Source organism: Rutidosis leptorrhynchoides, chromosome 5 (genome assembly GCF_046630445.1).
Source record: "Rutidosis leptorrhynchoides isolate AG116_Rl617_1_P2 chromosome 5, CSIRO_AGI_Rlap_v1, whole genome shotgun sequence".
Lineage (NCBI taxonomy): Eukaryota > Viridiplantae > Streptophyta > Magnoliopsida > Asterales > Asteraceae > Rutidosis > Rutidosis leptorrhynchoides.
Window position 1 is genome coordinate 65,262,994 of NC_092337.1, and position 144,179 is coordinate 65,407,172.

Sequence of the window (144,179 nt, forward strand, 5' to 3'; positions counted from 1 at the left end):
TTCTTGTATTTGACACCTAAGCTGTATTTTTGACTATAAACATATACTTTTTCTGTTTAGATTAATAAATAATAGTTCTATACAAAACCATGGCAAGTCAAATCACTCAAAACGGATTTGTAACGAAGAAATTATGGGTAAAACAAAATTGGATATTTTTGTTTGTTTTTAGCTACGGTTTTGATTAATAAAAATGAATGCTAACCTTATCCTAGCTAACTTACCTTGTATCCTACATGTATTTATACATGTCTTGTTCCCGAACTTATGGAAATACAATTTATAATAGTCGTGATTAAGTTCTACGACAATATATTATAGTCTTAATAAAGATCGTAAGGCACCATATATATATATATATATATATATATATATATATATATATATATATATATATATATATATATATATATATGAATTGATCACCGTGGATTCGTATACAAAGTTTTGACATATCATTTTGACTTCTTCTATATATATTATTAGAACGAACTATTAGACACCATTGGTAGTAATCTCGAGTTAGCTGTGGGTCGAAGTGGATTCCAAAATATTATATACTTTGAGTTGTGATCGAGCCTGAGACATGTATACAATGGGTCGAGGATTGCTTCAGACAATATACATATTATGTGTCTTATTATATTAAGACAATATATTATAGTGTTAGTGAATTCTAACACAATATACGCATTTATATTTATATATATATTTATACTGTTGGACTATTGGACTATTGGACTACGAACGTTAGACTACTAACAAAGGACAATTAAAATTATCATAAGTATCATAAGTATGGAATATTAATTATATATATATATATATATATATATATATATATATATATATATATATATATATATATATATATATCTTGACACAAGAATATTATTATTAGGTTCGTGAATTTGTCAAAAGGCCAAGTCTTATCACCATCTATTCAGAAATCATCACAAGTGAGTTATAGTCCCATTTTTACTATCTAAATTATTTTGGGATGAGAATACATGCAAAATTTATAAATGTTTTACAAAATAAGCACAAGTTCATGGAACTACATTCTACGATTGTTTTGTTATACCGGATATCGGTACTTATTATTATTATGCTTGGTAACCTAAGAATTAGTGAAAAACACTACTTGACGCTAATCCTAAATGTAGATCTACGGGCACCAACCACCCCCATTTTCGAATAGTGGAAATGCTTTAGTACTTCGAAGGGTTCTTGTCATACGTTTGAATAGTGTAATGTATGATGCCAGATATCTTAAGCGCTCTATGTTAAGGTCGGTTACCAGGCGACTCATCGTATGAATGATTTTTGCAGTTGTAATGATCCTGCGCATTTAATTAAATGAAATCTTGTGGCTTATTAAATGTTATGATTATTATATAGAAATTAAACCTATGACTCACCTTCTGTAGTGGGAAGAAGGTGAATATTAAATGAAATCTTGTGTTATGACGTTTTAAGCATGTTTATTCTCAGGTGAATATTAAAAATGCTTCCGCTGTCGTATGCCAACCCAAGGTCAAGATTTGGAGTCGGCATAATTGTTTATATTGTTTAAACTTGCATTCGAAGTATTTGTTGTAATATATTTAATCATATTGTAATGGGTTGTGTAAAAACTTTTTTATTTGAGGAGATTGTCTTTGATAGACAATCTAAATTATGTCATTAAGACCTTTATTCAATAATAAAGGTTATGGTTGTTTTTTTTAAAACGAATGCAAGATTTGAAAAACGTCTCATATAGAGGTCAAAACCTCGCAAAGAAACCAATTAATATGAAACGTTTATAATTAATATGAACGGGGCACTTCAGTTGGTATCCGAGCGTTGGTCTTAGAGAATCAGAAAATTTTTCATTAGTGTGTCTAACTAATTTTTGATGCATTAGTGAGTCTGGACTTCGACCTTAATTGTTTTAAAAATGATTGCTTAATATAATTGTTGGAAACATAAGATTATTAACATATAAATATTATAAGATATATCATTCTCTTAACGTGCCTGCTATTATGTGATAGATGACTTCATCCAATCATATAAGCATCTCTAGTGATTCAGATTTCATTTACTTATCAAGTGATTCAAAGGCTGAGTCAAAGCATACGACTTATGAACCAACAGAAAAGTTAACTTTTGGTGCTACCATTAAAGTGGAAAATTGTTGGGAAAATTGAGAAGATTCACAATTGCTAGAAGAGGTTCCGGAAGAGGATCCAGAAGAAGATCCATAGGAGGAACCCGAAGAAAAGGATCCTGAAGAAGTTGTGGAAATTACCGAACCACAACGTGATTTGGGAAAATCTTTGGCTGTTATACCCGATTCCAAACCCGATGAACCTATTATGACCCAAAATATTTGTGATCATCCACCTGAACCACCTAAGAGACCAGTTTATAAAATGACTGCTCGTATAACGACTGTTGGTTTTGCTCCCAAACAATTAGCCGAAAGAACCAATTGGGAGGAATTGGAAAAAGAACTATCCAAACGAAAATCCAAACGTTTGGCCGAGAAAGAAACAATGCCAACATCTAAGAAATCTCGCCGTTTTTGAACCATCGGTAGCTATCCTGTATTCCATGCATTGTATAATATGTATTATATTGTGTGTTTAAGTTTGTAAGAAAATCCGCAATGTAATTTTCCTTATGATTGTATAATAATAAGAATAAGCATGGAAGGTTTATTATTATTATTACAACTTATTATTACGTAGTAACGTAATAACTTACCATAGTTTTTCATATTAGAATTTTAGTAGTTAATTTGTGTGTTAGCTGTTAAGTATGAACATTATTATAGTTATAAAATGCTAATATGAAAAAAAGGCTTTTATAATAATAAGTTCATATTAAGCTACAAAATACTTTTTGGTTACTTCTAAAAATTCTATATGATTAACTCATTCGGCTATTTTTGAAGGAAATGGCTCCTCCAGCTACTAGACAACAACAACTGAACACATAAGAACTTCAAGCTTTCGTTGCAAATATGGCTGCAGTGGTGAATGCAATGAACAACAATAACCAATCGGGTTCCAGCAGTGGAGGAAACAATGGTAACCGGGTAGGATGTTCCTATAAAGCTTTTATGGCCTGCAAACCCAATGATTTTGAAGGAACTGAAGGACCCGTTGGACTAAAGCGGTGGACAGAGAAGGTTGAAGTCGTGTTCGCAATCAGCAACTGCGCAGAAGAGGATAAAGTTAAGTATGCCACACATACTTTCAGGGGTACTGCTTTGACATGGTGGAATACCTACATGGATTACGTAGGACAGAATACCACCTACGCACTTCCATGGTCCGCTTTCAAGCACATGATGACGGAAGAGTACTGCCCCAGAACTGTAACAGACTGAAACCTGGGCTAGTTGTAAGTTGTTATTTTTCCCTTAGGGTTTGTGCTTAGTCTTAAGTGCTTTTATATTAATTATTTTACTAGTGTTTTATTATATTTGTGTTGTGACCAGTTTGTGACAAGGGTCCCAGAACAGGTTTGCTTATTTTATTTGGACCTCGTTTGGGTTACCTAATCTTGTGCGAAAGATATCAGATAACTGGTAAATACCCGTGTGTGATGGGGTATTGTATTTTAACACAAACATAAGCTGGTGACCAGCTCCTTTCTTGAAGTTTCCTGATTTTTCCTTTCTCTCACTCACACTCTCACCTAACTTCACCTCCTTCAAACAACCCTAAATCATTTGATCTCGAATTAAAGCTTGATTTTGGTGTCAAATCGTTCCTTATGTTGTTGTGATTCTAACAAGGTAAAGTTTATCTGATTTCGTGATCAAATCAGTGTCAAAATGGGTGTTTTAGTCAAGTTTTATGAAAGTGGGTTTTGATGTCCAAATTGGTTCAATTTGTTGTTGTTTGTGCATAAAAGTTGTGGGTTTATGTTTCTAAATGTTTAGTGTAAAAGATGTAACCAGTTTTGAGGTCAAAAACGTGTCCAAAGTTGAGATTTGGTGATTTTGGGTTGAAACCCGTCACTTTGCTGCTGTTGCAGCTGATGAACTACCTTCGGCCGATGGTCGTTGACCATCAACTGATGGTGAGGGTTGATCGGCCGGTGGACAAGACCATCGACCGATGGTGTGAGATTCTGACCAGCTGATGTAATTTTGACGATCGACCGATTGTGGGAGACCATCGACCGATGGTGTGTTGACGATCGGCTGATGGATGGGACCATCGACCGATGGTCTTAGATAGTGAAATTTTTACTAAGTGTTGATTTATAGCTGTTATGCTGTCCGCGTGTTTTTATGATTTTCAGGATGTAAATTCTGAAAGTGCACAAGTGTTAAGCATGAAAATTTTAGCGGACGCATTTTTTTTCCAAATTTGCTATAATTCGCTGTCAGTGTGTCTAATCTTGATGGGAACACTATTCTAACTTGGTTTTTGCTGTTCTCAGGAGAAAAGGACAAGGAGGAAGCTCAGAAATAATAACTGAGTAGTTGCTGGTAATTGGTGAGTGGGTCTATCTACGGATAGAGTTTAAGTAGCATATCATGCTACTGTGGTTGACTCTTTTACCATGCATAGTGTAGGAATTGCTATGATAGAATAATATCGTTTGCCTGATGTTGTATGTGAATTATGTGTACACTGTGTGATTGGCACCAGTCGGGCCTAGGGAGACTGGGGACTCGAGACTGTGCCTAGGAGAGGTTAGAGTCCGTATGAGGTCAACCGTGCCTAGGGGAGGTTGGGTCCATAGGCTACTGATTTTTGAGTATAGTGTGAACGATGCACCCCCTGCATCTGGATAACTATACTGTGAATTGAGTAGCAGGGACTATCAGTAGACTCAGGCCCGATCAGCTGAGAGTCGAGTGCTCGTACAAGCCGCCGATCCTCGTATTGTCTTATTGTATGCTAGTTGGTAGTTAGCAAGTGTTGTTGTTAGTATATAGCTTGTGTGTGGCTTAAGCTATATCTGTTAGATAGATTCCATTCACTTAGCGGTGCGCTAATCCCCCACATGTTTCCCCCTTTGCAGGTTTAGGTACTGCTAGTCGGGATGGGTATTGATGCAGAAGACATGTTTCACAACCCTACTCTGATGTGGACTTTTGTTTAAATAATGTTTTGTAATAACGTAACACGGTTGTGTAAGCTTAAACTTAATTATACGGTTTAATGTAATGACGTGACTTATATTGTGTTTATTATTAAAGTCTTCCGCTGTGTATTAAAAAAAAAAATTGCCGGTGTTACAAGAACCGAAATCAACAAGCTCAAGGAAGAGCTTAAAGCACTGACAACCCAAGGGTTAGACGTCATTACCTACGAGCGACGATTCAACGAACTGGTTTTAATGTGTCCTGGAGTATTTGAGGATGAAGAGGCAAAAATTGAAGCGTTCATAAAAGGGTTGCCGGAACGAATACAAGAGCATGTAGGTGCTAACTGAAATGTCCCGTTCTTATTGATTAAAAACGTTCCATATTAATTGATTTCGTTGCGAGGTTTTGACCTCTATATGAGACGTTTTTCAAAGACTGCATTCATTTTAAAACAAACCATAACCTTTATTTCATCAATAAAGGTTTAAAAAGCTTTACGTAGATTATCAAATAATGATAATCTAAAATATCCTGTTTACACACGACCATTACATAATGGTTTACAATACAAATATGTTACAATAAAATAAGTTTCTTGAATGCAGTTTTTACACAATATCATACAAGCATGGACTCCAAATCTCGTCCTTATTTAAGTATGCGACAGCGGAAGCTCTTAATAATCACCTGAGAATAAACATGCTTAAAACGTCAACAAAAATGTTGGTGAGTTATAGGTTTAACCTATATATATCAAATCATAATAATAAACCACAAGATTTCATATTTCAATACACATCCCATACATAGAGATAAAAATCATTCATATGGTGAACACCTGGTAACCGACATTAACAAGATGCATATATAAGAATATCCCCATCATTCCGGGACACCCTTCGGATATGATATAATTTTCGAAGTACTAAAGCATCCGGTACTTTGGATGGGGTTTGTTAGGCCCAATAGATCTATCTTTAGGATTCGCGTCAATTAGGGTGTCTGTTCCCTAATTCTTAGATTACCAGACTTAATAAAAAGGGGCATATTCGATTTCGATAATTCAACCATAGAATGTAGTTTCACGTACTTGTGTCTATTTTGTAAATCATTTATAAAACCTGCATGTATTCTCATCCCAAAAATATTAGATTTTAAAAGTGGGACTATAACTCACTTTCACAGATTTTTACTTCGTCGGGAAGTAAGACTTGGCCACTGGTTGATTCACGAACCTATAACAATATATACATATATATCAAAGTATGTTCAAAATATATTTACAACACTTTTAATATATTTTGATGTTTTAAGTTTATTAAGTCAGCTGTCCTCGTTAGTAACCTACAACTAGTTGTCCACAGTTAGATGTACAGAAATAAATTGATAAATATTATCTTGAATCAATCCACGACCCAGTGTATACGTATCTCAGTATTGATCACAACTCAAACTATATATATTTTGGAATCAACCTCAATCCTGTATAGCTAACTCCAACATTCACATATAGAGTGTCTATGGTTGTTCCGAAATAAATATAGATGTGTCGACATGATAGGTCGAAACATTGTATACGTGTCTATGGTATCTCAAGATTACATAATATACAATGCAAGTTGATTAAGTTATGGTTGGAATAGATTTGTTACCAATTTTCACGTAGCTAAAATGAGAAAAATTATCCAATCTTGTTTTACCCATAACTTCTTCATTTTAAATCCGTTTTGAGTGAATCAAATTGCTATGGTTTCATATTGAACTCTATTTTATGAATCTAAACAGAAAAAGTATAGGTTTATAGTCGGAAAAATAAGTTACAAGTCGTTTTTGTAAAGGTAGTCATTTCAGTCAAAAGAACGACGTCTAGATGACCATTTTAGAAAACATACTTTCACTTTGAGTTTAACCATAATTTTTGGATATAGTTTCATGTTCATAATAACAATAATTTTCTCAGAATAACAACTTTTAAATCAGAGTTTATCATAGTTTTTAATTAACTAACCCAAAACAGCCCGCGGTGTTACTACGACGGCGTAAATCCGGTTTTACGGTGTTTTTCGTGTTTCCAGGTTTTAAATCATTAAGTTAGCATATCATATAGATATAGAACATGTGTTTAGTTGATTTTAAAAGTCAAGTTAGAAGGATTAACTTTTGTTTGCGAACAAGTTTAGAATTAACTAAACTATGTTCTAGTGATTACAAGTTTAAACCTTCGAATAAGATAGCTTTATATGTATGAATTGAATGATGTTATGAACATCATTACTACCTTAAGTTCCTTGGATAAACCTACTGGAAAAGAGAAAAATAGATCTTGCTTCAACGGATCCTTGGATGGCTCGAAGTTCTTGAAGCAGAATCATGACACGAAAACAAGTTCAAGTAAGATCATCACTTGAAATAAGATTGTTATAGTTATTGAAATTGAACCAAAGTTTGAATATGATTATTACCTTGTATTAGAATGATAACCTACTGTAAAAAATAAAGATTTCTTGAGGTTGGATGATCACCTTACAAGATTGGAAGTGAGCTAGCAAACTTGAAAGTATTCTTGATTTTATGTAACTAGAACTTGTAGAATATATGAAGAACACTTAGAACTTGAAGATAGAACTTGAGAGAGATCAATTAGATGAAGAAAATTTAATAATGAAAGTGTTTGTAGGTGTTTTTGGTCGTTGGTGTATGGATTAGATATAAAGGATATGTAATTTTGTTTTCATGTAAATAAGTCATGAATGATTACTCATATTTTTGTAATTTTATGAGATATTTCATGCTAGTTGCCAAATAATGGTTCCCACATGTGTTAGGTGACTCACATGGGCTGCTAAGAGCTGATCATTGGAGTGTATATACCAATAGTACATATATCTAAAAGCTGTGTATTGTACGAGTACGAATACGGGTGCATACGAGTAGAATTGTTGATGAAACTGAACGAGGATGTAATTGTAAGCATTTTTGTTAAGTAGAAGTATTTTGATAAGTGTATTGAAGTCTTTCAAAAGTGTATAAATACATATTAAAAAGCTACATGTATATACATTTTAACTGAGTCGTTAAGTCATCGTTAGTCGTTACATGTAAGTGTTGTTTTGAAACCTTTAGGTTAACGATCTTGTTAAATGTTGTTAACCCAATGTTTATAATATCAAATGAGATTTTAAATTATTATATTATCATGATATTATCATATATGAATATATCTTAATATGATATATATATACATTAAATGTCTTTACAACGATAATCGTTACATATATGTCTCGTTTAAAAATCATTAAGTTAGTAGTCTTGTTTTTACATATGTAGTTCATTGTTAATATACTTAATGATATGTTTACTTATCATAGTATCATGTTAACTATATATATATCCATATATATGTCATCATATAGTTTTTACAAGTTTTAACGTTCGTGAATCACCGGTCAACTTGGGTGGTCAATTGTCTATATGAAACATATTTCAATTAATCAAGTTTTAACAAGTTTGATTGCTTAACATGTTGGAAACATTTAATCATGTAAATATCAATCTCAATTAATATATATAAACATGGAAAAGTTCGGGTCACTACAGTACCTGCCCGTTAAATAAATTTCGTCCCGAAATTTTAAGCTGTTGAAGGTGTTGACGAATCTTCTGGAAATAGATGCGGGTATTTCTTCTTCATCTGATCTTCATGCTCCCAGGTGAACTCGGGTCCTCTACGAGTATCCCATCGAACCTTAACAATTGGTATCTTGTTTTGCTTAAGTCTTTTAACCTCACGATCCATTATTTCGACGGGTTCTTCGATGAATTGAAGTTTTTCGTTGATTTGGATTTCATCTAACAGAATAGTGAGATCTTCTTTAGCAAAACATTTCTTCAAATTCGAGACGTGGAAAGTGTTATGTACAGCCGCGAGTTGTTGAGGTAACTCAAGTCGGTAAGCTACTGGTCTGACACGATCAATAATCTTGAATGGTCCAATATACCTTGGATTTAATTTCCCTCGTTTACCAAATCGAACAACGCCTTTCCAAGGTGCAACTTTAAGCATGACCATCTCTCCAATTTCAAATTCTATATCTTTTCTTTTAATGTCAGCGTAGCTCTTTTGTCGACTTTGGGCGGTTTTCAACCGTTGTTGAATTTGGATGATCTTCTCGGTAGTTTCTTGTATAATCTCCGGACCCGTAATCTGTCTATCCCCCACTTCACTCCAACAAATCGGAGACCTGCACTTTCTACCATAAAGTGCTTCAAACGGCGCCATCTCAATGCTTGAATGGTAGCTGTTGTTGTAGGAAAATTCTGCTAACGGTAGATGTCGATCCCAACTGTTTCCGAAATCAATAACACATGCTCGTAGCATGTCTTCAAGCGTTTGTATCGTCCTTTCGCTCTGCCCATCAGTTTGTGGATGATAGGCAGTACTCATGTCTAGACGAGTTCCTAATGCTTGCTGTAATGTCTGCCAGAATCTTGAAATAAATTTGCCATCCCTATCAGAGATAATAGAGATTGGTATTCCATGTCTGGAGACGACTTCCTTCAAATACAGTCGTGCTAACTTCTCCATCTTGTCATCTTATTTTATTGGCAGGAAATGTGCTGATTTGGTGAGACGATCAACTATTACCCAAATAGTATCAAAACCACTTGCAGTCCTTGGCAATTTAGTGATGAAATCCATGGTAATGATTTCCCATTTCCATTCCGGGATTTCGGGTTGTTGAAGTAGACCTGATGGTTTCTGATGCTCAGCTTTGACCTTAGAACATGTCAAACATTCTCCTACGTATTTAGCAACATTGGCTTTCATACCCGGCCACCAAAAATGTTTCTTGAGATCCTTGTACATCTTCCCCGTTCCAGGATGTATTGAGTATCTGGTTTTATGAGCTTCTCTAAGTACCATTTCTCTCATATCTCCAAATTTCAGTACCCAAATCCTTTCAGCCCTATACCGGGTTCCGTCTTCCCGAATATTAAGATGCTTCTCCGATCCTTTGGGTATTTCATCCTTTAAATTTCCCTCTTTTAAAACTCCTTGTTGCGCCTCCTTTATTTGAGTAGTAAGGTTATTATGAATCATTATATTCATAGATTTTACTCGAATGGGTTCTCTATCCTTCCTGCTCAAGGCATCGGCTACCATATTTGCCTTCCCCGGGTGGTAACGAATATCAAAGTCGTAATCATTCAATAATTCAATCCACCTACGCTGCCTCATATTCAGTTGTTTCTGATTAAATATGTGTTGAAGACTTTTGTGGTCGGTATATATAATACTTTTGACCCCATATAAGTAGTGCCTCCAAGTCTTTAATGCAAAATCAACCGCGCCTAATTCCAAATCATGCGTCGTATAATTTTGTTCGTGAATATTCAATTTTCTAGACGCATAAGCAATCACCTTCATTCGTTGTATTAATACACAACCGAGACCTTGCTTTGATGCGTCACAATAAATCACAAAATCATCATTCCCTTCAGGCAATGACAATATAGGTGCCGTAGTTAGCTTTTTCTTCAATAACTGAAACGCTTTCTCTTGTTCATCATTCCATTCAAATTTCTTCCCTTTATGCGTTAATGCAGTCAAGGGTTTTGCTATTCTGGAAAAGTCTTGGATGAACCTTCTGTAGTAACCAGCTAGTCCTAAAAACTGGCGTATGTGTTTTGGAGTTTTTGGGGTTTCCCACTTTTCAACAGTTTCTATCTTTGCCGGATCCACCTTAATACCTTCTTTGTTCACTATGTGACCGAGGAATTGAACTTCTTCCAACCAAAATGCACACTTTGAAAACTTAGCGTACAATTATTCCTTCCTCAATACTTCTAACACCTTTCTCAAATGTTCACCGTGTTCTTGGTCATTCTTTGAGTAAATAAGTATGTCATCAATGAAAACAATGACAAACTTGTCAAGGTATGGTCCACACACTCGGTTCATAAGGTCCATGAACACAGCTGGTGCGTTAGTCAATCCAAACGGCATAACCATAAACTCGTAATGACCATAACGCGTCCTAAAAGCAGTTTTTGGAATATCATCCTCCTTTACTCGCATTTGATGATATCCAGAACGTAAATCGATCTTCGAATAAACCGACGAGCCTTGTAGTTGATCAAATAAGTCATCAATTCTCGGCAGTGGATAACGGTTTTTGATGGTAAGTTTGTTCAACTCTCTGTAGTCAATACACAACCTAAATGTACCATCCTTCTTCTTGACAAACAAAACAGGAGCTCCCCACGGTGATGTGCTTGGTCGAATGAAACCACGCTCTAAAAGTTCTTGTAATTGGATTTGCAGTTCTTTCATCTCGCTGGGTGCGAGTCTATAAGGAGCACAAGCTATTGGTGCAGCTCCTGGTACAAGATCTATTTGAAATTCAATAGATCGATGTGGAGGTAGTCCCGGTAATTCTTTCGAAAATACATCGGGAAATTCTTTTGCGACGGGAACATCATTGATGCTCTTTTCTTCAGTTTGTACTTTCTCGACGTGTGCTAGAACAGCATAGCAACCTTTTCTTATTAGTTTTTGTGCCTTCAAATTACTAATAAGATGTAGCTTCGTGTTGCCCTTTTCTCCGTACACCATTAAGGGTTTTCCTTTTTCTCGTATAATGCGAATTGCATTTATGTAACAAACAATCTCTGCTTTCACTTCTTTCAACCAGTCCATACCGATTATCACATCAAAACTCCCTAACTCTACTGGTATCAAATCAATCTTAAATGTTTCACTAACCAGTTTAATTTCTTGATTCCGACATATATTATCTGCTGAAATTAATTTACCATTTGCTAATTCGAGTAAAAATTTACTATCCAAAGGCGTCAATGGACAACTTAATTTAGCACAAAAATCTCTACTCATATAGCTTCTATCTGCACCCAAATCAAATAAAACGTAAGCAGATTTATTGTCAATAAGAAACGTACCCGTAACAAGCTCCGGGTCTTCCTGTGCCTCTGCCGCATTAATATTGAAAACTCTTCCGCGGCCTTGTCCATTCGTGTTCTCCTGGTTCGGGAAATTTCTAATAATGTGGCCCGGTTTTCCACATTTATAACAAACTACATTGGCATAACTTGCTCCGACACTACTTGCTCCGCCATTTCTCGTTCCGACACCATTTGTTCCTTTCGTTCTGTTAACCCCTGGTCCGTAGACCTCACACTTCATCGCGTTATGACCATTTCTTTTATACTTGTTGCAAAATTTGGTGCAGAACCCCGAGTGATACTTTTCACACCTTTGGCATAGCTGCTTCTGATTGTTGTTGTTGTTGCGGTTGTTATTGTTGTTGGGATGATTGTTGTAGTTGCTGTTGTTGTTGTTGTTGTTGTTGTTGTTGTTGTTGTTGGGCCATTTGTTGTAGTTGCGATTGATGTTGCGATTGTTGGGATAGTTGTTGCGATTATTGTTGTAATTGTTGTTGTTGTTGTATTGGTGATTCTTATCACCGTTTTCCTCCCACTTTCTTTTGACTTGCTTCACATTGGCCTCTTCAGTCGTCTGTTCTTTAATTCTTTCCTCAATCTGGTTCACTAGTTTGTGAGCCATTCTACATGCCTGTTGTATAGAGGCGGGCTCGTGTGAACTTATATCTTCTTGGATTCTTTCCGGTAATCCTTTCACAAACGCGTCGATCTTCTCTTCCTCATCTTCGAACGCTCCCGGACACAATAGGCACAATTCTGTGAATCGTCTTTCGTACGTGGTAATATCAAATCCTTGGGTTCGTAACCCTCTATGTTCTGTCTTGAGCTTATTGACCTCGGTTCTGGGACGGTACTTCTCGTTCATCAAGTGCTTGAATGCTGACCACGGTAGTGCGTACGCATCATCTTGTCCTACTTGCTCTAGATAGGTATTCCACCATGTTAACGCAGAACCTGTGAAGGTATGCGTAGCGTACTTCACTTTGTCCTCTTCAGTACACTTACTTATGGCAAACACCGATTCGACCTTCTCGGTCCACCGTTTCAATCCGATCGGTCCTTCGGTTCCATCAAATTCCAAAGGTTTGCAGGCAGTGAATTCTTTGTAGGTGCATCCTACACGATTTCTTGTACTGCTAGATCCAAGGTTATTATTGGTATGTAGCGCAGCCTGTACTGCGGCTATATTTGAAGCTAGAAATATACGGAATTCCTCTTCATTCATATTCACGGTGTGTCGAGTAGTCGGTGCCATTTCCTTCAAAATAGTCAAATGGAACAAGTTAATCATACAGAATATTAAGAGTAGTTAATAGTATTTCGTAGCATAATATGAACTCATTTATAAAAGCTTTTTCTTCATATTAGCGTTTTATAAGTTTAAATTCGGGTAGTACCTACCCGTTAAGTTCATACTTAGTAGCTAATATACAATTCAACTACTACAATTCTAAATGAAAAACTGATTATAATAATATTTCGCGTTCAAACTTTTATACAATATTTTACAAACTTACAATACCGCTTATTTTACATAAAGCATGAAATATAGCACACAATAACTTTGATACAAGATAGTTGTGAAGATAATTCTAGCTAGTACACAAGTCGTTCAGCAAAGGCAATAAAGACACGTAATTCATACGTCCAGAAACAAGTCATGCATTCTGGTTTTACTAGGACTACTTCTCATCCTTGGTCTTGTGGAACATAACCGTTATGGCCGTTGATAAGACAGCGTGTTGTAACGTCGTCAAAGGGACGAGGGTTACGTAATGACCAACAGTCTCGTAATTACCTAAAAACCTCATTTCTTACCCCAATTACCGACTCCGTCACTTGTGGGAACGTTTTGTTTAATAGTTGTAGCCCGATGTTCTTTTTCTCACTTTGGTGAGAAGCGAACATTACTAACCCGTAAGCATAGCATGCTTCTTTATGTTGCATGTTAGCCGCTTTTTCTAAATCATGAAGTCCTATATTCGGATACATTGAGTCAAAATAATTTCTTAACCCGTTGCGTAAAATAGCATTTGGGTTCCCTGCAATATATGCGTCAAAGTAAACACATCGTAACTTATGGGTTTCCCAATGTGATATCCCCCATCTTTCAAACGAAAGTCTCTTATAAACCAAGACATTCTTGGAACGTTCTTTGAATGTCTTACAAACTGATTTCGCCGTAAATAGTTGTGCCGAAGAATTCCGACCGACTCTAGACAAGATTTCATCAATCATGTCTCCGGGTAGGTCTCTTAAAATATTGGGTTGTCTATCTATTTTGTGTTTTTATATTGTAAAATAGACAAGAGTTAGATTCATAAAAAAAAAATACTTATTAATACAAGCAATTTTTTTACATATATCATAAAGCATAAGCACACTATATTACATATATTACACCACACGAATACAACTATCTTATTCCAACTCGCTCGTTTCTTCTTCTTCGGTTTTGGTTCGTTTTACCAAGTTTCTAGGGATATATGATATTCCCCTAATACGAGCTGTCGTTTTCCACAACGGTTTAGAAAAACCTGGTGGTTTAGAGGTTCCCGGGTCATTGTTACAACTTAAGGACTTCGGGGGTTGACGATACATATAAAGTTCATCGGGGTTGGAATTAGATTTCTCTATTTTTATGCCCTTTCCCTTATCATTTTCTTTTGCCTTTTTAAATTCAGTTGGGGTAATTTCTATAACATCGTCGGAATTCTCGTCGGAATCCGATTCATCGGAGAATTGGTAATCCTCCCAATATTTTGCTTCCTTGGCGGAAACACCATTGACCATAATTAACCTTGGTCGGTTGGTTGAGGATTTTATTTTACTTAACCGTTTTATTATTTCCCCCACCGGTTCTATTTCTTCATCCGGTTCCGATTCTTCTTCCGGTTCCGATTCTTCTTCCGATTCCGACTCTTCTTCCGGTTCCTCTTCGAGAACTTGTGAATCAGTCCACGAATCATTCCAATTTACATTTGACTCTTCATTATTATTAGGTGAGTCAATGGGACTTGTTCTAGAGGTAGACATCTATCACATAATATCAAACGCGTTAAGAGATTAATATATCACATAATATTCACATGTTAAAAATATATAGTTTCCAACAAAATTTTTTAAGCAATCATTTTTCAAGTAAACACGGTCGAAGTCCAGACTCACTAATGCATCCTAACAAACTCGATAAGACACACTAATGCAAAATTCTGGTTCTCTAAGACCAACGCTCGGATACCAACTGAAATGTCCCGTTCTTATTGATTAAAAACGTTCCATATTAATTGATTTCGTTGCGAGGTTTTGACCTCTATATGAGACGTTTTTCAAAGACTGCATTCATTTTAAAACAAACCATAACCTTTATTTCATCAATAAAGGTTTAAAAAGCTTTACGTAGATTATCAAATAATGATAATCTAAAATATCCTGTTTACACACGACCATTACATAATGGTTTACAATACAAATATGTTACAACAAAATAAGTTTCTTGAATACAGTTTTTACACAATATCATACAAGCATGGACTCCAAATCTCGTCCTTATTTAAGTATGCGACAGCGGAAGCTCTTAATAATCACCTGAGAATAAACATGCTTAAAACGTCAACAAAAATGTTGGTGAGTTATAGGTTTAACCTATATATATCAAATCATAATAATAGACCACAAGATTTCATATTTCAATACACATCCCATACATAGAGATAAAAATCATTCATATGGTGAACACCTGGTAACCGACATTAACAAGATGCATATATAAGAATATCCCCATCATTCCGGGACACCCTTCGGATATGATATAAATTTCGAAGTACTAAAGCATCCGGTACTTTGGATGGGGTTTGTTAGGCCCAATAGATCTATCTTTAGGATTCGCGTCAATTAGGGTGTCTGTTCCCTAATTCTTAGATTACCAGACTTAATAAAAAGGGGCATATTCGATTTCGATAATTCAACCATAGAATGTAGTTTCACGTACTTGTGTCTATTTTGTAAATCATTTATAAAACCTGCATGTATTCTCATCCCAAAAATATTAGATTTTAAAAGTGGGACTATAACTCACTTTCACAGATTTTTACTTCGTCGGGAAGTAAGACTTGGCCACTGGTTGATTCACGAACCTATAACAATATATACATATATATCAAAGTATGTTCAAAATATATTTACAACACTTTTAATATATTTTGATGTTTTAAGTTTATTAAGTCAGCTGTCCTCGTTAGTAACCTACAAATAGTTGTCCACAGTTAGATGTACAGAAATAAATCGATAAATATTATCTTGAATCAATCCACGACCCAGTGTATACGTATCTCAGTATTGATCACAACTCAAACTATATATATTTTGGAATCAACCTCAACCCTGTATAGCTAACTCCAACATTCACATATAGAGTGTCTATGGTTGTTCTGAAATATATATAGATGTGTCGACATGATAGGTCGAAACATTGTATACGTGTCTATGGTATCTCAAGATTACATAATATACAATACAAGTTGATTAAGTTATGGTTGGAATAGATTTGTTACCAATTTTCACGTAGCTAAAATGAGAAAAATTATCCAATCTTGTTTTACCCATAACTTCTTCATTTTAAATCCATTTTGAGTGAATCAAATTGCTATGGTTTCATATTGAACTCTATTTTATGAATCTAAACAGAAAAAGTATAGGTTTATAGTCGGAAAAATAAGTTACAAGTTGTTTTTGTAAAGGTAGTCATTTCAGTCAAAAGAACGACGTCTAGATGACCATTTTAGAAAACATACTTCCACTTTGAGTTTAACCATAATTTTTGGATATAGTTTCATGTTCATAATAACAATCATTTTCTCAGAATAACAACTTTTAAATCAAAGTTTATCATAGTTTTTAATTAACTAACCCAAAACAGCCCGCGGTGTTACTACGACGGCGTAAATCCGGTTTTACGGTGTTTTTAGTGTTTCCAGGTTTTAAATCATTAAGTTAGCATATCATATAGATATAGAACATGTGTTTAGTTGATTTTAAAAGTCAAGTTAGAAGGATTAACTTTTGTTTGCGAACAAGTTTAGAATTAACTAAACTATGTTCTAGTGATTACAAGTTTAAACCTTCGAATAAGATAGCTTTATATGTATGAATCGAATGACGTTATGAACATAATTACTACCTTAAGTTCCTTGGATAAACCTACTGGAAAAGAGAAAAATGGATCTAGCTTCAACGGATCCTTGGATGGCTCGAAGTTCTTGAAGCAGAATCATGACACGAAAACAAGTTCAAGTAAGATCATCACTTGAAATAAGATTGTTATAGTTATAGAAATTGAACCAAAGTTTGAATATGATTATTACCTGGTATTAGAATGATAACCTACTGTAAGAAACAAAGATTTCTTGAGGTTGGATGATCACCTTACAAGATTGGAAGTGAGCTAGCAAACTTGAAAGTATTCTTGATTTTATGTAACTAGAACTTGTAGAATATATGAAGAACACTTAGAACTTGAAGATTGAACTTGAGAGAGATCAATTAGATGAAGAAAATTGAAGAATGAAAGTGTTTATAGGTATTTTTGGTCGTTGGTGTATGGATTAGATATAAAGGATATGTAATTTTGTTTTCATGTAAATAAGTCATGAATGATTACTCATATTTTTGTAATTTTATGAGATATTTCATGCTAGTTGCCAAATGATGGTTCTCACATGTGTTAGGTGACTCACATGGGCTGCTAAGAGCTGATCATTGGAGTGTATATACCAATAGTACATACATCTAAAAGCTGTGTATTGTACGAGTACGAATACGGGTGCATACGAGTAGAATTGTTGATGAAACTGAACGAGGATGTAATTGTAAGCATTTTTGTTAAGTAGAAGTATTTTGATAAGTGTATTGAAGTCTTTCAAAAGTGTATAAATACATATTAAAACACTACATGTATATACATTTTAACTGAGTCGTTAAGTCATCGTTAGTCGTTACATGTAAGTGTTGTTTTGAAACCTTTAGGTTAACGATCTTGTTAAATGTTGTTAACCCAATGTTTATAATATCAAATGAGATTTTAAATTATTATATTATCATGATATTATCATGTATGAATATCTCTTAATATGATATATATATATATACATTAAATGTATTTACAACGATAATCGTTACATATATGTCTCGTTTAAAAATCATTAAGTTAGTAGTCTTGTTTTTACATATGTAGTTCATTGTTAATATACTTAATGATATGTTTACTTATCATAGTATCATGTTAACTATATATATATATATCCATATATATGTCATCATATAGTTTTTACAAGTTTTAACGTTCGTGAATCACCGGTCAACTTGGGTGGTCAATTGTCTATATGAAACATATTTCAATTAATCAAGTCTTAACAAGTTTGATTGCTTAACATGTTGGAAATATTTAATCATGTAAATATCAATCTCAATTAATATATATAAACATGGAAAAGTTCGGGTCACTACACTAACGACCCTGCAACAATGCAGAAAGCGAGTCGTATAGCCCACAAATTGATAGGCCAAATTACAGGAAGGATAAAGAAAGAGGCGGCCGAGGAGGCCATAATCAAACAGGGGAAAAGAAAGTGGGAGGAAAGCGGTGATCAGGGTCACCAGTACAACAACAACAATCAAAATAACAATTACAACAACAATCGCAACCACCCCAACAACAACAATAATCGCAACAACAACAACCGCAACAATAACTGCAACAACCATCCTAATAATAATAACCACAACAACAATCCCAATCACAATAATAACAACAACAAACGTCTCAACAACAATAACCCTAACAACAACAACAACAACGACAACAAAAAGCAAAGGACTATATGCCCAAGGTGTGATACGTTTCATCCAGAATGGTTTTGTAGAGAATTATGTACCAAGTGCAATAGGAATGGCCATATTGCGGCAAAGTGTGAAGTCTACGGACCAAATAGAAACAGAGGAGCAAATAATGCCGGAACAAATAATAACGGCGTTGTTTGCTATGGATGTGGAAAACCGGGCCATACCATAAACCAGTGTTAGAATGGAAATAGGCAAGGCCGTGGGAGAGCTTTCAACATTAATGGGGAGAAAGGACAGGAAGACCCGGAACTTGTTACGGGTACGTTTCTTATCAACAATACACCTGCTTATGTTTTATTTGATTCGGGTGCCGATAGAAGTTATATGAGTAGAGAATTTTGTGCCAAATTAAATTGCCCGTTAACGCCTTTGGATAAAAAGTGTATAGTTGAAGTAGCAAACGGTAAACTAATTAAGGTTGATAAAATTTGCCGAAATCAAAAACTTAGTTTAGTTAGCAAAACGTTTGCAATTGATTTAATACCGGTGGAATTGGGAAGCTTCGACGTAATTATTGGAATGGACTGGATGTCCAAGGTGAAAGTCGAAGTTGTTTGTCATGAGAAGGCGATTCGTATTCCGTGAGAAAACGGGTTACCCTTAATGGTGTACGGAGAAAAGGGTAATACCAAATTAAATCTTATTAGTAGTTTGAAGGTGCGCAAACTAATAAGAAAAGGTTGCTATGCCATACTAGCACACGTCGAGAAGGTTGAAAAAGAAGAAAAAAAAAATCGATGACGTTCCTGTTACAAGAGAATTCCCTTAGGTGTTTCCGGATGAATTACCAGGACTACCTCCACACCGATCTGTTGAATTCCAAATAGATCTTGTACCAGGAGCCGCACCAATAGCTCGTGCTCCATATAGACTTGCGCTTACCGAAATGAAAGAATTACAAAGTCGGCTACAAGAATTATTAGAACGTGGTTTTATCCGACCGAGTACGTCACCATGGGGAGCTCCAATTTTGTTCGTTAAAAAGAAAGATGGGTCTTTTCGCATGTGTATCGATTACCGTGAGCTGAACAAAGTAACCATCAAAAACCGATACCCTTTACCTCAAATCGACGACCTATTTGATCAACTCCAAGGTTCGAGCGTATACTCCAAAATCGACTTAAGGTCGGGTTATCATCAACTGAGGGTTAAAGAAGCCGATATACCAAAAACAGCCTTCAGAACTCGTTATGGCCACTACGAATTCATGGTTATGCCATTCGGTTTAACCAATGCACCCGCAGTTTTCATGGATCTCATGCACCGAGTATGTAGTCCATATTTAGATAAGTTTGTTATTGTCTTTATTGATGACATTCTTATCTATTCAAAGAATAACCAAGAACACGAACACCACTTGAGACTTGTGTTAGAGTTGTTTAGAAAAGAACAACTTTATGCAAAATTCTCTAAGTGCGCTTTTTTGTTAAATGAAGTACAATTTCTTGGCCACGTAGTCAGTAGTAATGGAATCAAAGTTGATCCCGTCAAGATTGAAGCCATCAAAAATTGGGAGACCCCAAAAACTCCAACGTAAATACATCAATTTTTGGGTCTAGCCGGTTATTATAGGAGATTTATTCAAGATTTCTCCCATGTAGCCAAAGATTTAACTGCCTTGACACATAAGGGGAAGAAGTATGAATGGACTTCCGAACAAGAAGGTGCCTTCCAATTGTTGAAAAAGAAGTTGACTAAAACACCTATTTTATCGTTACCTGATGGAATGGAAGATTTTGTTATTTACTGCGACGCATCAAGAATGGGTTTTGGGTGTGTTCTTATGCAATGGAAGAAGGTGATTGCATACGCTTCTCGACAACTCAAAATTCATGAACAAAACTACACCACACATGATCTGAAATCGGGCGCCGTTGTTTTTGCATTAAAGATGTGGAGACATTATCTGTATGGGGTCAAGTTTATCGTATACACCGACCACAAAAGTCTCCAACATATTTTAAATCAAAAACAACTAAACATGAGGCAGCGTAGATGGATTGAGCTGCTAAATGATTATGATTGTGAAATCCGTTACCACCCGGGGAAAGCGAATGTGGTAGCCGATGCCTTGAGTCGAAAGGAAAGAGAACCTATTCGAGTAAAAGCTATGAACATGATAATTCATACTAATCTTACTACTCGAATAAAAGAGGCACAACAGGAGGTTTTGAAGGAAGGAATTTTTGGAAAGGAAATACCCAATGGATTAGAAAAATAGCTTAATATTCGAGAAGACGGAACCAGGTATTTAGCTGAAAGAATTTGGGTACCAAAGAATGGGGATTTGAGGAAAGTGGTACTAGATAAAGCACATAAAACCAGATATTCAATACATCCCGGAGCGGAGAAAATGTACCAAGACCTCAAGAGAAACTTTTGGTGACCAGGAATGAAGGCCGATATAGCCACATATGTAGGAGCATGTTTGACTTGTTCTAAAGTCAAAGATGAACATCAGAAACCATCGGGTCTACTCCAACAACCTAAAATACCAGAATAGAAATGGGAAAATATTACCATGGATTTCATTGCTAAGTTACCGAGAACCGCAGGTGGTTATGATATGATTTAGGTAATAGTTGATCGTCTTACTAAGTCAGCACACTTTCTGCCAATAAAAGAAGAGGATGGTATAGAGAAATTAGCACGATTATACCTGAAAGAAGTTGTTTCTAGACATGGTATACCAATCTCTATTATCTCTGATCGTGATAGCAGATTTACTTCCAGATTCTGGCAGGCATTACACGAAGCGTTGGGAACTCATCTAGATTTAAGTACTGCCTACCACCTACAAACTGATGGGCAGAGTGAAAGGACGATTCAGACACTTGAAGATATGCTACGAGCATGTGTTATTGATTTTGGAAGCGGTTGGGATCGACATCTACCGTTAGCTGAGTTTTCCTACAATAACAGCTATCATTCTAGTATTGAGGCGGCACCATTCGAGGCACTTTATGGGAGGAAGTGCAGGTCTCCGATTTGTTGGAGTGATGTGGGGGATAAATAGATTACAGGTCTGGAAATTATCCAAGAAACCACCGATAAAATCATTCAGATCCAGCAACGATTGAAAACAGCCTGGAGTCGACAAAAGAGCTATGCGGATGTTAGAAAAAAACCTTTAGAGTTTGAGGAAGGTGATATGGTTATGCTTAAGGTATCACCTTGGAAAGGTGTTATTCATTTTGGAAAGCGGGGGAAATTGAGCCCAAGATACATTGGGCCATTCAAGATTGAAAAACGCATTGGGCCGGTGGCCTATCGACTTGAGCTACCTCCACAATTAGAAAAGATTCACAACACCTTCCATGTTTCAAACCTGAAGAAATGCCTAGCTACCGAAGATCTAATTATTCCTTTAGACGAGATTAAAATTGACGAGAAACTAAATTTCGTCGAAGAACCCGTCAAAATTATGGATCGTGAGGTCAAACGACTTAAACAAAGTAAGATACCAATCATTAAGGTTCGATGGAATGCTCGTAGAGGACCTGAATTCACTTGGGAATGAGAAGACCAAATGAAGCTTAAGTACCCACATTTATTTTCCGATATCGCACGTTAACTAGGTACCATTCTAAATTTCGGGACGAAATTTAATTTAACGGGTGTGTAATGTAACGACCCGGATTTTTTTGCTAATATATTGAAGATTAATATGTACATAATTAATGTTTCCAACATGTTAAGTAATCAAACTCATTAAGAATTGGTTATTTGCAATGAATTTTATACAAACGTTTGGCCACCCAGTTTGTCTGACGATTCACGAACGTCATAAATTGAAATAATTATATAATGATGTATATATGGATATATATATATACTTATGATTTGTTAAAATGATATTTAATTATCTCATTATATATAATAACAATTGGTTATATACATAAAATGAGATTACTAACTTAAAGACTTCAAGACTATATACATATATATAACGATTAACGTTGTAATAACTTCTAAATTAAAATGTATGTATATGTATTGTATTAATATGTATTAATACACTTTTGAAAGACTTAACAATATATATCAATATATTTATACTCAATAAAGATAGCTATACTCATTTTCTCATTCAATTTTATCAAGAATCCTATTCGTATTCATACGGTATTTATACCCGTATCATACTCAGCTTATATACGTATTTACTATGGGTATATATATATACCAAATCATTGATCTTAGCAGCCCTCAATCAGTTATGAGACATGTATAAACATGATGTAGACTTGTGGGAACAATGGCTTGGAAACTAGTATGACTAAATGCATAAAATTACAAACCATGGAGTCATGTTGTTGCCCCCATTTTGATACCAACATGTAGGATAAATAACCATCCATTTCATTTCAATTAACTACATCATTTTACTCTCTAAACACATACTCAAACACTCTCTCAAACCTCCATTCAATTCAGCAAGTATTAATTATATATATATATATATATATATATATATATATATATATATATATATATATATATATATATATATATATATATATATATATATATATCTTGACACAAGAATATTATTATTAGGTTCGTGAATTTGTCAAAAGGTCAAGTCTTATCACCATCTATTCGGAAATCATCACAAGTGAGTTATAGTCCCATTTTTACTATCTAAATTATTTTGGGATCAGAATACATGCAAAATTTATAAATGTTTTACAAAATAAGCACAAGTTCATGGAACTACATTCTACGATTGTTTTGTTATACCGGATATCTGTACTTATTATTATTATTATTCTTGGTAACCTAAGAATTAGTGAAAAACACTAATTGACGTGAATCCTAAAGGTAGATCTACGGGCACCAACCACCCTCATTTTCGAATAGTGGAAATGTTTTAGTACTTCGAAGGGTTCTTGTCATACGTTTGAATAGTGGAATGTATGATGTCAGATATCTTAAGCGCTCTATGTTAAGGTCGGTTACCAGGCGACTCATCGTATGAATGATTTTTGCAGTTGTAATGATCCTGCGCATTTAATTAAATGAAATCTTGTGGCTTATTAAATGTTATGATTATTATATAGAAATTAAACCTATGACTCACCAACATTTTGTTGACGTTTTAAGCATGTTTATTCTCAGGTGAATATTAAAAATGCTTTCGCTGTCGTATGCCAACCCAAGGTCAAGATTTGGAGTCGGCATAATTGTTTATATTGTTTAAACTTGCATTTGGAGTATTTGTTGTAATATATTTGATCATATTGTAATGGGTTGTGTAAAAACTTATTTATTTGAGGAGATTGTCTTTGATAGACAATCTAAATTATGTCATTAAGACCTTTATTCAATAATAAAGGTTATGGTGGTTTTTTTTTAAAACGAATGCAAGATTTGAAAAACGTCTCATATAGAGGTCAAAACCTCGCAAAGAAACTAATTAATATGAAACATTTATAATTAATATGAACGGGGCATTTCAGTGTATCACAATCCTAATGCTCAAGATCGACTTACAAAAGTTATTCAAAGTTGTTTCAAAAAGTCAATTTTGACAATAGTTTAACAAAACGAGATGTGCCTTATATAAGATTTCATTTACTCGGCTGGTAATATTTAAAAATCCATTTTATCAATCAGGTAAACAAGTTGTTTAAATCTTAATTGCAGATTCAAAACCAATTTCAATTAACGTCAATCATAATTCAGTTGATCATATCTTTTAATCCATTCAACGAAACTATTCGATATCTAAATGAAAAGTTATTGATTTTTCGCCAGCTTTTCAAAAACATGCATATCATATACCTTTTATCAGTAATATATGTATTTACTTCGTGATTCATCATAACTGTTTAACGACGAAATTTAGCATACAAGCATGTATAAATATATATACTCGAGCACTAGACATGGATACACAATTAATATATAAAAGATAAAATATGAGTGCTTACGTATCAATATTGAGATTCAATATTGTAGGAAAGTATGTAGACGTAACGGAGATGATAAACACTAGGTTTGACTTACGAATATTACCCATAACCTCCATAATTATAACCCATAATTTCCTTAGCTCTATCCCACTTGAAAACCCATTTTGAAAGTGACATGCTCATGACCTCGTCGTAGTATTTTATGTATAATACTAATTAATAATATTACTACTAATAATATTAAGATTAATAATAATATTAATCTTAATAATAATTATATTAATAATAATAATAATAATAATAATAATAATAAATATAAATATAATAGAGAAAGAGATCGAGATAGATGGATAAATGAATTAGAATCAGAAATAGATCGAGCTTAAATAGATGTGGCCTGTCCAGACTTCCCATGCGATCGCATGGGTCTGAGGCACAATGGCCATGCAATCGCATGGCCTCTTTTTCCAGCTCACAATCGTTTTGTCCTACGCTTGTCGACATATTTATATATAATATATATAATATATACAATTTATATAATTAATTATATATTATATTAAATTCAAGTGCATAGTTAATTTGTAATTTTAGTTCCGATAAGTCGTACGTCATCACTCGACTTATGTCCCAGTTTTAGTTTTTCGAACGTTCTTTCGTACAATTAGAAAACTTGCATTTTACATTTTGTGTCACGTACCTTTGTCAAAATATAGCCTTAAGTTATCCATAAACTATACCATTCAAAGTATATCTTAAACTTTCGAGTGTTTTGGTCATTTACTTACTGTAGCAAATAGTGATTTTCGAAAACACTGTAGCTTTTCGGGTACTGTAGTAATTCGAAAATACTGTAGCAAATTAGTGTTTTACTGGTTCATCTTAAACGTTTTAGTTAACTTATCTAAATATGCACATTAAGTTATATATATATTGTTCGTGAATCTTCGAGAACAGTCAAAGAATAATTGATTACATGAATATAGTTCCAGAACTTTGAGACTCAACATTACAGACTTTGCTTATCGTGTCGAAAACATTAAATCATTTAAAGATAAAGTTTAAATTTGGTCAGAAATTTTCGGGTTATCACAGTACCTACCCGTTAAAGAAATTTCGTCCCGAAATTTAAGTGAGGTCGTCATGACTAACAATAAAAATGTTTTTATGACGAATATGAGTTGATAAATAGAATTTTATCACCGTTGAATAATATGGATAAAACAATCCGATTTCTCGAAGCGTATGAGAGAAGTTATCGTAAAAGAGTGAAATGAAAGAATAGAGATTCGTCTTAACTTTTGACGTAGTTACGATTGATTTCCGGAATTTAAGGAATAGAAATTCTTCATAATCTAAATAAGATTTGATTCTTCGAAATTTGCGGAAATTAGGATTTTCTTTGATTAAATGTGTAATCTGCCTCGATTGCTATGTCTGATATTTTGCTATAAATTGACCTCTTCTGTTTCATTTATTTTCACCACTCCTATTATCTTTTCCCTTATTTTATACTTCCAAAAGATTGTGAAATGCTTCATCCAGTTCTGATTCTTGATATACTCCTAACTTTCATATCTGTCATTCTTCTTTTTTATCTACCACCAGAGGAAGTTATTTTCTTCTATCACTACCTTGGGGTTATACTGTTTTTCATTCTCCCGTGTCTTTATATTGCTATACGCATTGATATACATGGTTTGTAAATTTATGTGTTTTTATCGGGCTTTTTATTCTCCGTTATATTTCGAAGCTTCATGCTTTCGTTCTCTATTCCCGCCTTCAAGTCAAACAAATAATGGTCCAGAATTCGTAGGTATGGATTTTGAAATGAACATAGTTAATGTTCTAAGAAGGATATTGTAATGGCACGATCTTGATTTGTCAAATTACTAGAATATCCGGAAAAGACCGAATCATCAAGAAATATATTTTCTTGATATATTTAGAGATTGTATAGAATGAAAGAGCTATGTAACATGGTTCATGATGAGGGTGTGATCTGTGAACCTTTATCACATTCCATTAGAAGCTCAGCATGACTTACTGTAATATAATCACATTGATCAAGTGTCATTATATTATACTAACTCATGCTTCAGTTCCCAACATTACTTTAAAACATCCATTTTTTTCGAATTTTTCAGATTTTAGAAACTAAAATAATTTCTTTTATGATGTAACACAGACAGTGCGAAGAGATGAATGATTTCCGATAAGAATAGGTATGAAGATATCTCCATAAATATCAAGGATATTTATAATGAAAGATACGATGATATCTTAGAATTTCTAATATCAGAGGATGATGCGGAAAATCTGTCTGTGAAGGTTTAGAATGAGGAGTAAGGTGTTTGCTAACGACTTTAGCAGACACTGAATCATTTGGATCCTTTGAAGGTAGATTTTGTCCTTGTGATTTGTCCACAGCCTCCTTCATGGTTTTCTCAATCCGTTTTCCAGTTTCAAACCTTCTCTTTTTCTCAGCTTTACCACCATACTATTCTTTATCATCAAACTTTTGACTGTTAAGGTCGTTTACAGTTTTTGCTGCTTCATCAGCATTGTTTCAATTTCAGAGAACTAGTTCATAGTTTAGGATGTTTTTCAGAAACTTCACATTCGGAGTAAATAAGTCTAGGAGATAGACATTATATGTTTATATATAACTTTTGGCGTATAATTGCTGCGAAATTCGAAATACTAATTGCTAATTCCCGGTAGTTGGTATGGCAATTATCGTTAGAAGATGTAGACGAGTACATGATAGGGTTTCAATGATTATAATGATTTTTCAGAGGGTCAAGGATCAATGAAGTTGTTGGTAAATTTACTGCTAATGTGGTGGAACATAAAAGGTTCCCCGGTAACAAAAACGTATATACTAAAGTTTCAAGTCTGAAAGGTTGTCGTTGACTGGTTGATAATACTGGATACTTTGAAAAGGATGGCAAAATTATTTTCGATATTAACAACGCTAAAGGATTTTGCACAGTTTTGAAGTCAAAGTATAGCTTTGAAAGATGTAGAGATCTAAGAATGATGTTACTGGTTCAGAGTTATGACTTGGATTCTGATCCGTCAATATCAGAATATGTAATCGAATTTGTATGAGAATGATTGTATATCGTTGTGAGTATTGTTAATAATTTTTTAATCAAAGTTGAAGAATGTACAGTGTAACATATTAATTGTGAACTTATATATTTCCCCGGGTATTACCTACCCGTTAAAGATTTCACAAGTAATATTTTGTACAAAAGAATTTTTATTACCGTCTTTATGAAAATATATGTATGTATATTTTCTTCAGATATAATACAGATTTAATGAGTTAATATCATATTAAACTCATTTGATTTTCGGCTTGAATTAGAAATGAATAATCTCTAAAACATTAGAGATTACATAATCTTTGCGGAGTATTTCACTAATGAAATCAATACTTCATTATTTATTCTTATTGATATTCCTCGGTGAAGTATGTTGGTGCTCGTGGAATTTTTGTGAACCTTGCAAGGCACAGATGATGTTTTCTGGAAAGTTTCGAGTATATCGAAATTGAAAATGTAAAATAAATTATGTAATTGATTAATACACTTGGTTTATTATGAAATGGAATTCATTGGGTTGAAACAGGGATTGTAGTTAACAATGGTTAAGTTGTTAAGGAAGGATGTACATCATTGCATATTAGTAATATGAACTAACCGAGTAGTACCTACCAGTTAAGATTCACATGTAATAGCTTAGTACGAAAAGATTTATTTTGATTTCAAAATTCATATATATTAAATATACATAAAATTTCTTCAGGGGAAATGAGTTAATACTTCATCGGTTATTGCTGCTGGTATTTCTTGGTAACTACGGTGCGTATGACGTTGATGCTCGTGGAACAGATTGTGAAGTTGAGGTTTGCTATGCAGATGTTGTTGGTGGTGGTAATGGTACTATTGGTGTTGTTGTCAGTGGTACTGTTGATACCGGTGATGCTACTGGTGCTTGTAACCTTTGCACCATATTCTCCAAAGTCACTACCCGAGCGCGAAGCTCGTTGACTTCTTCTACTACACCAGGATGATTGGCGGTTAGGACGAGCGGATGAATAAGATCCAGAATTTGAGATAGTATATTATCGTGACGAGATACTCTGGAAATGAGAGAGAAAATGGTGTCTCGAACAGGTTCGCCGGTAAGTGCTTCAGGTTCTTCGCCAAGAGGGCAATGTGGTGGATGGAAGGGATCACCTTCTTCTTGTCTCCAATGATTAAGTAGACTACGAACTCATCCCCAATTCATCCAGAATAGATGATGGCTAATTGGTTGATCTATTCCGGTTACACTGTCTTCGGAATTCAGGTGAATATCCATATCGGAATAGCTGTCGGAGTTTAAGGAATTTTAACTAGATACGGGATCCATCTTGTATAATTAGGGAGATGATTTTTGATATGAATTAGATTATTGAATTTAGTTTGGTATTCTTCAATACATAATTTACATATGTATATATAATATCAAATTTCATAAATCACGGAGAAATTTTCGGAAGGTGTCAGGAAAAGTTTACAGTAACAGATACGCTAAGATATGAATTTTTGTCTATACACTATTTATGCAATAAATGCAGGAAAACGTGTCTAGACTTAAGAATGATAAGCATGTAATTTCCGACAAGAAATGATAAGCAAAACTTTTAACATGCAGACACGGTCGAAGTCCAGACTTACTAATGCATCTTAACAACTATCAGTTAGACACACTCATGGAAGACCTGGTTCGCTAAGACCAACGCTCTGATACCAACTGTGACGATCGCTCCAAATCCATATGGACGAACACGTCATTCATCGATTTCATTGCGAGGTATTTGACCTCTATATGATACGTTTTGTAAATATTGCATTCTTTTGAAAAGGCACACCATAAATGAATATTTAAATCAAAAGTTTTCAACATCTGATTATTTTTACATATAGACAATCACCGTAATATAATAGTTTACAATAGTACTTCCGTTGACAATGCAGTCAAAATAAGATACATGGTGATGATTTGGTGAATGCAACGTTTCCTTGAAAAACATGCCATGTAAGACTCCATGCACATAGCTTGTCTAACATATAAGCAAACAGCGGAAGACTTCTAGGGAACCTGAGAATAAACATGCTAACAAGTGTCAACACAAAGGTTTCTGAGTTCATAGTTTTAATGTTGCGCATAATCTATATATAAAGGTGGATCACAAGATTTCAGTTGTTTCATCCAGAAACGTTTATCGAAATATTCTATAAGATTGAGCACCCTGGTAAATAAACTTTAACGTATATATAATAAGTACCCCTATTTTAACATACATGCAACCAACATGTACAATACACGCAATCCAATGTGTACTAAACTCAAATAGCATACATCTGTTTTATAGTTCAGGCTAGGGTTTCTATACCTGGAACAGACGAGGATGTCAAGCCCTATGGATCCATATACTACTACTCGCGCCTACCAGTTCTTATAACCGGCAGTTACTAGTTACCAAAGCTAAGGGATTTTCGGTTTAAACTCGGTGTAGAATTTAGTATGTACTTGTATCCATTGCGTTTAAAATAAAGTGCATGTATTCTCAGCCCAAAAATATAGATTGCAAAAGCATTTAAAAAGGGAGCAAATGAAACTCACCTTAGCAGCATATAAAGTCGTTCACCAAAATGTGACTGAAACTCAGATTAACAAATAACCGTAGATCTCAACCTAGAGAACATATGTTGGTCAATAAATGTCTATTAAGCTAGGTCAGGTCATAGTGTATCACAATCCTAATACTCAAGATCGACATACAAAAGTTGTTCAAAGTTGTTTCAAAAAGTCAATTTTGACAATAGTTTAACAAAACGAGACGTGCCTTATATAAGATTTCATTTACTCGGATGGTAATATTTAAAAATCCATTTTATCAATCTTGTAAACAAGTTGTTTAAATCTTAATTGCAGATTCAAAAGCAATTTCAATTAACGTCAATCATAATTCAGTTGATCATATCTTTTAATCCATTCATCGAAACTATTCGATATCTAAATGAAAAGTTATTGATTTTTTGCCAGCTTTCCAAAAACATGCATATCATATACATTTTATCAGTAATATATGTATTTACTTCGTGATTCATCATAACTGTTTAACGACGAGATTTAGCATACAAGCATGTATAAATATATATACTCGAGCACTAGACATGGATACACAATTAATATATAAAAGATAAAATATGAGTGCTTACGTATCAATATTGAGATTCAATATTGTAGGAAAGTATGTAGACGTAACGGAGATGATAAACACTAGGTTTGACTTACGAATATTACCCATAACCTCCATAATTATAACCCATAATTTCCTTAGCTCTATCCCGCTTGAAAACCCATTTTGAAAGTGACATGCTCATGACCTCGTCGTAGTATTTTATGTATATACTAATTAATAATATTACTACTAATAATATTAAGATTAATAATAATATTAATCTTAATAATAATAATAATAATAATAATAATAATAATAATAATAATAATAATAATAATAATAATAAATATAAATATAATAGAGAAAGAGATCGAGATAGATGGATAAATGAATTAGAATCAGAAACAGATCGAGCTTAAATAGATGTGGCCTGTCCAGACTTCCCATGCGATCGCATGGGTCTGAGATCGCATGGCCTCTTTTTCCAGCTCACAATCGTTTTGTCCTACGCTTGTCGACATATTTATATATAATATATATAATTTATATAATTAATTATATATTATATTAAATTCACGTGCATAGTTAATTTGTAATTTTAGTTCCGATAAGTCGTACGTCATCACTCGACTTATGTCCCAGTTTTAGTTTTTCGAACGTTCTTTCGTACATTTAGAAAACTTGCATTTTACGTTTCGTGTCACGTACCTTTGTCAAAATATAGCCTTAAGTTATCCATAAACTATACCATTCAAAGTATATCTTAAACTTTCGAGTGTTTTGGTCATTTACTTCTATAAATCATCGTCTCGCTATTTGTTAATATATATATATAATATATACATTTTCATTTTGAAATAGTGTTTTACTGTAGCAAAGTTACTGTAGCAAAGTTTTTTTACTGTAGCAAATAGTGATTTTCGAAAACACTATAGCTTTTCGGGTACTGTAGCAATTTGAAAATACTGTAGCAAATTAGTGTTTTACTGGTTCATCTTAAACGTTTTAGTTAACTTATCTAAATATTAATCGAATCAATAATCGAATGTTAATATCGTTTACTAAATAACTTGAAATCATATATATATATATATATATATATATATATATATATATATATATATATATATATATATATATATATATATATATATATATATATATATATATGCACATTAAGTTATATATATATATATTGTTCGTGAATCTTCGAGAACAGTCAAAGAATAATTGATTACATGAATATAGTTCCAAAACTTTGAGACTCAACATTACAGACTTTGCTTATCGTGTCGAAAACATTAAATCATTTAAAGATAAAGTTTAAATTTGGTCAGAAATTTCCGGGTTATCACAATAATGATAATAATAATAATATTAATTATTAGATAATAATAATAATGATGATAATAACGACGATAACGATAACGATAACGATAACAACGATCGTAGTAATAATAATAATAATAATAATATTAGAGTTAACGATAATTCGTTGACCATATCTTTAAATCCGTTCATCGAAAGCACACGACTTCTAAATAAAAAGTTAATAATTTTTCAACAGCTTTCTAAAAACATGCATATCATATACCTTATATCAGTAATATATGCATTAAATTCGCGATTCATTATATACTATCTAACGATAAAATTAAATATACAAGGATGCATAGATATATATACTCGAGCACTAGTCAGGGATACACTATTAATATATAAAAGATAAGATATAAATGCTCACGTATCAATATTGAGATTCAATATTGCAGGAAAGTACGTAGACGCGACGGAGATGATAAACACTAAATTGACCTCACGAGCATACCCCCGAACAATACCCATAACCTCCATAGCTATAACCCATAATTTCCTTAGCTCTATCCTTCTCGAAAAGCTCGTTTTGAAATAACTCGTTCATGACCTCGTCGTATTATTTTATGTATACTAATACTAATAATAATACTAATACTAATAATAATAATAATAATAATAATAATAATAATAATAATAATAATAATAATAATAATAATAATAATAATAAATATAAATATAGTGTGTGTGTGCGAGAGATAACTGAATGAATTCGAAAACCAGCTTCGATCGACTTTTAAAGGCATTTCTCCCACCTAACCACACCATGCCACACCATGCGATCGCATGGTGTTTGAATGGTATAGCCATGCGATCGTATGGCTAAGTGAAGATGGCCACATTCGAATTATTTAGCCTGCCGACACTTTATATTATTATTATATATATATTATATTTAATTTATATAATTATTTATATATTATATTAAATTCACGTGCATGGTTAACTTGTAATTTCAGTTCCCATGACTCGTACGTTGTCACTCGACTTATGTCTCGGTTTCGGTTTCTCGAACGTATTTTTGTACGCTTAGAAAACTAGCACTTTACATTACGCGACGTGTACCTTTATAAATAATTAGACTTAAATTGTCAATACACTATATCACTCGAAGTATAACTTTTACATTTGAGTGTTGTGGTCATTTGCTTCTGTAAATTAACTTCTCGATGTTTATTAAAACATATATATAAAACGTTTTATGACTATATTAATATTGTAATATATATATATACATATACATATACATATACATATATATATATATATATATATATATATATATATATATATATATATATATATATATATATATATATATATATATTATATTCCTAAATAAAGATATATATATATATATATATATATATAATATATATATATATATATATATATATATATATATATATATATATATATATATATATATATATATAATTGGAATATTAATTTAATATAATATTTAGTTTTTCAAAACTAATTATATTTCAAAGTTCGTTTTATATAATTTAAACTCGTTTAAATAATAAAAGTGATGTCAAAGCTAAGCTATACGAAATAGTTTATATTTTACTAGGAAAAACTATTAAATACGATACAATTTTACACAAGATATTTATTTATTTATAGAATGGATATACTTAAACCTTGCTACAACACTTATAGGCAGTGTACCTAATCGTAAAGTAGTGTAGTTTTTAGTAAGTCCGGTTCATTCCACAGGGAATCTTTTTTAAACAAAGCTCAACGCTATATAAAAATACAAACATATATATATATATAAGTAATATTATTATTATAAAGGGGGGTTTTTACCGTTTAATGACCGGTTTGTCGATTTTAAAACTTTAGTCGCAGTTAAAACCTAATGTAAAATATTAAATAAATAAAAGACTTAATTTAAAGCGTAAAATAAATAACGATAATGAAATTGCAATAAAAGTGCGATAAAATAAAATTGCGATAATTAAAAAGTACGATAATTAAAAGTGCGATTAAATACAATAACAATAAAAATGCGATAATTAGAAGTGCAATTAAATATAAAATAAAGGAAATTAAATATGAAATAAAAGAATTATGCTTATTTAAACTTCCGTAATCATGATGTTTGACGTGTTGATTTTAGTTTTATGCCCATGGGTTAATTGTCCTTTGTCCTGGATTATTTAATATGTCCGTCTGGTTTTTGTCCATAACAGTCCATCAGTCATAAATATAAAGTGTGAGTGTCCTCGTCAAATTATTCTTATACCCGAAGTTAAATATTCCAACTAATTGGGGATTCGAATTGTAACAAGGTTTTAATACTTTGTTTAATGAATACACCAGGTTATCGACTGCGTGTAAACCAAGGTTTTACTACTTTGTTAACAATTACACCAATTACCCTTGAATGTAATTCACCCCTGTTTCAACAAGTTTATTAACTATTAATCCATTTCCGTGTCCGGTTAAATGAACGATTATTCGTACATATAAATACCCCGCCCATCGTGTCCGATCGAGTGTATATGGTAATTTATAGGGACGCCCAATTGTAAATCTTTATATTAACATTAACAAACTATCATTTAGTTAAACAAATATAAAGCCCATTAATAGCTCATAGTCTAATTTCCACAAGTATCGTTCTTTTGTCCAAACCCCAATTATGGTACAAAGCCCAATTACCCAATTTTAGTAATTAGCCCAACATCATGATTACTTCGTTTTAAATAAGCATAATAATAACTTAGCTACGAGACATTAATGTAAAAAGGTTGAACATAACTTACAATGATTAAAAATAGCGTAGCGTTACACGGATAGAGTTTCGACTTACACCCTTACAACATTTGCTAACATACCCTTATTATTAGAATTATAATTAAAATTAAAATATAAATTATAAATATAAATATAAATTTTACGTATGAATGAGGAAGAAAAAGATGGTTTTTACGATCAGAATTCGGTTGGCTTTATAGGCATTTTTTCATTTTGGGGCTCCGCGACTCGCGGCCAATTTTGCCTTCAAACTCCGCGAGTTGCGGAGGTTACTTTTACAGCTCAGAGGAGTTTGGCTCTTTGTTTACCGACGGTTTATAATATATATATAATATATATATAATTAATATAATTAATTATATATTATATTATATTTATATACATAGTTAACTTGTAATTTTTAGTCCGTTGCGTCGAGCGTTAAGAGTTGACTCTGGTCCCGGTTCCGGATTTTCGAACGTCCTTGCGTACAATTTAATATCTTGTACTTTGCGTTTTGAATCTTGTACTCTTGTAATTTCGAGACGTTTCTTATCAATAATTGGAACCTTTTTGATTGTCTTTTGTACTTTTGAGCTTTTTGGTCGTTTGCGTCTTCAATTCGTCGAATCTGTCTTTTGTCTTCACCTTTTATTATTTAAACGAATATCACTTGTAAATAGAACAATTGCAACTAAAAGCTTGTCTTTCTTGAGGAATAATGCTATGAAATATATGTTCGTTTTTAGCATTATCAAAAAGTTATTATATCAAATAATGTTTTTAATAATATGAAAACTAAATAATTAAATTACCAAGGGACACGAGGCAGTCACTGTAAAGTATGCTTTTTAAAATTAAACGGGAATCTCCACTAACCTTTATCTAATCCTCAATAATGACACTTTTGTTCTTACATGTAAATCAACTTTACCAATTTTCCGAATACCGTTAAAAGAAAAAGATATCACAATTCAACGTGGACCTTATAATAAAGATCCAAAATCATATCTTAATAAATCTGATAAATCAAACACTTAATATTACCTTATAATTTCCGTCATATATCGAAACAAATACGTTCATGTAAAGTATCATATATTCAATACTTTATTAACGTTTTTAATTAATATGCTATATATTATATATACATATCTATATACACATAAATGTTCGTGAATCGCCGAGCACAGTCAAAAGGTAATTGATTACATGAATGTAGTTTCAAAATTTTGAGATTCAATATTACAGACTTTGCTTATCGTGTCGAAAACATATAAAGATTAAAGTTTAAATTTGGTCGGAAATTTCCGGGTTGTCACACCTACGACAGATGTTCAGGGGGTGCCTCTCAAGGGTGACTATACGTAGAGCCTGCCGTTTGGCAGTTGTTCGGTGGAACATCCTTGACATGTGAAACGGATATGATCGGGTGGTGAGAACTCATTTGATGATCCCCGTTAGTGATTCTAATATCTCTATATAAAAAGAAATCGAGACATATTAGACATGTTCTCATTGCAAAAGATCATCAACAATTGTCGATCAAACAACACCTAAATCCATAAATTAACCTAAGAATGGTTGAAACTAACGACTATAACACCACAACCCACAAATTAAACTCAAGTAGAAAATCACTCCTATTCAAATTTGTTAACGCTACATCACAAAAACACATAATTTTTTTGTCAAACTATGTACAAATAACGCTCCCGGTGGGGACATTGAGCTTTCACCGGGAGATGTGAGCAAAGAAGATGGGGTCACCACAAGTAACCCACATGAACCACCAACAAGAGAAGTGAAGCGACAACGTTGATATGGGGTTCAAACGAAATAGGTAAGTAGCATCAAGCAAATAAAAGACAATGGCATAAGGTAGAAGATTTCGCAAGACGGAGCGAAACGAGGGTGAAAAAGTGACCGTGAAGATGTGTTGAAGAGTAGAGAAGGAAAGGTGAAAGTGAACGAAAATGTCAAAATGATGGTAAAATCTAGACCACCAGCAAGTTTCTAACAATCTAGACCATCGGAAAGTTACTGACGACCAGAAGCAGAGAACAATGGCGATTGAAGGAGTTTTAAGGGAGTTACATAGAGGAAAATGTTGGCCGAGAAAGGAATTTGAAAATCGTCACTATTTTAGCGAAAAATGGTAATTAATTTGTAATGATCCAACGATCTAAAAAAGTTATATATTAATTAAATCTCTTGGACGTTTGATTGAAAATATCCAAAAGATCTATTTGATCTACCTACTATGAGTACACTGAACAATCGTTAAAGAAACAACAATAAACAATTGAACCAACAAATTGAAACAAAACATGTGCGACTACATAACTCGTGTATTGACGCAACACTAACCAGATAATCTATAAGAAAGTAAATTGTTGACTTGCTAGAAGTCGTGAATAAGTGCCATTTTGATGTACACAGAAGCAATCCATACCCATAAGAAATTGAATCCCACTTACTACCTATGCACACACAAAGTGGTGAACACCCCACAAAGAAGAACTACTAAAAAGCCGACAAATCAACCCCATGCGCTTTGGTCTCCACCCTTTTTCCAATTTTCAGATCAAAATAGTGAGTTAAATGGTTGTATATACAATTACATAATTAGCCCCGTGAACAGTAATAAAAAGATAAATATGTACCGCATATGTTCCAAAATAACTGTCTCATTTGACTATTCAAATTCATTTTGCTTTTAAATTTGACTTAAAATATTTTTGTTTGTCTTATATATTATTTGATAAAATTTATATGAATAAATTGAGTTCTGAAACATGTTTTCATTAGTACAATTTTCATAAATATTGTATATAACATAGACAAAAATATTTAGAGTCAAATTTGATAAAGAAAGACTTCAAGAATCAAAATGGGACAATTATTTTTAAAACAGATAGAACATTAACATTTGTATTTTGATTAAATAAATAAGACTCAGATGTTCTAGGATGAAACAGATACCTTGCAACTACCTTAGACATTATTTAAGGAAGATTGCGAGCATGTACTCCTAGTCCTCAAAATAGAGGGTTTATGTAATCTTAAACTCGAACCCGATTAAAAAAAAACTCATCCAAACTCAGATCTGAACCCACCGGGTTCTGATGTGTAAAATCGCGTCTGTAATTTATAATGAAAAATACCGGTTCAAAAGATTACCACACACTAACGGGCAGTGTACCCGATCGTGCAATAGTATAAAGTTGGTAAATCCGAGATCGTTCAAAGGACAATTTACATGTGAGAATTAAGATTGTAACTACTGAAAATAAACTAAAGTTAATCTAAGAAAATATGAAAGTACGAGATAATTGGTTTTGTGGCTATTTAACGATTAGCCGAATCAAGAGTAGATAAAAAGTAAAACAATATTTTTGGTTTTTGAATTTATAAAATGAAGACAATAAAGCAATTAAGATAGTGTTGATATCAAATGGAATGGAAATGCTCGTCTAGACCTTTTACCCTCGGTAATGGATGTTTATATATTTTAACCCGATAAATAACTCAATTGCATGCAAATTACTCGGTCGACCCGCCAAGAGTTCGCTTTAGCAAGTACTCAAACTATAATTACTAGATGTAGGGTTCCCTAGTACCTAAGACCTTTTCATTTGTGACTAATTAATTAACTAAATCAAAGATTCGAATAACAATTGCCTTTGCGTTCGCTCTACACAATTCACCCATATGATGTCTATCCGTTTGAATTCAATTTACCACCTTGGTCCAGTTAGCAAACAATCAATTAAGACATGATAATTCAGTTATACCATTAATCAAACCTCGACATGATAATTCAGTTATACCCCGCGCCGCGGGCTATCTAGCCGCGCCGCGGCTTATGTCTTGTGCTGTCTCCTTGTGTAAAACTTAGACAAACTCGCCCGAAATCAACTCCAACTATACTATTAAGGTAATGATGATAGGATAGTATAAAATGTACCTCATAATGCTCCATAATTCGAACCATCTCGACTCTCAAAACCCAAATCTATCAAATATCTTATAAAATAGCTCCAATTCGTATCCAATGGACCAAAATGCGACTGATATTGCGCGAATAAACATGTGCAAATTAAGCAATATCAGGTCCCAATTTAGTTACTAACTAGCGGGTAAACGGGTTTTCCCACGAGTATCCGGGTCCCCATTCACTTACGAACTATCGGGTAAACGAGTTTCCTCACGTCTATTCAAGTCTCTTTCGAGTATTCGAACTGGACAATCGGGTACACGACTACACGGACTGAGTAATCGGGTTTACGGGTTGGGTTATCGGGTCTACGAGCCGGGTATATAGACTCGGGTCTTTTTTTGATTATACGTGTTGAGTAATCGGGTTTGTGTATAAAACTATCCCCGAGCCCGAACCCCTGAAAAAATTATAAACCATCACATATTCAGCCCTAGACCCATTTACCTGATCGAACCTGATCCAATGATATCGGATTTCAAAAGATCCCATTGGGTACATGTTTTTTTTGCCATCCCAGGCTAGGAAGTCCTTTCTCGTTTACTAGAGAAAGTGTTAACATGATATGGAAGCAGCTAAAGTGACAAAATGTTTATAGTGACAAAATGTTTATAAATATAAATATGACTATTCTAAAGTGACAAAATGTTTATAAATATGACTATTCTAAAATTTACATAAAGGTTGAACCTGGTTCAATAAAATTAAAAATTCTTTCTAGAGTGTGTTTGATAAATTAGCTGAAACTTATTTTTTAGTTCATACGCTTTACTTTTTTTTATAAGCTACTATAAATAGTTTATTTTTTAAGAACTTATGATTTTTATAACCTCTATTTTTTTAACTACCAAACGAAATTTGCTTATGACTTAAAACTTATTAAATTCATAAGCTGAAGCTCCCGTAAACTACAATAATCTCCAACAAACTACTACGGTGAAAGTAGGTAATCCCAATAGAACAAGACAACAACAAAGGGAAAGATTACTTTTTTTTTTTTTTTTTTTTTTTTAACTCCGTATCATTTCATTTTCATCTTCAAACAGCACACAAATATAAAGAAATAAAAAATGGCAGAAAGCAAAGAGATAACATCTATATACGATGCTGCTGATGTTAACGCAAAGTGGGATTCATGTCTTGATTTGGGTGTTGGTCGTTCCGTTGATTCTTATGCCACCGGCGCTTTTGCTGCCTTTCTTTTCTTCCGTAACTTTTTATTTTATTTTATTTCATATGCTTCAAAGTTCAAATTTTTTGTTGTCTTTTTATTTAAATTGCCCTATAGGTGAATGATGGAGTATATACAGAAGCCTTAAATTAGCGAAATGGTTATTGACTGCGTTTTATGTTTAGGAAATTATTATGAATATTATATTATGCAGCCTCATTGTGTTTTGTTGCTGTTAAAATAAGCTAAGTTCATCTGCAACCAAATACTTTCAAGTATGTTTTAGTTTGAAAAATAATTCAAGCAATAAAAAATTTTATGCTGTTTAACTGGTGCATAGTGTGTAGAATCTCAAAAGGGATTTACTTAGTTTAAGCAAAATAGGACACAAGTTATTTTAGGATCCCCTTATGAATTAGGTATTGCTTCAACCCATTCATGGATAGATTGCATAATCGCCGAATAAAATAGTCGAACTTGATGTATTAAAACAAGTTTATCAAAAGATGGGGGTATACTTAGTCATACATAAGTACATCGTAGCAAACTAATCTTGAAGACAACAAAAGTACTTTGTATATGATCGAACCTAATATCAAGGATAGTAAGCTCGAGTGCGACACTTAGGGGAAAAGGCTTCTGACAGTCGTATAAAATTGTCCTGAATCTGAATTCGCGAGGGTGTAAAACAATCGGATAATTAGTGACCGGTTTGTCCGATCGAGTGTATATGGTTATTTATAGGTACGTCCAATTGTAAATCTTTATATTAAAATTAACAAACTATCATTTAGTTAAACAAATATAAAGCCCATTAATAGCCCATAGTCTAATTTCCACAAGTGTTGTTCTTTTGTCCAAACCCCAATTATGGTACAAAGCCTAATTACCCAATTTTAATATTTTTAGCCCAACATCATGATTACTTCGGATTAAATAAGCATAATAATAACTTAGCTACGAGACATTAAATTAAAAATGTTGAACATAACTTACAATGATTAAAAATAGCGTAGCGTTACACGGACAGAATTTCGACTTACACCCTTACAACATTCGCTAACACACCCTTATTATTAGAAATTAAAATTAAAATTAAAATTAAAATATATATATATATATATATGCTTTACGTATAAAATACTATTAAATTTTACAAGGAAATACTATTAAATACGATACAATTTTACACAAGATATTTATTTATTTAGAGAATGGATATACTTAAACCTTGCTACAACACTTATAGGCAGTGTACCTAATCGTACAGTAGTGTAGTTTTTAGTAAGTCCGGTTTGTTCCACAGGGAATCTTTTTCACAAAGCTTAACGCTATATTATTTTAAATTTATAAAAATACAAATATATATATAAGTAATATTATTATTATTAAGGGGGGTTTTTACCGTTTAATGACCGGTTTGTCGATTTTAAAACTTTAGTCGCAGTTAAAACCAAATGTAAAATATTAAATAAAAGACTTAATTTAAAGCGTAAAGTAAATAACGATAATGAAATTGCGAATAATAAAAGTGCGATAAAATAAACTTGCGATAATTAAAAAGTACGATAATTAAAAGTGCAATTAAATACAATAACAATAAATAAAAGTGCTATAATTAGAAGTGCAATTAAATATAAAATAAAGAAAATTAAATATGAAATAAAAAAATTATGCTTATTTAAACTTCCGTAATCATGATGTTTGACGTGTTGATTTTAGTTTTATGCCCATGGGTTAATTGTCCTTTGTCCTGGATTATTTAATATGTCCGTCTGGTTTTTGTCCATAACAGTCCATCAGTCATAAATATAAAGTGCGAGTGTCCTCGTCAAATTATCCTTATACCCGAAGTTTAAATATTCCAACTAATTGGGGACTTAAACTGTAACAAGATTTTAATACTTTGTTTAATAATTACACCAGGATGTCGACTGAGTGTAACCCAAGGTTTTAATACTTTGTTATCAATTATGCCAAGTGTCCTTGTACATAATTTCACCCCTGTTTTAATAATTCTAGTGGCTATTAATTCATTCCCGTGTCCGGTTAAATGAACGATTATTCGTACATATAAATACCCCGCCCATCGTGTCCGATCGAGTGTATATGGTTATTTATAGGTACGTCCAATTGTAAATCTTTATATTAAAATTAACAAACTATCATTTAGTTAAACAAATATAAAGCCCATTAATAGCCCATAGTCTAATTTCCACAAGTGTCGTTCTTTTGTCCAAACCCCAATTATGGTACAAAGCCCAATTACCCAATTTTAATATTTTTAGCCCAACATCATGATTACTTCGGATTAAATAAGCATAATAATAACTTAGCTACGAGACATTAAATTAAAAAGGTTGAACATAACTTACAATGATTAAAAATAGCGTAGCGTTACACGGACAGAATTTCGACTTAAACCCTTACAACATTCGCTAACACACCCTTATTATTAGAAATTAAAATTAAAATTAAAATATATATATATATATATATATATACACTTTACTTATGATGAAGAGAAGAAAGGATGGATAAATGGTGCACCAAAGCTTGATTTTTATAGGCATGTGGGCTGGAAAAGTGGCTCATGCGATCGCATGGATTTATGCCTTCCAGGCCATGCGATCGCATGGCCAGCTGGGGAGGCTCACATTTGGTTTTTTTCTTCTGCCGACTGTTTTATAATATAATATAATATATATATTAATTTTAAGAATTAATTATATATTATATTATATTTATGTGCATAGTTGACTTGTAATTTTTAGTCCGTTGCGTCGAGCGTTGAGAGTTGACTCTGGTCCCGGTTCCGGATTTTGGAACGTCCTTGCGTACAATTTAATATCTTGTACTTTGCGTTTTGAATCTTGTACTCTTGTAATTTTGAGACGTTTCTTATCAATAATTGGAACCTCATTGATTGTATTTTGTACTTTTGAGCTTTTTGGTCGTTTGCGTCTTCAATTCGTCGAATCTGTCTTTTGTCTTCACCTTTTATTATTTAAACGAATATCACTTGTAAATAGAACAGTTGCAACTAAAAGCTTGTCTTTCTTGAGGAATAATGCTATGAAATATATGTTCGTTTTTAGTATTATCAAATATTCCCACACTTGAGCGTTGCTTGTCCTCAAGCAATATAGTCTTGAAATACTAGAATCACTTCTTTATTCTTCACACTTTGTACATCAGTGATTTCTTTACGGCGGTATAAACAATGGTAGTAACGATGTGGTTTACAGTCCCACATGACTATAAAATTTAGATCCATTAAGGAAATTGGATCTTTATGAAAACATTTGATCTTTTAAAAATTAAATCTAGTTTTTACCCTAGATAAGTTTTCCGGAATAACCCTTCACCGGTGTTTGCAAAATATTTTTGTGGGCTTGGTGGGTTTCAGATTTGAAAATTTTAGCTCAAAACTTGCGGTTTTGTGTCACCCACTTGCTAACCTTGTATTAGGAAAGCAACACGTCCAGTTTACTTGTCCCGTATATTACCTTTCGGTAAACTACCGTCCGGTTGTAAAGGAAAGCGTTGAACAAGCAACTGTTAAGGCAATGTCCCCTGACATACTTTTAATTATGGTCTATAACGTGTCGGACGCAATTACTATCCTTTGTAGGAGCAATAGTAAAGCTCACCCTTATAATTTGTAGGTCTGGCACAAGGTCCTGTCTTTAACCATGCTATGCAACCACCGTTCTTACGGTTGACACCCGATTTGGTTCAGATGACCTAATGAATTCCAGGTGAATTCCTAGGATTTTACGTTCAATGGTAATGAACGCATTGAAAATGGGTTTTCAGAAAATAAATCGGTTTATAATTTGATCAAAATATTTTCTCGTTCAAGCTCGAGTTTAGATATCATTGAATTCCATGAGTTTGAATTCTCAATCTTTAAGGTCAATCTCTAGGATTGAGTAATATCAGGCTTAAAAGCTGATTTTTAATCTTTAAGGAGATTATCCTTTCTGGGGATCTGATTCATTAGTCTTATCCAGCTAATTTGCACGGTGCCCCCCATTTTACGAGATAAATCCTTCTCATGGTTAGGATAAATCTGACCACTTGGCAACCCTGTTTAATGCTGAGGTCCGTGGATTTCCTGCTGATTTTAGTGATGACTTTTCTAGGTTTTTCGTCAACCTACAGCTGGTCTGGACGACAACTTCATGACCTAAATCAAGAAGCGCGTTTCTTTTTCGGAAGACTTTACTTTCTTTTAATGATGGAATTGATTCATCGTGTAGATCCATCTCTTCTTTTCTTTCATCGGGTAAAATAGTTTAGTTTAGTCCAAAGCAAAAGTATTTTCAGTTATTTGTTACAGAAATATGTGACATATGTTTAAGATAACTTGGTAATTTTTCCCACACTTGGCTTTTATTTTCCTTTTTATTGTCCTCTATTCCATTTTAAATGAATTTTAACATTTTGGTTTGTTTCTCAATTTATGTCCTTTCTGAGGTAACAATAATTTCGGTGTTAACACCTAGTTTTATCGTTCATAAATATGTATAAACATGATTTTGAGTTCATTTAATTGAAAATTTTGAAAAATTTTACTAGAATTGGGTAGTCAGTATATAAGACTAGGGCTGTTCTTTATCATCAGAGAGCACTAGATTCTAATACAACTACTACATTACTAGTATTTTTAATGGTAACCAAGTGTTTAAGATAAAAATTTTAAAAATCCGAAAGAATTTAACCCCTTCCCACACTTAAGATCTTGCAATGCCCTCATTTACAAGAAATCAGTAACAATTTAAATTATTGAGGGTGATTAGCGTAAAAATGATTAAATTTTACCAAAGTTTCCAAACATATTGGCGTTTGGTTGCTGAATGATAAATGGTGCATATTATTTGTTCATTTCGTCTGTTGTTACATCACATTTATTTGTCATCTTGTCGTCAAAATTAGTAGCTTTTGCTGAACTTAATGCCAGTCTTTGAAAATGCGCTGTTTTACCCTGTTTTGTACAATTTACAATATACATACATACAAATATAAACATGCATGGCAATTTGAAATGGGACTTAATATCCCACTTTCAAATCCTAAATGTGAAATATTAGTACACAATAATAATAAAAATGATAAAGATTACATAAGTATATTCAATAACATAAGTTTAAACATGAATAAGTAAAAAGATAAAAACATAAAAATCATATAAATAACCAAATGGAACTAAATCAGTCTGAATATGGGTTCCAGTTCATCTCGTCAGGTGGGTTCCATTGTTGGTTATAGGTGTTTTGATAGGCTTGGTTATAGTCATACCGGTTAAAGGGTGGTCGGATATCGGGGCTATGTGGCGGAAAATAAGCAGGTCGAGTAGGTACGTAATTATTTGGTACCTGATATGATAGCTGGCTCATGATTTGGTGCTGATGAACTAACCAGCTATCGTGTTGGCGTCGCCTATAATCCTCGTATACTCTCTCGGAGTTCCACTGCTCATACATACTATGTCTGGCCGCGTTCGTCATTGCTTCCTCATCTATACGAACGTGGACGTCAAGAATAGCATCTCGAAAGACATCCCTAATGTCTTCCGCCTCCTCCATTTCCTCGTCTGAGCCTCTCTCTACCTGAGGATGAGATCCCTCATAGGGTACTGCCTGGTTACGTCTAATTTTCAATACCTTAGCACCCACATAAACTTTCAATCCTAAGGGATCAACCTGTTCTCTACAAAGCTGTAATGGACCCCCTTGGTTCCTATCAACACCTAAATACTCTCCAATGAGAGTAACAAAAATACCTCCTCCTATTATACTCCCGTCCTGCATTCCCTCTACCATTTTAGATAAATAAAAAGCAACACAGTAAGGGATATTGACAAAGCTTCTAGGATCCCGAATACACTTTAGGTAGAATAAATCATGTAAGGTAATTTTTTCTTTATTATGACCTCTCTGTGTAATCGAGTTAGCCAAAAATCTATGAATAATACGAAGCTCGGCTCTGTCAATATGTGTATAGGAGTGTCCTCCTGCTCATGTAAAAACATCAAAATGTGACATATGCCTCCAAATGGCGTCAGCGTCAAAGTTACTATCTACCCTTTCACCATAATGAATCAAATTTGTACAATCGGGTAATAGCAACTCACCAGAAATATATATCTGTAAGGCCCTGGCCATGTCCAGCATGGACATTCTGTACATCCTACCGCCAAGGATAAACCTAAGAAATCTTCTATCATCTATTCTAACTATATTTGTATCAAGTGATACAGTACTCATCAACTCAGCACACCATTCCTTATATACAGGTCTACGAATGGTGAAAAGACGTTCCCAATCTGTAAAAGAAGAACTGCCATACCTTTGAACTAAAAGCCGTCTAACACAGTCAGCTAGATGGACCGTTTCCAAAGGGGCCCAATCGATTACCCTTGACACCTCTACATTTTTTGTTACCAATTTGAATTTGTTCCTTTGATATGTTTCGTAATCTCTCCATCTCCTATCAAATCTCAGATTAGGATGCAGAGTGTGCTCAGGAATCGTTGGGAATTCTACTGGCGGCCTCATTGAGAATACTATGAATTCATCAACAAACTGTACCGGATCATAATAAGGTATGTGCTGATCAGGCTGTTGTTGTGGTTCTTGTTCGTGTTGCATTTCTGGTTCTAGTTCTGGTGCTGGTTCTGGTCGTCTAGATGATGATGCTCCTGAACCTCCAGTATCGGCTTTCTGCAAAACACATAAAACACAAAATTTGTGCATCCAAATATGCATTAGTGTTAGCAAAATAACAACTTAAAACAATCACTATAACATGTTAAATCAAAATTAAACTTATACACATTTTCACAATTTTTCACAATTCTACATTTTTCAAATAAGCACATATGAAAATGTATACAAAGTTCATAAGCATTTAACTCAAATAACATGTCAAAATAGTCATTACTAATAATTAAACAAGTCTCAAATGGCAATTACATCAAATTAATCAAGTTCATGAATTTTGGACTTAAAAAGTCTACTTTAATCTCCAAAAATCATGTTTAGGATCAATGTTTGGATCATTTAACTATCTAAACATGTTACACTACTCAATTTAGCAATAATTCATGACAAAAATCGGCCATAACCTGTTTATATCAAAAAGCCCCAAATTGCCCAAGAACACAAACCCTAGATTTCTAAAAATTTTGAAGTTTTGGGTTTCAAATCATGTTAAATAGCATCAATCTAGGTTATACATGCATAAAATACTAACAATTTAACACTAATTACACTAGAAATTAACAAAATTGCATTAGGTAAAAAATTGGTAATTATCACAAAAACTAGGAATTTATAGAGTTTAGGGGTGTAATTTTTACCATTTTGCTGAAGAATGAGAATCTAGGCATGATTAGAGCAAGAAAAATGACGAATTACGGTGGAAAAATGATAAAATTTGGTAAAGATTTGAGGTATTTTTCGTGTATGTGTGTGTGAAGTGGTAAAGAACACAGCTCGCTGGCTGTTTTGAGTCTGGCCAGATTTTTGCCTCCATGCGATCGCATGGAGGTATAGGGAGAATCCCATGCGATCGCATGGGTGCTCGGCTACAGTGATTTCAGTTTTTTTTTTTTTTTATATCTTATACTAATTAAAACAATTAAGTAATTAATTTTAAAATTTTGTTTCCCTTGTTATTTAGGATGAGGTCGTTACGGATCGATGTCCTAGTCCGTCCTTTGACAAAATTTTAAAATTTGTCTTTTTGTAGCGATTGTTTTAAAAGCTAAGATTTTTAGGATTTTTTTTTTTATTGTTTTTGGCATACTTTAATTCAATAAGATTAAAATAATGATAATAAAAGTTCTCGTCCCTCCCTCGGGTAAAGCAATTTCGGTTCAATGACCTAGTCTTCAACTTACGACGAATTTTAAAAATCATATTTTTAACTTAATGAGATAAAGTAAATTTTTGTTTTTAAATTCACACCAAACTTAAATTTAAAATGCATAAAATTAAGAATTCATATAATAAAAATTAAAAATTCACACCAAACTTATATTATATTTTTGTTTTTAAACATACAAACTTATATTAAAAAGATTAATTTTTCAAATATTTACAATTTTAAATATATTAATTTTAAAAAGTTTACAATATTATTTTAATTTTTATATATTAATTTTTAAAAACATGGTAAAAATAAAATTAAAAATCTTTTTGGTCTTTTATCCCACTTTAATCAATCAAATATTATCAAAAATATGCGCCCATCTTTTCGGTAAAGTAATTTCGATTCCATGACCTAATTTAACTCATGACGAATTTTTTGAAATATTTTGGGTTGATTGATTAAAGATATTTATACCTTAAGAATAAACGTTAAATTTTGCAGTGATGTAATAAATTTTTGAATGATATCAATAATTTCGGTCGCCAAACATAATTTTATTTAATACCAATTTAATACTTTATAGCGAACAAATTAGCGTTTATTATCAAAAGGTTAAAAATAAAAATAAAAAAAAATAAAAACTGTACAGACTTACCTGTGAGATAGTATTCTTTAGTTATATGATCTATCCCATTCATAAGATAGTCGGTTTAATTGGTTTTCCATGGCTACATAGGCGTAACCTCGAGCATTCAGTGTTTTTTCTTCTAAACATATGAACGGTCCGTCTCTGCATAAAGTAACAAATTCGGTATTTGAATAGGTTTGATTATTTGAACATTTACCTCCATGTGACCATTTTCCGCATTTGTGACATCTTTCTAGGTGTCGTGCTCTTCTTTTCGCTGCGGATTTTGATTTTCCTTTACCAAATTGTAACTTATTATCTTCGCATCTGGATTCTTTTCATACTCCGTCCAATCTTTCTCTGATTACTGATACTATTTCACTCGGAAGTGTGTCATTATTACGTTTAGTGATCAAAGCGTGTAGCATTAGACCATGGTTTAGTTCATAGGCAGTCTTCATTTCGTAAAAACCTAAAAAAAAATAAAAATTCAGAATGGGGGGAGAAGACTAGTTCTTTAGGGTCTGCTAGGGAAAGACCATTCGGGTTCCATTTTCGAGAACTACACGAAAACAGAAAATCTAACTCTAACAGAAATACATATTATCCTTTAAAGACTTGATTCTCCCCACACTTAGTTAGCTGTGGTATCGAAATTGTGATTAACTTCGTTGTCGATTTCCATTGGACTATCTATGTAATGTTTAACTCTGTGACCATTAACTTTAAATTCAATTCCATTTGAATTTATTAATTCTACTGTTCCGTATGGGAAACCTCTTTTGACTATGAATGGTCCATACCATCTTGATTTCAATTTTCCAGGAAATAGCTTGAATCGTGAATTGAAAAGAAGAACTCTGTCTCCTTCTTTAAATTCTTTTAAACTTCTGATTCTTTTATCATGCCATTTCTTCGTTCTTTCTTTATAGATTAACGAATTTTCGTATGCTTCATGTCTTAATTCTTCTAATTCGTTTAGTTGACTTAACCGTAGACGTCCAGCTTCATGTATATCAAGATTACATGTCTTCAAAGCCCAAAATGCTTTGTGTTCAATTTCTACTGGAAGATGACATGCTTTTCCATAAACAAGTCTAAAAGGTGTGGTTCCAATTGGAGTTTTGTAGGCTGTTCTAAAAGCCCAGAGTGCATCCTCCAATTTAATGGACCATTCCTTCGGATTTGATCCTACGGTTTTCTCTAGAATACGTTTTAAAGCTCGGTTGGTATTTTCAACTTGTCCACTTGTTTGTGGATGATATGCGGTGGAGATTTTATGTGTTACTCCATATCTTTTGAGAACTTTCTCAAGTTGATTATTACAGAAATGAGTACCTCGATCACTTATTAAAGCTTTCGGTGTTCCAAACCTTGCAAAAAGACGTTTTAAAAAGTTGACTACAACTCGTGCATCGTTAGTTGGGAGAGCTTGTGCTTCCGCCCATTTAGATACATAATCAATGGCAACGAGAATATAGAGATTATTATGAGATTTTGGAAATGGTCCCATAAAGTCAATACCCCAAATGTCAAATACTTCACATACTTGTATGACATTTTGTGGCATTTCATCACGTTGACTTATTTTTTCGGCCCTTTGACATGCATCACAGGATTTGCAAAGAAGGTGTGCGTCTTTGTAAATTGTAGGCCAATAGAATCCAGCTTCATAAACTTTTCTTGCTGTTAGTTGAGGCCCATAATGCCCTCCTGTTGGTCCTGTGTGACAATGGTTTAAAATCTTACTAGCTTCATCTCCAAATACACATCGGCGTATTATTCCATCTGGACAACTTTTAAACAGATGTGGATCTTCCCAAAAATAGTGTTTTATATCACTGAAGAATTTCTTTCGTTTTTGGTACGATAATTCTTTTTCAAGGAATCCACATACTAAATAGTTTGCATAGTCTGCAAACCATGGAATTTCATTATAATCTATCTTCAATAGATATTCATCAGGAAAGTTGTCTTGTATGGCCGATTCATTTAGAACTTCTAATTCGGGATTTTCAAGACAAGAAAGATGATCAGCGGCGAGATTTTCTGCTCCTCTTTTATCTCGGATTTCAATATCGAACTCTTGTAAGAGTAAGATCCAACGAATTAATCTTGGTTTGGCATCTTGTTTCGAAAATAGGTATCTAAGAGCAGAATGGTCGGTATAGACCACCGTTTTTGCTAGAACGAGATATGAACGAAATTTGTCATAAGCAAAGACAATAGCAAGGAGTTCTTTTTCAGTAGTTGTATAGTTCGTTTGTGCTCCTTGTAACGTCTTACTAGCATAATATATAGGTTGAAATCGTTTTTCAATCCTTTGTCCTAAAACGGCTCCCATTGCAAAATCACTTGCATCGCACATTAGTTCAAATGGTAGATTCCAATTTGATGTTATCATGATCGGCGCATTAGTGAGTTTCTCTTTAAGAATATTAAAAGATTTGATACATTCATCTGAAAATATGAATGGAGCATCCTTTTCTAGGAGTTTATTCATAGGAGTGGCAATTTTAGAAAAATATTTTATGAAACGTCGGTAAAAACCGGCATGCCCTAGAAAACTCCTAACTCCTCTAACATTGGTGGGATGTGGAAGTTTAGCAATTACATCTACTTTAGCTCTATCCACTTCAATTCCTTCCTTCGAAATTTTATGACCAAGAACGATGCCTTCTTTAACCATGAAATGGCATTTCTCCCAATTAAGTACTAGATTTGATTGTTCGCATCTAATAAGCATTCGTTCCAGATTAACTAGACATGATTCAAATGTATCACCGAAGACTGAAAAGTCATCCATGAAAACTTCCATGCATTCTTCTATCATGTCGTGAAAAATCGCCATCATACACCTTTGAAAGGTTACAGGGGCGTTGCAAAGTCCAAATGGCATGCGTTTGTAAGCAAAAGTACCATAAGGGCACGTGAATGTGGTTTTCTCTTGATCTTCGGGTGCTATTGGAATTTGAAAATATCCGAAAAATCCATCTAGAAAATAATAGTAACTATTTCCGGCTAATCTTTCCAACATTTGATCAATGAAAGGTAAGGGAAAGTGATCATTTCTGGTGGCGTCATTTAATTTTCTATAATCAATACACACACGCCATCCTGTTACAGTCCTAGTAGGAATAAGCTCATTTTTCTCATTTGTAATGACAGTCATGCCACCCTTCTTAGGTACGCATTGAACTGGGCTTACCCATGGACTATCAGAAATTGGATAAATTAGACCTGCATCTAGCAGTTTAATAATTTCTTTTTTAACTACATCTTGCATATTAGGATTTAGTCTTCGTTGGCGTTGCACATACGTTTTATGACCTTCTTCCATAAGGATTTTATGTGTGCAATATGAAGGACTTATTCCTTTAATATCATGAATCTTCCATGCAATGGCTGGTTTATGAGCTTTCAACACAGAAATGAGTTGTGATTTCTCATTTTCAGTAAGAGAAGACGATATTATTACAGGTAATTCAGATTCACCATGTAAATACGCGTATTCCAAATGGTTTGGAAGTGGCTTTAACTCTAATTTCGGAGGTTCTTCTATCGATGATTTGTATCGATATCTGTCTTCTTCTTTTAGCATTTGAATTTCTTCTGTTGTTGGTTCATATCCATTACCTATAAGTGTAGCTAACATTTCAGCTTCATCAATTGGTTCATTACCTTCTCCTAAAGAACATTCTCCTGTTCTTTGTAATTCTGGAAATTCTTCTAACAATTCTGCATGTGAATCTATAGTTTGAATATAATAACATGTATCATCTGCAGATTGCGGTTGTTGCATTGCTCTATCAACTGAAAAGGTAACACTCTCATCCTCTATACTTAGGGTCAGTTTCTTACCAAACACGTCTATCATTGCTTTAGCCGTGTTTAAGAATGGTCTTCCTAATATGAGAGGTACTTGAGAATCTTCTTCCATGTCCAGAACAACAAAATCTACTGGAAATACTAAAGTACCAACTTTAACTAGCATGTTCTCCATTATCTCTCTAGGATATTTTATTGATCTATCAGCTAGTTGTATGCTTATTCTTGTTGGTTTCAATTCTCCAAGGTCTAGTTTAGTGTATAGTGAAAACGGCATTAAATTTATACTAGCACCTAAGTCTGCCAATGCTTCTATTGAACTAAGACTACCCAGAAAACATGGAATTGTGAAACTTCCTGGATCAGATAATTTTTCTGGTATCTTATTCAACAGCACTGCTGAATAATTAGCGTTCATGGTAACAGCCGAGAGTTCTTCCATTTTCTTTCTATTCGTGATCAGATCTTTCAAGAATTTAGCATATCTAGGCATTCCTGAAATCACATCAATGAAAGGAAGATTTACATTTATCTGTTTAAACATATCCAAGAATTTGGATTGCTCGGCTTCAAGTTTCTCTTTCTTCATTTTACTCGGGTAAGGAAGTGGTGGTTGGTATGGTTTAACATAAGGTTTAGCCTTAACTGTGTTATCTTCATTAACCTTTTCAACTACCGGTTCTTTTTCCTTATCTTGATCAGGTTGTGGTTCTTGTGGAGTAGGAATAGCTTCATCAGAAGTTACAGGTATTTCAGGTGGTTTAAGTGTTGTACCACTTCTTGTGGTAATGGCTTTAGCTGTTTCATTCTGGGGGTTTGCATTTGTATCACTAGGTAGACTTCCCGGTTTTCTTTCACCTATTAACCTTGCTAGGTTACTTACTTCTTGTTCCAAGTTTTGAATAGAAGCTTGTTGATTTCTAAATGCTTGAGCATTTTGTTCATTAGTTTGTTTTTGAGATGTGAAAAACTGCGTTTGAGTTTCAACTAGCTTCGTCAGCATATCTTCTAAATTCGGCTTTTTATCATCGGCTTGTGGTGGTTTGTTTTGAAAATTAGGTCTTTGCTGATTGTAAGTATTGTTGGATACTTGTTGATTGCTAGGACCTTGTTGGTTGTTGTATGGAATATTTCGATTATAATTCTGGTTTTGATTGTAGATCGGTCTTGGCGGTTGATAATTATTCTGATAATTATTTCCAGGCCTTTGGTTTATGTATGAAGTATTCTCTCTTTGTTCCATTGTTAATTCAATACTGAGACAATCTTTTGTCAAATGTGGTCCTCCACACTGCTCACAACTAATTCGTATTGAGTGAATATCCTTAGTCATCTTTTCCATTCGTCTCTCGACAGCATCTATCTTTGTGAAAATGGAATCTAAGTCATGGCTAGAATCGGCTCTAGCTGCTTTAGATGATCTAACGATATCTTTTTCTTGGTGCCACTCATGTGAGTGGGAAGCAGTGTTATCAATAATTTTATAAGCATCAGTTTCGGTTTTCTTCATAATGGAACCACCAGCTGCTATATCTATGTCTTTCCTTATAGTGATGTCGCATCCTTGGTAGAATATTTGTACTATTTGACAGGTGTCTAAACCATGTTGCGGACATCCTCTTAATAACTTTCCAAATCTTGTCCACGCCTCATATAGAGTTTCATTCGGTTTCTGTGTGAACGTAACAATTTCTCCTTGAAGTCTTACGGCTTTAGATGCCGGAAAGAATTGTTTAAGAAATTTTTCAACTAAAACGTCCCATGTATCAATCGCCCCTTCAGGTAACGATTCCAACCAATCTTTGGCTTCTCCCTTTAAAGTCCAGGGAAATAACATGAGATATATCTGTTCATCCTCCACTTCTCGGATTTTAAATAGTGTGCAGATCCTATTAAAGGTACGAAGATGTTCATTTGGATCTTCCTTCGGCGCACCACTAAATTGGCATTGATTAGTCACCATGTGTAGAATTTGTCCTTTGATTTCATAATCTGGCGCATTTATGTCTGGATGAGTAATTGCGTGACCTTGGCCAGCGCGTTTAGCTCTCATTCGGTCTTCCATACTTAAAGGTTCCAGATCCTCCATAATTGAATTTGTTGAATCCGAATCACTAGAGGATTCTGATTTAATGGTTCGTTCCTCAACAATCTCTGTTTGAATGATTGGTGGTTCCGGAGGAAAGTTTAGTGGTTCAGGATCTATGAATCGTCCCTGAATATTCTCCAGATTCTCAATTGTGAGGTCGGGTTCAAAAAATGGATTATCGGAAATTTGAATTGGAGTACTTGGTCGACTGGATGACGATTCTAAAGAAAAATCAACGGCGGTAATATTTGCTAAATGTCTTGATCTAGTTACAGGTGGTGAACGTACAAAAGGTGGTGAACGTCTTGCTCGGTGCATTCACTGAATATCCTATTAGTTTTTTAAAAAGGAAAGAAAAATTATATAAGTTATCCAATCAATAGACTTTTCTGATTTTGCCCACGTTTCGAATAGCCAAAAGATGCAGTAGAGGGGCAGGATTCGTTTGGTCTCAATATAATTGAGGACTGTTTGGCTCCAATAACCCGGTCCACGTACAAATCCAACTATTACTACGAACCAGAAAATTTTGATGTCTATCAATTTAACCACTTAAAATAAATTTTCGTAATTTTAAGAAATTTAGATAAGAAGTAGAATAAAAATCTATGTCCTAAAAACTAGAATAGCGAGAAATAAGAAAGAAAAAGAGCGCGTCGAAAAAGGTCGAAAAAGAAAAGAAAAATTGAAAAAGGCGTTGAAAAATAAGAAATAAAAAGAGTGACTTATAAAACTTTAAAACATTCGCCTAACCCAACCTTATTACTACCACTAACTTAAAATTATAATCGCAAATTGAGATTACTAATTGGAATGATAATTGATACATAGGTAAAAGGTGTCTAAAAATATTAAAGCTTACAAGAAAAACTATATCCCAAATGGCAATAACTTAAAAAGAAACTAAAACTTAAAAAAGGCGTCGCAAAATTCTAAAGTACCTAAATCTTAGTCTAAAGAAAAGGTACTTAAGGGATTTTACGGCAAAGCCTAAAAATCTAGAAGTAAAAAATAATTATGGCAAAAACTAAGTTTAAAACTAAAAATTAACGAAAAATACAAATATTACGCTAAAACAATTAAAAGGGGAGAAAATATAAAAATATACAAAAAGTTGTAAAAAGTACAATTTTTATAAAAATATTATTTTTATATTATTTATTTTATAAAACTATTAATTTTATAAATTATTAAAACTAATTTAGACTTAAAATACAAATTATAAATAAACTAAACTAAATAATAAAATAATTATAACCTAATTAGGGTTATTAATTAATAATAATTATTATTATAAACCCTAATTTCGTACAGCTTATGTTTCAGACGAGTCAAATCACTCCATGCGATCGCATGGAGTGTATGCTATATATTCATGCGATCGCATGACGTAGAAAATCGGGCCAGATGAGTTGGGCTGCTACAGTGTAGCCCGTAAACTTTTATATATATATATATATATTTTTTTTTTTGTTTTGCTGTTTTGATGTTTTATAAAAAAAAACACAATATTTAAATAAAATTTATATTTTTAAATACTAAAAATAAAAATAAAGAAACTTTATAAAACTTATATATTTAACAAACTCTTAAAAATATATAAATTTTTGTTTTTCTTTTTATATTTTTGAATTTTTAAAACGTATTTTTACAAAAACGTATTTTTATAAAAGTAAACTAAAAATAACAATCTTTTTTTTATATAGAGTTGCGCTTCCGGCTTTTAAGCTAAATTTTTTCGATCCCCGGCAGCGGCGCCAAAAATACTTGATGTCAAAGCTAAGAGTTATAAAATACTATTAAATTTTACAAGGAAATACTATTAAATACGATACAATTTTACACAAGATATTTATTTATTTAGAGAATGGATATACTTAAACCTTGCTACAACACTTATAGGCAGTGTACCTAATCGTACAGTAGTGTAGTTTTTAGTAAGTCCGGTTTGTTCCACAGGGAATCTTTTTCACAAAGCTTAACGCTATATTATTTTAAATTTATAAAAATACAAATATATATATATAAGTAATATTATTATTATTAAGGGGGGTTTTTACCGTTTAATGACCGGTTTATCGATTTTAAAACTTTAGTCGCAGTTAAAACCAAATGTAAAATATTAAATAAAAGACTTAATTTAAAGCGTAAAGTAAATAACGATAATGAAATTGCGAATAATAAAAGTGCGATAAAATAAACTTGCGATAATTAAAAAGTACGATAATTAAAAGTGCAATTAAATACAATAACAATAAATAAAAGTGCTATAATTAGAAGTGCAATTAAATATAAAATAAAGAAAATTAAATATGAAATAAAAGAATTATGCTTATTTAAACTTCCGTAATCATGATGTTTGACGTGTTGATTTTAGTTTTATGCCCATGGGTTAATTGTCCTTTGTCCTGGATTATTTAATATGTCCGTCTGGTTTTTGTCCATAACAGTCCATCAGTCATAAATATAAAGTGCGAGTGTCCTCGTCAAATTATCCTTATACCCGAAGTTTAAATATTCCAACTAATTGGGGACTTAAACTGTAACAAGATTTTAATACTTTGTTTAATAATTACACCAGGATGTCGACTGAGTGTAACTCAAGGTTTTAATACTTTGTTATCAATTATGCCAAGTGCCCTTGTACATAATTTCACCCCTGTTTTAATAATTCTAGTGGCTATTAATCCATTCCCGTGTCCGGTTAAATGAACGATTATTCGTACATATAAATACCCCGCCCATCGTGTCCGATCGAGTGTATATGGTTATTTATAGGTACGTCCAATTGTAAACCTTTATATTAAAATTAACAAACTATCATTTAGTTAAACAAATATAAAGCCCATTAATAGCCCATAGTCTAATTTCCACAAGTGTCGTTCTTTTTTCCAAACCCCAATTATGGTACAAAGCCCAATTACCCAATTTTAATATTTTTAGCCCAACATCATGATTACTTCGGATTAAATAAGCATAATAATAACTTAGCTACGAGACATTAAATTAATAAGGTTGAACATAACTTACAATGATTAAAAATAGCGTAGCGTTACACGGACAGAATTTCGACTTACACCCTTACAACATTCGCTAACACACCCTTATTATTAGAAATTAAAATTAAAATTAAAATATATATATATATACACTTTACGTATGATGAAGAGAAGAAAGGATGGATAAATGGTGCACCAAAGCTTGATTTTTATAGGCATGTGGGTTGGAACTGGGGCTCATGCGATCGCATGAATTTATGCTTTCCAGGCCATGCGATCGCATGGCCAGCTGGGGAGGCTCACATTTGGTTGTTTTCTTCTGCCGACGGTTTTATAATATAATATAATATATATATTAATTTTAAGAATTAATTATATATTATATTATATTTATGTGCATAGTTGACTTGTAATTTTTAGTCCGTTGCGTCGAGCGTTGAGAGTTGACTCTGGTCCCGGTTCCGGATTTTGGAACGTCCTTGCGTACAATTTAATATCTTGTACTTTGCGTTTTGAATCTTGTACTCTTGTAATTTTGAGACGTTTCTTATCAATAATTGGAACCTCATTGATTGTATTTTGTACTTTTGAGCTTTTTGGTCGTTTGCGTCTTCAATTCGTCGAATCTGTCTTTTGTCTTCACCTTTTATTATTTAAACGAATATCACTTGTAAATAGAACAGTTGCAACTAAAAGCTTGTCTTTCTTGAGGAATAATGCTATGAAATATATGTTCGTTTTTAGCATTATCAGAGATCAACAAATAAAGGGGATTTAAGGGTTCTTTGAGTTTAACTCTCCAGTCCGGAGCACCGTGAGTAACCCTAATACGAGATGATGATCTCAGAAAGGGTGGTTAAACGTGACCCACCATCATTCGGGTCAGCTGAAATTGATGGCTCGGGGACGGTGTTAGGATTTATGCTCTATAAACGTTACCTGGAAACCGAGGGTTGTATGCTCTGGTCACGCAGGTGAAAATTGATGTTGAGTTATGTTTTTTTCTCCTAGTGAGATCATAATTATTTGGACTGCACTTCAACTATTTATAAATGAGAGTGTGTCCTTTATTTTCCACGTCGGAAACAAAAAAGTGGGGACATAACAGTACAAGGTCGTACTATTCTGTCGCATAAAGCTGTGTACACACGTGGTCCCCTCCATATCGTGTTATTCTGCCACCTTCTACTATTCGTACATTTATGGAGATTCTGTCCTTTATTCGTGTACTGTCTTTAATCTTATTCAACCCATGTTTTTATTTCACAGCGCGCGATGTCGGTTATATCGTGATATGTTATTTGCGCCATTGGTTTACTTAGTAATTTAGCGCTTCCAAATGCGCAGTTACTGCAACTGACGCGCGCATAGTGTTAGCGAGTTTTATGCGCGTCATTAATTAGTTTACTCGGAAACTGAGCAATTAATATCTAAATAAAAATTCCGATTGTGGTAACCGTAATCTGATCGAAATTCGTAAACCTAGATTTGAGAATTGATTTATGCAGATTAAGGTTAGAGTGTGTAAAAGTTGTGTAATGAATGACCTAAGAGGTCTTATTTAGACCACTCATATCGGTCTCGCCCTCACATTCGCCTCGAGGGCACCGATATTAACGTCCCCGTAGTCAACATGTTTTCACCCCCTTCTTCACAAAGCAAAACTTATGATGAGTATCGTGTTTTATTTATTTGCACTTTAAGCTTGAACATTTGTAAATTGGTTTATTTAATTAATTTGGTGGGTCCATGTGATGGTGAGGAATGAGGTCATGGATATTAGTGATTATGTCATGGGGAAGAAATGATGAAAATGCTAATATGGTGCTAATGTGACAGTCTATCCTGTTGAGGAAGGATGTCATGGATGTGCGTAGTCTTATAGGCTGGAAAGTTTGTTACATGAGTGTTGCTTGACGTGGCACGCGTACCACTCACGTATGTAACAAACTTTCTGAATTAAAGGGGCTTACGTGGCACACACACTCCCCTCGTGTGCACACTGCCAAATATTTTTGGCCTTACGTCACAGGCTACCGGCTAGGGTGTAGAATGCCCAAGCTATAGGGCTTACGTGTAACACTGCCTATAAATTCCTAAGTGTTCCTATCCAAATGTATGTTTACAAATAGTTATGACTTGATCTTCATCTTGTCAAATCGTATTGACCCCTGTCTTCCGAACACAACTCTATTTCTTTTTCTATCTGGTAGACTGTTGTCGGATAAGCACAACTTAATCTTAGACATTTTGAATATGAACCGTAGGGCGTATCATTAGTATATGTTACTAAATATAATAAAAAGTTTGAATAAACCTATGTATTTGTCCAAATTTAGCTTCGAATGTTGAACACGCGTTATACCTTTACGATTGCTTATCGTTAGTTGCAGTCTCTCGTAGTTTCATTTGTCCTATTTTCATCATGTGAGTATCTTAGAAGCAAGGGCGATTCTACATGTAGCCTTGTGGGGTCCTATGACCCCACTACCTTGAAATTTTTTTTTTACCATCTACTCTTCAAATTGTACAGGACATCGCTAAATTTAGATAAAGGACCCCATATATTTTAAGGATTTATATATTTTTAAAGGTAAACAACCACCAAAGTATCCTTTAAATATATTTAGCTATGAAATTTTTTTTTTGGGACCCCAATGGAATTTCATCCTAGATTCGCCACTCCTTAGAAGTCATAAAGGTATCCACTTAACTAGGGGTGAAATTTTAGCGTGTCTGTTACTGTGTGTTTGTATTCTTTTTGTTTATTGAGAGACCTTTTTCCACAGATGAACAAATTTGAAGATTGTTTGAAAGGTTTATTTCTGAGGTCATATATGTTTAGACTAAGCTTGAATATATGTGTGATTATCCATTTTGATTTGATAAATAACATCAGAATTTACAGCATACTTTAATTTAATAAAAACTGTTGTGTTTGTCAGATTCTCCTGTGACACGTAGGGCATTGATTGCTTTTGGTGCTGCAGTGGGTATCGGATCTGCATACACCGAGTGCTCTCAGAAATTTGATGCTGCCGATTCTAAGGTCGATTTTTCTCTTTTGACATAACATTTAGTTTATAGACTTTTGAATTTCGTTATAAGTTTACCTTCATGTTTGCATTAAGCATAAATTCTAGGATATAGACCTTTGAGATGCATAATGACTAATCTTTGCCCTGTTTTTAGAGGCATGATTTCGAGTGTGTACTTGTCTTGGACCTGGTCCTTGATCTGAAGTTTTAGGCTTAATTTTAAAAACTATATGCATGGTTATATTAGAATAGTAAATTATAAGTAGGAAACATTCAGTTTATTTTTGTAATTATTGCTACCGAGATCTTTAGTGTAATCTAAAAGCTGGAAGTTAGATAGGGTGAACACATTTAAAAGTGTAAAAGATTATAGCATCAAATATGTCACACTATAGTAACCCCTGGAAGTTAGATATGTCATTTATGTTGATGATATATTAAATATCGTACTTCTTTTTCTCTATGCAAACAATCGTGCTAAACTTATATTACTATTGTTATCAGCAACGGCGTTACTGAATCAAAGGCGTAAAGGTCTAAATTGATGTTATGGTAATCAGAATTCGATAGAGAAGTTTAATATTCTTATATTTTGTGAGCAACAATAGCTTTTAATTTTGTAATAGCAATGGTGGTCAGATGAATATGAAATGAGAGATTAATAATCAAAGCATATTCTCTCTTTGCACAATGACCCATTTTGCAATCGACTTGTTCGCTTGTTGAAAAGATCAAAATATTTTGTGAGCAACAATAGCTTTTAATTTTGTAATAGCAATGGTGGTCAGATGAATATGAAATGAGAGATTAATAATCAAAGCATATTCTCTCTTTGCACAATGACCCATTTTGCAATCGACTTGTTCGCTTGTTGAAAAGATCAAAATATTTTGTGAGCAACAATAGCTTTTAATTTTGTAATAGCAATGGTGGTCAGATGAATATGAAATGAGAGATTAATAATCAAAGCATATTCTCTCTTTGCACAATGACCCATTTTGCAATCGACTTGTTCGCTTGTTGAAAAGATCAAAATATTTTGTGAGCAACAATAGCTTTTAATTTTGTAATAGCAATGGTGGTCAGATGAATATGAAATGAGAGATTAATAATCAAAGCATATTCTCTCTTTGCACAATGACCCATTTTGCAATCGACTTGTTCGCTTGTTGAAAAGATCAAAATATTTTGAAACTACAGATTGTGTTTAAATTATCTGAGGCTTGTTAAGCTTTTGTTTGATTGTCAGACCCAATTTTGAAAAATTCAAATGAATATATGATGAACTTATAACTAGTCCCATTGATGGCTTGATGCTATGATTGTCCAAACTATGCTTAGCATGCTTCTTAAAAACTGGTGTTTGATCTTAGTCATCATGTCTATGGCTATTGAGTATTTTAAAACTGATACACCACCAAAATTTATTAGGAGACCACTCAAACTTATCGTTTTGTGTGTCTAAGTCATCCATATATAAAAATGATTTTTTAAACCACAAAAGTTTATCTTTTCGTGTTGATTTAAAAGTAAATTTGTAGGTCATTCAAGTACATGTGTGAGAGAGTAATAAAATGTAAGCAAACTGGATATGGTGGTGACATAGTAAGACCCGAGCCTTCCAATGTGGAAGTCAAAGTGTTCGATTTCATGGAACTACAAAGTTATTTTCCTTCGTGGGATTAGTCCGTTCAAAAAAAGTTTGATACCCACGTTAATAAAAAAAAAAATCAATACTGTTGAAATTTCATATGAATTTGGAAATTTCATATGTGTATAGACTAACACGTAAAAATTAATTAAGAATCATAATCAATTATTACCGAATCAAGTATAATATTTCAGTTTTAATGAGCAAAGTATAACTTGGTTGTTACACTAGACAAAGCTGGCTATTTAAAGATTGCTTATCAACTACTAAATCATTATAACCATCTCTTAACACACTACATATCAAATTTTAGCGATCTCACAAAACAGATAATCATGGCCTTCAGACGAGAAGCTTTTTCTGCTTTGATCGTTTTGGTGTTGGTTGTTCTTTGCATATCATTCACCCCGATTGAAGGTGAAGGTATGAAAACCTATCTATAGTTTCTTTTCCTTTCCGTTCTTCTTAATTTTGAATATTATCGAGCTTAATTCACCAACATTATGACGCGAATTGTATGGTTTCAATGTATGCAGGTGAAGGTCCGATATGTAAGATAAGATGTACTCAGTTATTCACCAGACCTTGCCAAGTCTATTGCCAAGAATTAGGCTATCGTATGGGTGAATGCAACCCATTTACAGGCTACTGTTGTTGTTACAATTAATCTATTCATTACTTAATGTTTTAATATAAATCTTACAAATCGTCAATAAATCCTTGTTTAGTAAACTCGTATCTGTTTGTTTCTGCAAGATTTTCATGTTTTTATTCCTACTAATCCACATGTAACAAATTAATGTTAAATGATTCAATTGCCCTGATTTGATAGTTAAATATGTTATAATAAACTATAAAAGCTTAGGAGTTGGAAACATTAATCTTGTTTTACAGCATTTTTTCGAGGAGTAATTTTTTTTCCTTTTTGGCTAGAAACATGAAATTAAATTATACAGTAAGAAATAAAAAGATTCAAAGTGTTATAACTGGTTCAGGCTCAAAATCTGACATAAGTTATACATATCAACTCTAGGCATAATAACCATCCAGGCCTAGCCTGGGTGGCCACCAGCACTTTCAGTGAAGGGGAGGTCTCGGGTTCAATCCTAAGGGTTGCCCGCATTTAATGACCAAACTGGAGAATGCCTTACCTGGTAGCGGTGGAGGGCTGGCTTGCCGTTTACCCGGGGTTTACCTGCGGTGGGGGGGTCAATGTGCTCTGGCCCATAGTGGGGTTCCTCGTAAAAAAAAAAAAAAAAAAAAAAAAAAAAAAAAACTCTAGGCATAATAAAATGGTACTTTAAATTACAGTCCACATTTCAATTTTCTGAATCCATCACACGTAATAAGGGGGTGTTTAGATTTGCGTTTTGAAAAATGATTATGCATTTTAAATAATCATAATTAAATAATCAGCTCCAACAAAACGTGATTTTGATCAATGGTATTTGGATTTGATTGTGCAGTTTGAAATAGTAATAATTAAATAATCAGTTTCTGAGTGTTTGGGAAAATCAGATTATTTAGTAACTTAACATGTAAATTTACCAAATAGGACATCCTTTGAAATTAATAAAATATAAAAATTAATATACAATGATACATTTTTTATGACTTGTAGTTTACAATTGTTTTGCTTAAAAAAATGACTTGTAGTTTAAACTAACAAAAAATATACACCAACTATATATCCGATTCATTTTACACTATCACATTCACACATGTAAAATATAATTAAAATATACATTATACATTCACCTATCAAATGACTCTAGCTTTCAGTGATATATTAAACATCACGTAGATATAGGGGTACTTCAGGAGTTTTAATGAACATCATGATAAATCCAAAATGGCGTTTTGTTTGCAGTAGCTATGGGCATACTGCTTGAAAAATGCGTTTTGATGCTCTCATAACGTAAATAATCCAATTTTAAATTTATACTACCAAACACTTTCAATAGATTATTCACATCTTCAAAACGCAATAATTAAAAAATCACGTTCAAATCGCATTCCCAAACACCCTCTAAGAGATGCATGTCAACGATCAAACAAGTGAATAATTTAGTACATTGAGTTGTTACACTGTTAAAGTCCAATATTTGACTATAGTTTATATTATATTATATTGTATTATACCTATAGAAAAATATTCAAATGAAACCAACTTTTAAGTTGAGATCCAAGGGACCAATCAGAGTGCGAAACGTGTCGCGATAATCACATGTGATTGAAAAAAAATTAAAAAAAATTTTTAAAAAAATATTTTTTTTCAATTTTTTTTCGAAAAAAAAAATTTTCGAAATTTTTTTTTTTCGAAATTTTTTTTCAATCACATGTGATTGGATTTGACATGCACTAACTGACATGTGATTCTGTACATGTGATTGAAATTTTTTTTTATAGTAAAATGACGAATGTCAGTAAGTTTGTGCTAAAACATTTAAACACCAAGTTTTTGATCAAAACTTGATTAAATCACATAATTAAAGTCTGAAATTTTGAAAATATGATCACGAAACGCTAACAAACTTGATCAAACCACCGAATTAAAGTATGTTTCCGGTTGAAATTTTTTTTTGAAAAAAAATAAAATTTTGAATTTTTTTTCCAATCACATGTGATTGGATTTGACATTCAGAATCACATGTGATTATGTTTTACAATCACATGTGATTGAGTTTTACAATCACACGTGATTGGATTTGAAATGCAAATTTAAAAAAAAAAAATTAAATTAATTTTTTTTAAATATTTTTTTTTAATTTTTTTCAATCACATGTGATTGTCGCGCTACATGTCGCGCTCTGATTGGTCCGTTGAATTTCAAGCAAATTATTGATTTCAAGGGATTACAACTCTATACCTATATTATAAAAGCCACCAAGATTTTTGTAGTTTCAACTGTTTTGAATTTTAGTTTTGAATTTGCGTTCACATTGCATTCGGCCCCTCACCTTTGCCTCAATTTACACAACGATTCCTCAAGTTTATATTTTTTCAAGGGTAAAAAGTGCAAATATACAATTTTATTAAAATAAAAGAAACTAATTTCACCCGAATTTTTAGCGGACCCTATCTTCTCGCTCGGTGCGAGTTAAATTTTTTCGAGTCCACCGTTCAACTCAAAAAAATCTTACGAACACAACGGCACTAACTATACGCGAAATGGGCACTTCAAAAAAAAAACGCTCAATACCTCGTGAAATGTCCCGTTCATATTGATTATAAACGTTCCATATTAATTGATTTCGTCGCGAGGTTTTGACCTCTATATGAGACGTTTTTCAAAGACTGCATTCATTTTTAAAACAACCATAACCTTTATTTTATCGATAAATTTTTAAAAAGCATTACCGTAAATTATCAAATAATGATAATCTAAAATATACCGTTTACACACGACCATTACATAATGATTTACAATAAGAATATATTACATCAAAAATAAGTTTCTTGAATGCAGTTTTTATATAATATCATACAAGCATGGACTCCAAATCTTGTCCTTATTTTAGTATGCAACAGCGGAAGCTCTTAATAATCACCTGAGAATAATCATGCTTAAAACGTCAACAAAATTGTTGGTGAGTTATAGGTTTAACCTACATATTATTAAATCATAATAATAGACCACGAGATTTCATTTTTATAATACATCTCTTATCAGACATTTTGCAAACTGCATAGAGATAAAAATCATTCATATGTTGAACACTGGTAACCGACGTTAACTTAATGCATAGAATATCCCCAAAACAGAACCTCTCGTCTGTATAATAATCTCGAAGTACTAAACCATCCATAACCTGAATGGGGGTTGTTAAGCCCAATAGATCTATCTTTAGGATTCGCGTCAATTAGGGGTCATTTCCCTAATTCTTAGGCTACCAAACTTGAAGGGCGATATTCAGTTTAATAATCCAACCATAGAATGTAGTTTTTGCGTACTTGTGTCTATTTTGTAAAACATTTATAAAGCTGCATGTATTCTCATCCCAAAATATTAGATTTTAAAAGTGGGATTATAACTCACTTTCACAGATTTTTACTTCGTCGGGAAGTAAGACTTGGCCACTGGTCGATTCACGAACCTATAACAAATATGTACATATATATCAAAGTATGTTCAAAATATATTTACAACATTTTTTTAATACGTTTTACTGTTTTAAATTTATTAAGTCAGCTGTCCTCGTTAGTAACCTACAACTAGTTGTCCATAGTTAGATGTACATAAATAAATCGATATATTATCTTGAATCAATCCACGACCCAGTGTATACACGTCTCAGGCTAGATCACAACTCAAAGTATATATATTTTTGGAATCAACCTCAACCCTGTATAGCTAACTCCAACATTACTGCATATAGAGTGTCTATGGTTGTTCCAAATAATATATATACATGGGTCGATATGATATGTCAAAACATTTGCATACGTGTCTATGGTATCCCAAGATTACATTAGAATACATGTATAATACAATATAAGTTAGCTAGGATATGATTTGTATAGAATTGTTACAATATTTTCCGTAGCTACAACAATCAAAAAAATATCCAATCTTGTTTTACCCATAACTTCTTCGTTTTAAATCCGATTTGAGTGAATCAAATTGCTATGGTTTCATATTGAACTCTATTTTATGAATCTAAACATAAAAAGTATAGGTTTATAGTCAGGAAAATAAGTTACAAGTCGTTTTTGTAAAGGTAGTCATTTCAGTTGAAAGAACGACTTCTAGATGACCATTTTGAAAAACATACTTCCACTTTGAGTTTAACCATGATTTTTGGATATAGTTTCATGTTCATAAGAAAAATCACTTTTCCAAAAGAAAAACTTTTAAATCAAAGTTTATCATAGTTTTTAATTAACTAACCCAAAACAGCCAGCGGTGTTACTACGACGGCGTATATCCGATTTTACGGTGTTTTTCGTGTTTTTTGGTTTTAAATCATTAAGTTAGCATATCATATAGATATAGAACATGTGTTTAGTTGATTTTAAAAGTCAAGTTAGAAGGATTAACTTTTATTTGCGAACAAGTTTAGAATTAACTAAACTATGTTCTAGTGATTACATGTTCAAATCTTCGAATAAGATAGTTTTATATGTATGAATCGAATGATGTTATGAACATCATTACTACCTCAAGTTTAGTAGGTAAACCCACTGGAAGTGACAAGAAATGATCTAGCTTCAAAGGATCTTGGATGGCTTGAAAGTTCTTGAAGTAGAATCATGACACGAAAACAAGTTCAAGTAAGATTTCCACTCGAAATAAGATTGTTAGAGTTATAGAAATTGAATCAAAGTTTGAATATGAGTATTACCTTGTATTAGAAAGATATCTTACTGTAAATAATAAAGATTTCTTGAAGTTGGATGATCACTTTACAAGATTGGAAGTAAGGTAGCAAACTTGAAAGTATTCTTGATTTTATGAAACTAGAACTTATAGAATTTATGAAGAACAATTAGAACTTGAAGATAGAACTTGAGAGAGATCAATTTGATGAAGAAAATTGATGAATAAAAGTGTTTGTAGGTGTTTTTGGTCGTTGGTATATGGATTAGATATAAAGGATGTGTAATTTTGTTTACATGTAAATAAGTCATGAATGATTACTAATATTTTTGTAATTTTATGAGATATTTCATGCTAGTTGCCAAATGATGGTTCCCACATGTGTTAGGTGACTCACATGGCCTGCTAAGAGCTGATCATTGGAGTGTATATACCAATAGTACAGACATCTAAAAGCTGTGTATTGTACGAGTACGAATACGGGTGCATACGAGTAGAATTGTTGATGAAACTGAACGAGTATGTAATTGTAAGCATTTTTGTTAAGTAGAAGTATTTTGATAAGTGTCTTGAAGTCTTTCTAAAGTGTATAAATACATATTAAAACACTACATGTATATACATTTTAACTGAGTCGTTAAGTCATCGTTAATCGTTACATGTAAATGTTGTTTTGAAGCCTTTAGGTTAACGATCCTGTTAAGTGTTGTTAACCCATTGTTTATTATATCAAATGAGATGTTAAATTATTACATTATCATGATATTATGATATATTAATATATCTTAATATGATATATATACAATTAAATGTCGTTACAACGATAATCGTTACATATATGTCTCGTTTCGAAATCATTAAGTTAGTAGTCTTGTTTTTACATATGTAGTTCATTGTTAATATACTTAATGATATGTTTACTTATCATAATACCATGTTAACTATATATATATATCCATATATATGACATCATATAGTTTTACAAGTTTTAACGTTCGTGAATCACCAGTCAACTTGGATGGTCAATTGTCTATATAAAACCTATTTCAATTAATCAAGTCTTAACAAGTTTGATTGCTTAACATGTTGGAAACACTTAATCATATAAATATCAATTTTATTTAATATATATAAACATGGAAAAGTTCGGGTCACTACACCTCAGACTATATTCAATACATATACACACCTATAATACGTTACGTTAACTGTGATTATGCAACCCAAAGGCCCCGCGGCATCGCGCGGGTTCCTTTTTCTAGTTTCCTTCTAATATTCACTTAAATATTATGGTCCACAAAATTAAATCAAATCGTTTTTTTAACGCAAAAGTTTATTCCATTAAACTAGTAAGACTATAAAATACTCTCCCCTAACAAACAGGTTTACCCTAACAAACAAGTTTAGATTTATAATACATGGATTGTTAATTTTGCCTTTCTATTTAAACCAAGTCAATGCACATTGGCAGTTCAACTATACCAACAAGAACATGAATCACAATTGAAAATACGGAACAATATATATTGTTCAACTATGATAATAACCATAAACCTGTATTCCCCACTGAGCATCAAACCTACAAATACAAAGCCACATAGTACGAACTAAATCCGTGCGAATGACCACCAGATCAACCATTCCTCGAAAGCGAAAATAACCAGAATCCCAAATTTAACAATACAAAGCACTGACACCCCACCGCCCGTCGACAGAACCAAATCTTCAAGCGCCCGTCGGGAAACCAAAAAACACCCTAACCGAGACCAGCAAACCGAAGAAATCTCTCGACACCAATAAAACCAGGAAGAACCCTGATGTGCGTAGAGGTGTATACGAAATAGTTATATTTTTATTGCGAAATACTATTAAATACAATACAATTTTACACAAGTTATTTATTTATTTATAGAGTGGATATACCTAAACCTTGCTACAACACTTATAGGCAGTGTACCTAATCATACAGTAGTGTAGTTTTTAGTAAGTCCGGTTCGTCCACAGGGAACTAGCCAAGTTTAACGCTATATTTTTATTTTAAACTATATTTGTATAAATATATATATATAAATATAAGTAGTATTATTATTATTATAAAAGGGGGTTTTTACCGTTTAATGACCGGTTTGTCGATTTTAAAACTTTAGTTGCAGTTAAAACCTAATGTAAAATATTAAAAATAAAACTTAATTTAAAACGTAAAGTAAATGACAATAATTAAAGTGCGATAAATTAAAGTGCGATAAATAAAATGACAGTAAATAAAAGTGCGATAAAATATGAAATAAAGGAATTATGCTTATTTAAACTTCCATAATAATGATGTTTGACGTGTTGATTTTAGTTTATTACCATGGGTTAATTTTCCTTTGTCCTGGATTATTCAATATGTCCATCTGGTTTTTGTCCATAACAGTCCATCAGTCATAAATATAAAGTGCGAGTGTCCTCGTCAAATTATCCTTATATCCGAAGTCAAATATTCCAACTAATTGGGGACTTAAACTATAATTACACCAATTTTCCTTGTATGTAATTCACCCCTGTTTTAATAAGTCCATTGACTATTAATCCATTCCCGTATCCGGTTAAATGAACGATTATTAGTACTTATAAATATCCCACCCATCGTGTCCGATCGAGTGTATGTGGTTATTTATAGGTACGTCCAATTGTAAATCTTTATATTAAATTAACGAACTATCATTCAATTAAACAAATATAAAGTTCATTAATAGCCCATAGTCCAATTTCCATAAGTGTCGGTCTTTTGTCCAAACCCCAATTATGGTACAAAGCCCAATTACCCCGTCTTTAATATTTTAGCCCAACATCACGATTACTTCAATTTAAATAAGCATAATAATAACTTAGCTACGAGACATTAATTTAAAAAGGTTGAACATAACTTACAATGATTAATAATAGCGTAGCGTTACACGGACAGAATTTCGACTTACACACTTACAACATTCGCTAACATACCCTTATTATTATTAATCTTAAATTAAAATTAAAATTTTATATATATATATATATATATATATATATATATATATATATATATATATATATATATATATATATATCGTAAGAGTGAGAGATAGTTTAGAAAAAAGGTGTTTTGAGCTTGAGCACCAAACTGCTTTTTATAGGAATGTGGCCAGAAAAAGTAGGCCATGCGATCGCATGGGAATTAGGCCTCCAGGCCATGCGATCACATGGAGCAAGGATCCAGCTCACATACTTTGTTTTCTTGTTTGCCGACGGTTTTAATATATATATATATATATATATATATATATATATATATATATATATAATTTTAAGAATTAATTATATATTATATTATATTCTTGTGCATAGTTGACTTGTAATTTTTATTCCGTTGCGTCGCGCGTTGAGAGTTGACTTTGGTCCCGGTTCCGAATTTTCGAACGTCCTTTCGTACTATTTAATATCTTGTACTTTGCGTTTTGCGGCTCGTACTCTTGAAATTTTTAGACGTTTCTTATCAATAATTTGAACCACTTGGATTGTACTTTGTACTTTTGAGTTTTTTGGTCGTTTGCGTCTTCAATTCGTCGAATCTGTCTTTTGTCTTCACCTTTTATTATTTAAATGAATATCACTTGTAAATAGAACAATTGCAACTAAAAGCTTGTCTTTCTTGTGGGATAATGCTATGAAATATATGTTCGTTTTTAGCATTATCAAATATTCCCACACTTGAACGTTGCTTGTCCTCAAGCAATATAGTCTTGAAATAAAAACATACTAGAATCACTTCTTTATTCTTCACACTTTGTACATCAGTGATTTATATACGGTGGTATGAACAATGATAGTAACGTTGTGGTTTACAGTCCCACATGACTATAAAAAATTAGATCCTTTTAGGAAATTGGATCTTTATGAAAACATTTGATCTTTTGAAAATTCAATCTAGCTTTTACCCTAGATAAGTTTTTCAGAATAACCCTTCACCGGTGTTTGCAAATTGTTTTTGTGGGTTTTGTGGGTTTCAGATTTGAAAATTTTAGCTCAAAACTTTCGATTTTGTGTCACCCACTTGCTAACCTTGTATTAGGAAAGCAACACGTCCAGTATACTTGTTCCGTATATTACCTTTCGATAAACTACCGTCCGGTTGTAAAGGAAAGCGTTGAACAAGCAACTGTTAAGGCAATGTCCCGTGACATGCTTTTGATTATGGTCTATAACGTGTCGGATGCAATTACTATCCTTTGTAGGAGCAATAGTAAAGATCACCCTATAATTTTTCGGTCTGGCACAAGGTCCTGTCTTCGACCATGCTATGCAACCACCGTTTTTACGGTTGACACCCGATTTGGTTCAGGTGACCTAATGAATTCCAGGTGAATTCTTAGGATTTTACGTTCAATGGTAATGAACGCATTAAAAATGGGTTTTCAAAAAACAAATCGGTTTGTAATTTGATCAAAATATTTTCTCGTTCAAGCTCGAGTTTAGATATCATCGAATTCCATGAGTTTGTAATTCTCAATCTTTAAGGTCAATCTCAAGGATTGAGTAATAGCAGGCTTAAAAGCTGATTTTTGATCTTTAAGGAGATTATCCTTTCTGGGGATCTGATTCATTAGTCTTATAAGTTAATTTGCATGGTGCCACCATTGTACGAGACAGATCCTCTCATGGTTAGGATAAGTCTGACCACTTGGCGACCCTGTTTGATGCTGAGGTCCGTGGATTTCTAGCTGATTTTTGAGAAAACTTTTCAAGGTTTTTCGTAGACTCTACCACTGGTCTGGACGACAACTTCCTGACCTAAATCAAGAAACGCATGTCTTTTTCTCTCGGAAGACTTTACTTCCTTTTATATTACAATAAACTGGGTAAAACTGATAAATATCGTTCAAAACAAAAGTATCTTTGTACAAAAATATGTGACATATGTTCTAAATAACTTGGTAAATTTTTCCCATACTTGGCTTTTATTTTCCTTTCTTTGCCTTTTTATTTTCCTCTATTCCATTTTAAATGAATTCTAACATTTTAGGTTGTTTCTCAATTTATGTCCTTTCCGAGGTAACAATAATTTCGGTGTTAACACCTAGTTTTATCGTTCATAAATATGTATAAACATGATTTTGGGTTCATTTATTTGAAAATTTTGAAAAATTTTACTAGAATTGGTAGTCAGTATATAAGACTAGGGCTGTTCTTTATTATCAGAGAGCACTAGATTCTAATACAACTACTGCGTTACTAGTATTTTTATTTGTAACCAAGTGTATAAGTTAAAATTTTAAAAATCCGAAAGAATTTAACCCCTTCCCACACTTAAGATCTTGTAATGCCCTCATTTGCAAGAAATCAGTAACAATTTAAATTATTGAGGGTGATTAGCGTAGAGAAATGATTAAATTTTACCAAAGTTTTCAAACATATTGGCGTTTGTTTGTTGAATGATAAATGGTGCACTTCATTTGTTCATTCCGTCTGTTGTTACATCACATTTTTTTTTTCATTTTGTCGTCAAAATTAGTTGCTTTTGCTGAACTTAATGCCAGTCTTTGAAAATACGTTGTTTTACCCTGTTGTGTACAATTGACAAAATACATACATACAAATAATAACATGCATGGTAATTTGAAATGGGACTTAACATCCCACTTTCAAATCAAATATGAAATATTAGTACAAAATAATAAAAATATTAAACATTACATTAAAAGTATCACAATATTATATTTTTAAACATTAGTAAATAAAAATAATAAAAAGATAAAAATCATAGAAATCACCAACGGGAACTGTATCAATCTGGATAGGGGTTCCAGTTCATGTCGTCGGGCGGGTTCCACGGTTGGTTATAGGTGTACTGATAGGCCTGGTTAGGGTCGTAGAGAGTAAATGGTGGTCGCATATTGGGCTGGTGTGGAGGATAGTAAGCAGGTCGGGTCACTACGTAGTTATTTGGTACCTGAGGTGATAGCTGGCTCATGATCTGATGCTGATGATAGTGCCATCTATCATGCTATCGTTGCCTAGAATGCTCGTACACATTCTCGGCTTGCCACTGCTTGAACTGACTATGTCTAGCCTCGTTTGTCATTTCTACCTCATCTATACGTTGGTAAACGTCAGTTATAGCCTCCCTAATGACATCCCTAATGCCATCCGGTTCCTCCATTTCCTCATCTAAACCTCTCTCTACCTGTGGATGACGACCATCATATGGTATTGCCTGATTGCGTCTGCTCTTTAATACCTTTGCACCCTGATAGACCTTCAATCCTAAAGTATCAACCTGTTCCCTACACACCATCAGTGGACCCCCTTGATCCTATCTACACCCAAATACTCTCCAATGAGAGTAACAAAAATACCTCCTCCTATTATTCCCCCGTCCTGTATTCCTGCCACCATTTTGGATAGATAAAAACCAACACAGTAGGGGATATTAACAAAGCTTCTAGGGTTTCGAATACACTTAAGGTAAAATAAATCATGTAAGGTCATCTTTTCCTTGTTTTTACCTCTTTGTGTAATCGAAATAGCTAAAAATCTATGTATAACACGAAGCTCTGCTTTGTTAATATCTAAATAGGAGTGTCTTCCTCCCAGTGAAAAAACATTATAATTTGACATACGCCTCCAGACGGCGTCCGCGTCAAAATTCTTATCTAACCTTTCACCATGATAAATCAAATTTGCATAATTAGGTAGTAGTAATTCACCAGGAGTGTAAATCTATAAAGCTCTGGCCATGTCCAGCATGGACATCCTGTACATCCTACGGCCAAGTAAAAATCTAAGAAAACTTCTATCATCTAACCTAAATACATCCACATTAAGTGATATAGTACTCATAAGCTCAACACACCATTCCTTATATACAGGCAGACGAATGGTGAATAAATTTTCCCAATCGGGAAAAGAAGAGCTGCCATACCTTTGGATCAGATGCTGTCTAACTGAGTTAACTAGTTGGACCCTTTCTAAAGGCTCCCAATCGATTACCCTCGGTACTTCTACATTTTTCGGTACCAGTTTAAATTTGTTACTTTGATATGTCGGGTAATCTCTCCAACTTCGATCAAATCTCAAATTAGGATGCAACTGTTCTTCATGAATCGTTAGGTGTTCAATTATTGGATGAATTGGAAATTGAACGTAGGCATTAACATATTCTTGTTGCGGATCATAATATGGTACGTGTTGATCAGGTTGTTCTTGTTGTTCCTGTTGTTGCTCCGGTTCATATTGTGGCTCATATTGCATTTCTGGTTGTGGTTCCGGAGCAGGTTTCCTAGAAGATGATGATGCACCATCAGTATCGGTATATCTCTGCAAAATACATTAAACACAAAATTTGTGTATCCAAATATGCATTAGTGTTAGCAAAATAACAACTTGAAATAATTACAATAACATGTTTAATCCATATTAAACTTATACTCATTTTCACATTTTTATCAATTCTACCCTTTTTCAAATAAGCATATATGAAAATGTTTACAAAGTTCATAAGCATTCTACTCAAATAACATGTCAAAATAATCATTACTAGCAATTAAACAAGTTTCAAATGGCATTTATATCAAATTAATCAAGTTCATGAATTTTAGACCTAAAAAGTCTACTTTAATTCTCAAAAATCATGTTTAGGATCAAAGTTTGGATCATTTAGCTACCTAAACATGTTACACTACTTAATTTAGCAATAAATCATGACAAAAATCGGCCATAACTTGTTTATATCAAAAAGCCCCAAATTGCTCAAGAACACAAACCCTAGATTTCTAAATTTTTTGAAGTTTTTGGCTTCAAATCATGTTAAATAGCATCAATCTAGGTTATACATGTATAATATACTACCAATTTAACTCTAATTACGCTAAAAATTAACAAAATCAAATTAGGTAAAATATTGGTAATTATCACAAAAACTAGGAAATTTAAGAGTTTATGTGACGACCCGGAAAACTTCAACTTATTTTAAACCAATTCTCTATATGATTTAATAATTTCGTCATGATAAGCAATGAATTTTGACAAGTTTTAAAACTTTTGAAATGATTTTTATACAAACAATTGACTATCCATTTGTCCGACGATTCACGAACGTCATAACTTGTATTAATTATATACTTATGTATATATATGGATATATATGGATTATATCTAACTTGAATATATGATAATTAAGTATCTCATTAAATATATTATCAATGGATTATATACATAAAATGAGACTACTAACTTAAGGACTTCGAAACGATATATATATATATATATATATATATATATATATATATATATATATATATATATATATATATAACGCTTAACGACGTTATAACTTCTAAGTTAAAATAAATATATATGTATTGTATTAAGATGTATTAATACACAGTTTCTAGATGTATTTATTATTGGAATATACTAATAGGAAAACATCATTTTCAACCTTTTATCATGGAAAATGACATCCTTGTTATTACATATGACTCATGAGACATCTTTAAACACATAAACAAAATAATTTTGTATTTATACCCGTATTATACACAACTTCTGGATGTATTTACTATTCGTATATACCAATAGTAAAACATCATTTTCAACCTTTTTAATCATGGGGGAGACATGTTTAACAACTCTTAACATCTAGTATTAAACTTCTAGCTAAAATTTCAACTTGGAATCTCTTTATATCTATATACATATGACATTTTATATATCTATATCTATATCATTTCCATTTCAATTTTTATTCTAAGATTTTACTCCCTAAAAACACACACTTGAAAGCCTTTGTTCTACTACTTCAATTCAGCAAAAACACTTCAATTATAAGCCTTAAAACAACCTAAAATTATCATAAGAAAAAAACAAACAAGAACACTTCATGAAGATCATCCATTTCAAGTTTATACTTTCAATCTTTTGAACCCATTTCAAAAACTCTTTGAAGATCAAGAATTATACTTCTTTTCCAGTAGCTTTATCCAAGTAACTTGAGGTAGTAACCTTATTCATAATCTTATTCGATTCATATTCATAAAGCTATCTTATTTTGAGTTATAAATTATAACAACAAGAACTTAGTTTGAATGATTTCAAACTTGTTCGCAAACTAAATAGATCCTTCTAACTTGACTTTTAAAACACTTCAAGACCTGTAATATATTATAATGATATGCTAACTTAACAAGATACAACTTGATTTTACAAAGAACACCTTAAAACTGAATCTACATCGTTGGAGTGCAACCGGGGGCTGTTTTGGGTTGGATAATTAAAAACCATCTTAAACTTTGAATTGAAAGTTTATATTCTGGAAAAATGATATTTCTTTTGAATATGTTAATATATATAAAAATCTCATGGTGTAACTCAAAGTGTAAGTATTTTTGTAAAAATGATCATCTAGATGTTGTTTTTACAACGGAAATGATCACTTTCATAAGATTCACCAAAGTTTGACCTATAACCTGTGATTTCGAATGCAAACTAAGCTATTTACAGTTCATATTCATAAATAATAACTCGATCCAAGGAAGTGGAAAGTTGAACCAACAAAAACGGAGTTATATTGAAGAAACTACGGCTAAAACAAAATTGGGTATCCAAAGCTAGTTTAGCTACGAAATTAATTGGAGTAAAACTAAACTAATCACATCTTTGCTAATTAATATGATATTTTATATATATTTACTTATGATTTGATTTTATATATTTCAGGACCACCCGTAAACAACACGAGAAGATTAATTATAAGACCTCATGATTGTACGCAACACGTCATTTGACAACACGGTACTTTATGTACGCAACACGTCATTTGACAACATGGTACCATGGGTCGAGATTAATTCTGATCAATACGAATACGATGGGGTCTTTATTTATTTATTGAGCAACTAATTGTGGACCACTAACATCGGACTGCTAACTACGGACTAATAGATATTAAAAGTATTATAAGTATATATGTAACGATTATTTGAAAAGAAATTATGTTAATATTATATATATATATATATATATGGTTAGGTTCGTGATATCTATCGCAGACCAAGTCGTGTTAAATATCTTCAAAGCAAAAGTGAGTATATAGTCCCACTTTTAAACTCTAAATATTTCGGGATGAGAATACATGCATTTTATGATTTACGTTATGGACACAAGTGATTAAAAATATATATTCTACATTGAGTTGTACCACTGGCATACTTTTCTGTAACTTGGTAACTACTATTTACATGTGGTATTGTAAATGCGAATCCTGTTGATAGATCTATCGGGCCTGACAACCCCAACCGGACTGGACAACCAGTATTCAACGGTTGCACAGTACTTCGTTTCGGTGACTACACTTGGTACGATGTAGTGAGATTTCATAATAAAGGGAATATGCGACATTGATTAAATGTTGAGTATGGTTATCAAGTGCTCAACCACTTAGAATATTTTTATTAAAACGTTTATGTATATGAAATCTTGTGGTCTATATTTATAACGCTGCTAGCATTAAACCTATATCTCACCAACTTTATGTTGACGTTTTAAAGCATGTTTATTCTCAGGTTCCTAGAAGTCTTCCGCTGTTTGAATATATGTTAGAGAAACTATGTGCATGGAGTCATACATGTTTTATTCGAGGAAGCATTGCATTCACAAAATCATCACCGTGTATTTATTTTGACTGCATTGTCAACGGAAGTATTCTTGTAAACTGTTATTTACGGTGATTGTCTATATGTAGAAATTATCAGTTGTCGAAAACATTGAATTTTAAATATTCATTTATGGTATATCTTTTCAAAAGAATGCAATGTTTATAAAACGTATCATATAGAGGTCAAATGCCTCGCGATGTAACCAACTATTGTGATTCGTTTATAATCGATATGGACTTCGTCCGAATAGATTAGGACGGGTTGTTTCAGTTTAGGGGTGTAATTTTTACCTTCTTGTTAAAAAATCCAAACCTAGGCATGATTGTAGCGAAGTTTTGTGAGAAATTTAGAGTAATTTGGTGAAAAATTGATGAAAATTGAGAGGATTTTGGAGAGTGTTCGTGTTTTATGTGTGTGTTGTGTGGACAGAAGCAGGCGACTGAATTCTTGTAACCTGCCCAGTTTTTCAAGGCCATGCGACCGCATGGTTTTGTAGGCCAAACCCCATGCGATCGCATGAGGTAATTTTTTTTTATTTTTACATAACCTTTAACTAATAAAACGTAATTTAATAAATTTTAAAAAGTTGTTTCTTTTAGAATGAGGGCGTTTCGGATCGTTGTCCTAGTCCGTCTCTCAACAAAATTTTAAAAATTTGTTATTTCAAAGCGTTGTTTTAAAAGCAAAGATTTTTGGTTTTTTTTTATTATGTTTTTGGCATACTTTAATTCAATTCAATAAGATTAAAAATAATGATAATAAAAGTTCTCGTCCCGCCCTCGGATAAAGCAATTTCGGTTCAACGACCTAGTCTTCAACTCACGACGAATTTTTAGATATCAAAATTTTAACTTAATGAAATAAAGTACATATTTTATTTTTAAATTCACACCAAACTTAAATTTAAAATACATAAAATTAAAAATTCATATTTTTAATATTTTTATACATACAAACTTATATTTAAAAAAAATATTTTTTTAAAATGTTTAAAAACTTAAATATATTGATTTAAAAAGATTTACAATAGTAATTTAATATTTATATATTAATTTTAAAAACAAGTTAAAAATTAAAATTAAAAATCTTTTTGGTCTTTTTATCCCACTTTAATCAATCAAATATTATCAAAAATATACGCCCCTCTTTTCGGTAAAGTAATTTCGGTTCCATAACCTAGTTTTACTCCTGACGAATTTTTGAAATATTTTGGGTTGATTGATTAAAGATATTTATACCTTAAGAATAAACGGTAAATTTCGCAATGATGTAATAAATTTTTGTATGATATTAATAATTTCGGTTACGCATACCTAATTTTATTGAATACCAATTTAATACTTTATAGTAAACGATTTAGCGTTTATTATCAAAAGGTTAAAAGCAATAAAAATAAAAATAAAAACTGTACATACATACTTGTGAGATAGAATTCTCAGAGACCTGCTTTAGCCGACTTATAGGAGAGTCGTGTGATTTGATTTTCCATAGCTACATAAGCGTAACCTCAATTCTTCAATATCTTTTCTTCTAAACATATGAACGGTCCTTCTCTGCATAGAGTAACAAATTCGGTATTTGAATATGTTTGATTGTTCGAACATTTACCTTCGTGTGACCATTTTTCGCATTTATAACATCTTTCAAGGTGTCGTGCTCTTCTTTTTGTTGCGAATTTTGATTTTCCTTTACCAAAATGTATCTTATGATGATCTTTTCTAAGTTCTTTCCTCACTCCGTCCATTTTGGCTCTTATGAAGGATACCACTTCACTCGGAAGTGTGTCATTATTACGTTTAGTAATCATAGCATGTAGTAGTAGACCATGGTTCAGATCAAATGAATTCTTCATCTCGTAAAACCTAAAAAAAAATAAAAATTCAGAATGGAGGGAGAAGACTAGTTCTTTAGGGTCTGCTAGGGAAAGACCATTCGGATTCCATTCTCGGAAACTACATGAAAACAGAAAATCTAACTCTAACAGAAATATATATTACCCTAAAAAGATTCGAACCTTCCCACACTTAGTTAGCTGTGGTGTCGAAATTGTGATTAACTTCATCTTCAACTTTCATTGGATTATCTATGTAATGTTTAACTCTGTGACCATTAACCTAAATTCAATCCCATTTGAATTTATTAATTCTACTGTTCCGTACGGGAAAACTTTTTTGACTATGAATGGTCCAGACAATCTTGATTTCAATTTTTCAGGAAATAGCTTGAATCGTGAATTGAAAAGAAGAACTCTGTCTCCTTCTTTAAATTCTTTTGAACTTCTGATTCTTGTATCATGTCATTTCTTCGTTCTTTCTTTATAGATTAACTAATTTTCGTATGCTTCATGTCTTAATTCTTCTAATTCGTTTAATTGACTTAACCGTAGATGTCCGGCTTCATGTAAATCAAGATTACATGTCTTCAAAGCCCAAAATGCTTTATGCTCAATTTCTACTGGAAGATGACATGGTTTTCCATAAACGAGTTTAAAAGGTGTGGTTCCAATTGGAGTTTTGTAGGCTGTTCTAAAAGCCCAGAGTGCATCCTCCAATTTATTGGACCATTCCTTCGGATTTGATCCTACGGTTTTCTCTAGAATACGTTTTAATGCTCGGTTGGTATTTTCAACTTGTCCACTTGTTTGTGGATGATAAGCAGTGGAGATTTTATGAGTTACTCCATATCTTTTAAGAACTTTCTCAAGTTGATTATTACAGAAATGAGTACCCCGATCACTTATTAAAGCTTTCAGTGTTCCGAACCTTGCAAAAAGACGTTTTAAAAAGTTGACTACAACTCGTGCATCGTTAGTTGGGAGAGCTTGTGCTTCAGCCCATTTAGATACATAATCAATGGCAACGAGAATATAGAGATTATTATGAGATTTTGGAAATGGACCCATAAAGTCAATACCCTAAACGTCAAATACTTCACATACTTGAATGACATTTTGTGGCATTTCATCACGTTGACTTATTTTTTTGGCCCTTTGACAAGCATCGCAGGATTTACAAAGAAGGTGTGCGTCTTTGAAAATTGTAGGCCAATAGAATCCAGCATCGTAAACTTTTCTTGCTGTGAGTTGAGGCCCATAATGCCCTCCGGTTGGTCCTGTGTGACAATAGTTTAAGATTTGACTGGCTTCATCCCCAAATACACATCGGCGTATTATTCCATCGGGACAACTTTTAAACAAATGTGGATCTTCCCAGAAATAGTGTTTTATATCACTAAAGAATTTCTTTCGTTTTTGGTACGACAACCCTTTTTCAAGGAATCCACATACTAAGTATTTTGCATAGTCTGCAAACCATGGAATTTCATTATAATCTATCTTCAATAGATATTCATCAGGAAAGTTATTTTGTATGGCCGATTCATTTAGAACTTCTAATTCGGGATTTTCAAGACGAGAAAGATGATCAGAGGCGAGATTTTCTGCTCCCTTTTTATCTCGGATTTCAATATTGAACTCTTGTAAGAGTAAGATCCAACGGATTAATCGTGGTTTGGCATCTTGTTTTGAAAATAGGTATCTAAGAGCAGAATGGTCGGTATAAACCACCGTTTTAGCTAGAACGAGATATGAACGAAATTTGTCAAAAGCAAAGACAATTACAAGGAGTTCTTTTTCAGTAGTTATGTAGTTCGTTTGTGCTCCTTGTAACGTCTTACTAGCATAATAAATAGGTTGAAATTGTTTTTCAATCCTTTGTCCTAAAACGGCTCCCATTGCAAAATCGCTAGCATCGCACATAAGTTCAAATGGTAGATTTCAATTTGGAGTTATCATGATCGGCGCATTAGTGAGTTTCTCTTTAATAATATTAAAAGATTTGATGCATTCATCTGAAAAGATGAATGGAGCATCCTTTTCTAGGAGTTTATTCATAGGAGTGGCAATTTTAGAAAAATCTTTTATGAAATGTCGGTAAAAACCGGCATGCCCTAGAAAACTCCTAACTCCTCTAACATTGGTGGGATGTGGAAGTTTAGCAATTACATCTACTTTAGCTCTATCCACTTCAATTCCTTCCCTTGAAATTTTATGACCAAGAATGATGCCTTCTCTAACCATGAAATGGCATTTCTCCCAATTAGGAACTAGATTTGATTGTTCGCATCTAATAAGCATTCGTTCAAGATTGACTAGACATGTTTCAAAAGTATCACCGAAGACTGAAAAGTCATCCATGAAAACTTCCATGCATTCTTCTATCATGTCGTGAAAAATTGCCATCATGCACCTTTGAAAGGTTGCAGGGGCGTTGCAAAGTCCAAATGGCATGCGTTTGTAAGCAAAAGTACCATAAGGGCACGTGAACGTGGTTTTATCTTGATCCTCGGGTGCTATTGGAATTTGAAAATATTCGAAAAAACCGTCAAGAAAACAATAGTAACTATTTTCGGCTAATCTTTCCAACATTTGATCAATGAAAGGTAAGGGAAAGTGATCTTTTCTGGTGGTGTCATATAATTTTCTATAATCAATACAAACACGTCATCCTGTTACAGTCCTAGTAGGAATAAGCTCATTTTTTCATTTGTGATGACAGTAATGCCACCCTTCTTAGGTACACATTGTACTGGGCTTACCCATGGACTATCAGAGATTGGATAAATTAAACCTGCTTCTAGCATTTTAATAATTTCTTTCTTAACAACATCTTGCATATTAGGATTTAGTCTTCTTTGGCGTTGCACATACGTTTTATGACCTTCTTCTATAAGGATTTTATGTGTGCAATACGAAGGACTTATACCTTTAATGTCATGAATCTTCCATGCAATAGCTGGTTTATGAGCTTTTAGCACAGAAATGAGTCGAGATTTTTCATTTTCAGTAAGAGAAGACGATATTATTACAGGTAATTCAGATTCACCATGTAAATAAGCGTATTCCAAATGGTTTGGAAGTGGCTTTAACTCTAATGTCGGTGGTTCTTCTATCGATGATTTGTATCGATATCTGTCTTCTTCTTTTAGCATTTGAATTTCTTCTGTTGTTGGTTCATATCCATTAGCCATGAGTGTAGCTAACATTTCAGCTTCATCAATTGGTTCAGTTCCTTCTCCTAAAGAACATTCTCCTGTTCCTTGTAATTCTGGAAATTCTTCTAACAATTCTGCATGTGAATCTATAGTTTGAATGTAATAACATGTATTATCTGCAGATTGCGGTTGTTGCATGGCTCTATTCACAGAAAAGGTAACACTCTCGTCCTCTATACTTAGGGTTAATTTCTTACCGAACACGTCTATTATTGCTTTAGCCGTGTTTAAGAATGGTCTTCCTAATATGAGAGGAACTCGAGAATCTTCTTCTATGTCCAGAATAACAAAATCTACTGAAAATACTAAAGTACCAACTTTAACTAGCATGTTCTCCATTATCCCTCTAGGATATTTTATTGATCGATCGGCTAGTTGTATGCTTATTCGTGTTGGTTTTAATTCTCCAAGGTCTAGTTTAGCGTATAGTGAATACGACATTAAATTTATACTAGAACCTAAGTCTGCCAATGCTTCTATTGAACTAAGACTACCCAGAAAATATGGAATTGTGAAACTTCCTGGATCTGATAATTTTTCTGGTATCTTATTCAACAGTACTGCAGAACAGTTTGCATTCATAGTAACAGCCGAGAGTTCTTTCATTTTCTTTCTATTTGTGATTAGATCTTTCAGAAATTTAGCATATCTAGGCATTCCTGATATTACATCAATGAAAGGAAGATTGACATTTATCTGTTTAAACATATCCAAAAATTTAGATTGCTCGGCTTCAAGTCTTTCTTTTCTCATTTTACTTGGGTAAGGAAGTGGTGGTTGGTATGGTTTAACATAAGGTTTAGCCTTAACTGTGTTATCTTCATTAACCTTTTCAACTACCAGTTCTGTTTTCTTATCTTGTTCAGATTGTGGTTCTTATGGAGTAGGAATAGAGTCATCAGAAATTACACGTATTTCAGGTGGTTTAAGTGTAATACCACTTCTTGTGGTAATGGCTTTAGCTGTTTCATTCCAGGGGTTAGCATTTATATCGCTAGGTAAACTTCCCGGATTTCTTTCACCTATCAACCTTGCTAGGTTGCTTACTTCTTGTTCCAAATTTTGAATAGAAGCTTGTTGATTTCTAAATGTTTGAGCATTTTGTTCATTGGTTTGTTTCTGAGATGTGAAAAACTGCGTTTGAGATTCAACTAGCTTCGACATCATGTCTTCTAGATTTGGCTTTTTATCATTGGTTTGTGGTGGTTTATTTTGAAAAATAGGTCTTTGCTGATTATAAGTATTATGAGATACTTGTTGATTGTTAGGACCTTGTTGATTGGTATATGTAACATTTCGGTTATAATTCTGGTTTTGATTATAGATTGGTCTTGGCGGTTGATAATTATTCAGATAATTATTTCCAGGCCTTTGGTTCATATATGAAACATTCTCTCTTTGTTCCATTGTTTGTTCAATACTGAGATAATCTTTTGTCAAATGTTGTCCTCCACACTGCTCACAACTAATTCGTATTGAGTGAATATCTTTAGTCATCTTTTCCATTCGTCTCTCGACAGCATCTATCTTTGCATATATGGAATCGAAGTCATGGCTAGAATCTGCTCTAGCTGCTTTAGATGATCTAACGATATCTTTTTCTTGGTGCCACTCATGTGAGTGGGAAGTAGTGTTATCAATAATTTTGTAAGCTTCAGTTGTGGTTTTCTTCATAATGGAACCACCAGCTGCTATATCGATGTCTTTTCGTGTAGTGATGTCGCATCCTTGGTAGAATATTTCTACTATTTGATAAGTGTCTAAACCATGTTGCGGACATCCTCTTAATAACTTTCCAAATCTTGTCCATGCTTCATATAGAGTTTCATTTGGCTTTTGCGTGAACGTAACAATTTCTCTTTGAAGTCTCACGGCTTTAGATGCCGGAAAGAATTGTTTAAGAAAATTTTCAACTAAGACATCCCATGTATCAATCGCCCCTTCAGGTAACGATTCTAACCAATCTTTGGCTTCTCCCTTTAAAGTCCAGGGAAATAACATGAGATAGATCTGTTCATCCTCCACTTCTCTAATTTTAAATAAAGTACAGATCCTATTAAAGGTACGAAGATGTTCATTTAGATCTTCCTTCGGCGCACCACTAAATTGGCATTGATTAGTTACCATGTGTAGGATTTGTCATTTGATTTCATAATCTGGCGCATTAATGTCTGGTTGAGTAATTGCATGACCTTGGCCAGTGCGTTTAGCTCTCATTCGGTCTTCCATACTTAGAGGTTCCAGATTTTCCATGATTGAATTTGTTGAATCTGAATCACTAAGGGATTCTAATTTAATGGTTTCTTCCTCGACAATCTCTGGATGAGTAATTTGTGGTTCAGGAGGAATGATTAATGGTTCAGGATCTCTGAATTGTCCCTGAATATCCTCCGGATTCTCAATTGTGAGGTCGGGTTCAAAAAATGGATTATCGAAAATTTGAATTGGAGTACTTGGTCGGCTAGATGACGATTCTAAAGAAAAATCAACGGCGACAATATTGGCTAGATGTCTTGATCGAGTTACAGGTGGTGAACGTATGAAAGGTGGTGAACGCTTTGCTCGGTGCATTCACTGAATATCCTATTAGTTATAAAAATAAAAATTATATAAGTTATCAAATTAATAGACTTTTCTGATTTTGCCCACGTTTCGAATAGCCAATAGATGCAGCAGGTAGCCAGGACCCTTTAAATCGGAAGCCCACAACTCGCCACTAACAAATCCAACTATTACTACGAACCATAAAATTTTGGATGTCTATCAATTTAACCACTAAAAATAATTTTTCGTTGAAATTTAAAAAAATTTAGAGAAGAAATAGAAAATTCTATGTTCTAAAAAAACTAGAGCGTAGAGAAATAAGAAAGAAAAAGAGTGCGTCGAAAAATAAAAGGTCAAAAAATAATAAAAAGAACGCAGCGCGTCGAAACTTAAAAGTCTAAAAACTAAAAATTAAAAGTTACGTCTAAAGGTATTAAAGCTTAATGGAATTCTATATCCAAAAAGGCAATTATTTAAAAAGTACTAAAATCTTAAAACGGCGCCGCAAAATTCTAAAGCACCTAAATCTTAGTCTAAAGAAAAAGTACTTAAGGAATTTTACGGCAAAGCCTAAAAATCTAGAAATAAAAATAACTACGGCAAAACTATATCTTAAAACTAGTTACGAGCGATAAAAATACAAATATTATGAATAAAAATATATAAAAATAAAACTTAAAGTTGTAAAAAAAATACAATTTTTATAAAAATATTATTTTTATATTATTTATTTTATAAAAGTATTAATTTATAAAACTAATAAAACTAATTTAAACTAAAAATACAAAATAATAAAACTAAAACTAATTAATAAATAAATAAAACCCTAATTAGGTTTTAATTAATAATAATAATTAATATTAAACCCTAAACCTATACGGCAGTCAAAGGTTTCAGGGCTGTCAACTCAAACCATGCGATCGAATGGATTGATAGTTAAAATCTCATGCGATCGCATGAGCCTCGGATCCGATTCAAAAATTTGGCTGCTACAGTTCTCAGGCCCGATTGATTTTTATATTTTTTTTTCTATTTTTAATATATATAAAATATAAATATAAATTATTAGTAAATAAAAAAAATTATTACTTATTAGTTTTTATAACTTTTCACAATAAATAGAAAAATATAAACTTTTTAATTTAGCTAAACTTTAAAATATAGATATATTTTTCTTTTTCTTGTTTTTGTATTTTTTAAAAAAAAAAAATTAAAACTTATATTTTATACAAAAACTTAATTAAAACTAAAAAAATATGTTTTTTTATATAGCGTTGCGCTTTCGGCGTTTAGGAGTCCCCGCCAGCGGTGCCAAAAATACTTGATGTGCGTAAAGGTGTATACGAAATAGTTATATTTTTATTGCGAAATACTATTAAATATGATACAATTTTACACAAGTTATTTATTTATTTATAGAGTGGATATACCTAAACCTTGCTACAACACTTATAGGCAGTGTACCTAATCATACAGTAGTGTAGTTTTTAGTAAGTCCGGTTCGTCCACAGGGAATTAGCCAAGTTTAACGCTATATTTTTATTTTAAACTATATTTGTATAAATATATATATATATATATAAATATAAGTAGTATTATTATTATTATAAAAGGGGGTTTTTACCGTTTAATGATGGGTTTGTCGATTTTAAAACTTTAGTCGCAGTTAAAACCTAATGTAAAATATTAAAAATAAAACTTAATTTAAAACGTAAAGTAAATGACAATAATTAAAGTGCGATAAATTAAAGTGCGATAAATAAAATGACAGTAAATAAAAGTGTGATAGAATATGAAATAAAGGAATTATGCTTATTTAAACTTCCATAATAATGATATTTGACTTGTTGATTTTAGTTTATTACCATGGGTTAATTGTCCTTTGTCCTGGATTATTCAATATGTCCATCTGGTTTTTGTCCATAACAGTCCATCAGTCATAAATATAAAGTGCGAGTGTCCTCGTCAAATTATCCGTGATGACCCGGAAATTTTTGACCAAATTTAAACTTTATCTTTAAAATAATTCCGACACGATAGGCAAAGTCTGTATAGTTGTATCTCAAATTTTTTTTTGAACAGTTTACATATATTTAATTTCCCTTTGGTCATTCCCAACGATTCACCAACAATTATGTATAAATAATTATGTAAATATATATAAATATAAATGCAAGTGCATATATAAAATTTTGAATAAATAATGTACATCTTAATCAGTTAAAATTAAAAGTGTAAACCAATGAACGGAATAATTAAGTTGATAACAATATATATATTTATGAAAACTATAAGAAACGGTATATATATACATAATTTATAAACATTCAATAATTGATAAAAGATATTATGTATATTACATAACTATTAAATATTACATCAAATGTATTACAAGTTTAAAATATAATTGTTATAATAATGTTATTATTACTTCCATTATTATTAACATTAATATTAATATTACTGCTTGTTAAATTATTATTTGCAATATATATTATATAGATATGACAGTTAGTACATGTAAGGTATTATAATTACTAATATTATTATTATCCTATTATTATATTAATATCAGTATTATTAATTAAAATATACTATGAAATTTGTTACATTTAATCTGTTATAGTTAATATTATTATCATTGTTAACAATATTATTATAAAAATTAGTAAAGTTACAATATTAGTTAGTATTATTATTAAATATTTATTACCATTATCACTAAGGATTTTTGTTATTATTATTATAAATGTTATTAATATCATTATTATATCCTATTATTAATATTATTTATATTATTATTAAAGTTAACAGTAATATTATTTCTAATATATTTATATTTATTTATTATTAATGTTAAATATAAAACATTAAAACAAATAATCTATGCAGTCTGAATAATTAAATCCCTGATATATCGCGATGGAACTGTGCTAAATTTTGTTTTTCAGTCTTTTGTCACAAATCAAATATCAGGAATCAAACAAACGGGTAATGGATTTGGTTAGCAGTCCCATCTATTTTTATTTTTTTTCTCTTATATACTTCTGTGTCTGTGAAATTCTGTCGACCAGTTCACCACTAGAAATCAAACCACTTCAGTTGTTTAGTGTACCCATCGACCTAAACAATAATTATCAATCACAATTACCTATTTACAGCATTTAATTTGTTGAATTAAACCAAAAATTGAAGAATACCCAGTAAACCTGCTCTGTTCTTGAACTCGAATTACATTGGCTTGATTTCAAAAGAAATTTTGAAATGTGTAAATGCTATGTCGTTAAGAATCATCTAGGTAAACTTCCTGTAAAATATCAAGGTCAAATTCTTCCTAACAAAGTTTAATTTGATGAGTCAAAGTTTAAAGTCAAAGAGTCAATCAATATGTTCATCGTAAAATTCAAGTTCTCTATTTTGTTTCCAGTAAAATTGATGGTTTGTAAAGTTTATAGAAGTAATTTTAAACATATTTCGTATACAAAATTTTGTCTAAAACAGTCTCAGATTCGATATTGATGTTTGAGTTCAAGAACGAGCATCCTCGTTCTGTAACAGATTTTTTTATTTTATTTTAATCTGTTTAATTTAATTTAGTAAATCACTAAACGTTTCTACATTATTTTCAAGTCCTAAATTAAAGTATTTGGTAGTCTAAAACGTCTTAAAAGTTTAAAATTGAACTGGAGTTCATACATATTTTCCTTCAGGTCTGTTTTATATTTTTTATTTATTTTATTTATTTCTGTTAAAACAAACAATTAACTCAGATACTTTATAAATCAATATTAAGTTTTTAAATCCTAATTTAAATAATATATTAGCTATTATTATGGTTTATTTATTTTATTTTTTTTTATTCTGTTCGACTGATTCTGTGAAGGAGAAGGGAAGTAGAAACAGATAGTAATAAGGGTTATATATATTTATGTGTGTATGAAATCAGAAAGAGCAAGTCAGAAGGAATGGTTTAGGGGTTTTCGGTTGAGCGAGAGGTCTCGAGTTTAAGCCCTGTCCCGGGTAATTCTTTTTAGAAAAAGATCCAAAGGGTACTCTTTTATTACTTTTACTATTACTATTATTATTATTATTAATTATTATTATTATTAATTATTATTATTATTATTATTATTATTATTATTATTATTATTATTATTATTATTATTTACTACTAAATATTAGCATTTTAATTACTACTAGTATTATAATTATTATAAGTATTGTAACCATTATTATTATCATTAATATTAGTATTAGTAACATTTAGATATATTATTATTATTATTATTAACAAAAGTATTATTGTTAAGATTACATTCGTAACAAGATTGTTATAATTATTATTATTAGATATTAAGTATTAAAATCAAAATTATTAATTTTATCATTATTACTATTAAATCCTTCATTATATTAAAAGCTACTGATATTATCATTATTAGTATTGTTATTAAAAACTATTATTTTTACAACTATATTATTTAAAAGTATCTTTATTAGTAAAACTATCATGTTTCATTTTATATCTAAGTATTAGTATTATTATCTTTATTTTAATAATATTATAATTGTTAATTTTACAAACAAAAGAGATTATATATAAAAGTATACTACATACTATATTTTTATATGAAATATTATTAATTATAATAATAACTAATTTACATATAATATATAAAATATTTTAAGATAACATAACTGATAATATAAAAACACATAAAAATATAAATATTAATTTTGAAACATTATATATACATAACAATAAGTTACAATTTAATAATATATTATAATATAATATATATACAACTTTGTTCGGTTACAAATATATGTGTTAATATATACAAGTATTATAGGTTCGTGAATCCAAGGCCAACCCTATACTTGTCCAAGGTCATCCTATGTATTTTTACTACAAAATACAGTATGGTGAGTTCATTTAATTCCCTTTTACTCTTTTACAATATATTTTTGGGACTGAGAATGGATGCGTAACTTTTACAAATGTTTTACAAAATAAGCACAAGTTCATGAAACTACATTCTATGACTGATGTATTTAGGACTGATGTATTATTGTGTATACCGGATATCCGAAGAGATCTAAATTATTATTGTGTATACCGGATATCTGAAGAGATCTAAATTATGTGGCCTGTATATCATTATTATTGAATTCCAGTCGCTCCAGCGTATGAATGATTTTTATTTTGCAGATGATTATCCTGCGCATTTAATTAAATGAAATCTTGTGGCTTATTAAAATGATTGAAATGATATTTATGATAAACCTATGAACTCACCAACCTTTTGGTTGACACTTTAAAGCATATTTATTCTCAGGTATGAAAGAAATCTTCCGCTGTGCATTTGCTCATTTTAGAGATATTACTTGGAGTCATTCATGACATATTTCAAAAGACGTTGCATTCGAGTCATTGAGTTCAACAAGATTATTATCAAGTCATTTATAGTTGGATATATTAAGAAGTGGTATGCATACTGTCAACTTTCGATGAAAAGAAAGTTTGTCTTTTAAAAACGAATGCAATGTTTGTAAAATGTATCATAGAGAGGTCAAATACCTCACGATGTAATCAACTGTTGTGAATCATTTGTAATCGATATGGACTTCGTCCGGATGGATTAGGACGGGTTATCACAGTCGGTATCAGAGCGGTGGTCTTAGCGAACCAGGTTTTGCATTAGCGTGTCTAACTGATAGTTGTCTAGATGCATTAGTGAGTCTGGACTTCGACCGTGTCTGCATGTTAAAAGTTTTGCTTATCATTTAGTGTCGAAAATTATTTGCTTATCATCCTTAAAGTCTAGACACGTCTTACTGCCTCTATTGCATAGACTGTGTATAGATAAATTCATATCTTAACGTATCTGTTATTGTTACCTTTGCCTGTCAGCTTCCGTAGATTTCTCCGTAACTTATGGGATTTTAGTATTATAGATGCATAAGTAAATTATGTATTGCAGGGTACTAATCTACATCCTATAATCTATTTCTTATTGAAAAAAGAAAAAAAAATCCTTCATCTGATCGTACGAAATGAATCCCTCAACCAGTTCGAATTCCTGGGATTCCGACAGCTATTCCGATATGGAGTTTCACCTAAGCTCCGAAAGCAGTGTCACCAGAATGAATCAACCAATCATCCATTCCCAATTCATCTGATAGGTTCGTAGTCAACTTAATCAATGGAGACGCGCAGAAGGCGATCCCTTCCACTAACCGAATTCACCACTTGATGAAGAACCTGAAGCACTAACCGGCGAACCTGTTCGTAACACCATTTACACCCTCATTTCCCAAATATCTCGCCACGACTATATCATAACTAAGATTCTAAACCTTATTCATTCGCCCGTTCTTACAGACAATCATCTCGGAGTAATAAGTCAACAAACTTCGCGTTCGAGTAATCAATTTGGAGAATATGGTGCAAAATTTACCAGCTTCAGCAACATCACTGGCACCAACAGTATCATCACTAACAGCACCAGTACTATCAACAATCCATGCCTCAACATCTCATTCTATACCTCGAAGTATAATCATCGTTCTACGTGACGTTCTATATCATTTATCTTCGTTCTTCATGGCGATTAAGTAAACTCTAATGTTTTAGAGATTATGTATTCTAGTTCTAATGATAAATCAAATGAGATTAATATCATATTAACTCATTAAATCCATGATTGCATCTGAAGAAAATATATATGTATATACGTTTTCATAAAGATTGTAATTAAAAATTCTTTTATACAAATCGTTAATGGTGAAAATATTTTAACGGGTAGGTAATACCCGAGAAATATTTAGATTTCAAATTAATAAGTTACACTGTACATTCTTCGAATCTGATTCAAATGTCATTTACTATCCTACTTACACCCACAGATATACTTATCCGTTCACCGTAGAATAACCATTTTCATTCAATTTCATATTTGGATTTTAACCTATCAGAATCCAACAAGTGGCATAATGAAGAAAACATTGGACAAAAATAAAACTTGTTAGAAACAAACAATTTAATTATGAGAAGAATTTTGATAAGAATCCACGCTAACTGTTCCACGCTAACTGCTGCTAGCCAACTGATTAATTCCATATTACATTTTATTTATTGCAATTTATTTATCGCAATTTAATTATCGTAATTTATTTATCGCAATTTAAATTCTCGTAATTTTATTTATCGTCATTTAATTTCTGTTATTTATTTTACGCACTTTAAATATCGGGACACGTATACAAGGTTTTGACATATCATATCGACGCATCTATATATATTATTTGAAATAACCATAGACACTCTATATACAGTAATGCTAGAGTTAGCTATACAGGGTTGAGGTTTATTCTATAATAATATATATACTTTGAGTTGTGATCGAGTCTGAGACATGTACACGGGTCACGATACCTATTAATCAATTCGAATATTATATATTAAACTATATATGAATTATTGGACTGTTACTGTGGACTATCAACTGTGGATTAATAACATTGGACAATTAAAATGAATTAAAATATTGATTATAACATATAAAACTAAACATTTCTTCAAGTTTGCCACTTGATTTCATCTTAAACCTCAATTGTATCTTGACGATTACAATCAGCGTTCAAATATATCATAATTCTTAAAAACACCTCAATCGAGAGGATGAACCAACGACACTTCATCTACAGAAGAAGAGATTGATGCATATAATTATGCACCTGAAAACTCTCTGAAATTGAGTAAACGTTTAACACATAGCTGTGTTAATTCCTTTAGTGTTATTATTACCCAAAATAACTTTGCAATCCCTTTTCCAAATTAGCCAATTTTGTCACAGCTCCAACAAGTCAACTTCGACTTTTCACTCGGATTAGCTTATTATAACCTTGATATATAAGTTGTCTTTCGTCATCGATACCGGGAAACCGTTTATATCTCACCACATTAGCAGTAAATTTATCAACAACTCCGTTGATCTTTGACTTTCCGAAAAATCACTATATTCAGTAAAACTCTATCATTTACTCATTTACATCTTATAACGAGTATTACTATACCAACTACCGGAAATTAGCAAATCGGTATTTTGAAATCTCGCAGCATGTCTACATCAACAGTTATAAGTATACATATAATCCTAATATCTTAGAATTATGATCTTCCACTCTGAAATTTGAAAAGTACCCAGTCTACAAATCAATACTCCAAATTCTGAAAAAGCTGAATACAGCAGCAAAAAAACTGTACACGACATTAACCGTCGAAGGTATAAAGATAAAGAATAGTATGTTGGTAAAGCTCAGAAAAGTGGAAATGGAAACCGGATTGAACAAACCATGAAGAAGACTCTGAATAAATTACAAGGACTAAACTTGTACATAAAGAATCCAGATGATTCTGTTTCTGACGAAATCCTTAACGAAGACCTTACTCCTAAATCACTCTAAACCATTGTGAATGAATTTCTTCACCACACTTTGAATTTAAAATTCTAAGATATTATCGTATCTTTCATTATAAATATCCTCAAATATTTCTGAAGATATCTTCATAAATATTCTCGTCTGATATTAATTATCTCTCCGCGTTATCTGTACTACATCATAAAGGAAACTGTTTAGTTTCTAAATTCTGAAACCTTCGAGTTTGAAATATGAATGCTTTTGAAGTAGTGTTGGGAACTGAAGCATGAGTTAGTATAATATAATGACACTTGATCAACGTGATTATATTACGGTAAGTCATGCTGAGTTTCTAATGAAACGTGATGATTCACAGATCCTAACGTCATCATGTGCCATTTACACGACTCTTACATTCTGTCTAACCTATAAACATATCAAGAACATGTCTTTCTTGATAGTCCTATCTTTTCCTTGAATTCTGGTAATTTGACAAGACAGATTGTACTATTACCATTTTCTTCTTAGAACATTAACAATGTTCATTCTGAAATTCATGTCTTCAAATTCTGGACCATTACAAGCAATGCTTAGTCACAAGAAGAAATGAAGGGACAAAAACTCCAAAATAGAAATTGGGGTATAAATCGCAGCAAATAAAAGAGAGCATTAACTGGGGATAACAATGATTATAGAAAACCGAAGCAAAGACTTCGAAGTATAAGGGAAGATATAAAGCCCGATAACAACACATAAATTACAAACCGTGTATATCAATGTTTATCGCAACATAAAGACACAGGAAAATTAAAAGCACTATAACCCCAAGGGGCAAAGTAGAAGTAAGCAGATTCCTCTGGTGGAAGTTGGAAAAGGAGAACAATTGTTGCGATAGTAAGGATAAGGACAAGGATTAGAACTGGATTAAGCATTTTCATAAACTTTGGAATTTGGGGAATTAGGTATAGGAATGGTAAAAGTAATGGAATGGAAGAAGTTAATTTATAGTAAAATATCTGATAAAGAAATCAAGGCAGATCTCCGCATTTAATTAGAGAGATCCTGATTTCCTAATTCGCCGAAGAATCAGATCTTATAGAATTCCAAGGATTTTCTTTTAAATCCCTTGAATTCCAGAAATCAACTGTGGCTACGTCAAAAGTTAAGACGAATTTATATTTACTTATTTCACCCTTTTGTGATAGCTTCATTCGTACTCTTCGAATAATCGAATTATTTTATCCTTATTACTCAAAGATAAAACTCAAATATCTAGCTCATATGTGTCATGAAAACATTCTTATTGTCAGCCATGACCATCCCAATCAAATTTCGGGACGAAATTTCTTTAACGGGTAGGTACTGTGATGACCCGAATTTTTTCAACCAAATTTAAACTTTATCTTTAAAATAATTCCGACACGATAGGCAAAGTCTATATAGTTGTATCTCAAAAAAAATTTTGAACAATTTACATATATTTAATTTCCCTTTGGCCATTCCCAACGATTCACGAACAATTATGTATAAATAATTATGTAAATATATATAAATATAAATGTAAGTGCATATATAAAATTTTGAATAAATAATGTACATCTTAATCAGTTGAAATTAAAAGTGTAAACCAATGAACAGAATAATTAAGTTGATAAGAATATATATATATTTATGAAAACTATAAGAAACGGTATATATATATACATAATTTATAAACATTCAATAATTGATAAAAGATATTATGTATATTACATAACTAAATATTACATCAAATGTATTACAAGTTTAAAATATAATTGTTATAATAATGTTATTATTACTTCCATTATTATTAACATTAATATTAATATTACTGCTTGTTAAATTATTATTTGCAATATATATTATATAGATATGACGGTTAGTACATGTAAGGTATTATAATTACTAATATTATTATTATCCTATTATTATATTAATATCAGTATTATTAATTAAAATATACTATGAAATTTGATACATTTAATCTGTTATAGTTAATACTATTATCATTGTTAACAATATTATTATAAAAATTAGTAAAGTTACAATATTAGTTAGTATTATTATTAAATATTTATTACCATTATCACTAAGGATTTTTGTTATTATTATTATATATGTTATTAATATCATTATTATATCCTATTATTAATATTATTTATATTATTATTAAAGTTAACAGTAATATTATTTCTAATATATTTATATTTATTTATTATTAATGTTAAATATAAAACATTAAAACAAATAATCTATGCAGTCTGAATAATTAAATCCCTGATATATCGCGATGGAACTGTGCTAAATTTTGTTTTTCAGTCTTTTGTCACAAATCAAATATCAGGAATCAAACAAACGGGTAATGGATTTGGTTAGCAGTCCCATCTATTTTTATTTTTTTTTCTCTTATATACTTCTGTGTCTGTGAAATTCTGTCGACCAGTTCACCGCTAGAAATCAAACCACTTCAGTTGTTAACTGTACCCATCGACCTAAACAACAATTATCAATCACAATTACCCATTTACAGCATTTAATTTGTTGAATTAAACCGAAAATTGAAGAATACCCAGTAAACCTGCTCTGTTCTTGAACTCGAATTACATTGGCTTGATTTCAAAAGAAATTTCGAAATGTGTAAATTCTATGTCATTAGGAATCATCTAGGTAAACTTCCTGTAAAATATCAAGGTCAAATTCTTCCTAATAAAGTTTAATTTGATGAGTCAAAGTTTAAAGTCAAAGAGTCAATCAATATGTTCATCGTAAAATTCAAGTTCTCTATTTTGTTTCCAGTAAAATTGATGGTTTGTAAAGTTTATAGAAGTAATTTTAAACATATTTCATGTACAAAATTTTATCTAAAATAGTCTCAGATTCGATATTGATGTTTGAGTTCAAGAACGAGCATCCTCGTTCTGTAATAGATTTTATTTTTAATCTGTTTAATTTAATTTAGTAAATCACAAAACGTTTCTACATTATTTTCAAGTCCTAAATTAAAGTATTTGGTAGTCTAAAACGTCTTAAAAGTTTGAAATCGAACTGGGGTTCATACGTATTTTCCTTCAGGCCTGTTTTTATATTTTTTATTTATTTTATTTATTTCTGTTAAAACAAACAATTAACTCAGATACTTTATAAACCAATATTAAGTTTTTAAATCCTAATTTAAAGAATATATTAGCTATTATTATGGTTTATTTATTTTATTTTTTATTCTGTTCGACTGATTCTGTGAAGGAGAAGATAAGCAGAAACAGATAGTAATAAGGGTTATATATATTTATGTGTGTACGAAATCAGAAAGAGCAAGTCAGAAGGAATGGTTTAGGGGTTTTCGGTTGAGCGAGAGGTCTCGAGTTCAAGCCCTGTCCTGGGTAATTCTTTTTAGAAAAAGATCCAAAGGGTACTCTTGAAATGTCCCGTTCTTATTGATTAAAAACGTTCCATATTAATTGATTTCGTTGCGAGGTTTTGACCCCTATATGAGACGTTTTTCAAAGACTGCATTCATTTTTAAAACAAACCATAACCTTTATTTCATCAATAAAGGTTTAAAAAGCTTTACGTAGATTATCAAATAATGATAATCTGAAATAACCTATTTACACATGACCATTACATAATGGTTTACAATACAAATATGTTACAACAAAATAAGTTTCTTGAATGCAGTTTTTACACAATATCATACAAGCATGGACTCCAAATCTCGTCCTTATTTAAGTATGCGACAGCGGAAGCTCTTAATAATCACCTGAGAATAAACATGCTTAAAACGTCAACAAAAATGTTGGTGAGTTATAGGTTTAACCTATATATATCAAATCGTAACAATAGACCACAAGATTTCATATTTCAATACACATCCCATACATAGAGATAAAAATCATTCATATGGTGAACACCTGGTAACCAACAATAACAAGATGCATATATAAGAATATCCCCATCATTCCGGGACACCCTTCGGATATGATATAAATTTCGAAGTACTAAAGCATCCGGTACTTTGGATGGGGTTTGTTAGGCCCAATAGATCTATCTTTAGGATTCGCGTCAATTAGGGTGTCTGTTCCCTAATTCTTAGATTACCAGACTTAATAAAAAGGGGCATATTCGATTTCGATAATTCAACCATAGAATGTAGTTTCACGTACTTGTGTCTATTTTGTAAATCATTTATAAAACCTGCATGTATTCTCATCCCAAAAATATTAGATTTTAAAAGTGGGACTATAACTCACTTTCACAGATTTTTACTTCGTCGGGAAGTAAGACTTGGCCACTGGTTGATTCACGAACCTATAACAATATATACATATATATCAAAGTATGTTCAAAATATATTTACAACACTTTTAATATATTTTGATGTTTTAAGTTTATTAAGTCAGCTGTCCTCGTTAGTAACCTACAACTAGTTGTCCACAGTTAGATGTACAGAAATAAATCGATAAATATTATCTTGAATCAATCCACGACCCAGTGTATACGTATCTCAGTATTGATCACAACTCAAACTATATATATTTTGGAATCAACCTCAACCCTGTATAGCTAACTCCAACATTCACATATAGAGTGTCTATGGTTGTTCCGAAATATATATAGATGTGTCGACATGATAGGTCGAAACATTGTATACGTGTCTATGGTATCTCAAGATTACATAATATATAATACAAGTTGATTAAGTTATGGTTGGAATAGATTTGTTACCAATTTTCACGTAGCTAAAATGAGAAAAATTATCCAATCTTGTTTTACCCATAACTTCTTCATTTTAAATCCGTTTTGAGTGAATCAAATTGCTATGGTTTCATATTGAACTCTATTTTATGAATCTAAACAAAAAAAGTATAGGTTTCTAGTCGGAAAAATAAGTTACAAGTCGTTTTTGTAAAGGTAGTCATTTCAGTCGAAAGAACGACGTCTAGATGACCATTTTAGAAAACATACTTCCACTTTGAGTTTAACCATAATTTTTGGATATAGTTTCATGTTCATAATAAAAATCATTTTCTCAGAATAACAACTTTTAAATCAAAGTTTATCATAGTTTTTAATTAACTAACCCAAAACAGCCCGCAGTGTTACTACGACGGCGTAAATCCGGTTTTACGGTGTTTTTCGTGTTTTCAGGTTTTAAATCATTAAGTTAGCATATCATATAGATATAGAACATGTGTTTAGTTGATTTTAAAAGTCAAGTTAGAAGGATTAACTTTTGTTTGCGAACAAGTTTAGAATTAACTAAACTATGTTCTAGTGATTACAAGTTTAAACCTTCGAATAAGATAGCTTTATATGTATGAATCGAATGATGTTATGAACATCATTACTACCTTAAGTTCCTTGGATGAACCTACTGGAAAAGAGAAAAATGGATCTAGCTTCAATGGATCCTTGGATGGCTCAAAGTTCTTGAAGCAAAATCATGACACGAAAACAAGTTCAAGTAAGATCATCACTTGAAATAAGATTGTTATAGTTATAGAAATTGAACCAAAGTTTGAATATGATTATTACCTTGTATTAGAATGATAACCTACTGTAAGAAACAAAGATTTCTTGAGGTTGGATGATCACCTTACAAGATTGGAAGTGAGCTAGCAAACTTGAAAGTATTCTTGATTTTATGAAACTAGAACTTTTGGAATTTATGAAGAACACTTAGAACTTGAAGATAGAACTTGAGAGAGTTCAATTAGATGAAGAAAATTGAAGAATGAAAGTGTTTGTAGGTGTTTTTGGTCGTTGGTGTATGGATTAGATATAAAGGATATGTAATTTTGTTTTCATGTAAATAAGTCATGAATGATTACTCATATTTTTGTAATCTTATGAGATATTTCATGCTAGTTGCCAAATGATGGTTCCCACATGTGTTAGGTGACTCACATGGGCTGCTAAGAGCTGATCATTGGAGTGTATATACCAATAGTACATACATCTAAAAGCTGTGTATTGTACGAGTACGAATACGGGTGCATACGAGTAGAATTGTTGATGAAACTGAACGAGAATGTAATTGTAAGCATTTTTGTTAAGTAGAAGTATTTTGATAAGTGTATTGAAGTCTTTCAAAAGTGTATAAATACATATTAAAACACTACATGTATATACATTTTAACTGAGTCGTTAAGTCATCGTTAGTCGTTACATGTAAGTGTTGTTTTGAAACCTTTAGGTTAACGATCTTGTTAAATGTTGTTAACCCAATGTTTATAATAACAAAAGAGATTTTAAATTATTATATTATCATGATATTATGATGTACGAATATCTCTTAATATGATATATATACATTAAATGTCGTTACAACGATAAACGTTACATATATGTCTCGTTTCAAAATCATTAAGTTAGTAGTCTTGTTTTTACATATGTAGTTCATTGTTAATATAATTAATGATATGTTTACTTATCATAATATCATGTTAACTATATATATAACCATATATATGTCATCATATAGTTTTTTTACAAGTTTTAACGTTCGTGAATCACCGGTCAACTTGGGTGGTCAATTGTCTATATGAAACCTATTTCAATTAATCAAGTCTTAACAAGTTTGATTGCTTAACATGTTGGAAACATTTAATCATGTAAACATCAATCTCAATTAATATATATAAACATGGAAAAGTTCGGGTCACTACAGTACCTACCCGTTAAATAAATTTCGTCCCGAAATTTTAAGCTGTTGAAGGTGTTGACGAATCTTCTGGAAATAGATGCGGGTATTTCTTCTTCATCTGATCTTCACGCTCCCAGGTGAACTCGGGTCCTCTACGAGCATTCCATCGAACCTTAACAATTGGTATCTTGTTTTGCTTAAGTCTTTTAACCTCACGATCCATTATTTCGACGGGTTCTTCGATGAATTGGAGTTTTTCGTTGATTTGGATTTCATCTAACGGAATAGTGAGATCTTCTTTAGCAAAACATTTCTTCAAATTCGAGACGTGGAAAGTGTTATGTACAGCCGCGAGTTGTTGAGGTAACTCAAGTCGGTAAGCTACTGGTCCGACACGATCAATAATCTTGAATGGTCCAATATACCTTGGATTTAATTTCCCTCGTTTACCAAATCGAACAACGCCTTTCCAAGGTGCAACTTTAAGCATGACCATCTCTCCAATTTCAAATTCTATATCTTTTCTTTTAATGTCAGCGTAGCTCTTTTGTCGACTTTGGGCGGTTTTCAACCGTTGTTGAATTTGGATGATCTTCTCGGTAGTTTCTTGTATAATCTCCGGACCCGTAATCTGTCTATCCCCCACCTCACTCCAACAAATCGGAGACCTGCACTTTCTACCATAAAGTGCTTCAAACGGCGCCATCTCAATGCTTGAATGGTAGCTGTTGTTGTAGGAAAATTCTGCTAACGGTAGATGTCGATCCCAACTGTTTCCGAAATCAATAACACATGCTCGTAGCATGTCTTCAAGCGTTTGTATCGTCCTTTCGCTCTGCCCATCAGTTTGTGGATGATAGGCAGTACTCATGTCTAGACGAGTTCCTAATGCTTGCTGTAATGTCTGCCAGAATCTTGAAATAAATCTGCCATCCCTATCAGAGATAATAGAGATTGGTATTCCATGTCTGGAGACGACTTCCTTCAAATACAGTCGTGCTAACTTCTCCATCTTGTCATCTTCTCTTATTGGTAGGAAGTGTGCTGATTTGGTGAGACGATCAACTATTACCCAAATAGTATCAAAACCACTTGCAGTCCTTGGCAATTTAGTGATGAAATCCATGGTAATGTTTTCCCATTTCCATTCCGGGATTTCGGGTTGTTGAAGTAGACCTGATGGTTTCTGATGCTCAGCTTTGACCTTAGAACACGTCAAACATTCTCCTACGTATTTAGCAACATCGGCTTTCATACCCGGCCACCAAAAATGTTTCTTGAGATCCTTGTACATCTTCCCCGTTCCAGGATGTATTGAGTATCTGGTTTTATGAGCTTCTCTAAGTACCATTTCTCTCATATCTCCAAATTTTGGTACCCAAATCCTTTCAGCCCTATACCGGGTTCCGTCTTCCCGAATATTAAGATGCTTCTCCGATCCTTTGGGTATTTCATCCTTTAAATTTCCCTCTTTTAAAACTCCTTGTTGCGCCTCCTTTATTTGAGTAGTAATGTTATTATGAATCATTATATTCATAGATTTTACTCGAATGGGTTCTCTGTCCTTCCTGCTCAAGGCATCGGCTACCACATTTGCCTTCCCCGGGTGGTAACGAATCTCAAAGTCGTAATCATTCAATAATTCAATCCACCTACGCTGCCTCATATTCAGTTGTTTCTGATTAAATATGTGTTGAAGACTTTTGTGGTCGGTATATATAATACTTTTGACCCCATATAGGTAGTGCCTCCAAGTCTTTAATGCAAAAACAACCGCGCCTAATTCCAAATCATGCGTCGTATAATTTTGTTCGTGAATCTTCAATTGTCTAGACGCATAAGCAATCACCTTCGTTCGTTGCATTAATACACAACCGAGACCTTGCTTTGATGCGTCACAATAAATCACAAAATCATCATTCCCTTCAGGCAATGACAATATAGGTGCCGTAGTTAGCTTTTTCTTCAATAACTGAAACGCTTTCTCTTGTTCATCCTTCCATTCAAATTTCTTCCCTTTATGCGTTAATGCAGTCAAGGGTTTTGCTATTCTGGAAAAGTCTTGGATGAACCTTCTGTAGTAACCAGCTAGTCCTAAAAACTGTCGTATGTGTTTCGGAGTTTTCGGGGTTTCCCACTTTTCAACAGTTTCTATCTTTGCCGGATCCACCTTAATACCTTCTTTGTTCACTATGTGACCGAGGAATTGAACTTCTTCCAACCAAAATGCACACTTTGAAAACTTAGCGTACAATTCTTCCTTCCTCAATACTTCTAACACCTTTCTCAAATGTTCACCGTGTTCTTGGTCATTCTTTGAGTAAATAAGTATGTCATCAATGAAAACAATGACAAACTTGTCAAGGTATGGTCCACACACTCGGTTCATAAGGTCCATGAACACAGCTGGTGCATTAGTTAAACCAAACGGCATGACCATAAACTCGTAATGACCGTAACGTGTTCTGAAAGCAGTCTTTGGAATATCATCTTCTTTCACCCGCATTTGATGATACCCGGAACGTAAGTCAATCTTTGAATAAACAGACGAGCCTTGTAGTTGATCAAATAAGTCATCGATTCTCGGTAGTGGGTAGCGGTTCTTGATGGTAAGTTTGTTCAACTCTCGGTAGTCGATACACAACCTGAATGTACCATCTTTCTTCTTGACAAACAAAACAGGAGCTCCCCACGGTGATGTGCTTGGTCGAATGAAACCACGCTCTAAAAGTTCTTGTAATTGGCTTTGCAGTTCTTTCATCTCGCTGGGTGCGAGTCTGTAAGGAGCACGAGCTATTGGTGCAGCTCCTGGTACAAGATCTATTTGAAATTCAACGGATCGATGTGGGGGTAATCCCGGTAATTCTTTCGGAAATACATCGGGAAATTCTTTTGCAATGGGAACATCATTGATGCTCTTTTCTTCAGTTTGTACTTTCTCGACGTGTGCTAGAACAGCATAGCAACCTTTTCTTATTAGTTTTTGTGCCTTCAAATTACTAATAAGATGTAGCTTCGTGTTGCCCTTTTCTCCGTACACCATTAAGGGTTTTCCTTTTTCTCGTATAATGCGAATTGCATTTTTGTAACAAACGATCTCCGCTTTCACTTCTTTCAACCAGTCCATACCGATTATCACATCAAAACTCCCTAACTCTACTGGTATCAAATCAATCTTAAATGTTTCGCTAACCAGTTTAATTTCTCGATTCCGACATATATTATCTGCTGAAATTAATTTACCATTTGCTAATTCGAGTAAAAATTTACTATCCAAAGGCGTCAATGGACAACTTAATTTAGCACAAAAATCTCTACTCATATAGCTTCTATCCGCACCCGAATCAAATAAAACGTAAGCAAATTTATTGTCAATAAGAAACGTACCCGTAACAAGCTCCGGGTCTTCCTGTGCCTCTACCGCATTAATATTGAAAACTCTTCCACGGCCTTGTCCATTCGTGTTCTCCTGGTTCGGGCAATTTCTAATAATGTGGCCTGGTTTTCCACATTTATAACAAACTACATTGGCATAACTTGCTCCGACACTACTTGCTCCGCCATTACTCGTTCCGACACCATTTGTTCCTTTCGTTCTATTAACCCCTGGTCCGTAGACCTCACACTTCGCCGCGCTATGACCATTTCTTTTACACTTGTTGCAAAATTTGGTGCAGAACCCCGAGTGATTCTTTTCACACCTTTGGCATAGCTGCTTCTGATTGTTGTTGTTGTTGCGGTTATTATTGTTGTTGGGATGATTGTTGTAGTTGCTGTTGTTGTTGTTGTTGTTGTTGGGCCGTTTGTTGTAGTTGCGATTGATGTTGCGATTGTTGGGATAATTGTTGCGATTATTGTTGTAATTGCTGTTGTTGTTGTATTGGTGATTCTTATCACCGTTTTCCTCCCACTTTCTTTTGACTTGCTTCACATTGGCCTCTTCAGCAGTCTGTTCTTTAATTCTTTCTTCAATCTGGTTCACTAGTTTGTGAGCCATTCTACATGCCTGTTGTATGGAGGCGGGCTCGTGTGAACTTATATCTTCTTGGATTCTTTCCGGTAATCCTTTCACAAACGCGTCGATCTTCTCTTCCTCATCTTCGAATGCTCCCGGACACAATAGGCACAATTCTGTGAATCGTCTTTCGTACGTGGTAATATCAAATCCTTGGGTTCGTAACCCTCTAAGTTCTGTCTTGAGCTTATTGACCTCGGTTCTGGGACGGTACTTCTCGTTCATCAAGTGCTTGAATGCTGACCACGGTAGTGCGTACGCATCATCTTGTCCCACTTGCTCTAGATAGGTATTCCACCATGTTAACGCAGAACCTGTGAAGGTATGCGTAGCGTACTTCACTTTGTCCTCTTCAGTACACTTACTTATGGCAAACACCGATTCAACCTTCTCGGTCCACCGTTTCAATCCGATCGGTCCTTCGGTTCCATCAAATTCCAAAGGTTTGCAGGCAGTGAATTCTTTGTAGGTGCATCCTACACGATTTCCTGTACTGCTAGATCCAAGGTTATTGTTGGTATGTAGCGCAGCCTGTACTGCGGCTATGTTTGAAGCTAGAAAAGTACGGAATTCCTCTTCATTCATATTCACGGTGTGTCGAGTAGTCGGTGCCATTTCCTTCAAAATAGTTAAATGGAACAAGTTAATCATACAGAATATTAAGAGTAGTTAATAGTATTTCGTAGCATAATATGAACTCATTTATAAAAGCTTTTTCTTCATATTAGCGTTTTATAAGTTTAAATTCGGGTAGTACCTACCCGTTAAGTTCATACTTAGTAGCTAATATACAATTCAACTACTACAATTCTATATGAAAAACTGATTATAATAATATTTCGCGTTCAAACTTTTATACAATATTTTACAAACTTACAATACCGCTTATTTTACATAAAGCATGAAATATAGCACACAATAACTTTGATACAAGATAGTTGTGAAGACAATTCTAGCTAGTACACAAGTCGTTCAGCAAAGGCAATAAAGACACGTAATTCATACGTCCAGAAACAAGTCATGCATTCTGGTTTTACTAGGACTACTTCCCATCCTTGGTCTTGTGCAACATAACCGTTATGGCCGTTGATAAGACAGCGTGTTGTAACGTCATCAAAGGGACGAGGGTTACGTAATGTCCAACAGTCCCGTAATAATCTAAAAACCTCATTTCTTACCCCAATTACCGACTCCGTCACTTGTGGAAACGTTTTGTTTAATAGTTGTAGCCCGATGTTCTTGTTCTCACTTTGGTGAGAAGCGAACATTACTAATCCGTAAGCATAACATGCTTCTTTATGTTGCATGTTAGCCGCTTTTTCTAAATCACGAAGTCCAATATTCGGATATATTGAGTCAAAATAATTTCTTAACCCGTTGCGTAAAATAGCATTTGGGTTCCCCGCAATATATGCGTCAAAGTAAACACATCGTAACTTATGGGTTTCCCAATGTGATATCCCCCATCTTTCAAACGAAAGTCTCTTATAAACCAAGACATTCTTGGAACGTTCTTCGAATGTCTTACAAACTGATCTCGCCTTAAATAGTTGTGCCGAAGAATTCTGGCCGACTCTAGACAAGATTTCATCAATCATGTCTCCGGGTAGGTCTCTTAAAATATTGGGTTGTCTATCCATTTTGTGTTTTTAAACTGTAAAATAGACAAGAGTTAGATTCATAAAAAAAATACTTATTAATACAAGCAATTTTTACATATATCATAAAGCATAAGAACACTATATTCCATATACTACACCACACGAATACAACTATCTTATTCCGACTCGCTCGTTTCTTCTTCTTCGGTTTTGGTTCGTTTTGCCAAGTTTCTAGGGATATATGATGTTCCCCTAATACGAGCCGTCGTTGTCCACATTGGTTTAGAAAAACCTGGTGGTTTAGAGGTTCCCGGGTCATTGTTACAACTTAAGGACTTCGGGGGTTGACGATACATATAAAGTTCATCGGGGTTGGAATTAGATTTCTCTATTTTTATGCCCTTTCCCTTATTATTTTCTTTTGCCTTTTTAAATTCAGTTGGGGTAATTTCTATAACATCATCGGAATTCTCGTCGGAATCCGATTCATCGGAGAATTGGTAATCCTCCCAATATTTTGCTTCCTTGGCGGAAACACCATTGACCATAATTAACTTTGGTCGGTTGGTTGAGGATTTTCTTTTACTTAACCGTTTTATTATTTCCCCCACCGGTTCTATTTCTTCATCCGGTTCCGATTCTTCTTCCGGTTCCGATTCTTCTTCCGGTTCCGACTCTTCTTCCGGTTCCTCTTCGGGAACTTGTGAATCAGTCCACAAATCATTCCAATTTACATTTGACTCTTCATTATTATTAGGTGAGTCAATGGGACTTGTTCTAGAGGTAGACATCTATCACATAATATCAAACACGTTAAGAGATTAATATATCACATAATATTCATATGTTAAAAATATATAGTTTCCAACAAAAATGTTAAGCAATCATTTTTAAAGAAAACACGGTCGAAGTCCAGACTCACTAATGCATCCTAACAAACTCGATAAGACACACTAATGCAAATTTTCTGGTTCTCTAAGACCAACGCTCGGATACCAACTGGAATGTCCCGTTCTTATTGATTAAAAACGTTCCATATTAATTGATTTCGTTGCGAGGTTTTGACCCCTATATGAGACGTTTTTCAAAGACTGCATTCATTTTTAAAACAAACCATAACCTTTATTTCATCAATAAAGGTTTAAAAAGCTTTACGTAGATTATCAAATAATGATAATCTGAAATAACCTATTTACACATGACCATTACATAATGGTTTACAATACAAATATGTTACAACAAAATAAGTTTCTTGAATGCAGTTTTTACACAATATCATACAAGCATGGACTCCAAATCTCGTCCTTATTTAAGTATGCGACAGCGGAAGCTCTTAATAATCACCTGAGAATAAACATGCTTAAAACGTCAACAAAAATGTTGGTGAGTTATAGGTTTAACCTATATATATCAAATCGTAACAATAGACCACAAGATTTCATATTTCAATACACATCCCATACATAGAGATAAAAATCATTCATATGGTGAACACCTGGTAACCGACAATAACAAGATGCATATATAAGAATATCCCCATCATTCCGGGACACCCTTCGGATATGATATAAATTTCGAAGTACTAAAGCATCCGGTACTTTGGATGGGGTTTGTTAGGCCCAATAGATCTATCTTTAGGATTCGCGTCAATTAGGGTGTCTGTTCCCTAATTCTTAGATTACCAGACTTAATAAAAAGGGGCATATTCGATTTCGATAATTCAACCATAGAATGTAGTTTCACGTACTTGTGTCTATTTTGTAAATCATTTATAAAACCTGCATGTATTCTCATCCCAAAAATATTAGATTTTAAAAGTGGGACTATAACTCACTTTCACAGATTTTTACTTCGTCGGGAAGTAAGACTTGGCCACTGGTTGATTCACGAACCTATAACAATATATACATATATATCAAAGTATGTTCAAAATATATTTACAACACTTTTAATATATTTTGATGTTTTAAGTTTATTAAGTCAGCTGTCCTCGTTAGTAACCTACAACTAGTTGTCCACAGTTAGATGTACAGAAATAAATCGATAAATATTATCTTGAATCAATCCACGACCCAGTGTATACGTATCTCAGTATTGATCACAACTCAAACTATATATATTTTGGAATCAACCTCAACCCTGTATAGCTAACTCCAACATTCACATATAGAGTGTCTATGGTTGTTCCGAAATATATATAGATGTGTCGACATGATAGGTCGAAACATTGTATACGTGTCTATGGTATCTCAAGATTACATAATATATAATACAAGTTGATTAAGTTATGGTTGGAATAGATTTGTTACCAATTTTCACGTAGCTAAAATGAGAAAAATTATCCAATCTTGTTTTACCCATAACTTCTTCATTTTAAATCCGTTTTGAGTGAATCAAATTGCTATGGTTTCATATTGAACTCTATTTTATGAATCTAAACAAAAAAAGTATAGGTTTCTAGTCGGAAAAATAAGTTACAAGTCGTTTTTGTAAAGGTAGTCATTTCAGTCGAAAGAACGACGTCTAGATGACCATTTTAGAAAACATACTTCCACTTTGAGTTTAACCATAATTTTTGGATATAGTTTCATGTTCATAATAAAAATCATTTTCTCAGAATAACAACTTTTAAATCAAAGTTTATCATAGTTTTTAATTAACTAACCCAAAACAGCCCGCAGTGTTACTACGACGGCGTAAATCCGGTTTTACGGTGTTTTTCGTGTTTTCAGGTTTTAAATCATTAAGTTAGCATATCATATAGATATAGAACATGTGTTTAGTTGATTTTAAAAGTCAAGTTAGAAGGATTAACTTTTGTTTGCGAACAAGTTTAGAATTAACTAAACTATGTTCTAGTGATTACAAGTTTAAACCTTCGAATAAGATAGCTTTATATGTATGAATCGAATGATGTTATGAACATCATTACTACCTTAAGTTCCTTGGATGAACCTACTGGAAAAGAGAAAAATGGATCTAGCTTCAATGGATCCTTGGATGGCTCAAAGTTCTTGAAGCAAAATCATGACACGAAAACAAGTTCAAGTAAGATCATCACTTGAAATAAGATTGTTATAGTTATAGAAATTGAACCAAAGTTTGAATATGATTATTACCTTGTATTAGAATGATAACCTACTGTAAGAAACAAAGATTTCTTGAGGTTGGATGATCACCTTACAAGATTGGAAGTGAGCTAGCAAACTTGAAAGTATTCTTGATTTTATGAAACTAGAACTTTTGGAATTTATGAAGAACACTTAGAACTTGAAGATAGAACTTGAGAGAGTTCAATTAGATGAAGAAAATTGAAGAATGAAAGTGTTTGTAGGTGTTTTTGGTCGTTGGTGTATGGATTAGATATAAAGGATATGTAATTTTGTTTTCATGTAAATAAGTCATGAATGATTACTCATATTTTTGTAATCTTATGAGATATTTCATGCTAGTTGCCAAATGATGGTTCCCACATGTGTTAGGTGACTCACATGGGCTGCTAAGAGCTGATCATTGGAGTGTATATACCAATAGTACATACATCTAAAAGCTGTGTATTGTACGAGTACGAATACGGGTGCATACGAGTAGAATTGTTGATGAAACTGAACGAGAATGTAATTGTAAGCATTTTTGTTAAGTAGAAGTATTTTGATAAGTGTATTGAAGTCTTTCAAAAGTGTATAAATACATATTAAAACACTACATGTATATACATTTTAACTGAGTCGTTAAGTCATCGTTAGTCGTTACATGTAAGTGTTGTTTTGAAACCTTTAGGTTAACGATCTTGTTAAATGTTGTTAACCCAATGTTTATAATAACAAAAGAGATTTTAAATTATTATATTATCATGATATTATGATGTACGAATATCTCTTAATATGATATATATACATTAAATGTCGTTACAACGATAAACGTTACATATATGTCTCGTTTCAAAATCATTAAGTTAGTAGTCTTGTTTTTACATATGTAGTTCATTGTTAATATAATTAATGATATGTTTACTTATCATAATATCATGTTAACTATATATATAACCATATATATGTCATCATATAGTTTTTTTACAAGTTTTAACGTTCGTGAATCACCGGTCAACTTGGGTGGTCAATTGTCTATATGAAACCTATTTCAATTAATCAAGTCTTAACAAGTTTGATTGCTTAACATGTTGGAAACATTTAATCATGTAAACATCAATCTCAATTAATATATATAAACATGGAAAAGTTCGGGTCACTACAACTCTATTATTATTATTATTATTATTATTATTATTATTATTATTATTATTATTATTATTATTATTATTATTATTATTATTATTATTATTATTATTATTATTATTATTATTTACTACTAAATATTAGCATTTTAATTACTACTAGTATTATAATTTATAATTATTATAAGTATTGTAACCATTATTATTATCATTAATATTAGTATTAGTAACATTTAGATATATTATTATTATTAACAAAAGTATTATTGTTAAGATTACGTTCGTAACAAGATTGTTATAATTATTATTATTATTATTATTATTATTATTATTATTATTATTATTATTATTATTATTATTATTATTATTATTATTATTATTATTATTATTATTATTATTATTAGATATTGAGTATTAAAATCAAAATTATTAATTTTATCATTATTACTATTAAATCCTTCATTATATTAAAAGCTACTGATATTATCATTATTAGTATTGTTATTAAAAACTATTATTTTTACAACTATATTATTTAAAAGTATCTTTATTAGTAAAACTATCATGTTTCATTTTATATCTAAGTATTAGTATTATTATCTTTATTTTAACAATATTATAATTGTTAATTTTACAAACAAAAGATATTATATATAAAAGTATACTACATACTATATTTTTATATGAAATATTATTAATTATAATAATAACTAATTTACATATAATATATAAAATATTTTAAGATAACATAAATGATAATATAAAAACACATAAAAATATAAATATTAATTTTGAAACATTATATATACATAACAATAAGTTACAATTTAATAATATATTATAATATAATATATATACAACTTTGTTCGGTTACAAATATATGTGTTAATATATACAAGTATTATAGGTTCGTGAATCCGAGGCCAACCCTATACTTGTTCAAGGTCGTACTATGTATTTTTACTACAAAATACAGTATGGTGAGTTCATTTAATTCCCTTTTACAATATATTTTTAGGACTGAGAATGCATGCGCAACTTTTACAAATGTTTTACAAAATAAGCACAAGTTCATGAAACTACATTCTATGACTGATGTATTTAGGACTGATGTATTATTGTGTATACCGGATATCAGAAGAGATCTAAATTATTATTGTGTATACCGGATATCTGAAGAGATCTAAATTATGTGGCATGTATATCATTATTATTGAATTCCAGTCGCTCCAGCGTATGAATGATTTTTATTTTGCAGATGATTATCCTGCGCATTTAATTAAATGAAATCTTGTGGCTTATTAAAATGATTGAAATGATATTTATTATAAACCTATGAACTCACCAACCTTTTGGTTGACACTTTAAAGCATGTTTATTCTCAGGTATGAAAGAAATCTTCCGCTGTGCATTTGCTCATTTTAGAGATATTACTTGGAGTCATTCGTGACATATTTCAAAAGACGTTGCATTCGAGTCATTGAGTTCAACAAGATTATTATCAAGTCATTTATAGTTGGATATATTAAGAAGTGGTATGCATACTGTCAACTTTCGATGAAAAGAAAGTTTGTCTTTTAAAAACGAATGCAATGTTTGTAAAATGTATCATATAGAGGTCAAATACCTCGCGATGTAATCAACTGTTGTGAATCGTTTTGTAAGACCCTAATCAGTTTGTACAGCAGTGTAAATATGTTACATAGAGTGTGGGTGATGTTGTGCAGTTAAACAGAAGTCACTGAGTGAGCTGAGCCTAGTGCGCGCCGCACACACTTATGGGAGTGCGCCGCGCACCCCTTACTGTAGCCGGGTTCCAGCTTTTTAAATCAGATATTTTGATGGGCATTTTGGTAAATTTACTTATGGACGGGTTAAAGACAGATAGGTCAGTTTGGGGAGCACCATTACTCCATTATCAACAACCTTATCACTTTAACTTTAATTCTAGAGAGTGATTGTGATTTTTGAGAGAGAAAGCTTAAATCCAAGAGGAATGAGCTTGTTTTGGGTTAAAGTTCAAGCATTAAAGTCGTTCATCTTATCTCTAGCTTTGTTGTGGTAGTTGTGGTATGTTCTAATTTTATTTTCCTTACTTTGATTTAGTGTAAGGGTTAGGGTTTGAGTAAATGATGAACACAAAACCCATTATTGGTGATTTTGGGTGTTCTTGGGTAAAATTGAGTCTTGAATACTAATTGGTGACTAGTCTAGGGTTTCAAAGTATTAAATGATGTTTATGAACCCTAATTGGTGAGTTAATTGCTAACACACCTAGTTATTTAGTAAATGGGTGTTGGTTAGTTAGTGGATGACCCGTAATGGGTGTGTTGTCTTAAAATGGTTATTTGGGTAATAAATTGACCTAGTTTGGAAAGATGGGTATGAATTACCCTAATTATGTGTTAGTTGGTGTTGTTGGACCTTAATCACTAGCTTTTAAGTGATTAGTGGTGGTCTTGACTTTGATTGGGCGGTTTTGGTATAAATGGGCGATTTAATACATTAAGTCATTAAATGCACATGTGTAAGTGTTAGTATTGAGTCCACTTAGCTTGTGTGTTGATCAAGTACTTATTATATTAGGTACTTTGCTTTGAAGCTTGTGGAGGTTGAAATCGTCATCTAATTGTTAAGGTGAGTGGAATAATTATATGCGTATGTATATAATGTATCTATTTGTTGTAGCGTGAAAGGTGTAGTGTCGAGGTGTTAAGACACCACGTTTCACGTGAAAGGTGTAGCATCGAGGTGTTAAGATGCCACTCGGGTGTAGCATCGAGGTGTTAAGATGCTACCTAGGAGTGTAGTGTCGAGGTGTTAAGACACCACTCCGTAAAATAATGAGTGTTGCATCGAGGTGTTAAGATGCCACTCGGGGTGATGTGCCGAGGTGTTAAGGTGCCACCCTAGGGGTTTAAGGTGCAAGGTGTTAAGTGCCCTAATGGATGTTATGAACACCGATGGCGTTTTCGCGAGCGTCGTTCCCTTGTACTATTGGTCGACCATGGTTACTTGTGTTGTAAGCATATTATATCATTTCGAGTTATATTATTATGCGGTTGTTGCTAGCTTGTGGTATTGGAGATTATAGCTTGTTAATGTGACGATAAGCTAATTGTGTTGCTAGCACGTTTGCGGTTTGTGTAAGTGTATGCAAGTAGGTATAATTATATATGTATTCGTATAATTATTGCATTTACTAAGCTTTGATTACCCTCTCGTTGTTTACCATTTTATAGGTTCGGTTTTGGATAAGGGTAAGGGCATCGTATTGGACTAGAGATCCTGCTTGATACTAGGGGACGCTTTTGGCTTTAGTAGCTCTTGGAGTTTGACCGGTAGTTGGGTAGTTTAATCCCAAACGCCATGCTCATTGTGTAGTTTGGAACTTAAACTTTTTGGTGGTCGAAACTCTAAACTTGTATTAAACTTGTATTTTGGGTCGTGTGGGCCCCGCTTGTAAAACATCATTTTTATGTTTGATTCGTGTTAGTTTTACATATATAAGTTTGTTGTGAAAAGCGTTCGGTCTAAAAGTGTCGGGAAGTCGAAGATCTTTTTGCGAAAAATGGACATTTTGATCAGAACTGTCTCAGGCCTTGTGCGTGCCGCGCATAGGCAATGGTGCGCGCCGCGCACCCTCCAGATCAGTTTTAAATTTTTTTTTATTCCGCGTTTTTGGTTGGTTAACGGGTTGGGTTGTTACAAGTGGTATCAGAGCATGGTCTAAGGGATTTAGGTGACTTGAGATAGGCGCCTAGACTTAGACTTTTGTGTGCGCGTGTATGCGGGACTTGTAGGACTTTGGGTCGGATCGGGATGGTTAGTGCATAGGTTTATGTGAACTAATCATGCGCTATTTGTTTGTGTTGTGTTTAGCAATCATCAAGCGAGATGGACGTTGTACTAGCGAGTTAGCGCGACGTGCTCGCGTAGTAATGACTAGCTACCATTACTACGAGTGCAAATCGTGTTAAACAAGCAATGTACGATGATTGTTGAGCGAGATGGAGTAGTGTGGCATATATGTATATACACATGTAATTGTCCTTTCGTTTTTGTGGTTTAACCTATTTCGTTTTATAGAATGAAGACGAGAAACGGTCCCGATCATGATAACGGAAGTACAAGCGAGGACGCCGAGTTTTCGGCCAAGGTTGAGGCCGTCTTTAAAAAGTTAAAAGCGGATTTTCTTACGGACGTCCGAAAGGTCTTTCAAAATTCGGTCGATGGGCAGGTGACCGATTTGATAAATGAATGAATGAAGACCACTATCGAAGAGGCCCTTGACGCTAGGAATATCTATCCTCGCGGTGAAGGAGGCGAAGGAAGGCGGGACTTCCACTACAAGAACTTCAAGGATGCTCAACCTCCGATGTTTAATGGGGTGCGGGATCCTTTAAAAAGTACATGTTGGATCTTCGATATTGAGGGAGCTTTCCGTACCGCGGAATGTCCTCCCGAAAAGAAGACGAGGTATGGTTCTAGCATGTTACGCGAAGAAGCTAAGTTGTAGTGGGACGATAAGATCAACTTATATGGCGAAGAACAATGTATGGGCTTGACTTGGGAAGACTTCAAGAAAGAGTTTTTCAAAGAATACCGAACTTCTTCCGACCTCGATAGAATCAGGGACGAGTTGCACCATTTGCAACAAGGTTCCATGAATTTGGTTACCCTCAAGTCTACATTCTTGGCAAAGACTCGTTTTTGCCCGGAATATGTTGGTGATGATCATAAGCTCATGAAGGATTTCTACCGTACTTTGAATGATGAGTACAAGGGGAAGATTAGTCGGGGTATGGCTAAGACTTTTGATGAATTGTTTGAGTTGGCTCGGGGTTTTAAGCCGGAGGTTCCAAGAAAGAGTGATTTCATGTTTTCCAAAAGAAAGTTTGAAGGTTTTAGTTACTCTAACGCCTCAAGCAAGAAGAGCAAGAGCAAGAGGGGGGTCGAAAGTGTCAATAGTGCAAAGAAGGGCACTACCGGTGGGTTTTCTTATACGTGCTACAATTGTGGGCAACCGGGTCATATGGCTCGTGAGTGTGCGAAACCATCTTCCGGAAACAAGGTAACTTGTTTTAATTGCGGCAAAGAGGGGCATAAGAAGCCGGAGTGTCCCGACTTGCGAAACGACAATGTGAAGCGGTTAGAGAGGGCGGCGGGTACGGCTAGGGGTCGCAACTATTTGATGACCAATGATGAAGCCAAACAATCGCACGAAGTTGTCTCAGGTACTTACATGGTTAATTCTAATCCGGCAAGGATTCTTTTCGATAGCGGTGCAAATTTGTCGTTTGTGTCTCCTAAATTTGTACCTAAACTTAATAGACCGTTAGCTAAGTTAAGTCGTCCGATAGAAGTCGAAATAGCGGACGGCAAGACGGTGCTAGTGGTTGATGTGTGTGAAAATTGTGATGTTGTTTTTGGTGCCGAAACCTTTAAAATTGATCTTATTCCAATGACCTTGGGCGACTTTGATATTGTCGTTGGTATGGATTGGCTCGATCGTTATAGAGCCGATATTGCATGCCATGATAAGTTTATTCGTGTGAAGACCCTAAGTGGGGGAGAGTTAATTATTCATGGTGATAAGCGAAGGAGACCGGTGCCGATATGAACTTTTGCACGGGCACGTCATTTTGCTGTTACCGGTGGCATGGCTTTCCTTGCTCATGTTGTTGATACTCGCAATGAGCCACCACCTATTCGTGAAATTCCGGTTGTTAGTGAATTCGAAGACGTTTTTCCAGACGAATTACCGGGTGTTCCGGCGGAAAGACAAGTTGAGTTTCGTATTGAGTTGGTTCCGGGAGCTACTCCCATTGCTAAAACTCCTTATCGTTTAGCACCAACAGAAATGCAAGAGTTGTTAAATCAAACCCAAGAGTTGCTCGAGAAGGGTTTTATTCGACCGAGTGCTTCGCCATGGGGCGCTCCGGTGTTATTTGTGAAGAAGAAAGATGGTAGTATGCGTATGTGCATTGATTACCGTGAGTTGAATAAAGTGATGATCAAGAATCGTTATCCATTACCTAGGATTGACGATTTATTTGATCAACTTCAAGGTGCAACGTATTTCTCTAAGATCGACCTACGGTCCGGCTATCACCAAATGCGGGTCCGTGAGGAAGACATAGAGAAAACGGCTTTTCGAACGCGTTACGGGCACTATGAGTTTGTAGTTATGCCCTTTGGTCTTACGAATGCACCGGCGGCATTCATGGATCTTATGAACCGAGTGTGCCAACCTATGTTGGACAAGTCGGTAATAGTGTTCATTGACGACATACTAGTCTACTCGAAAAGTATGAACGAACATGAACATCATTTGCGTGAAGTATTGAAGAAGCTACGAAAGGAGAAGTTGTATGCAAAGTTCTCCAAATGTGAATTTTGGCTAAGGGAAGTTCAATTCCTTGGTCATATTGTGAACGAAAACGGTATTCAAGTAGATCCGGGGAAGATCGAGACGGTGAAGAGTTGGGGACGACCGACTACGCCTATGGAAATCCAAGTTTTCTCGGATTGGCCGGTTATTATCGTCGGTTTATCCAAGATTTTTCTAAGATCGCTTCTTCGTTGACGAAATTGACAAGGAAGAATGCGAGGTTTGTTTGGGAGAACGAGCAAGAAATTGCTTTTCAATTGTTAAAAGAAAAGTTGTGTCAAGCTCCGGTGTTAGTGTTACCGGAAGGTGTTGAAGACATGGTGGTTTATTGTGATGCTTCCTTAAATGGTCTCGGGTGTGTTCTAATGCAAAGATGTAAAGTCATCGCTTATGCCTCTCGACAATTAAAGGAACATGAAACGAGGTATCCGACTCATGATCTTGAGTTGGCGGCAGTTGTGCATGCGTTGAAAATTTGGCGCCATTACTTGTATGGTGTCAAGTGTACGATTTATTCGGATCATAAGAGTTTGAAACATCTCTTTAATCAACGAGATTTGAATTATCGCCAACGTAGGTGGATGGATGTGGTGAAAGACTACGATTGCGAAATACTTTATCATCCGGGTAAGGCGAATGTGGTCGCGGATGCGTTGAGTCGAAAGAGTCAACATCCGGCGATACGAGTTGGATCGTTACGTTTGATTATTACCAACGATTTTCTTGAAAATCTTGGTGAGATTCAAATAGAGGCTTATGTTCACAACAAGCATACGGAGCGAATCGTGGGCCAATCGGAGTTTATTACTATGGGTCCGCGTGGTTTGTTGTCTTTCCAAGGAAGGGTGTGGGTGCCTAAGATGGGTGATTACCGACGAGTGCTACTTGATGAAGCACATAATTCAAAATATTCCATTCATCCGGGCGAGACGAAAATGCATCTTGACTTGAAGAAAGATTATTGGTGGCCGGGCATGAAACGTGATGTTGTAAAGTATGTTGAGCAATGCGTCACGTGTTTGCAAGTAAAAGCCGAACACCAAAAGCCGTATGGTAAATTTCAACCGTTAGAAATTCCGAAATGGAAATGGGAGCACATTACCATGGATTTCATAACAAAGTTACCTAAGACGGCGAGAACCCAATTTGATACGATTTGGGTGATAGTTGACCGGTTGACGAAAAGTGCTTTGTTTCTTCCCATTAAAGAAGCGATATCGTCGGAGGCCTTGGCTAAGTTGTTTATCAAGGAAGTGGTCTCTCGACACGGGGTTCCTATATCTATTGTTTCGGATAGAGATACTCGTTTTACATCTCGGTTTTGGGAAAAGTTTCACGAAGATATGGGTACGCGATTGAAATTGAGCACGGCGTATCATCCTCAAACGGACGGTCAAACCGAATGTACGAATCAAACTTTGGTAGATATGTTACGGGCGTGCATTATTGATTTCGGTGGTAGTTGGGATGAGCATTTGCCTTTGGTAGAATTCTCGTACAATAATAGTTATCATACTAGTATCGGGATGCCACCTTATGAGATGCTTTACGAGCGGAGGTGTCGAACTCCCATTTGTTGGGGAGAAGTGGGTCAAAGAGAAATCGGGAGTACCGATTTGGTTTTAGAGACGAATAACAAGATTGATATTATTCGGGAACATTTGAGAAAGGCTCAAGATAGACAAAAGTCGTATGCCGACAAACGTAGACGAACGATCGAATTTCAAGAAGGCGATATGGTGATGCTTAAGGTTTCGCCATGGAAGGGTATTATTCGATTTCGAAAACGGGGAAAGTTAGCTCCTCGGTTTATTGGTCCCTTTAAAGTTTTAGCTCGGGTTGGTGGAGTCGCGTATCGTTTGGAATTACCCGAAGAGCTTGCGGGGATTCATAATACATTTCATGTTTCCCAACTCCGTAAGTGTCTTGCTGATGATTCATCTTGGGTGTCGTTAGACGAGATTGAGCTAAATAACAAGTTGGAGTATGTTGAGGAGCCGGTTGCTATACTCGATGAAAAGGTTAAGAAATTGAGAAATAAAGAGGTGAGGACTTTTAAAGTCCAATGGCGTCGAAGTATAGGTTCCGAGTTTACTTGGGAGCCCGAAGAGTTCGTGTTGGTATATCTTCCCTCTTGTCATGCGGCTTGGATTGCGAGGACACAATCCGAATAAGTGGGGGAGAGTTGTAAGACCCTAATCAGTTTGTACAGCAGCGTAAATATATTACATAGAGTGTGGGTGATGTTGTGCAGTTAAACAGAAGTCACTGAGTGAGCTGAGCCTAGTGCGCGCCGCGCACACTAAAGGGAGCGCGCCGCGCACCCCTTACTGTAGCCGGGTTCCAGCTTTTTAAATCAGATATTTTGATGGGCATTTTGGTAAATTCACTTATGGACGGGTTAAAGACAGGTAGGTCAGTTTGGGGAGCACCATTACTCCATTATCAACAACCTTATCACTTTAACTTTAATTCTAGAGAGAGATTGTGATTTTTGAGAGAGAAAGCTTAAATCCAAGAGGAAGGAGCTTGTTTTGGGTTAAAGTTCAAGCATTAAAGTCGTTCATCTTATCTCTAGCTTCGTTGTGGTAGTTGTGGTATGTTCTAATTTTATTTTTCTTACTTTGATTTAGTGTAAGGGTTAGGGTTTGAGTAAATGATGAACACAAAACCCATTATTGGTGATTTTGGGTGTTCTTGGGTAAAATTGAGTCTTGAATACTAATTGGTGACTAGTCTAGGGTTTCAAAGTATTAAATGATGTTTATGAACCCTAATTGGTGAGTTAATTGCTAATACACCTAGTTATTTAGTAAATGGGTGTTGGTTAGTTAGTGGATGACCCGTAATGGGTGTGTTGTCTTAAAATGGTTATTTGGGTAATAAATTGACCTAGTTTGGAAAGATGGGTATGAATTACCCTAATTATGTGTTAGTTGGTGTTGTTGGACCTTAATCACTAGCTTTTAAGTGATTAGTGGTGGTCTTGACTTTGATTGGGCGGTTTTGGTATAAATGGGTGATTTAATACATTAAGTCATTAAATGCTCATGTGTAAGTGTTAGTATTGAGTCCACTTAGCTTGTGTGTTGATCAAGTACTTATTATATTAGGTACTTTGCTTTGAAGCTTGTGGAGGTTGAAATCGTCATCTAATTGTTAAGGTGAGTGGAATAATTATATGCGTATGTATATAATGTATCTATTTGTTGTAGCGTGAAAGGTGTAGTGTCGAGGTGTTAAGACACCACGTTTCACGTGAAGGGTGTAGCATCGAGGTGTTAAGATGCCACTCGGGTGTAGCATCGAGGTGTTAAGATGCCACCTAGGAGTGTAGTGTCGAGGTGTTAAGACACCACTCCGTAAAATAATGAGTGTTGCATCGAGGTGTTAAGATGCCACTCGGGGTGATGTGCCGAGGTGTTAAGGTGCCACCCTAGGGGTTAGTGGTGCGAGGTGTTAAGTGCCCTAATGGATGTTATGAACACCGATGGCGTTTTCGCGAGCGTCGTTCCCTTGTACTATTGGTCGACCATGGTTACTTGTGTTGTAAGCATATTATATCATTTCGAGTTATATTATTATGCGGTTGTTGCTAGCTTGTGGTATTGGAGATTATAGCTTGTTAATGTGACGATAAGCTAATTGTGTTGCTAGCACGTTTGCGGTTTGTGTAAGTGTATGCAAGTAGGTATAATTATATATGTATTCGTATAATTATTGCATTCACTAAGCTTTGCTTACCCTCTCGTTGTTTACCATTTTATAGGTTCGGTTTTGGACAAGGGTAAGGGCATCGTATTGGACTAGAGATCCCGCTTGATACTAGGGGACGCTTTTGGCTTTAGTAGCTCTTGGATTTTGACCGGTAGTTGGGTAGTTTAATCCCAAACGCCATGCTCATTGTGTAGTTTGGAACTTAAACTTTTTGGTGGTCGAAACTCTAAACTTGTATTAAACTTGTATTTTGGGTCGTATGGGCCCTGCTTGTAAAACATCATTTTTATGTTTGATTCGTGTTAGTTTTACATATATAAGTTTGTTGTGAAAAGCGTTCGGTCTAAAAGTGTCGGGAAGTCGAAGATCTTTTTGCGAAAAATGGACATTTTGATCAGAACTGTCTCAGGCCTTCTGCGCGCCGCGCATAGGCAGTGGTGCGCGCCGCGCACCCTCCAGATCAGTTTTAAATTTTTTTTTATTCCGCGTTTTTGGCTGGTTAACGGGTTGGGTTGTTACACGTTTGTAATCGATATGGACTTCGTCCGGATGGATTAGGACGGGTTATCACATTATCCTTATATCCGAAGTCAAATATTCCAACTAATTGGGGACTTAAACTATAATTACACCAATTTTCCTTGTATGTAATTCACCCCTGTTTTAATAAGTCCATTGACTATTAATCCATTCCTGTGTCCGGTTAAATGCACGATTATTAGTACTTATAAATATCCCACCCATCGTGTCCGATCTAGTGTATGTGGTTATTTATAGGTACGTCCAATTGTAAATCTTTATATTAAATTAACGAACTATCATTCAATTAAACAAATATAAAGCCCATTAATAGCCCATAGTCCAATTTTCACAAGTGTCAGTCTTTTATCCAAACCTCAATTATGGTACAAAGCCCAATTACCCCGTCTTTAATATTTTAGCCCCACATCACGATTACTTCAATTTAAATAAGCATAATAACAACTTAGCTACGAGACATTAATTTAAAAAAGTTGAACATAACTTACAATGATTAATAATAGCGTAGCGTTACACGGACAGAATTTTGACTTACACACTTACAACATTCGCTAACATACCCTTATTATTATTAATCTTAAATTAAAATTAAAATTATAAATTATATATATATATATATATATATATATATATATATATATATATATATATATATATATATATATATATATCGTAAGAGTGAGATAGATTAGAAAAAGGTGTTTTGAGCTCGAGCACCAAACTGCTTTTTATAGGAATGTGGCCAGAAAAAGTAGGCCATGCGATCGCATGGGAATTAGGCCTCCAGGCCATGCGATCGCATGGAGCAAGGATCCAGCTCACATACTTTGTTTTCTTATTTGCCGACGGTTTTAATATATAATTTAATATATATATATATATATATAATTTTTAGGAATTAATTGTATATTATATTATATTCTTGTGCATAGTTTACTTGTAATTTTTAGTCCGTTGCGTCGCGCGTTGAGAGTTGACTCTGGTCCCGGTTCTGGATTTTCGAACGTCCTTTCGTACTATTTAATATCTTGTACTTTGCGTTTTGCGGCTCGTACTCTTGTAAATTTTAGACGTTTCTCATCAATAATTTGAACCACTTGGATTGTACTTTGTACTTTTGAGCTTTTTGGTCGTTTGCGTCTTCAATTCGTCGAATCTGTCTTTTGTCTTCACCTTTTATTATTTAAACGAATATCACTTGTAAATAGAACAATTGCAACTAAAAGCTTGTCTTTCTTGAGGGATAATGCTATGAAATATATGTTCGTTTTTAGCATTATCAAACCCACCAAATGAAAGACCTCCCGCAAACCACTGAGAGCCATCGATAAAATAAAAACGACCGTTCAGACGGTCGAAAAACTCTCGAGAGACCGCCCTGAAAACCAAGCCTCGGCAACGACGACAACAACGTCAACCGGATGGAATAGGACACGAGGACGCGGAATATGGAGCGAGCACCAAAAGAAACGCTATGAAGCAGGGACCACAACATAGATTACGACAAGGATGCCAGAGCACTGATGTTTCGCGAGGTGTATATAAAATAGTTATTAAATTTTAGCAGAAAATACTATTAAATACGATACAATTTTACACAAGATATTTATTTATTTATAGAATGGATATACTTAAACCTTGCTACAACACTTATAGGCAGTGTACCTAATCGTACAGTAGTGTAGTTTTTAGTAAGTCCGGTTCGTTCCACAGGGAAATCTTTAAGCAAAGCTCAACGCTATATTAGTTTACTTTTATAAAAATACAAATATATATATATAAATAATATTATTATTATAAAGGGGGGTTTTTACCGTTTAATGACCGGTTTGTCGATTTTAAGATTTTAGTCGCAGCTAAAACCTAATGTAAAATATTAAATAAATACAAGACTTTAAATTAAAGCGTAAAGTAAATAACGATAATGAAATTGCAAATAATAAAAATGCGATAAAATTAAATTGCAATAATTAAAAAGTACGATAATTAAAAGTGCGATAAAATAAAATAAAAATGCGATAATTAGAAGTGCAATTAAATATAAAATAAAGGAAATTAAATATGAAATAAAAGAATTATGCTTATTTAAACTTCTGTAATCATGATGTTTGACGTGTTGATTTTAGTTTTATGCCCATGGGTTAATTGTCCTTTGTCCTGGATTATTCAATATGTCCGTCTGGTTTTTGTCCATAACAGTCCATCAGTCATAAATATAAATTGCAAGTGTCCTTGTCAAATTATTATTATACCCGAAGATAAATATTCCAACTAATTGGGGATTCGAATTGTAACAAGGTTTTAATACTTTGTTTAATGAATACACCAGGTTATCGACTGCGTGTAAACCAAGGTTTTACTACTTTGTTAACAATTACACCAATTACCCTTGAATGTAATTTCACCCCTGTTTTAATTATTCTAGTGGCTATTAATCCATTCCCGTGTCCGGTTAAATGAACGATTATTCGTACATATAAATACCCCGCCCATCGTGTCCGATCGAGTGTATATGGTAATTTATAGGGACGCCCAATTGTAAATCTTTATATTAACATTAACAAACTTTCATTTAGTTAAACAAATATAAAGCCCATTAATAGCCCATAGCCTAGTTTCCACAAGTGTCGTTCTTTTGTCCAAACCCCAATTATGGTACAAAGCCCAATTACCCAATTTTAGTAATTAGCCCAACATCATGATTACTTCGTTTTAAATAAGCATAATAATAACTTAGCTACGAGACATTAATATAAAAAGGTTGAACATAACTTACAATGATTAAAAATAGCGTAGCGTTACACGGACAGAATTTCGACTTACACCCTTACAACATTCGCTAACATAACCTTATTATTAGAATTATAATTAAAATATAAATTATAAATATAAATATATATTACTTCGTATGAATGAGAAGAAAAAATATGATATATTTTGATCAGAATTCGGGTTGATTTATAGCCAGGAATGATTTTTGGGGCTCCGCGACTCGCGGCAAAAAGCCCTTCAAACTCCGCGAGTCGCGGAGAGGTATTTTCAATTCACACCCTTGGAGTTTCTGGCTGCCGACAGTTTTAAATATATATATATAATATATATATAATTAATATAATTAATTATATATTATATTATATTTATATATATAGTTAACTTGTAATTTTTAGTCCGTTGCGTCGAGCGTTAAGAATTGACTCTGGTCCCGGTTCCGGTTTTTCGAACGTCCTCGCGTACAATTTAATATCTTGTACTTTGCGTTTTGAATCTTGTACTCTTGTGATTTCGAGACGTTTCTTATCAATAATTGGAACCTTTTTGATTGTCTTTTGTTCTTTTGAGCTTTTTGGTCGTTTGCGTCTTCAATTCGTCGAATCTGTCTTTTGTCTTCACCTTTTATTATTTAAACGAATATCACTTGTAAATAGAACAATTGCAACTAAAAGCTTGTCTTTCTTGAGGAATAATGCTATGAAATATATGTTCGTTTTTAGCATTATCAAATATTCCCACACTTGAGCGTTGCTTGTCCTCAAGCAATATTGTCTTGAAATACTAGAATCACTTCTTTATTCTTCACACTTTGTACATCAGTGATTTCTATATGGCGGTATAAACAATGGTAGTAACGATATGGTTTACAGTCCCACATGACTATAAAAATTTAGATCCATTAAGGAAATTGGATCTTTATGAAAACATTTGATCTTTTGAAAATTAAATCTAGTTTTTACCCTAGATAAGTTTTCCGGAATAACCCTTTACCGGTGTTTGCAAAATATTTTTGTGGGTTTGGTGGGTTTCAGATTTGAAAATTTTAGCTCAAAACTTGCGGTTTTGTGTCACCCACTTGCTAACCTTGTATTTGGAAAGCAACACGTCCAGTTTACTTGTTCCGTATATTACCTTTTGGCAAACTACCGTCCGGTTGTAAAGGAAAGCGTTGAACAAGCAACTGTTTAAGGCAATGTCCCGTGACATGCTTTTGATTATGGTCTATAACGTGTCGGACGCAATTACTATCCTTGGTAGGAGCAATAGTAAAGCTCACCCTTATAACTTGTCGGTCTGGCACAAGGTCCTGTCTTTGACCATGTTATGCAACCACCGTTCTTACGGTTGACACCCGATTTAGTTCAGGTGACCTAATGAATTCCAGGTGAATTCCTAGGATTTTACGTTCAATGGTAATGAACGCATTGAAAATAGGGTTTTCAGAAAACAAATCGGTTTATAATTTTTGATCAAAATATTTTCTCGTTCAAGCTCGAGTTTAGATATCATCGAATTCCATGAGTTTGAATTCTCAATCTTTAAGGTCAATCTCTAGGATTGAGTAATATCAGTCTTAAAAGCTGATTTTTAATCTTTAAGGAGATTATCCTTTCTGGGGATCTGATTCATTAGTCTTATCCAGCTAATTTGCACGGTGCCTCCCCATTGTACGAGATAAATCCTTCTCATGGTTAGGATAAATCTGACCACTTGGCGACCCTGTTTTATGCTGAGGTCCGTGGATTTCCTGCTGATTTTAGTGATGACTTTTCTAGATTTTTCGTCAACCTACAGCTGGTCTGGACGACAACTTCATGACCTAAATCAAGAAGCGCGTGTCTTTTTCGGAAGACTTTACTTCCTTTTAATGATGGAATTGATTCATCGTGTAGATCCATCTCTTCTTTTCTTTCATCGGGTAAAACAGTTTAGTTTAGTTCAAAGCAAAAGTATTTTTAGTTATTGGTTACAGATATATGTGGCATATGTTAAAAATATCTTGGTAAATTTTCCCACACTTGGCTTTTTATTTTTCTTTTTATCGTCCTCTATTCCATTTTAAATGAATTTTAACATTTTAGTTTGTTTCTCAATTTATGTCCTTTCCGAGGTAACAATAATTTCGGTGTTAAAACCTAGTTTTATCGTTCATAAATATGTATAAACATGATTTTGATTCATTTAATTGAAAATTTCGAAAAATTTTACTAGAATTGGGTAGTCAGTATATAAGACTAGGGCTGTTCTTTTTTTATCAGAGAGCACTAGATTCTAATACAACTACTGCTTTACTAGTATTTTTAATGGTAACCAAGTGTTTAATATAAAAATTTTAAAATCCGAAAGAATTTAACCCCTTCCCACACTTAAGATCTTGCAATGCCCTCATTTGCAAGAAATCAGTAACAATTTAAATTATTGAGGGTGATTTGTGTGAAAATGATTAAATTTTTACCAAAGTTTCCAAATATATTGGCGTTTGTTTGCTGAATGATAAATGGTGCACGTCATTTGTTCATTCCGTCTTGTTGTTATTTCACATGTATTTTGCATCATTGTCGTCAAAATTACTTGCTTTTGCTGAACTTAATGCCAGTCTTTGAAAATGCGTTGTTTTACCCTGTTGTGTACATAAGATAAACTGCAAACATATATACATATTTTTGAAGTTTGGTATATTACCCCACATTCAAAAATTATTAAAATCTAAGAATAAAAGTTAGATAAATATAAAAATGATTACAATATTAACAAAAAATATTAAACATATCAATAATTACAAATTACAAAATAAAAATAAAAATAAGTAAACTAAGGATGATATTGGTACCAATAGGGGTTCCACGCATAACCATAAGTGCTATAGAATGCCTCGGCAGGGTCATACGTAGGATATGGTGGCTGCATCTCTATCGACCAAGGAGGGAAGACGGGTTTCGGTGTAGGAATATAGTTTCTACCTATGTGTTGGCAATGCGCTATGATCTGGTTCTGATGAACTTGCCAATCTTCAAATGCTCTCTGTCTAGCATTTTCGTATTCCTGAGAAGCTATAAACCTTTGCATTTCTTGCATCTGGTTCCCCCCTCCTACATTACCTTGTTCCTGGTTTCTCTCTACCTGTGGATGTCTACCATTGTATCGTACTGCGGCGTTATTTCGCCGCTTCAACACTTTCGCACCATGGTATACATTTAAACCTATAGTGTCGCGGGGTTCCGGCTCTTCTACTAATAATCCCCCCCGACTTATATCCACACCGAGATATTCACCAATCAAAGTAATAAAAATACCACCTCCTATTATGCTATGTGGACGCATCCCCCGAACCATAGCTGATAAATAATAACCCACACAATATGGTATACTTACAGCGCTGTGTGGGTCTCGAATACACATATGGTAAAACAAATCTTGTTCATTTACCTTTTCTTTGTTTTTACCTCTTTGTGTAATCGAGTTAGCTAAAAACCTATGTATTACTCTTAATTCGGCTCTATCTATATCCAAATAAGAGTAGTTTCCCCCTTTAAAACGGTGGTGGCTTGTCATTTGACTCCACACACCGTGTGTATCAAAATTCTCATCTATTTTCCTACCGTTTAGTATCAATCCTCTACAATCGGCAGACGCTAATTCCTCAGGCGTATATATACGTAAAGCCTGAGCCATGTCTAGTAAAGACATGTGGCGCATCGAACCGCCTAACAAAAATCTAACAAAAGAACGATCGGTTAAACTGGCTACCCGATCATTCAACTCTATACTACATAACAACTCTTCACACCATACTTTATATACAGGTCTGCGTATGGTGAATAAACATATCCAGTCATTAAAATAAGAATTACCATACCTCTGTACCAGTAATTCCCTAATTGGCCCGGCCAATTCTACAGCTTCCAAGGGTCCCCATTCTATGACCCTTGGTACCTCAACCACCTTAGAGTGAAGAGTATGCAAACCCCGTTGATATTTTGGATAATCTATCCAAAGTCTGTCAAATCGCAGGTTCGGGTGTAACTGTTCCAAGTGCATATCTGAAAAGGTCATGACTGGATGAGGTACATCCTGCTTGTAGTAGTTATCTACCTCCTGTTGTTCCAAGTTCTCAGCAGGAGCGTGGCGGGCTTGGGATGAAGATTCACCCCTTTCAGTCTGCAAAACACATCAAACACAAATTTTGTGCATCCAAATATGCATTAGTGTCAGCAAAATCATCAATCAAAATAATTACAATGACATTATCAATTTATATCAAACTTAAGCTTATTTTCACATTTTTATCAAATCTACACTTTTTCAAATAAGCATATACGAAAATTTTCGCCAAGTTCATAAGCATTCAACTCAAATAACATGTCAAAATAATCATTACTAGCAAATAAACAAGTCTCAAATGGCATTATCTTTCAAAAATCAAGTTCATGAATTTTGGACTTGAAAAAGTCCACTTTAATTCTCAAAATCATGTTTAGGCTCAAAGTTTTGATCATTTAACTACCTAGACATGTTACACTACTCAATTTAGCAATAATTCATGACAAAAATCGGCCATAACCTGTTTATATCAAAAAGCCCCAAATTGCTCAAGAACACAAACCCTAGATTCTAAAGATTTTGAAGTTTTTGGCTTCAAATCATGTTAACAAGCATCAATCTAGGTTATACATGCATAATATACTAACAATTTAACACTAATTACACTAAAAATTAACAAAATTCAAATTATGAAAATATGCTCAAGAACACACTAAAATTCGGATTTAAAGGTGATTTGGGGTGTAATTGTACCTGTTTTCTTGAGTAGTTCCTAGATATCATCCTTCTCAACATGATTGTAGTGAAAAATTTGAAGATTAACGGTGAAAAATCGAGTTTTTGGGATGATTTTCGTGGGTTTTTCGGGGGTTCTTTTCGCAGATAATTTCTGTGTTTTTGGTGGTGGGAGTAAACTGATCGAGCAGCTCCTTATATTTTTTTTCTGTAATTTTGTCCCTCCGCGAGTCGCGGAGGTTTTCACTCAAAACTCCGCGAGTCGCGGAGTTACTTTTTTTTTTTTTTTTTTTTTTTTTTTTTTTTATAATCTTTAACTTATAAAACAATTAAGAAATTAATTTTAAAATTTTGTTTCCCTTGTTATTTAGGACGAGGTCGTTTCGGATTGATGTCCTAGTCCGTCCCTCGACAAAATTTTTAAAATTTGTCTTTTTGTAGCGATTGTTTTAAAAGCTAAGATTTTTGGGTTTTTTTTTTTTGTTTTTGGCATACTTTAAATCAATAAGATTAAAAATAATGATAATAAAAGTTCTCGTCCCTCCCTCGGGTAAAGCAATTTCGGTTCAAAGACCTAGTCTTCAACTTACGACGAATTTTAAAATCATATTTTTAACTTAATGAGATAAAGTAAATTTTTGTTTTTAAATTCACACAACATAAATATAAAATTCAGAATTAATATTAAAAATTCACACCAAATTTAAAATTTGAAATGCATAAAATTAAAATTTCATATTTTAAAAATTAAAAATTCACACCAAACTTAATTTAAAAATTCATATTTTAAATTCACACCAAACTTATATTAATTTTTCAAATATTTACAATTTTAAATATATTGTTTTTATAAAGTTTACAATATTAATTTAAGGTTTAAATATTAAGATTAAAAACATAATAAAATTAAAAATCTTTTTGTCTTTTTATCCCACTTTAATCAATCAAATATTATCAAAAATATGCGCCCCTCTTTTCGATAAAGTAATTTCGGTTCCAAGACCTAATTTAACTCATGACGAATTTTTAAAATATTTTGGGTTGATTGATTAAAGATATTTATACCTTAAGAATAAACGTTAAATTTCGCAGTGATGTAATAAATTTTTGAACAATATCAATAATTTCGGTCGCCAAATCTAATTTTATTTAATACCAATTTAATACTTTTTAGCGAACAAATTAGCGTTTATTATCAAAAGGTTAAAAATAAAAATAAAAACTGTACAGACATACCTGTGAAATAGATTTCTTAGTTATATGATCTATTATATTCATAAGATAGTCGGTTTAATTGGTTTTCCATGGCTGCATAGGCGTAACCTCGAGCATTCATTGTCTTTTCTTCTAAACATATGAACGGTCCGTCTCTGCATAAAGTAACAAATTCGGTATTTGAATAGGTTTGATTATTTGAACATTTACCTCCATGTGACCATTTTCCGCATTTGTGACATTTTTCTAGGTGTCGTGCTCTTCTTTTCGCTGCGGATTTTGATTTTCCTTTACCAAATTGTAACTTATTATCTTCGCATCTGGATCCTTTTCTAACTCCGTCCATTCTTTCTCTGATTACGGATACTAATTCACTCGGTAGTATGTCATTATTTCTTTTAGTGATCAAAGCATGTAGCATTAGACCATGGTTTAGTTCACAGGCAGTCTTCATTTCGTAAAAACCTAAAAAAAATAAAAATTCAGAATGGGGGGAGAAGACTAGTTCTTTAGGGTCTGCTAGGGAAAGACCATACGTGTTCCATTTTCGAGAACTACACGAAAACAGACAATCTAACTCTAACAGAAATACATATTATCTTTTAAAGACTTGATTCTCCCCACACTTAGTTAGCTGTGGTGTCGAAATTGTGATTCACTTCGTTGTCGACTTCCATCGGACCATGTATGTAATGTTTAACTCTGTGACCATTAACTTTAAATTCAATCCCATTTGAATTTATTAATTCTATCGTTCCGTATGGGAAAACTCTTTTGACTATGAATGGTCCAGACCATCTTGATTTTAATTTTCCAGGAAATAGCTTGAATCGTGAATTGAAAAGAAGAACTTTGTCTCCTTCTTTAAATTCTTTTGAACTTCTGATTCTTTTATCATGCCATTTCTTCGTTCTTTCTTTATAGATTAACGAATTTTCGTATGCTTCATGTCTTAATTCTTCTAATTCGTTTAGTTGACTTAATCGTAGACGTCCGGCTTCATGTAAATCAAGATTACATGTCTTCAAAGCCCAAAATGCTTTGTGTTCAATTTCTACTGGAAGATGACATGCTTTTCCATACACAAGTCTAAAAGGTGTGGTTCCAATTGGAGTTTTGTAGGCTGTTCTAAAAGCCCAGAGTGCATCCTCCAATTTAATGGACCATTCCTTCGGATTTGATCCTACGGTTTTCTCTAGAATACGTTTTAAAGCTCGGTTGGTATTTTCAACTTGTCCACTTGTTTGTGGATGATATGCGGTGGAGATTTTATGAGTTACTCCATATCTTTTAAGAACTTTCTCAAGTTGATTATTACAAAAATGAGTACCCCGATCACTTATTAAAGCTTTCGGTGTTCCAAACCTTGCAAAAAGACGTTTTAAAAAGTTTACTACAACTCGTGCATCGTTAGTTGGGAGAGCTTGTGCTTCCGCCCATTTAGATACATAATCAATGGCTACGAGTATATATAGATTATTATGAGATTTTGGAAATGGACCCATAAAGTCAATACCCCAAATGTCAAATACTTCACATACTTGGATGACATTTTGTGGCATTTCATCGCGTTGACTTATTCTTCCGGCCCTTTGACATGCATCACAGGATTTGCAAAGAAGGTGTGCGTCTTTGTAAATTGTAGGCCAATAGAATCCAGCTTCATAAACTTTTCTTGCTGTTAGTTGAGGCCCATAATGCCCTCCTGTTGGTCCTGTGTGACAATGGTTTAAAATTTTACTAGCTTCATCTCCAAATACACATCGGCGTATTATTCCATCGGGACAACTTTTAAACAGATGTGGATCTTCCCAGAAATAGTGTTTTATATCACTGAAGAATTTCTTTCGTCTTTGGTACGATAATCCTTTTTCAAGGAATCCACAAACTAAGTAGTTTGCATAGTCTGCAAACCATGGGATTTCTTTATAATCTATCTTCAATAGATATTCATCAGGAAAGTTGTCTTGTATGGCCGATTCATTCAGAACTTCTAATTCGGGATTTTCAAGACGAGAAAGATGATCAGCGGCGAGATTTTCTGCTCCTTTTTTATCTCGGATTTCAATATCAAACTCTTGTAAGAGTAAGATCCAACGGATTAATCTTGGTTTAGCATCTTGTTTTGAAAATAGGTATCTAAGAGCAGAATGGTCGGTATAGACCACCGTTTTTGCTAGAACGAGATATGATCGAAATTTGTCAAAAGCAAAGACAATAGCAAGGAGTTCTTTTTCAGTAGTTGTATAGTTCGTTTGTGCTCCTTGTAATGTCTTACTAGCATAATATATAGGTTGAAATCGTTTTTCAATCCTTTGTCCTAAAACGGCTCCCATTGCAAAATCACTTGCATCGCACATTAGTTCAAATGGTAGATTCCAATTTGGTGTTATCATGATCGGTGCATTAGTGAGTTTTTCTTTAAGAATATTAAAAGATTTGATACATTCATCTGAAAAGATGAATGGCGCATCCTTTTCTAGGAGTTTATTCATAGGAGTGGCAATTTTAGAAAAATCTTTTATGAAACGTCGGTAAAAACCGGCATGCCCTAGAAAACTCCTAACTCCTCTAACATTTGTGGGATGTGGAAGTTTAGCAATTACATCTACTTTAGCTCTATCCACTTCAATTCCTTCTTTTGAAATTTTATGTCCAAGAACGATGCCTTCTTTAACCATGAAATGGCATTTCTCCCAATTAAGTACTAGATTTGATTTTTCGCATCTAATTAGCATTCGTTCCAGATTAACTAGACATGATTTAAATGTATCCCCGAAGACTGAAAAGTCATCCATGAATACTTCCATGCATTCTTCTATCATGTCGTGAAAAATCGCCATCATACACCTTTGAAAGGTTGCAGGGGCGTTACAAAGTCCAAATGGCATTCTTTTGTAAGCAAAAGTACCATAAGGGCACGTGAATGTGGTTTTTTCTTGATCTTCGGGTGCTATTGGAATTTGAAAATATCCGGAAAATCCATCTAGAAAACAATAGTAACTATTTCCGGCTAATCTTTCCAACATTTGATCTATGAAAGGTAAGGGAAAGTGATCTTTTCTGGTGGCGTCATTTAATTTTCTATAATCAATACATACACGCCATCCTGTTACAGTCCTAGTAGGAATAAGCTCATTTTTCTCATTTGTGATGACAGTCATGCCACCCTTCTTAGGCACGCATTGAACTGGGCTTACCCATGGACTATCAGAGATTGGATATATTAAACCTGCATCTAGCAGTTTAATAATCTCTTTCTTAACTACATCTTGCATATTAGGATTTAGTCTTCGTTGGCGTTGCACATACGTTTTATGACCTTCTTCCATAAGGATTTTATGTGTGCAATACGAAGGACTTATTCCTTTAATATCATGAATCTTCCATGCAATGGCTGGTTTATGAGCTTTCAACACAGAAATGAGCTGTGATTTCTCATTTTCAGTAAGAGAAGACGATATTATTACAGGTAATTCAGATTCACCATGTAAATAAGCGTATTCCAAATGGTTTGGAAGTGGCTTTAACTCTAATTTCGGAGGTTCTTCTATCGATGATTTATATCGATATCTGTCTTCTTCTTTTAGCATTTGAATTTCTTCTGTTGTTGGTTCATATCCATTATCTATAAGTGTAGCTAACATTTCAGCTTCATCAATTGGTTCATTTCCTTCTCCTAAAGAACATTCTCCTGTTCCTTGTAATTCTGGAAATTCTTCTAATAATTCTGCATGTGCATCTATAGTTTGAATATAATAACATGTATCATCTGCAGATTGTGGTTGTTGCATTGCTCTATCAACTGAAAAGGTAACACTCTCATCCTCTATACTTAGGGTCAGTTTCTTACCGAACACGTCTATCATTGCTTTAGCCGTGTTTAAGAATGGTCTTCCTAATATGAGAGGAACTTGAGAATCTTCTTCCATGTCCAAAACAACAAAATCTACTGGAAATACTAAAGTACCAACTTTAACTAGCATGTTCTCCATTATCCCTCTAGGATATTTTATTGATCTATCGGCTAGTTGTATGCTTATTCTGGTTGGTTTTAATTCTCCAAGGTCTAATTTAGCGTATAGTGAATACGGCATTAGATTTATACTAGCACCTAAATCTGCTAATGCTTCTATTGAACTAAGGCTACCCAGAAAACATGGAATTGTGAAACTTCCTGGATCAGATAGTTTTTCTGGTATCTTATTCAACAGCACTGCTGAACAATTAGCATTCATAGTAACAGCCGAGAGTTCTTCCATTTTCTTTCTATTTGAGATTAGATCTTTCAAGAATTTAGCATACCTTGGCATTCCTGAAATCACATCAATGAAAGGAAGATTTACATTTATCTGTTTAAACATATCCAAGAATTTGGATTGCTCGGCTTCAAGTTTTTCCTTCTTCATTTTACTCGGGTAAGGAAGTGGTGGTTGGTATGGTTTAACATAAGGTTTAGCCTTAACTGTGTTATCTTCATTAACCTTTTCAACTACCGGTTCTTTTTCCTTATCTTGATCAGGTTGTGGTTCTTGTGGAGTAGGAATAGTTTCATCAGAAGTTACAGGTATTTCTGGTGGTTTAAGTGTTGTACCACTTCTTGTGGTAATAGCTTTAGCTGTTTCATTCCGGGGGTTAGCGTTTGTATCGCTAGGTAAACTTCCCGGTTTTCTTTCACCTATTAACCTTGCTAGGTTACTTACTTCTTGTTCCAGATTTTGAATAGAAGCTTGTTGATTTCTAAATGCTTGAGCATTTTGTTCATTGGTTTGTTTTTGAGATGTGAAAAACTGCGTTTGAGTTTCAACTAGCTTCGTCATCATATCTTCTAAATTCGGCTTTTTATCATCGGTTTGTTGTGGTGGTTTGTTTTGAAAATTAGGTCTTTGCTGATTATAAGCATTATTGGATATTTGTTGATTGCTAGGACCTTGTTGGTTGTTGTATGGAATATTTCGGTTATAATTCTGGTTTTGATTGTAAATCGGTCTTGGCGGTTGATAATTATTCTGATAATTATTTCCAGGCCTTTGGTTTATGTATGAAATATTCTCTCTTTGTTCCATTGTTAATTCAATGCTGAGACAATCTTTTGTCAAATGTGGTCCTCCACACTGCTCACAACTAATTCGTATAGCATGAATATCCTTAGTCATCTTTTCCATTCGTCTCTCGAAAGCATCTATCTTTGCGGAAATGGAATCTAAGTCATGGCTAGAATCGGCTCTAGCTGCTTTAGATGATCTAATGATATCTTTTTCTTGGTGCCACTCATGTGAGTGGGAAGCAGTGTTATCAATAATTTTGTAAGCATCAGTTTCGGTTTTCTTCATAATAGAACCACCAGCTGCTATATCTATGTCTTTTCTTGTAGTGATGTCGCATCCTCGGTAGAATATTTGTACTATTTGACAGGTGTCTAAACCATGTTGCGGACATCCTCTTAACAACTTTCCATATCTTGTCCATGCCTCATATAGAGTTTCATTTGGCTTTTGTGTGAACGTAACAATTTCTGCTTGAAGTCTTACGGCTTTAGATGCAGGAAAGAATTGTTTAAGAAATTTGTCAATTAAAACGTCCCATGTATCGATCGCCCCTTCAGGTAACGATTCCAACCAATCTTTGGCTTCTCCCTTTAAAGTCCAGGGAAATAACATGAGATATATCTGTTCATCCTCCACTTCTCGTATTTTAAATAGTGTGCAGATCCTATTAAAGGTACGTAGATGTTCATTTGGATCTTCCTTCGGCGCACCACTAAATTGGCATTGATTAGTCACCATGTGTAGAATTTGTCCTTTGATTTCATAATCTGGCGCATTAATGTCTGGATGAGTAATTGCGTGACCTTGGCCAGTGCGTTTAGCTCTCATTCGGTCTTCCATACTTAAAGGTTCCAGATTCTCCATAATTGAATTTGTTGAATCGGTATCACTAGATGATTCTGATTTAATAGTTCGTTCCTCAACAATCTCTGTTTGAATGATTGGTGGTTCCGGAGGAAAGTTTAATGGTTCAGGATCTATGAACCGTTCCTGAATATTTTCTGGATTCTCAATTGTGAGGTTGGTTTCAAAAACTGGATTATCGGAAATTTGAACTGAAGTACTTGGTCGACTGGATGACGATTCTAAAGAAAAATCAACGGCGGTTATATTTGTTAAACGATGTCTTGATCGAGTTACAGGTGGTGAACGTACAAAAGGTGATGAACGTCTTGCTCGGTGCATTCACATAATATCCTATTAGTTTTTAAAAGGAAAGAAAAGTTATAATAAGTTATCCAATCAATAGACTTTTCTGATTTTGCCCACGTTTCGAATAGCCAAAAGATGCAGCAGAGGGGCAGGATTCGTTTGGTCTCAATATAATTGAGGACTGTTTGGCTCCAATAACCCGGTCCACGTACAAATCCAACTATTACTACGAACCAGAAAATTTTGATGTCTATCAATTTAACTACTTAAAATAAATTTTCGTAATTTTAAGAAATTTAGATAAGAAGTAGAATAAAATTCTAAGTCCTAAAACTAGAATAGCGAGAAATAAGAGAGAAAAAGAGTTCGTCGCAAAAGGTCGAAAAAGAAAAATGGTAAAAAAATAAAAGGTGACGGAAAAAATAAAAGAAACTTATAAAAACTTAAAAATACTTAACTAATTTAACCTTATTACTACAACTAACTTAAAATTATAATCGCAAATTGAAATTACTAATTGGAATGATAATTGATACATAGTAAAAGGTCTAAAAATATTAAAGCTTACAGGAAAAACTAAATCCCAAATGGAAATAACTTAAAAAGAAACTAAAACTTAAAAAGGCGTCGCAAAATTCTAAAGCACCTAAATCTTAGTCTAAAGAAAAAGCACTTAAGGAATTCTACGGCAAAGCCTAAAAATCTAGGAGTAAAAATAACTATAGCTAAAACTAAGTTTAAAATTAAATATGAGCTAAAAATACAAATATTACGCTACAACGATTAAAAAGGGACAAAAATATAAAAATATACAAAAAGTTGTAAAAAGTACAATTTTTATAAAAATATTATTTTTATATTATTTATTTTACTAAACTATTAATTTTACAATTTAATAAAAACTTATTAAAACTAAATACATAAATATAAAGTAAAAAAGTAAAAAAAACTAAAATTAATAATAATAATAATAATAATAATTAAGTTAAATAATAATAATAATAATTAAAACCCCGTAATTAATGCAACTTTAGGGTTTTGTCCGTGTGTCAGAGGGTCTCCGCGAGTCGCGGCAAATAAAGAGGAAAACCCCGCGAGTCGCGGGGTTCAGAAAAACAGTTGACAGGTTTCACTTTTTACGCGTTTTTCTTTATTTTTTATTTTTTTTATTTTCTTTTTTTCTGTTTTTAGTTTAAATAAACGATTTTTAATAAAATTTATATTTTTATAAAGAAAAATAAAGATAAAGAAACTTATAAAACTTAAATATTTAACAAAATCCTAAAAATACTTATATTTTTGTTTTTCTTTTTATATTTTTGAATAATTAAAACGTAATTTTTACAAAAACGACTTTTAATAAAAGTAGATAAAAATCTTTTTTTTTCTTTTTTATATATTAGCGTTGCGCTTCCGGCTTTTAAGATAGGTCCCCGGCAGCGGCGCCAAAAATACTTGATGTTTCGCGAGGTGTATATAAAATAGTTATTAAATTTTAGCAGAAAATACTATTAAATACGATACAATTTTACACAAGATATTTATTTATTTATAGAATGGATATACTTAAACCTTGCTACAACACTTATAGGCAGTGTACCTAATCGTACAGTAGTGTAGTTTTTAGTAAGTCCGGTTCGTTCCACAGGGAAATCTTTAAGCAAAGCTCAACGCTATATTAGTTTACTTTTATAAAAATACAAATATATATATATAAATAATATTATTATTATAAAGGGGGGTTTTTACCGTTTAATGACCGGTTTGTCGATTTTAAGATTTTAGTCGCAGCTAAAACCTAATGTAAAATATTAAATAAATACAAGACTTTAAATTAAAGCGTAAAGTAAATAACGATAATGAAATTGCAAATAATAAAAATGCGATAAAATTAAATTGCAATAATTAAAAAGTACGATAATTAAAAGTGCGATAAAATAAAATAAAAATGCGATAATTAGAAGTGCAATTAAATATAAAATAAAGGAAATTAAATATGAAATAAAAGAATTATGCTTATTTAAACTTCTGTAATCATGATGTTTGACGTGTTGATTTTAGTTTTATGCCCATGGGTTAATTGTCCTTTGTCCTGGATTATTCAATATGTCCGTCTGGTTTTTGTCCATAACAGTCCATCAGTCATAAATATAAATTGCAAGTGTCCTTGTCAAATTATTATTATACCCGAAGATAAATATTCCAACTAATTGGGGATTCGAATTGTAACAAGGTTTTAATACTTTGTTTAATGAATACACCAGGTTATCGACTGCGTGTAAACCAAGGTTTTACTACTTTGTTAACAATTACACCAATTACCCTTGAATGTAATTTCACCCCTGTTTTAATTATTCTAGTGGCTATTAATCCATTCCCGTGTCCGGTTAAATGAACGATTATTCGTACATATAAATACCCCGCCCATCGTGTCCGATCGAGTGTATATGGTAATTTATAGGGACGCCCAATTGTAAATCTTTATATTAACATTAACAAACTTTCATTTAGTTAAACAAATATAAAGCCCATTAATAGCCCATAGCCTAGTTTCCACAAGTGTCGTTCTTTTGTCCAAACCCCAATTATGGTACAAAGCCCAATTACCCAATTTTAGTAATTAGCCCAACATCATGATTACTTCGTTTTAAATAAGCATAATAATAACTTAGCTACGAGACATTAATATAAAAAGGTTGAACATAACTTACAATGATTAAAAATAGCGTAGCGTTACACGGACAGAATTTCGACTTACACCCTTACAACATTCGCTAACATAACCTTATTATTAGAATTATAATTAAAATATAAATTATAAATATAAATATATATTACTTCGTATGAATGAGAAGAAAAAATATGATATATTTTGATCAGAATTCGGGTTGATTTATAGCCAGGAATGATTTTTGGGGCTCCGCGACTCGCGGCAAAAAGCCCTTCAAACTCCGCGAGTCGCGGAGAGGTATTTTCAATTCACACCCTTGGAGTTTCTGGCTGCCGACAGTTTTAAATATATATATATAATATATATATAATTAATATAATTAATTATATATTATATTATATTTATATATATAGTTAACTTGTAATTTTTAGTCCGTTGCGTCGAGCGTTAAGAATTGACTCTGGTCCCGGTTCCGGTTTTTCGAACGTCCTCGCGTACAATTTAATATCTTGTACTTTGCGTTTTGAATCTTGTACTCTTGTGATTTCGAGACGTTTCTTATCAATAATTGGAACCTTTTTGATTGTCTTTTGTTCTTTTGAGCTTTTTGGTCGTTTGCGTCTTCAATTCGTCGAATCTGTCTTTTGTCTTCACCTTTTATTATTTAAACGAATATCACTTGTAAATAGAACAATTGCAACTAAAAGCTTGTCTTTCTTGAGGAATAATGCTATGAAATATATGTTCGTTTTTAGCATTATCAAGCACCAACCACAATAACCACCACCTAAAATACCATAGGTGGTACACGACCAAGAGACTGACTGAAAACCAGCCAAACTCCGACGACTAGAAACTGGCCAAACTCTGGCAACCAAAAATAGACCAAAAGGAACAAAATATTAGAGGATTTGGATTTTCGGGTAGGGTAAATAATCGATGACCGGATAAATCACTGAATCGTGGTATCACTTTCCGAAAGTAACTATTTGACCCTTATTGCCCGGTTACACAAATATCACTTTGGGATAAGACAAAGATTATGTTCTAACTTTTGGCACAAAGTAAGAACCCGTGTGCTAGAGAGTATTAGGTGATTTTCTTGCCCTTTCATGAATAATTTCCCATCCTTATATAGGCACCCAAAACATGGAAAACATTATGTGAATTAATGTCCAATTAATCCTTCATAAGTATATCCATCTCAAGAGTCACAAAGAGTTTTGATCTTCAAGAAGGTTAAAACTCTCATCATGATGGTACTAACTCATGATTAAATCATTATTGGTTTTAACCACAATCTTTTAGTCAGATTTCGTGCTTAATAAGAAAACTTAGCATGAAAACAATTAGTCAACATTTCATGTTTACTAAGAAGACCAAACACGAAAACACTTAGTCATTTTCGTGCTTACTAAGAAGACCAAGCACGAAAACATTTGGTCAAATTTCGTGCTAACTAAGAATACCTAGAACGAAAACATTTCGTGCTTACTAAGAAGACTAAGCACGACATTTCGTGCTTACTAAGAAGACTAAGCACGACATTTCGTGCTTACTAAGAAGACTAAGTGTGATGACCCGGGAATTTCCGACCAAATTTAAACTTTAACCTTTATATATTTCCGACACGATAAGCAAAATATGTAATGTTGAGTCTCGAAAGTTTTGAAATCCATATTCATGTAAACAATTACCCTTTGACTAGTTCCCGACGATTCACGAATCATTATGCGTAAATAAATTTGTAAATAAATAAATATAGATATATATATATATATATATATATATATATATATATATATATATATATATATATATATATATATATATATATATATATATATATATAAACGTAAGTGTATATATAGTATGTTGGGCTAATAAAATACACTTTAAAGTACTTGTATTATAATGTAAAATAATATACAGAATAATTAAGTATTATCAAAATAAATAAATATATATGATTCTTATTAGTAATTAGGATTACATGGTAATATATATACATTGTATAAATAATAAATATTCAGCATATATTATCATATAATTTATATAACAATAATAAAAGGTAACTACAAGCTAAAAATATATTTGTTATAATATTATTACTATTACTTTTATTAATAATAATATCAGCATAAGTATTATTAATCTTTTTATGGAAACCTGTAACTTGTTATATTTTCGTTATTATTAGATACTAAATATATAAAATTTAATATTTATTATTATATAATATATATTATATAGTTATATCACATAATCTATAAAATTTAATACTAATATATTACATATAGTTGTTATAATAGTATGAAATTTATTATGTACCATATTATTATTATTAGTGATATTATTATTATAATTTAATGGTATTGATGTTATCTAAGTTAGTATTAATAAGAATATTATTAATATCATTTTATTATTAATTATTATTAAACTTATTGAAATTATCATTATTGTTGTTATCAATATCAAATTATAATTCTTACTATTATTATTTCTTTTATCATTGTAAATGTTAATATTAGTATTATTAATTATTTTATTATTAAATAATATTAATATTTATATTATTATCAGTATTATTTTATTATAACTAATATTAGTTAATATTAATTTTATTAATATATTTATGTATCAATATTAATTATATAAATTGTAAAAAAAACTAGGAAATGGTACGAATTCAGTTACAGATATATATAAACCTGTAGATGATTTTGTTATTGTCCCTTATCTGGTTACAAATTTAAATCTATTACAGTATTGGGACAAAACCCGTTAGCCATCCTTTTCTTCTCTATATTTTTTTTATTATTTTCTGTACGTGGGTATTAATCTCTGTCGACATGAATTGATACAAGACAAACGAGTACCAGCTGTTTTCTCACAATGATTCAACTAACCTCAATATATACTGCTATCTGTTACTGTAACTCAGAAAAACAAAACCAGAAACTCAAATAATAACACCGATATCTCTGTTTTGACCAAGAACACCAAAAAATTTAATTTCAAACGATTTCAAAAATGTAATACTAAAAGATTGCTAGTAAACGCGTATTGAAACTATCTTTAAAGTTTCAGAATCCAATTCCTTGAATTGGATTCTAATTTTGAGGTCAAACTTATTGTTCAAAAAGTCAAACGACTTGTTCATCCTAAAATTTGGTTTCAGTTTGATGTTTCTGGAACAAAGGATGATCCAGAAAGTTTCTAATAACGTTTTAACACGTTTTTTATGTTATGAACTTTGTCTGAAACATCCTTAAATTATGGATTCGATTTGGAGTTCATGAAGAACTAAACCGAAACTGTTACAGCTCTTAATTTTTATTTTTTTTGTTTTTACTGTTTTTAATTAATTAAACTAACCTTTAATCCGTTCTGTATAAACAATTGATCCTAAAACTAGTTGAGTAAATGATTTTACGATTACTGGTCGACTAAAATTTTTTTTAAGAAGAAGATGAATTAATCAAAAGGAAATACGGGTTATTTATTTTTGGAAATGGATCTATATCAGAAAAACACAAACGGAGGCATGGTTGTGGGTGTTAGCGGGTTAGCGTGTGGTCACTGGTTCGAGCCCCGTCGTGGGCATTCTTTTTAATAAAGCTTCTAAAATAGGGTATAAATCTTTTATTTCATTTCTACTATTATTATTATTATTATTATTATTATTATTATTATTATTATTATTATTATTATTATTATTATTATTGTTATTGTTATTATTATTGTTATTGATTATTATTATCATTATTAATAATTATTGTTGTTATGATGTAAATTAGTATTATTACTAATATTAATTATACTACTATTATTTATCACTAATATAACTAATATTATTGTTATTACTAAGTATCATCAATAAATATTACTAGTATCATTTTATACATATCAGTATCATTACTATCATTATTTACTAAAAGTACTATTATCTTAAACCTATCACTTTTATTAAAATTTGTATTATCGTTATTATTATAAATATTACTAAGTATCATTATTATTAATACTAGTAATAGAATTATTGTCTAAACACCATTATTAGTATTGTTACTAATTCGATCACTAAAAATTACTATTAAAACTATAATTATTATTAACATTACTAATATCGTTACAAATATTATTATTATTATTTTTTTTTATTTTTTATCATTTTACCAACTGTATTAAAATTATCATTTTTATTATCATTAATAAATTTATTATTAGTAATATCATTTATAGTATTAGTATTACTAAAACTATCATGATATTAAAACTATCCTTTTATTTAAAAATTACTTTATTATCATTATTAATTTTATGACAAGTGAATAATTTACATGTGAGAATATATTTATATTACACATAAGTATGTATTAATAATATTATCAAATTTTGTATAAATAATCATATATAATGAATTAGGTATTCTTAATATAATATTAACCAGATAAATATATACATGATATATAATTTAAGGATATAAAATATATATTTGTTCGATTACCATTACATGTATTAATATACATGATTGATATAGGTTCGTGAATCCGAGGCCAACCTTGCATTATTTAGTTGTTCAATGTCGTTATATGTATTTTTACTACAAAATACAATACAGTGAGTTTCATTTGCCTTTTTACCCTTTTATATTTTTGGACTGAGAATGCATGTGCAACTTTTATAAATGTTTTACGAAATAGACACAAGTAATCGAAACTACATTATATGGTTGAATGATCGAAATCGAATATGCCCTTTTTATTAAGTCTGGTAATCTAAGAATTAGGGAACAGACACCCTAATTGACGCGAATTCTAAAGAT

The 144,179-nt window shown here is 32.9% G+C and overlaps 1 long non-coding RNA gene and 1 other non-coding gene across 2 annotated transcripts; both read left to right on the plus strand.

Annotated features, from left to right (window-relative positions):
• The first annotated feature begins 40,319 nt into the window (after window positions 1-40,319).
• On the plus strand, window positions 40,320-61,556 carry LOC139850586 (uncharacterized). Its single transcript, XR_011760077.1, has 3 exons — window positions 40,320-40,457; window positions 60,790-60,893; window positions 61,387-61,556. It is a non-coding gene; the product is annotated as an uncharacterized lncRNA (long non-coding RNA).
• A 23,784-nt stretch (window positions 61,557-85,340) lies between these two features.
• On the plus strand, window positions 85,341-85,447 carry LOC139850848 (small nucleolar RNA R71). Its single transcript, XR_011760226.1, has one exon. It is a non-coding gene; the product is annotated as a small nucleolar RNA R71 (small nucleolar RNA).
• The last annotated feature ends 58,732 nt before the right edge of the window (window positions 85,448-144,179 follow it).